This window comes from Ostrea edulis, chromosome 9 (genome assembly GCF_947568905.1).
Source record: "Ostrea edulis chromosome 9, xbOstEdul1.1, whole genome shotgun sequence".
Lineage (NCBI taxonomy): Eukaryota > Metazoa > Mollusca > Bivalvia > Ostreida > Ostreidae > Ostrea > Ostrea edulis.
In genome coordinates, this window is record NC_079172.1 from 68795158 (window position 1) to 68901726 (window position 106569).

Below are 106569 nucleotides of genomic sequence, written 5' to 3' on the forward strand. Positions count from 1 at the left end.
TCTCTCTCCCCCCCCCCCTTCGCTGTTTACATTCTTGGGTTGTTGTGACGTCATAAAGTGCAGATTATAAGTTCGATAAGCTAGACGGATTTTTCAAAAATGGACCTCTTTCGGCGTTAGTTAATTTCTCTAGGCATTTATATAATTTTGTTTTACAGATATCCTACTAAATCTTTCATAGACATACTGATAATATATATTTAGGTTTTCTATGTTGAAACACCTGTAACATAAGGTTATTTGTCATTGACCTGTTGCGGTTTAAAAATTGATCAAACGCAGAATATGCTTTTGTTCGTATATCGAATCAGTTAGGAGATATAAACAACATATACAAGCGATGATGGTATATTGCTACATAAATATGGAAAATCATACTGTTTGTCAAAATATTTAACTGAGGCGGTGGTCTAGAGGTTAGAGCGTTCGTCCCGCATTCGGAAGGCCGGGGTTAAAACAGGTAGTGACAGTTAATTCCATCGCCAAACGCTCGGCATTAGATGTGAATGTCACCTGCTTATGGTGTTTATATCTCTCAACTGTTTCAATACGCAAGAGCTTGTTCTGCGTATAGTCAGTTTTTAAATCGAGGTAAGCTACTGTCAAACAAGTTGATGGTACAGGGGTTTCAACAGTCTCGATTGAAGTCAGCATTTCGCAAATTCTATGGTCGTTATAACGATCTAGTTCGTCAATACAACATATCATTGGGTCAAATGCTGTCTTACGTGTTTCATACCGATTGTTAAGCCGTTCTTGGCACACTGATTTTGACTGCGGATAACTCCGTTTACCTGATCAGGATATAGGGCTCACGGCGGGTTTGACCGGTCGACAGGGATGCTTACTCCTCCTAGGCACCTGATCTCACCTCTGGTGTGTCCAGGGGTCCGTGTTTGCCCAACTATCTATTTTGTATTGCTTGTAGGAGTTATGAGATTGATCACTGTTCGTTATCTTCACCTTTCATATGAATGTCATGGGCCCTCACTGCTCATTAACCTAAGTGCCGAGTAGAGGTCTTTTGAAGCCCTTTACCGGTCTTGGTGACGTCTCCATATGAGTGAAAAATTCTCGAGAGAGACGTTAAACAAGATACAATCAATCAAAATATTTAAGTTGTTAGTTTGCGGTTAATGTCTTTATGTTCAGTAAACATTCAAATGTGAAACAGCTAAGGAAGGTCTGTACGTGCTCTTATTTTTTTAGGTCACCAGAATACATTTCTATTGAATGGAAAAATGAATAGGAATAAATATTACTAATAGATAAAACGTCGTGGATGTATCGAAATGTCGGATTGAAAAACACAGCAATATTTATTAGTAACCGTTTTTTAAAGATAAATTTTGCCTCATTTGAATACAAAAAGGAGCTCAATTCGTGCCCATGGGAAGTCCAACAGACTGTTGGAAGATCTGATCTCCAAAGACCACACAGATATTTTCGATGAGGAACTCCATCATCTTCTCGCTATCAATTTCTAAGTACCTGCTCGTAAATGTAGAATCAGAATGTTGCTTAGGTGGCAGGGGACAGTTTCTTTGGTTCTGAAACATGTGGATAGGGGGTATACATCAAAGTCAGATTATGACAGACTAATGAAAAATCATATTTCCCTTTTATGTCAATACTTGTACTTCATATTGGTGTAGTTGATAAATTATGACCCTAAATTACATGTAATCTGTACATAATGGTACTGGTGCAGAAAACATGCTCTGAGAAGGTGCCCCTTTTTTTGCTTTGAATTTCTCTCATTTGGGCTAATCCGCACCACCCCTACACCATCACAGTACCAAACATGGGGATTTAGACACTGTGCACAATCAAGAACCCTCTATGCCCTTCTCAAAAATCTACCTTTCATATGGGGCCATCCACCTTCCCTCTCAGCTACAGACCTTTTGCTGGACCATACATGTTTTCACCGGAATTTCTTCAGCAACTGACCGCGTGTCTTAGTTTGGTATTTGCACCCGCCTATATGCACGGAATCATGGTGACACCTACATGTTGTATATCAACATTTTTATTACGCACTCAGCTACATTTGACATGCATCCTAAAATTATTGTATACATTTTTACACATGTAATATCACTTCAAATAAGGGGTATTTCCATTTAAAAAAAAAAAGTTGACCAGGCCTATAGTGCAAAAGTGTCCCCTGCTACCTTAACAAAGTAATTTTGTGCACGACTATTCGCAAAATATGAATATTCCATATCTATTCATATCAAATGATTAACCAAGTGTCAGTTACATTCTGACATCTATTCATATCAAATGATTAACCAAGTGTCAGTTACATTCTGACATCTATTGATTTACTTTGTGTTAGTTACACTTTGATATCTATTGTTTTACTCTGTGTTAGTTACATTCTGAACATCTGATGATTTACTCTGAGTTAGTTACACTCTGACATCTATTGATTTACTCTGTGTTAGTTACACTCTGACATCTATTGATTTACTCTGTGTTAGTTACACTCTGACATCTATTGATTTACTCTGTGTTAGTTACACTCTGACATCTATTGATTTACTCTGTGTTAGTTACATTCTGACATCTATTGATTTACTCTGTGTTAGTTACACTCTGACATCTAATGATTTACTCTGTGTTAATTACACTCTGACATCTATTGATTTACTCTGTGTTAGCTACACTCTGACATATATTGATTTACTCTGTGTTAGTGACATTCTGACATCTATTGATTTACTCTGTGTTAGTTACACTCTGACATCTATTGATTTACTCTGTGTTAGTTACATTTTGACATCTATTGATTTACTCTGTGTTATATACACTCTGACATCTATTGATTTACTCTGTGTTAGTTACATTCTGACATATATTGATTTACTCTGTGTTAGTTACACTCTGAACATCTAATGATTTACTTTGTGTTAGTTACATTCTGACATCTAATGATTTACTCTGTGTTAGTTATACTCTGACATCTATTGATTTACTTTGTGTTAGTTATACTCTGACATCTATTGATTTACTTTGTGTTAGTTACATTCTGATATCTGTTGATTTATTCTGTGTTAGTTACACTCTGAACATCTATTGATTTACTCTGTGTTAGTTACACTCTGAACATCTGATGATTTACTCTGTGTTAGTTACACTCTGACATCTATTGATTTACTCTGTGTTAGCTACACTCTGACATCTATTGATTTACTCTGTGTTAGTTACACTCTGACATCTATTGATTTACTCTGTGTTAGTTACACTCTGACATCTATTGATTTACTCTGTGTTAGTTACATTCTGAACATCTGATGATTTACTCTGTGTTAGTTACACTCTGACATCTATTGATTTACTCTGTGTTAGCTACACTCTGACATCTATTGATTTACTCTGTGTTAGTTACACTCTGACATCTATTGATTTACTCTGTGTTAGTTACACTCTGACATCTATTGATTTACTCTGTGTTAGCTACACTCTGACATCTGTTGATTTACTCTGTGTCAGTTACATTCTGACATCTAATGATTTACTCTGTGTTAGTTACACTCTGACATCTATTGATTTACTCTGTGTTAATTACACTCTGACATCTATTGATTTACTCTGTGTTAGTTACACTCTGACATCTATTGATTTACTCTGTGTTAGTTACACTCTTACATCTATTGATTTACTCTGTGTTAGTTACATTCTGACATCTATTGATTTACTCTGTGTTAGTTACATTCTGACATCTATTGATTTACTCTGTGTTAGTTACACTCTGACATCTATTGATTTACTCTGTGTTAGTTACACTCTGACATCTGTTGATTTACTCTGTGTTAGTTACATTCTGACATCTATTGATTTACTCTGTGTTAGTTACACTCTGACATATATTGATTTACTCTGTGTTAGTTACACTCTGACATCTATTGATTTACTCTGTGTTAGTTACATTCTGACATCTATTGATTTACTCTGTGTTAGTTACATTCTGACATCTATTGATTTACTCTGTGTTAGTTACATTCTGACATCTATTGATTTACTCTGTGTTAGTTACATTCTGACATCTATTGATTTACTCTGTCTTAGTTACATTCTGAACATCTAATGATTTACTCTGTGTTAGTTACACTCTGACATCTATTGATTTACTCTGTGTTAGTTACATTCTGACATCTATTGATTTACTCTGTGTTAGTTACACTCTGACATCTATTGATTTACTCTGTGTAAGTTACATTCTGACATCTATTGATTTACTCTGTGTTAGTTACATTCTGACATCTATTGATTTACTCTGTGTTAGTTACATTCTGACATATATTGATTTACTCTGTGTTAGTTACATTCTGACATCTATTGATTTACTCTGTGTTAGCTACACTCTGACATCTATTGATTTATTCTGTGTTAGTTACATTCTGACATCTAATGATTTACTCTGTGTTAGTTACATTCTGACATCTATTGATTTACTCTGTGTTAGTTACACTCTGACATCTATTGATTTACTCTGTGTTAGTTACACTCTGAACATCTATTGATTTACTCTGTGTTAGTTACACTCTGACATCTATTGATTTACTCTGTGTTAGTTACACTCTGACATCTATTGATTTACTCTGTGTTAGTTACACTCTGAACATCTATTGATTTACTCTGTGTTAGTTACACTCTGACATCTATTGATTTACTCTGTGTTAGTTACACTCTGACATCTATTGATTTACTCTGTGTTAGTTACACTCTGACATCTATTGATTTACTCTGTGTTAGTTACATTCTGAACATCTAATGATTTACTCTGTGTTAATTACACTCTGACATCTATTGATTTACTCTGTGTTAGTTACATTCTGAACATCTAATGATTTACTCTGTGTTAATTACACTCTGACATCTATTGATTTACTCTGTGTTAGTTACATTCTGACATCTATTGATTTACGCTGTGTTAGTTACACTCTGACATCTGTTGTTTTACTTTGTGTTGTTTTAAACACTGATATCGTTGTAATTGTTGATTGTTCTGTGCAATTGACAAATTATGCATGGATGGAATATTTTCAGATGAATTTCATTTTAAACACCCTACATTGTTTGTTCATGTAACTCTTCTGAAAAGACTAAACAGTCACATGTATGATGTTTTTATTGCAAACTTGGAAAATCATTACAAGCTTTTCGCATGCGCTGATGTCACAATAGCAATCTCATTGTCGGCCATTATGAATTCACAAAAAACCCCACTTAATTCACTTCAAACTCTCTGAACGTATGGTTTTCACCTTTCAGTACAATTCGAATTAAATTTCCTAAATAATATCGATAATTATTTATTTTTCTAGTGGTATTTTCTTTCGTTTTTGTATATTATTACTAAGCTTATGTAGTAGCATAAATAAAACAAACCCCTTTCCACGTCAATGACTCAGTAGCATTCGGCTAACCTCGGCTGATTCCGGAACCTACATCAAAGGTACGAATATTCCGAGGTTGGCCGAGTGACTCTGTAGTAGGGCATTCTCTTCGCGTTCTGGAGGTCATGGATTCGAGCCCCTCTCGTGTTATGACCACGTCAAACACGAGACATAGAAATAGGTATTGACTGTTTCTTTGCTAAAACTGGGTTTTAAAAGTGAGTCGCGGGTCTTTCAGATGAGACCTTAAAATCAGAGGTCCTGTGGTACTGCAGGCATTGACACTGTAACTGGAAGAAAATGCAACAGACCAGACCGGGATTAGAACCCGGGCTCCCCGAATCTCCAGTCAGCTGCTAAATCAATTGAGCTATCTGGCCACCGGCGATCAAACTTGGCATTGTCAACTGGGTTTTTTTCGGACTGGGCTAGGTGACGGGTGTCCCTCAAGGATTCTACCACTTGACCAGACTCAGCCATGGTCCTTTCGACGCCCCGGAAAGCAGCACTATCATCGAGAAACTCCCGGCAGATTTCCTCTGTCGCCTTGTCCTCCTTCCCTGTGGGATTCTGTAGTCGTAGGTTGGCTGTACATTTTCCAGGGTGTTCCGGGCATGGAGTTTCTTGTAATCTTCTCTTACAGAGCTTGTTTCCGGTGATACAGCCAATAATTGTTTTTGTTCTGTTACATTTTCAGATATGGTGTATGCTGCCTGGGTTGCTGGCTGAAATGAAGTTCTGTCTTGAGACTAGTACAGAGGATTATTGTACCCCCCATCACCTTCTACAGGTCTCCCGTGGGAACCCATAGTTCTCAGTGAGGTCTTTTAGGTTAATCCTTTCTTTTCGTAAGTCCTCCTGAACCATTTCCACAATAATGGGCCCAACCTTGTTTCCATTCTGTTGTAAGCAGTTGGTCGAGGGTGCTGGGCGGTTGAAGGCATGGACAATTTCCTGCAGTCATGTTCCTATGATTGTATTGTCCAATAGGGCTACCCACACAGATAGGTTTGGCTTGACTGACTTGGGTCCACGTTTTACGGTATCGACTTCCTCGTAGAGTTTGGTACTCTGGCTGTGGTAAGTACAGTACCTGCACTTAAGACTCTCTATCAAGCAGACTCCCTTTTGTTGTTCACCCTGGTAGTCAAATTGAAGATTGGTTGGGCAGTTTGGGCTCTCTAGGTTATTCTGGTGGTAAGCTAGGTTAAACATTTCACACAGTTTTCCCATGTGAAATAGTCTATATGTGTTCTCATTGGCGGGGATGCAGGTATCTTCAATCTGGTTACAGGTGCCCCTCAGCCACAGTTGCGTACTGCCTGCATGGTCTTGTAATATGCATGCTCCTGTTTTACTGACTTTCTCCAGAGTTTCCTAATGTACTTGATCTCTTTCACCCTTCTCTCCCATCCTCCATGGACTGACCCTCTGCAGCGGCCATCTTTTACTAAAAAATATTCACTTTTTGCCCCACGTTTCCCTTCATTTTAACTTTATGACTGTAATGCTGGTTTTGTCTTTCTCTTTCTGTTATCTGAAGTCTGATGATTGAGTTTGATGTTTGGATGCTTAACATCTTCCTAAGTGACAATGTGTATTATCTTGTTTCTACAGGACCCCCCCCCCCCCCCGACAGCTCAATTTGATTATGTCCAGGGAAATCAGAATGCCTTGCTGAGTGCAGTGAGCAATGTTTTCCATCTTCCCATTACAATTAAAGATAAGATAGTATTCCACATAATACCAACTATATTTCAAAGGAATTCAACAACACATTAATTAAATTTGATAAGTTTAATCAAGAACATCATCACATTTCAATTGCAATTTTACACATCAAACCTCAGTAGAATATATGTATACCACATAAAATCACCAACATTTTTTTTTACATATAAGGTAAGGCCTTCCACAACAATATAAAAAAAATCATTGTCATCAATTACAAACAAATAGGTGAAAAATCCAAAATTCAGACATATACACTTATTATCAGAATTGCACAAAATGGACTCAATTTCATCCAAACACACCTCATTTACCCAAAGTCTGTTTCACTTCATAATGATCAGAAAAAAAAATGAATGTACAGTCACACACACATATCATTCAATTTCTTTTTTCTGAAGTTTATTACAATTTAAAGAAATCATACTTTTATTGCAGGTTGCATCACTCTATTTATATGGAGGTTCACGTCGAATCATGGCCGAAAGAAAATAATTCCTGGAACTTTGCTTGTTTTATGGGACTTTCCTCAAGAGGTAGCCTCTCCAATTTATTGTGAGGTGTAAATTCAAGTATTGTGTTAAATATTGTGAATAAGAAAGATAAAAGAAGGATTTTGATAATTCTTTTTGAATTTTTGTTGTAGATGTGGTTGATTTAGCTTTTGACCAGCTGATTTTGCACGTACAGTACAAAATCAGCTGGTCAAATGTAAAATAATTCTCACGCCTTGCTAGATGGGTATGTTTTTTCCTATGAAAATGCTCATTAAGAACAGTACTACATGATGTGAAAGTAAACCTTTTGAGAAGTTTACTTTAATGAAGCAGGGTCAGATCAAAAGTGAGTAATTTTGGTAAGAACATTAGGCAACATTAATAGAGTGGTGCAGCCTATAGCTGGCAGTGCGTCAGTATGAATGTGAAACTCTTTAAGGGGCGTAATAGAAAGTCTCATCTTTACTTCCGGATTTTGGATTGATATGGGTTTATAAAGTAAGCATAAGTCTCAAACTAAACTGAACTCCTATAGTGCAAAGCTATTATACATATAGCTATGGATGGTTCTTTAAACATTAACTGCAGATAATTCACATAAATTCCAGTTGGAAGCGTCTGCACGATCTGCCATGAACAAAATAACTTCGCTACATTCCACCTGATTTTTGCACTGACAATTATACACACATTTACTAATATTTCTGTCCATGCCACCATTATACGTTACATCACAAAACTTCAGATCTCCATGGAATCCATTCTTTGAGCTTGATGTAGGTATGGATACCTGTAATTGTATATAAACATTTACAAATGTGAAACTATTGTCAGCTCTATGTCATCATTTCTACATTAATATTATGTTTTGAAAAATCATAAATTCAACATTGCACATTTATAAGGTCTTCTATTAAGACCTTATTTGATCAGATTGGATTATCTGAGAAACTATTTTTTTTTTGTAATAATAAAATTATCTGAGAAATCTTATGACCATTCGTTTGTTATAATCAAAATTACCTGAGTAATATTTCAGCCATTCCTTTCTTATAATTATTTACTTATCTACTAGTTTTGACATAGAAAATATTGAAATTGAACAGAAAATGAATAATATCTATAACTTTACACAAAATTTGAATTCTATTATGTCGCCTTTTTTAAAGACTGGGACAAGTCGTAGATATACATGTATGTCACATGACCATTATTCTGTCAGATATAACAGTGTTAATGATTAACAATGGTTTGATGATAAAACAAACACTTTATATAAGGATTGTATCAAAGCATTAGAAAATTTTAACAAAGAAAAATCAATTAAAAATCATTTAGTCCTTAAGACCAAGAAAAGCATTTATAAAATGACTGAAGCAAAATGTAACGGGTGTATTTACAATCAGAGGGATATATAATAGCAAAACTAAAAAGAAACAACCCTAGATGATTATTTCCGTAAGTTTGCAAAAAGAAGGAATCATCTGTAAATGTGTCACTTAATGTTTTTTTTATAAATATTTCAAATCTTTGTCATCTTTACCTAGCGCAAGCACAGCTTATGATATGCATGAGAACATGGATTGTAAAACTGAGGATGTGATTTTTAGATTAGTTTGATGCACATACTACTTTTAATGAAGTTTCAATCGCACTTAAAACATTGAAAAGGTCTAAACACATGGTTGTGATGGTATATTAAATGAATACTTAATTGAATGTGAACAATTTCTTTTACCAGTATTTGTAAATATGTTCAATAAAATTTTAGAAACTGTTTTTATTCCTACCCAGTTTGTCAAAGGCAATTAACATTCCTGGTTTTAAAAAGGGTAATGATACTGACCCCAACAATTACAGGGGAATTAGTATACTGAGTTTAGACAAACTTTTCACTTCGGTCATTAACCAAAGACTTTCAACTTGGGCAAATTGTAATGATGTGATCTCTGATGCCCAGTTTGGATTTAAAACAGGATTCGGGACTACTGATGCCATTTTTGCTTTCCATAGTATAATTTCCAACACCTTTTTATGGCAGATGTGACCGGTCGACAGGGGATGCTTACTCTTCCTAAGCACCTGATCCCACCTCTGGTGTGTCCAGGGGTCCGTGTTTGCCTAACTATCTATTTTGTATTGCTTGTAGGAGTTATGAGATTGATCACTGTCGTTATCTTCACCTTTCATCATAACAAAAATTGTATTGTGCTTTCATTGATTTCAAAAAGGCATTTGACGCAGTAAATAGGATAAACTATGGTGTAAATTATCAAAGTTAGGTATTTGTAGACATTTTTTAAAACTGATAAAGTCTATGTCCTTTAATGTCAAATCCTTTGTTACTGTGAACGGTTTCCAATCTGATAATTTCACAAATAAAGTCGGTTTGATGCAAGGGCAAATTTTATCCCTGATTTTATTCAACATGAATGTAAATTACTTTGAAATGCACTTTTTTGAATACTGGATGTGTACGAAATGATTGTAAAGAATTAAACTTATTTTTACTATTCTATAATGATGATATTGCACTTTTTTCTGAAACTAAAGAGGATCTTCAGTCACTTTTGAATTCCCTATCCGAATATTTTAAGAAAAGGAGCTTGAGTGTTAATACAGCAAGGACGAACATATTGGTGTTTCGCAAGGATGGCAAAATTAATTCTACAGGTATTTGGCATATAGATGGCCAAAACATAGAAATTGTAGACACTTTTTCATATCTTGGTTTTTGTTCAATTTCAATAATAATTTTAGAAAGGCTGAGAAGTATCTTTCAGATCAGACAAGGAAGGCTTATTTTGAATAGAAAGGTGAAGATAACGAACAGTGATCAATCTCATAACTCCTATAGGCAATACAAAATAGATAGTTGGGCAAACACGGACCCCTGGACACACCAGAGGTGGGATCAGGTTCCTAGGAGGAGTAAGCATCCCCTGTAGAAATGTAAAAAAAATGTACTTAAATCCCGAAACAATGTTATCGCTTTTTGACTGATATATTGGAAGTATCTGTAATAATCCTTCTGAACTATGGACATACATAAAGGTGAAATGTTGAAAAGCTGCATTTTGAATTTTGTCAAAAGGGTCTTGGTGTAAAAAAAACCCAACCTACATGTATTTGCAGTGTTGCTGTTTATGTTGAATTGGATCGCCTTCTATTGAACTATGAAGGAATGTATTATGTTGTTAAATATTGGTACAAGCTTTTAAATACTGAAATTTGTATCATGTAAGACAACTGCTTATAAAACTTCTTTTTCATGATGTATGGATAAAACAAAGTTTAAATAAAAATGAATTCTAAACAATCAAACAATTAATAATTGACCAAGGTCAGCAATATGTTATGGAACACATTTCATTATTTTCAAAACGTGTTTATGTAAGCACTTGCTAATTTTAGTCTGCAATATTATCTAAGAAAACCTATTTCTTGTATTTACCAAAAATGTATAGCAGGATTGCAACTTTCATCTCATTGTTTAGCTACAGAAGCTGGGCGATTCAGTAATGTTCATAAATCTGATAGATAATGTTTACTTTGTAAGAAGTTAATAGAAGATAAATGTCATTTCATTTTACAATGTCCTTTGTATTCAAGTTTAGTGAAAATATTTTATCAAGCCACACCATTGGAAAAAAACTTTCTCTGTGTAAATTAGTTCAATTATTTACTGTCAATAACTTGAAACTCATGTGTAATTTTGGAAAATATATACACCTAGCATTCAAAGTCCGAAAACAAAATCTGCAATTGTATTCTTCGTCATATGTATGTACTTTATTTTCTGTTATCATTACCTGCGAAATCTTGTAACCATTTCGTTGGCAAGATATATCTTTCCCAATCAACGTTATTTCGAACGTTGATGCATTGATTCTAAACCATGCGGTATGAACCCTTGTCCAAAATAATGGAGGGAAATTTCCCATAACAGGTAAATCAACACAGGTGCTGTTATCGCCGTCCAGTAACTTATGAAACTGTCCTAACAATGTGTTGTTTCTGTCTTTCAAAATCTCGGGTAGCTTCATGTTAATCGTATATTTTGACGTCACAGTTCCAAGGGCAACAAACACGACATACATGTCTGCAAAATTCATCTTTTCCTGCACAACATTGACTTCAAAAGTCAGATTTATGAAACTAGTAATACTGTCTGTAGCAGAATTTACATACTTCAAATGAATTAAGGCGGAGTTCTGAACCGATGAGTTTTCTGTTTTGTGATAAAGTGCATTCAGGTCATAACACGTAATGTTTTCGTCAGCACGGTGAAAAGACACATTCTTAATTATTGCTGCTGGTTCCCCTGTCTCCAAGAGATTTCCTGTCCATAACCTGATATTTAAAATCTCTGCCGTGTTCGCTGGTGTTTCGATGACTAACATTAGTGGTATATTGCTGGAGGATACGATAGGTCCATTCACGAGGTCATCAACTATCGACATCTTGACCAGTGAATCCGCCTGTAATTAGAATAGAAATATGGAGTTGAGTAGAAAATACACAGTTGACATAATTATCTAATAAAATTATGTGCTAAAACTAGAAAATGTTTCATAAATTTAATCATATATACATTATTTTATCATTCATATGTCGATTCGACATATTCCTGTGAACTCGAGACGCAACATTTGCTTCTTACTTTGTTAGCTGACCCGTTTATATATTCATATGAAGCAGAATTTATTAAAAAACTTGTGAAGAAAAAATCTCTTGCTGAGGCCTTCAATTCGACATTTAGATATATCGACGACGTTTTGTCTATTAACAATAATAACTTTCATTCATATGTCGATTCTATATATTCCCGTGAGCTGACGAAATAAAAGACATCACAGAGTCGTCCACTTCTGCTTCATACTTAGATATTTTATTGAAAGTAGACATTAACGGCAAACTGACAACTCAACTGTGTGACAAACGGGATGATTTCAGCTTCTCTATCGTCAACTTCCCCTATTTATGTAGACGAAGATAACGAACAGCGATCAATCTCATAACTCCCACAAGCAATACAAAAAAGAGAGTTGGGCAAACACCGATCCCTGGATATACATGTACCAGAGGTGGGATCAGGTTCCTAGGAGGAGTAATCATCCCCTGTCGACCGGTCACACCCACCGTGAGCCCTATATCTTGATCAGGTAAAAGAAGTTATCAGTAGTCAAACTCAGTGTGCCAAGAACGGCCTAACAATCGGTATGAAACACGTCAGACAGTATTTGACTCAATGATAGGTTGTATTGGCGAACTAGATCGTTATAACGACCATCAAATTTGCGAAATGCTGCTTTAAAACGAGATTTTTGGAACCCCTGCACCATCAACTTGTCTTTCAGCAGCCTGCCTCGATTTAAAAACTGACCATACGCAGAACAAGCTCTTGCGCATCGAATCAGTTGAGAGATGTAAACACCATATGCAGGTGATAAAGGAATATTGTTACATAAATAATGGAAGTTGTATGTAGCAATATCCCATTTCCCATCAGTGCTGGTGGGACTAGTCATTTGTATTGAATGCTCTATCGTCACGACTACAGTCGAACTCCGATATGTCTGACGTATGATAACTAAAACATCAGGTATTTCTTATTTCAAATCACTAATTTTAAAATGTCCTAAATACAGAAAGCCTCAGTCTTTCCATTGGCGACAGAATTTCATCTCTATTATTATGAATTTTGTCGAATATTACGCCAAACGATGGGCTAAAAATGAAAAAGAACTTGATACATCGTCAGAATGGGGTAAAAGTATCAGAGGAATATTGAAATCCCATATTAGACACATCAAAACAAAACGACCATCGAATTTGCGAAATGCTGCTTTTAAAACAAAACAAAACAAAATAACTGACAATCAACTGTATGACAAACGGCATGATTTCAGCTATCCTTCTGTGTCTAGTAAACCGGAAGTGATAAAAGAACTAGATAGGTTACACGTGGAATATGTTTTGGTTCCAACTGACAAAGCTTGTAACAATATTGTTTTTGTTTGTAAGGTTCATTATTACAACGGTATTTTAAACGAACGTGGTATTAATTTCACTTTTGGTAATCGTACTTATACTCCCTTTGCTCTTTCAAAAGATAAAATTTTTCAAAATCATGCTTCAGTTTTAGACACATTTAATATCCCAGTCAATGGATCAGATGCATATGAGTTACCGTACCTATACTGGAATCCTAAACTTCATAAAAATCCTTACAAAGATCAGCTGCTGGATCCATTAAAATAGCTCTTAGGGCTACAAGTTTACTGTAATTTCGGATTTGAAACATTTCGGTTCAGCATCACTGAAGAGACATTATTTGTCGAAATGCGCATCTGGTGCATCAAAATTGGTACCGTATAAGTTTTACATTGATCACTGTTATTTTCACCTCTCATTTAGTGCAGTGAGTAGTTACGTCTTTTTATCACGTTATATTGATAAATTACATATTGTAACTGCTTAAGGTAGTGATTACAAGGTATCAAGTGGTTTATACATGTAGTATCTAAAAAGAGACTATTTTCGTTTTCGATTCCGGAATACGTCAAGCGCTTAAGCATCAGTAATAACAGACGGTGGAAATAAAGACTTGTCAGATATTAGCAGACGCAGGGTAAAGTGAAAATATGTTTAGAAATACACAAGCAAAATAAAATATAAATGAAAAATCCCTTATGTTTTAATTATCTTTTAAATAATAGTCATAGTTTAAACCCTAAGTCTCCATGAGACATATACTCCCCCCGCTCCCCTTTTAATTTTCAGTCTTACAAAACGTAAATCTAATTCACAAACAACTAGGCCTATTAAAATCATAATATATAATGCTGTAAACATGTATATGGTGTTAGTGCTCATAAATCTAAAATGCTGGATATGTAACATCCAAGGGAAACCGTTAGGCCGAGGAAACACAGGATATGTAAACACGTCATTTTGAGCAAAAAATAATTATAATTTTAAACATATCTTTCCTAAGTATACTATACATACACTTTATTTTGCTACAAAAACACTTTATTTTGCTACAAATATTCCCATCGTCCACTTTGAGATTGTCAGCTAAGACTGAGGAAATCGATGGACTCTACTAGGTAAAGTGAATGTTAAGAGAAATTAAAAAAGTGTGCATTTTGAAAAGCAGCATTTGCTGTCAATATCTTTTTCTCAATTAGTTCAGTTACATGTATTTCTTATAATATAAAAAATAAGAAAGTTTTGTTGTTGTTTGATAATCGCTTGGTTTGAAAGGAGAATAATAATAATAAAAAAAATGTTGCAGGTATTGACGTCACAATGCACAGTTTACATGGGATGGGTTATATTTCCCGCGTTTTTAATATACACTTCCAGACCATGAATATACAAGTAATTTCAAACAGAAAGCAATAAAAACAAATCGAAAGCAAAAGTACTATCATTCTATGTGGAATAAATTCAATAATAAACATCAAAACATTTTAATAGTTTTAATATAAGTTAAAATAAATACATGCAAGATGCATATTTATTGTAATCATTACCTGCAGCATTTATATAAGGAAGGGGAGTGGGTAACTACATGTATAGTGCTCATAGCGCCATGGTAAACATGAAGACCAATATTGATACTTTCAGGAAAAATTCCTACCAACATATGTTAAAACGTATTTAAAAATAAAAACAATTATTGGTCATTTATTTCTCAGGGGGTGAAAATATGTCTGCTTTGGTGAATAAATTGCCTTCTAAAAATTGCGAAATTGCTCATAAGCAGCCCTGCTTCTACTTCATATGAAAATAAATGGACATATTAATACAAATTATATATTAATCAAGGCTTTAACTTCAATTTGATATAAAATTTGTATCACTTACTCTTTTTGTATCATTTTTAAACACCATCTGAAACACCTGTACCATTTATTACAGAAAGTCGAAAAGAGGGGTTACTATGACAACCATAACGTCACAATTCCCGTGAAAACCATATATGATACTTTCATAATGAGTTACAGATACTGTCAACTACAAGATATGTAAAAAAAAAATCAAAAAAAAAAAAAAAAAAAATAAAAAATAAATAAAAAAAAAAAAATCATTGATTCATTAATTTTCAATCACCCATGCAATCACTACCTTAATAACATCAGGTTATGTGGTATGTAAATAACACATTGTAATTGTTTTATAACATTAGGTAATGTCATATTTAAATTTATTTACCTATCGTAACTGTTTAATAACATCGGGTTATGTGATAATAAACATTGATAAATGACGTAATAAAGAACTGTTGTATTCCAATCATTGAACAGAAATGAGTAATATAACATTCCCTTGTGATAAAACAGTAATACTTTTTTCTCCTTTAGAAATTGACAGTTAATTCAGAATGTAGACAGAGAAGCATAATGCATTCTATTTAAAACTCTCAAGAAGATCATTGAAACCTATCGATCATATAAAATAATTCATACATTTACTGTAGAGTTGACTTTGAGCGAAACTGTCGAGATCCACACTTCAACATCGTCCAATAGGATGCTTATGCGGACAGTTTGTTCTGAATCCAAATCAGCTGACTTTGTCATCATAATACCGGCCTCGAATTCTATCATGTCATAGGCCGTTGTTTTTGAATATTTGTAGTAACCTAAAACAGGTCAAATCGTTAGGTTATGCAGTCAAGAAATCATATATGTAAACTGATGTGCATCACTGAAAAATATAGAAAATAACTTATCCTGTGCGATTGCTGGACCGTATGTCTTATTTTACATGTAGCAAAACATAATTAAATATAGACATTTTCAATTATTGAATTCATGTTTGAGAAGAAGGTGATGCATTTCACTCAAATCACTAATAGTGGTATAAAAAGTACAATATAATTTTACAAAGATACATTCTAATATATGCCAGAGGCGCTTGTCATTCAGCACTATATATATATATATATATATATATATATATATAATTCATAAAATTATATATTGTGAAGTCAAAATTCACGTTTACATTTCAGATCGTGAATATTCTTAACATTTAACTTTCTAACTTAAAAAAAAAATGCTGAAGCTAATCTTTGGTAAAATATTTTTCAGCTTGTAAAGTGTGAAGTAAATAAGACAAAAATGAAGAAATTATATATTTTTTTCAAATATGCATGAACCAGTCGTGAAAATTTAATGTGACTGTAATATCATGATCCATAGCTGTATGTTGTGCGAGTGGATATGTTAATATTGTTAGATATCCTATATCTTACCTCTGTTCACCCAGTGTGAGGGGAATTCTATCAACAACGAGGTATTAGCACCACAACTTGAAACTTTAAGCAATCGGATATCTGCGAAGTTCTAAAATTAGTCAAGTTTGAAGCACAATATACATGTAAATAAAACTAATCATATTTCATGATTTAAACCATTGAAAGAGATAATACGCACAGTAATATAAATTCTGTATTGTTTGTAAGGTAAAAGCAGCTGTACTGTTAGTGTTGAGTGTATTGACATACAATTTTTGTCCTGTCTTTTGACCCCGGATCCCGAGACTGAAGCGTTTTCCGGTGACATCTATGTTTTATTCTATACTTGACCATTTTTATAGCATTTCAAAACAATGACTGTTGGTACTTAAAATCTAGAACAATTCAATGGCTCTTGTTGTATATCTGGCCTTGACTTACGTGATGCGGACACTTTCAAAAGAAAAGATGAAGATATCTTCACCTTTCATGCTATATTACAAAAAAGACATGTACATCGCAGTGGTTTGTACAAAAAACGTTTTGTGAAAAACTTTCCTCGTCCATCTCATGCTTAAATACTGAATCAAACTTTCAAAGTATGTGTATTTTATATTTGAAATTTCCGAATCCCTAATCTTAGCCAAACTGTGGCCTCTACATGTAATTCTGAAAAAGAATCTGTTCGTCAAAGTATTTTAATCCAAGGAATCCGAATCTATGTCTGTATACATATATATGTAAAAAATGGTGACTGGAGGTTGCAGATGAAAAGCAATAGTAGCCACGAAACCTATAGACAAGCTAGGCCTATGTTTGCTCAGCTACAAGCATTCTCCTGATAATATTGATACCAGTACTTCTCTTTCCGATGACTATTGGTTATACACCGTTAAATGTTAACAGAGTGAGATAACAGAGGATGTATAGTATGCCTTGGAATCAACGTTACCACATTGCCTGCATTGAACTCAAATAAATCATGGTGATGTAGTAATTACCTATTAGATAAAGGCTAATCTTTAGTTTATACTTACTGTCCTATATGAAAATCCAACGCTGGGTACTCGCAAGTATGCAATCCAAAGAGAGTCGGTGTGTCTTTGCAGAAGAACTTTAATCGAAGGATTATAATCTGGGACCCACGCCCTAAACGTAATTTTATTAAGTAGGTTGATTCCAGAAGGGAGTTCAGATGTCTTTGGTGCCACCATGGCAAAGGAAGCCGTCTTATTCATTTTCTGGAAAAAAAACCCACCCATATATTTTGACAATTCCAAGCACAAACGTTTCATCGTTAATGACGATAAGATACCCACAAGAGATTACAAATACATATGAAGGAGAAAGTATGCATCATAAATACATTTATTTCTATGCAAGACAAGTAACAATTGAGTGTACATAAATTTCCGTGCACCTTGGTGAAGCGGAGTAAATAACGTGACATCACTACCAATTGTTAATTGATAAAATGCACATTAAGAAAATAGTAAGTTGATAATCACAATTGAAAACTTCTCAGTATTATTATCATCATATTTTTTTTAAAATTTAAAAAAATAAACTAATTTCATTTAATTGAAATACAGATAAATCATTTTTTCTCTCGACTATTCAAGGCAACAAAGCGGGACAATTCTTACAAACATCGTTTATTTGGCTACTCAGGAAATTGATACGTCATCCAGGCCCAATCAAGGTGTACTACCCGAGATGTATTTTATGTACCGTTTCAGCCCCAGGGTGTATGGAAGTAAACCCACTAACATCCTTGGTTGAACCTGGATAACTAGTATTCTTAGGGGATTCAGATTTTGGCCCGATGTGATTATGTCCTGCCATGAATACCAATCCCGATGTGATTACAAATACCAAATCCGACTACTTACCAAAAGCAGTGTTTTTGTGGTAAAATTGAACGGATGGACTGGACATTCAATCAGATTTATTCCATTCCATTGGTAAGAAACTTTTGCATCTATGCTTATGTTTTGTCCATCTTGTAAACCTTTTGCGTTATGCAGATACACATAAAATTCAGAAAGTAGCCGATTTTCAGTACTGTTGGAATATGACGTGGTAATGTTATAAAAGTAGAAACGGGTTTTGTAAAACCTTTGGAAACTTGTCTAAAAGGAAGAAGAAATACAAAAATCATCATATATATACGACTACCTTGTCGAAGATGCAAAATATACCATATAACAGGTTGTTTTGGTGGGTATATATTTTTGGTTTACTTCGGTGATTTCAAAAGATTTATCAAAATTGAAAGCGTAAATACATCATATCAGTACACATATACACTTTACGAATAAGTTAAAACGAGTTCACCAAATTATTATCGACCAAAATTAATGCTACACCTTGTAGACCCAAATCCACCAAATTTGTGTCCCGCAATATATATATATATATAATATATAATATATATTTAATTAATTACACTTAGCACTTTCGCCGTGTAATTGTAAAATTGGGAAGCAATGTTTCACAGAAGAGTATATATTTATATTACGGGGATTGCAAGTTACGACAAGGGGAATTTTTTTGTATTTCATCCTGGGTTCCTGATCTTCTAGAATTCCGGAGTTCTGCGATAGGTACAGATATATTTTATGATAAAAGAATATCCGAAAGTTATAACAGACTTGCACTACAAAAAAGCGGATTCCTACCAGTACCTTCTATTCAATTCTTGCCATCCCTCACATGTAAAACGCAATATACCTTTTAACATGGTGAGACGTGTCTGTACAATCGTCATTGATGAAACCAGAAGGAATAATCGTCTACAGGAATGAAAAACATTTTTATGAAGACAGAAATATTCGATAAATTTAATAGATGCCGCTGTTGAAAAGGCCAAATCCATACCTATCGAATCCGAAAATCTATAGGACCTCTTTGAACTAAATAACATTGTTTACAGTCGATGTCAACCTCCAAACCTAAACAAAATTACTAACGAAAGCCAAATTTTCATCTGATAAAGAAAAACCTACAGTTTCCAAATATATTGATCCCCGTTGTGGCACCTTTCCATATTTAAGAACAGGAGATTCATTTACTTTTACATGTGGCAAAACGTTTACTATACATACTAAAACGTCGTGGAAATCCAGAAATTTAATATATTGCATGATTTGTACTTCCTGCGGAGAAAACTATATAGGACAGACCCGAAACAAACTAGCCGACAGTGTGATAGTCCACAAACAACAAATACGGGACCCGTCCATCAGGAATGCACCAACCAGTGAACATTTCGATTTATGTGCCAATAAAAACTTTTTGATATTTCCGTTTTATAAAGATTTAGAAAATAATGAACACTTACGGAAAGCAAACGATGACCATTTTGTAAAGTTATTTAAACCTAAATTGAATGTAAATTAATTATTATAACTTGGATGTTACATTTCAAGTCATTGCTTTATTTTTGGCGCCTTATTGACTTTAAATTGCGCCAATTTAGTATGCTGCCTTTGTGACGTCACAATTACGACGTCTTAACTACAATGTCATAACAAGTACATTGTACTCTTTTTGTAAAAATTTTTACACTCCAATATCCGAACTACACACGAAAGCGCTAAGTGAAATATACGAAGTAATCAATGAAAGGTGAAGATAACGAACAGTGACCAATCTCATAACTCCTATAAGCAATACAAAATAGATAGTAGAGCAAATACGGATGCCTGGACACACCAGAGGTGGGATCAGGTGCCTAGGAGGAGTAAGCATCCCCTGTCGACCGGTCACAGCCGCCGTGAGCCCTATATCCTGATCAGGTAAACGGAGTTATCCGTAGTCAAAATCAGTGTGCCTAGAACGGCCTAACAAATCGGTATGAAACACGTCAGACAGCATTTAACCCAATGTAAAGTTGTATTGACGAACTAGATCGTTATAACGACCATCGAATTTGCGAAATGCTGACTTCAATCGAGACTGTTGAAACCCCTGTATCATCTACTTGTTTGTCAGTAGCTTACCTCGATTTAAAAACTGACCATACGCAGAACAAGCTCTTGCGTATCGAATCAGTTGAGATATATAAACACCATATGCAGGTGGTAATGGAATTTTGCTACATAAATAGGTCACCTAACAAAGGAGCACAATTTGTGCCGATGGGAATTCCAACAGATTGATTGAAGACCTGATCACCAAATACCACGAAGATATTGTCAATGAAGAACTCTAGCATATTTTTTATTTAAACTTCAGAGTACTTGTGCGTGGAATCAGAGTGGTGTTTAATAAAGTAATATTTTGGATGACTGATCACTAGATATGAATATTTCCGTAAAAACATCACTCGCGATAAATATTTCTCGCTTTTATTTTTATATTGCTAAAATACGTGCAAAAAGACTTTATTAAAAGAGTACTCCGCGAATTTATTTTTTCACGATTTGATAATAAAAATAAGGAATCTACAGTATGAAAGGTGAAGACAACGAACAGTGATCAATCTCATAACTCCTATAAGTAATACAAAATAGAGAGTTGGGCTAACATGAACCCCTGGACACACCAAAGGCGAGATCAGGTGTATACTTATAACATTACTCCTACTGATAATTAATGTAAACGATAGTAAGATGAAACAGGAATTCCTTTTACATTCAAAATAACTTATTAACAAATCCCAAAGAAAACATTTTCATCCCGCAGATACACAGTTTAAATCTTTAGATGTACAATGTATACTTTAAAATGGTCACGTAATAAGCACGTGAATTTCCCCCACGCGTATAGTTATAAATATTTGCTATATATATCATATCAATTTACCGCGTATTTTTTTCCCACGCGTAATATTAGACGCGTAAATAAGTGCTTTTAAAGTTTCAAATAACGGCCCGCCTCTTGGCGGCCCTTAATAAAGACCATGTGACCAAAGTGTGACGCCATGTTACGTGACAGTGCCATGATATATGACTGGTGTTAAGAAATGCATTTCATTTTTGAAAATACATACAGGTATGAACTACCACGCTCCACGCTGGCATACTTCATGAAGCCCGACCTTCACGTACTTTCAAAATCTTATATCTACATTGTACTTTTAATTCTGTGGGAATTCCTAGTCATTGAAATAGACGTACTATATTTATCATAGACATATAGGATATGAATGACCGGTCTATAATAATTGTTTATCATAAACATATAGGATATGAATGACCGGTCTATAATAATTGTTTATCATAGACATATAGGATATGAATGACCGGTCTATAATAATTGTTTTGAGCAAAAGAAAATTACGGACAAACGAGGATTAGTGTATATTACATTTCAATCACCTAACTGTTATGAAAAGATAGATGTTGAAATCCTTCGAATCTGATGATGAAAGGTGAAGATAACGAACAGTGATCAATCTCATAACTCCTTTAAGCAATGTTAACCAGAGAGTGGGCAAACACGGACCCCTGGATATACCAGAGGTGGTATCAGGTGCCCAGGATGAGCAAACATCTCCTGTCGACCGTTCATATCCGCTATGAGCCTTATATCTTGATTTAATACTCACATTGTAATATCTTTTCCATACGGATGCGGAATTGGTGAAATCCATGTTGCCTGTATGATATGCCTTTATAGTATCGAAGTCAACATTCTCCCCATCGTGGATGAGGGTTATTCTCAGCTCTTCAATAAATCCCACGGGAATGACAACATATACCCTGACTGTGGCAGTGGAACCGATGTAGAGATAGGTCTCATCTAGTGGGGTCACGTGTTGAACGTTGACAGCTATACTTGTACAATTCACTGAAAGACGTGTACATTCAAAATATGTAAACAACCGGAATAGTGCATGGTTTGTTGTTTTAATTTGAAATATGGAATTCTTATTAGTTTATCTGAATGATATATACACTATACAATCATTATTATCATCATTATACTGTAGAATCATTTAAATTGGGGGGGGGGGGGGGAGGAGGAGGGAGGGCAATTTTCGTGGATTGCTGAATTTTTACGGGTTCGTGGGGACGTAATTTCGTGGATTTATATATTTGTAAGAAAGATAACTATGGAATGTAATTATGGTTCTTTATTCGTTGAGGATGTAAATTCGTGGGTGAGGGGTACCCACGAATTCCACGATAATTGATCCACCACGAATTCTAATGATTTCACAGTATTCCCAAACAAAAATAATCATTTAGTTTTCTTTGCCATTTTTGTAGTGTGTGAATGTCACATATACTTGTGTACTAATTTTTTTATGCATAGTTATCCTTTCCAGGGCCTCTTCTATCAGTTGATATCTTAAGCCCGTATGGTACCCCGTTTACCTGTGTCTGATATAACTGAGTTCTGGGTTTAGCCATTCTTTTCTACACTCATGCTGCACGGAATTCGTGTTTGATTGGTGGCCGGAGATTTTGAGTTATAAATTTTTGTAAAACTTCTTTAATTATACAGACACTTGGCTTTCTGAGGTGAGAAACTTTTCTATAAATATTAATGTAATGTTTTGCTTTCTATTTTTTACGTTTTGTTAATTTTATGGTCCTGGAATAACTTTGCTCAAATTTGTGTTTTCTATTGTCTTCAAATTCTAAAGTTTATATATTACTTTATGTTTTACTTTGTGTATTTATTTCATCCATGTGTGTTTTCGTAATGTGTAACCATGTGTCCGTATTCACTTTTGTATATATCATATGTTCAGTATTTGTAAAGTATTAAGTAATGTAATATCAAGTGTATTTCATTTAACTAAATAACATTAGGTTCAAGTGTAAACGTAGCGCTACAAGTGGAAATATGTGATTAATGGCTTGTTAACTTAATGTGTGTACTTTTTGGTTTCCGTGTAGGTCCCAAAACTTCCTTTTAAACTATGTGTCCAGGAACTTTGTACCTATATCAAGACCAGGCATCAGGCATCAATACTGTATAACTTTAATGTAACGAATACAAAAGGGAATCATAAAACCAATTTTGTCTTTTGTTTTGTCTGTGGCCTCGGATCGTCCTGTTACAGTGAATAAAACGAAATACTAGTAGATGGTGAATGGTGGCTTTTACAATGGTCTTTTGTTTAATTGTTATCTATTTATTGTTATTTTGGTTTCTTAAAATGTGCAATTTCATTAATATTTTCTGAAACACAAGTCCCGTGGGGATCTGGGTAGGAATACGTTCTCAGCACCCTTTGCTTGTCGTAAGAGGCTAGTAAAAGAGGCGGTCCTGCTGATGAAACTGCAAAAAACTGATGCCCCGTGTCATAGCAAGTGTGGCACCATAAAGATCCCTCGCTGCTCAAAGGCCATAAGCGCCGAGCGTAAGCCTAAATTTTACAGTCCTTCACCGGCAATAGTGACGTCTCCATATGAATGAAAAATTCTCGAGAGGGACGTTAAACCATATACAATCAATCAATCTGAAACACATTATAAATCGAACACTCATTCGTAATAAGCTGGTTCATTTTGTGAAATAGATATTAGCAATGCAGTTTTTCAAATGCTCTTTAAACACGTGAAGTCTTGTGGCAACTTCAAAATGAAATATGAAGATACCAGGCAGTGATTAATCTCATAACGCATATAAGGAATACAAAATAGAGAGTGGGACAAACACGGAACCAAGTATAAATGATGTCATGTTTGATTCACTTTTACCTTACGTCAACAAATAACTAGGTCCACATCATATTCGTACAAAACTTTACTCTGTTCCATTGGGATTTTTACATAGTTATTTCAAGAAGCCACAGTTAGTCTATACCTGGCCTTTTCAACACCTGGATATAGACTGAACTCTATGATTATGAATGTTGCAAATCACAGGGTCTTTAAACCAGCACGGGTCATGGATGATATTCCTTCCAAATCATGCAGCCAGTTCCTTAAGCTCACATTTACAAACAAAGGAATAGATTCCGTCAACATAAGCAATATTCTTCGTCATAAAAGGCTTCAGTCGTATATTCCAACTTATTTCAAGTTCAAGTCTAGACCCTGTATTTTCTACAAATATACTTCTACTATTACATCCAAACTTTTTAATTACAAACAAATTTTGCAGAGCCTAGATATACACCATCTTAAACGTAATCCACCTACGTGTTCTTGTTCTTCATCTTCTTTCAACTATAGTCCGGCTGGACATGTCATTACTGGTGATGTTGATATAGTTAAAAATGAGAACCTCCAATGAATTATTCTAAAAGGTCCTAAATACAGAGAACCTCGGTCTTTCAATTTGCGACAGAACTTTATCTCTATTATGAATTCTGTCCACGATTATGCCATACGCAGGGCTAAATATGAAAAAGAACTTGATGAAAGGTGACGATAACGAACAGTGAACAATCTCGTAACTCTTATAAGTAATACAAAATAGATAGTTGGGCAAACACGGACCCCTGGACACACCAGAGGTGGGACAGGTGCCTAGGAGGAGTAAACATCCCCTGTCGACCCCTCACACTCACTGTGAGCCCTATATCCTGATCAGGTAAACGGAGTTATCCGTATTCAAAATCAGTGTTCCAAGAACGACTTAACAATCGGTATAAAATACGTCAGACAGCATTTGACCCAATGGTAAGTTGTATTGACGAACTAGATCGTTACAACGACCATAGAATTTGCGAAATGCTGACTTCAATCGAGACTGTTGAAACCCCTGTATCATCAACTTGTTTGTCAGTAGCTTGCCTCGATTTAAAAGCTGACCATACGCAGAACAAACTCTTGCGTATCAAATATGTTGAGAGATATAAACACCATATACAGGTGATGATGGAATATTGTTACATAAATATGGGAAGTTGACGACGAAGAAGTGAAATAATCCCATTTGTCATACAGTTGAGTTGTCAGTTTGCTGTTAATGTCTATTTTCAATAAGATATCTAGGTATGAAGCAGAAGTGGACGACTCTGTGGTGTTTTTATTTCGAGTTCACTGGGTTAAATCGAATCAACGTGTTAATGAAATTTATTGTTAAGAGACAAAACGTCGTCGTTATATCTAAATGTCGAAGTGAAGGCTACAGCAAAGGATTTTTTTCTTCTCACGTAGAAATGGATGATACCTGTGCATTTTGTGTTACTTGGGAGGAATGATACCTGTAAAGTTTGTGTTACCTGTGAGGGTTGATTTCTGTGAATTTTATGTTATCTCTGTCGGGGATGATACCTGTGAATGTTGTGTTACCTGTGGGAGGGGCCGCTGTGGTCACGTCTGTGTAGGCTGTAGAGGTATCCTCACTGGAATTCACTCCTATTAGTAAATAATGATGACAGGAATGTAAGAGAACATTATCTATACAAGATTCAACAATTATTTTAGCACATTGCATATATTTTGTATTGCTTATAGGAGTTATGAGATTGATCAATATTCGTTATCTTCACCTTTCATCTTGTTAATGTAAATGAGATTGATCAATATTCGTTATCTTCACCTTTCATCTTGTTAATGTAAAACTTATACGGTACCAATTTTGATGCACCAGATACGCATTTCGACAAATAATGTCTCTTCAGGGATGCTCAACCGAAATGTTTGAAATCCGAAATAACAAAAACACTTCCTAGAGCTATTGTAGGGAAAAACAGAGTGCCAAAAAAGTGGAGTCAAATTCGTCTAAGGATAAGAGCTATGCATGAGGAAGATAATCCTTAATTTTGAAATGAATTTCTAAATTTTATCACAGCAATTAAACATACTTCCGTATTTTCAAGCTAGTAACGAAGTACTTAGCTACTGGGATGTAGAAACCATCGGGGACTAACAGTCCAACAGCAGAGGCCTCAACCCAGGGATCATAATGTAAAACTCCTACGGTACCAATTCTGATGCACCTGATGAGCATTTCGACAAATAATGTCTCTTCAGTGATGCTCAACCGAAATGTTTGAAATCCGAAATAACAATAAACTTGCTAGAGCTATTATAGTGAAAAACAGAGTGCCAAAAAAGTGGAGTGAAATTCGTCTAAGGATAAGAGCTGTGCACGATATATAAATAAATTTCATTTTTGTTGATACATGAAGGTATAAACTGCCACGCTTCACGTCTTCTAAATGTCAATATTTTGATTTGTTACCAATTGAGCAAAAATGGAAAGACTTCAAAAATAAATTATGTAAGAAAAAAAAAGTCTACTTGGCATCATGAAAAATCTGTATCCATCTTTATTTTTTTAAGTTTGAAAACGCTTTCAACAGATTAAAGGTGGCATCAAGCTTTTAAAACTTGTATCAAATCTGAATTAGGCAATGAAATGTGTTCAAATCAAACTGTTCACATATCAAATGTATCAAATCTGAATTAGGCAATGAAATGTGTTCAAATCAAACTGTTCACATATCAAATCTGAATTAGGCAATGAAATATGTTCAAATCAAACTGTTCACATATCAAATCTGAATTAGGCAATGAAATATGTTCAAATCAAACTGTTCACATATCAAATGTATCAAATCTGAAGTAGGCAATGAAATATGTCAAACGCTCGACCTGTCAAACTGTTGACATGTCAAAGTTGTTAATTCCAAATGATTTCTCGGTATGTACGCATATCAATCATATGAGCTATACTATCTCTGATGGATGTATATTCAATCAATTTTAAACTGTCATTTATCCCGCAATATCTGCAGAACTGTAGCTCTCTGAGAAAATATTGGGACAGATGAGAGAGCTAGAGATCCACAATATTGGGACATATTAGAGAGATACAGATCCACAATATTGGGACAGATCCGAGAACTAGAGATCCACAATATTGGGACAGATCAGAGAGCTACAAATTCACAATATTGGGACTGATCAGAGAGATACAGATCCACAATATTGGGACAGTTCAGACCGCTACAAATCCACAACATTGGGACAGATCAGAGAGCTAGAGATCCACAATATTGGGACAGATCAGAGAGATACATATCCACAATATTGGGACAGATCAGAGAACTACAGATCACAATATTGGGACAGATCAGAGAGCTACAGATCCACAATATTGGGACAGATCAGAGAACTAGAGATCCACAATATTGGGACAGATCAGACCGCTACAGATCCACAATATTGGGGCAGATCAGAGAGATACATATCCACAATATTGGGGCAGATCAGAGAACTAGAGATCCACAATATTGGGACAGATCAGAGAGCTAGAGATCCACAATATTGGGACAGATTAGAGAGCTAAAGATCCACAATATTGGGACAAATCAGAGAGCTAGAGATCCACAATATTGGGACAAATCAGAAAGATACAGATCCACAATATTGGGACAGACCAGAGAGATACAGATCCACAATATTGGGGCAGATCAGACCGCTACAGATACACAATATTGGGACAGATCAGAGAGATACAGATCCACAATATTGGGACATATCAGAGAGATACAGATCCACAATATTGGGACAGATCAGAGAACTAGAGATCCACAATATTGGGACAGATCAGAGAGATACAGATCCACAATATTGGGACAGATCAGAGAACTAGAGATCCACAATATTGGGACAGATCAGAGAGATACAGATCCACAATATTGGGACAGATCAGAGAGCTAGAGATCCACAATATTGGGACAGATTAGAGAGCGAAAGATCCACAATATTGGGACAAATCAGAGAGCTAGAGATCCACAATATTGGGACAAATCAGAAAGATACAGATCCACAATATTGGGACAGACCAGAAAGATACAGATCCACAATATTGAGGCAGATCAGACCGCTACAGATACACAATATTGCGACAGATCAGAGAGATACAGATCCACAATATTGGGACTGATCAGAGAGATACAGATCCACAATATTGGGACAGATCAGAGAACTAGAGATCCACAATATTGGGACAGATCAGACCGCTACAGATCCACAATGTTGGGACAGATCAGACTGCTACAGATCCAGAATATTGAGACAGATCAGAGAGCTAGAGATCCACAATACTGGGACAGATCAGAGAGATACAGATCCACATCTTCTAAAAACCATTGATTTACGGGACAGAAAATTTGGGTACGGTTGAGGTATTACTTTGCTGAATTCTTGCGTCGCCGTCTCATAAATTTGATATTTAAAAAAATTCTTAAGTCTTTTCTCACTAGTCTATTCTTGTGTTCAGACTTACCTTCAATTACCATTAAGTCCCATATGACTCGAAAACTCACAGCTTCAAATGAATTCGTTTGTTGACGTAGCCATGTTAGATAGCCAGTCAATTGAAACCCCGTTGCTTTCATGTCCCCTCCAAATAATATCAAAATGAAAATCAAGGGGCAAGACTCCTTAAAGGGAGGTCAAAATGGATCAAAAGTGCAACATGGGCTAGAGAGAATAACAAGGAAACTACACAGCAAGTTTCAGCTTGATTTGTTGCAGAGAAATGAAAATAGAAAAAGAAAACCCTCAACAGACGGACAGACGTACTTAAATTCCTATACCATAATATGCCCCTTCTAAAGACTATACATATCTCATATTGCATTATTACCCGTGGTAGGATATGTTGTCAGATGTAAAAGTTATACGGTACCAATTTTGATGCACCAGATGCGCATTTCGACAAATAATGTCTCTTCAGTGATGCTCAAGCCGAAATTTTGGAAATTCGAAATGACAAAAAACTTGAAAGAGCTAAAAGGGAAACTAGAGTGCCAAAAAAAAAAACAAACTGGAGCCAAATTCGTCCTAGGATCAGAGCTATGCATGAGGGAGATATCATCCTTAATTTTGAAATGAATTTCTAAATTTTAACACTGCAATTAAATATACATCCGTATTTTCAACGAAGTACTTAGCTACTGGGCTGTACGTCGTTAATGCTATAAGTGACGTCTTCTGTGGAATTTGTCGAGTTTAGTTCCGCTGTTGAATAATGACTTCAAAGTTTTAACAGAAAAATTCAGACGAAATTATTAGACTGGGTGATATTGATATTTCTAAAATCTAATTCAACATTTCTATGAGCAAATTTCTATAGATAGTTGAATTTTCCTGATGAAAAGTGAAGATAAGGAACAGGGATCAATCACATAACTCCTTTAAGGAACATAAAATGGAAAGCTGGGTAAACACGGACCCCCGGACACATCAGATGAGATATTAGGCGTCCAGGAGGAGCAAGCATTCCCTGCTGACAGGTCACACCCACCGTAAGCCTAAAATCTTGATTAGGCAAACGGAGCAACCCGTAGTCAAAATCTGTGCGTCAAGAACGGCCAAACAACCGGCAAGAAACACACCAGACAGCATCCGACCCAAATACAAGCTGCATTACCACACTAGATCATCACACCACCACAGAACCTGCAAGACGATGACCTCAAACGAGACTGCTGAAACCCCCGAAACATCTACCCACCCGCTAGTAGCCAGCCTCGATAAAAAAAAACACCCTACCACACGCAGAATAAACCCCGCGCATCGAACCAGCAGAGAGACACAAACACCACATGCGGGTGATAATGGAATATTGCTACATATATATACATGTAGGAAGTTCATCAACGGATATATAGAAAATAAATCTTGTAAGTCAGAGAATACATGCTTATTTTCCCAATTCAGGAAATTTTAGAAACATGAAACGTTTGATTATTTCAAGACGCCGTCAACAGATTGGTGGTGATATATAATCTAACAAAGATAATATCTTCCGTATTTCAATGATAAAATACAGGTATTTTTAAATCTAAATATTAAAAAGCAACAACCAAATACCTTACTATACGTTACATTACTACAAGTTACATGTACGTTTATTTTGATGTGACATGCACGATTGACACGTAATTTAATCGATTTAGAACCAACACTTTAACTTTTAAACCTACTCTCACAATAGTGGACTATTGACCCGTCAATAATTTACGAACTAATGACCGTGCATTAATCTACACTATTTCTACTGGCTATGCAAGTCACGTGGTTCTCGGTCTGCTGCTTTGTTTATGTAATAGCGAGTTTCACTGATTTAATTGATATTGATGTATAGACATTATTAAATGTAACGCGGAGCAGAAACACGGATAATTTAATTGTTAATGAGGATATTGGGTTTGTTGCTTTTTGAACTAATGTAAACTAGTGGATACTCAATCCCTTCCTCCTGTTAAAAGCTCAAAGTCAACAAACCATGTACAACTAATGACATCACATAAAATGAAGATGTTGAAGGTGTAGAACACAACACGTACTGTCTGTGTCCTCGTACAACTGTTTTGTTTGACTCTCGGACGGATCTGTTCTTGTCCTCGAACCCAATTAATGACTGCATTATTCATGAAGCCACACCAATATAGTGTCGGTTTACTAAACTGTCGACGTGATAACCAGTTTCCCCGTCATAAATTCTCTCAGTATATACGCATTTTAATTAAATGATCATCACTATCTCCCATTGATGTCTATATTCAATTTGGTTTAAAGTCTTTTTTATCAATTGTGCAAGAATTAGCTAATCCTTTCAATAAGCATAAGGCATTATCTATTCTAGCGGAAAAAAGTTATCCAAATAGTTTTCTAGAGCAACGTTGATCAGAAAACGTAGGATAGTCTTTGACTTATCTGAGATAAAAGCTGCTGTGATAAAGTACTTTTACTTTAATAGCAGATATTTTATATCCGATAGTCCTGATGCAGACACAGATAGACAGTGGACCTTCATATCTTACTTTTATTTGAAACCACACGTAATAAAATGTGAAACTTTCTGTATCATAGGTGTAGCATAATAGTAACGGTAATAACTTACAGGTGAAGATTGGATCAATGTAATACTTTCATAATTCAACTAGTATGGTTAATGTAAATAATGTTCAATTGAATTAAACACTTTTAGATAAGAGTAATCAATATTTTATGAGTAGATAATGATACGTGCGCTGAAATTTAATCTGTTTTCAATCTTATACAATACATTTAAGCTACAGTTATTTCAATATTCATACATCAATTTATGACTTAGTTTTCAATGTATCGAATATAATATAATATATTTGACAATTCAAAAGTCAATCGATTGTTCGTTTGTTCATCTGACCGAAATTGCACTTTAAGGAAATAAGAAAATTTGAAAAAAGATTAGTTGCCTGTTTTAAAGAATATGTTTCATGTTTAGAAGCACGATTAAAAAGTTCTTTTGTTCAAATTCACCACCTTACACTATCAGTCGTATGTCTGCTGTTAGTCCTCATAATTTTGAATTCCTATTCTACTTTACTTCAAAGCGGTCTGTGATACCACTCTGACCGATGTCATGGTTTGACTAACTGGGGTTTTTCACATTGAAGCTACTATGCAAATTCAGGCTTTCCTTTGAATTTATTCTTAGGAATAATAATTTTAATTTCCTTCTTGCTTACGGAATTCCCCAGTTGTCTCCCCTTGGAACCAAATATGATTCTCAATTTGAAAAAACCCCTTTAACTGATGTTAGTTTGGAGCTTTGTTGCAAAGAATTTTGTAGTTGAGGAGAAGTTGAAAATGTGAAAATTATACAGTTTACAGACACAAGACAGACGAATTTGCATAAGATAAACTCACTTGAACTTACAGCTAAGATAAACTAGAAACGTAAAAGCATAAATATCTTAGATTGCATCATTACCTGTGGAAAAATCTGCCGTGGTCGGATCCACGTCGCTAGTGGTAGAAGGAGCGTCTTCTGTGGAATAGTCTGCTGTTAAATAATGACTTCAAAGTTGTAACAAAGAAATTTGGATGAACATATAGTGATATTGATATACATCTGATTCAACATTTCTATAAGCACATTTAACTTACTAATTTATACAGATAGTCGATTGTTTTGCAAATGTTACAGAAATATGGAACAAAATAGAAAACAAATCATATAAGCCAGATAATACGGGTGGTTTTTCAAATAATACGAAATTTTTGATTATTTGAAGCCATCATTAACAAATTGTCGGGGGTGGTGGTGGTGGTGGTATATAAACGATTAGAGATTATATTTTGTCGTATTTCAAGAACAAAATACCTCCATTTTCTAGGCAAGTTATTCTCAGAAATCACTTTATCTTACGTAACATTTCTACAATTTACAGAAACTATTTTTTAAATTCAAAATGGAAAACGATGTATATCTGACTACCGGAGGATCTAATTTTGCGATTTAGTGTCGTTTGTGGATCACACTTAGACTACAACATGCATCTTTGATATGAGATTTAGATCATCACAAAACATTTCATATAAGCAATACAAAACAGAGAGATGGGGATTTCAACAAATAGTCAACTTGTTTTCCATTACAAAGAAGATGAAGAAATATTCCATTTTTTCCTTAAAATAATTCGTGTTCAGCTAGATTAGTTTTGGTCTACTTAACTACTTCATGAAGCCACGCCATATTTATGTAGCAATATTCCATTATTACCTGCATATGGTGTTTAAATATATCTCAACTGATTCGATATGCAAGAGCTTGTTCTGCGTATGGTCAGTTTGTAAATCGAGACAAGCTACTGACAAACAAGTTAATGGTACAGGATACAGGGGTTTGAACAGTCTCATTTCACGTCAGCATTTTGCGAATTGTATGGTCGTTATAACGATCTAGTCTGCCAATACAGCGTATCATTGGGTTAAATGCTGTCTAACGTGTTTCATACCGATTGTTAGACCGTTCTTGGCACACTGATTTTGACTACGGATAACTCTGTTTACCTGATCATGATATAGGGCTCACGGCGGATGTGACCGGACGACAAGGGATGCCTACTCCACCTTGGCACCTGATCCCACCTTTGGTATGTCCAGAGATCCGTGTTTGCCCAACTATTACACCCGTACATATTCTTCACCGTATGCTATAATAAGCCGTTACTCATTATAATTGTGTAAACTCCTAGTTTAATTTACTTCAAAAGAGGTATGTGGTTCCACTCGTTGACATGGTGTAACTAATTTGGCTTTTAAGAAACGAAATGCACGTTGAAGCTACTATACAAGTTTGGTTTTATTCTTATTTGATTATTCAGAATATTATTGAAAATCTCCTTCCTGTTTACATACTTCCACCTTTGTAATGGATATGACACCGAATTTGAAAAAGAAACTTTAACCGATATTACTTTGGAACGATTTTGTCGGAAATAGATTTTTAGTTGAGGAGAAGTTGAACATGTGAAAAGAACACGAAGAGATGCGACAGCCCGGTAAGAGAAACTTACTCAGATGATCTAAGCTAGAAATGAAAAAAACCCAAACCAAACCATAAACGTCTTAAATTGCATCATTACCTGTGGTCAGATCTGTCGTGGTCAGATCTTTTGTAGTCAGATCCATGCCTTTAGTGGTGGAAGGAACGGTTTCCATGGAATTCGTCGAGTTCATATCTGCCGTTAAATAATAACTTCCAAGTTCTATGAAAGAAATTTGGACGAAAATATCAGTGATATCGATATTTTAAACATCTTATTCAACATTTGTTTGCGGAAATTTAACTTAATAATTTCTACAGACAATCGATATATTTTTTACCTAATGTGAATGAGATAAGAAAAAAAGAAAAGAAATCATTCAATTCAGAGAATGCATGTTAATTGTGTCAATTTCTTGAAGTTATAGAGATACTAAACGTTTGATTATTTCAAGACCCCATCAACAGATTGTTGGTGGTATATAAACGAATGAATATAATAACTTTTCCAATACGTATTGTATCAATAATAGAATACAGGTCTTTTAAAAGTCCCATGGGGATCCGGGTCAGAATAGGTCCCCAGTACCCCTTGCTTGTCGTAAGAGGCGATTAAATGGGGCGGTCCTTCGGATAAGACCGCAAAAACCGAGGCCTTGTGTCACAGCAGGTGTGGCACAATACAGATTCCCCCTGCTCAATGGCCATAAGCGCCGAGCATAGGCCTAGATTTTGCAGCCCTTTACCGGCAATGGTGATGTCTCCATATGAGTGAAATATTTTCGAGAGGGACATTAAACAATATTCAATCAATCAATCAAAGGCAAATGATCATAAAAACAAATACTTTGGGCGGTGGGAAGGGCAAAAATATCATGTAAGAGAAACTAAACTCTAACTAAACACATACAAATTTGATAAATGACATTGAATGCTTAATCAATGGGCTTTTTTTCAAAACGAATATTCATAAAAGCAATCTTAACAATCTGATTCATAACGGACAGACCAAATTGCAAAACTGATGACCATCTTTGTAAAACGAATAATACATAAAACAAGATAAATCACTTAATACACATCATTTGATCTTACGCACAACAAACAGTGCTATTTTGCGAATAAATGACAATAAAATCTTTGATTGATTGATTGTATCTTGTTTAACGTCCCTCTCGAGAATTTTTCACTCATATGGAGACGTCACCAAGCCCGGTGAAGGGCTTCAATTTAAGTCTATGGTCGGCGCTTACAGCTATTGAGTAGTGAGGGTTCTTTAGCGTGCCACACCACCTGTGACACGGGACATCCGTTTTTAAACTCATCTCCGAGGACCCGTGATATTCACACTTGATGTCGAGTGTTTGCCTATGGAACTGTCATCACCTGTTTTAAAGCTGTATGGTCCGAATTACAACATTTTTTTCCATCTCGCAAAAAGGCTATTAAATCATCGTATGTATGTAGTTATGAGGCTGTATGACATACCATACATTATGATTTTCAATCGATGTTTACAAATAACATTTCAAGTGACAGTCACGTGACCAGTTAAAACTTTGAGATCATCGGTGGTCTTATCTGTGTAAAGCTGTGTATTTTGTTACAACAGTACTGTACCATAAGTTTAATAGAAATAAAAATGTATCATATACCTCTTAGTAATTCGTTGTTTAACGCTCTATTAGCCTTAAAACTAAACAGTTACATATAAATTAATACATCATGTTGGGATTCCCTTGACGCGCGTGGATCTATTTATTGACGTCTAACACTGTATAATTTATGCGTTATCTGGAACACCTCGGACCTTTCACCGAAAACACCGTGCTTTGGGTGAAAGGCCCGAGGTTTTCCGGATGATTTATATATGTACCACACTATATTTACTTTCTAAATAATATTCTCACTGGTTTTTTTAACATGCAGGTTTTTTCAAGCATGTAATTAAGGGAACGTCATTAACTTTATAAAGTAATTAATCTGCTCTAAAGTAATTATGTACAAAAATGATACATGAACATTGGGTCATACATCTTTAACGACTTAGGTCTGTCGCGGCCGGGATTCGAAACCTGACCTTCCGCATTCTGAGCGAACGCTATACCTCTAGAAAATCAAGATAAACAGCTTATCATCATATATACATATCCAGAATTCGACTGTTTGTCCGCCTGTCTGCTGGTATCCTTCATGTTGTTAATTATTATCTTAATAAAAAAATTGACAACAAATAATTTTTTCCAATGCCATGTATATCCCATCCCGGAGAGAGAGAGAGAGAGAGAGAGAGAGAGAGAGAGAGAGAGATAGAGAGAGAGAGAGAGAGAGAGATACAGATGGACAAATATACAGGAAAAGAGAGAGAAGCCTGACAAGGTATCTATAGATTTAAGGTCAATATACTGTATATATATGAAAATAAACATAAAACAGACTCGACAACTGTTACCTTGATATCGTTATACAATGATATTGATCGCTGTTCTCATTACCTTCACCCTTTTAATGAAGAAATCTTGCATCGTAATGTTATACGAGGCTTAATCATCCACAGTCATGGATGATTATTTTAAAGAAACGATATAAGATTGATTTTTTCCCAACAGAAATTGAAGGTCCACTCCATAACAAAATGTGTATTAACAGTATTGAAATATCTAAAGTTTGAATTTTCTATTGAATGAATTACTTCTCTAATATGAAAAAGAAATAGTGGTATTCACCAATATTTTTGCAACAATGAACTAATGTACAGTACACGACACGAGTTTTATACACCCCACCGTGGAAAGACCACAGTGGAAAATCCACGGAGATACACCGTGTTCTCCGTGTTCCACGGTGTGTGTTATTTGCGAATACACACAGCTGCTAAGAGCTTTGTTCTGGCCACGGGCGCCTTGCGGGAGATGTGAAAATGTGCCGCAGGCCAAATAATCAAGATAAGGGTGGAATTTTAAGAAAAGAAAAAATGTCAATATTTCCCCCCCTGATACTTATATTGTTTTTCAGCATATTGAGTCGATTCCAACGATACCAAACACTATATATTGTTTTTAAGAAAACCTGGTTTTGACTTTTTTTCTTTTATTCTTCTTTCTTCATTAAAATATTCTTAAATTCTATGTTTAAATAATGCGTACTTGCAGATAATTCCTGTTTTGAATGCGAATAAGTATATTCAGTAAATGAAAAACATACATGTACAACATGTGATAGGGATATTTAATAATTACCGATGTGCTCTCTCTCTCTCTCTCTCTCTCTCTCTCTCTCTCTCTCTCTCTCTCTCTCTCTGTGACAAATGCGCTGTTTAACATAATTACCTCCATCATATTGTGTTGATATGCATCTTGACAAATATAACTTGATCCAATATAGAAATTAGAGCATTGTCGATGATTAACAAATTGGAATTAATTTATTACGTAATTAATAGAAGCAAAAATACAAACCATCGAATGATTTATTTTTAAAATCCCGAGTTAATTACATTTGACCGAGACTTATGTTCGATGTACTTTGATAGAGGTTTTCATGTAAAAAAAATGTTCATCGGGAGTTTCTGGATAATGCAATGATTTTTGTATAATAAGTATATACCATGCAAATTCCTAGGGTCTTTCTCACAGTATAACTAAATTACGGTTAGCTAGTTTGGGTTTTGACTTCTCATGAAAAGTGTGAAATATATTGGATCGGCGAGATTAAGATCACGGGTATCTTACGCCGACCCAATATATTTCACACTTTCCGCAAGAAGCTAAGCACTTCTGTTGATTTCAAATACACGGATTAGCTGACCTCTATTGTTCTACTGAGGCGAAAACCCCTTCGAATTTGCATGGAATGTACAAGTTATACACAGGTCATTGTTATAGTCATACATCATAGTACCGCTAATCCGACAAACATTTTTTTGGGAGTTGAACTATGTTCAAACTCCCTTGGTCATCACGCACTTTTCTGCGCAGTAATTTGTATTGATTTGTATAGTGGTCGTCAGCGGGGGTTCTGTGTCAGCTGATTTACTCCTAGGTAAATCAACATAAACTTTTATAAACATCCGCCATTAAATAATCCATGTAACTTTTCTGAATTAATGTAATTTTGATAATTGACATGTAAGTAAATGCAATGATATTGTATTCAACTCAATTTGAATACAAGATTTCGATCAAATTGATACTGATATACATGGAAAAATAAAAGATAAGGTTGAAAATTGTCGTTTGTAGCGCAGCGTCACCTATAAACATTGGTAGGGAAACGAACGACAACTGCATACAAGACCTATTGACACCGTGGCGCGAAATATCGAATATGGTGCGAAACCTCAGAAAATTTACAAGAAATAACTCTACAACATTGTGTATGTGTATATATTTGTTTTTTTTTAATGTGATATAAAAAATGCTTGATGTTACATGTATATTGAATTAAAACACGTCATTCCCAGTCAACAACTTTCGATCGGGATCGGAATACGAAATAAGATTTCTTATATCCGGTTGCAAAGTGAAACTGCTTCATGCTTCAAGTTATTGAATTACGTAGTAATTGCACGTTACACATTAGAGAACTGTTCCTTTTAATAAAGAAAGTCACAAAATAGATACAAAATGAATGTACCTTATTCATTACTGTTACCGAGCTTTCGTCGGCGAAAATCTCGAAATGGCGTGTTTCGCAGCGTTAGATGACGGTAAGGTCCACATTTTCTACGTGAGTATTTTGATATTTGTTTATGAATTTTTTGCGCATACATGGTATGTCTCGGCTAGGAATAATGGAAACTTTCTCACCTATGTATGTAAAGACATATTAATCTCTATTTTTAAAAATGTAGAACACTTTTATCAAATGACAATGTTTGAAAACGCTTAGAGCCCCGATGTCAGAATTTCCTTTTCCAAGACATCAATATGTCAAATTCATTATCCTTTTCGAATAGTATGTACCATATTTTGTACCAGTTATCCATTTTGAATCCCCTATTACAATGGGATTTTGCTGCACTCTGTAATGTTTGAGTGGATGTCATGAGTGTGTGTCAAACAGAAATTTTAAGAGCATGGGATAAGGTGCTGCCATGTATTACTTCACTATCAAAGTTTAACCCAGTTGCCACAATGTTGAATTTATGCTGCAAAAAGGATTGGAAATTGCTCTGGTCAAAACACATTGTTTATTTGTCTACAGTTTATTTGTCTACAGATGAAAGAGAGATGAGGATTCTCCCTCACAAACTGACAACAACAAAAAATAGTTATGGATCTTGTACATGTATAGTTTATTAATCACTATAGATTTCCAGCATCACAAGTCTGATTCCACTATATGCTTCCCATACTGTCAGGTTCATTCACCCCCAGTTTGAGCCACAGTATAATATCCCAAATACCTTGGCAATAAATAACATTATTTGACTAGTGTTTCATTTTTAGCGGAGTTGCGATGAAGTCGAACTCGGCTTATGATCTGATGAAGTGCCTTTGGGCAGGCACGCATCAACATTTCATTTCCGCACCATAGCTCTTGAGCAAATTATAGGATCTAATTCAAACTTAGACGGCTTGTCACCCTCAATCAGATGAGGAAGCCTATCGATTCTGGGGTCACTAGGTCAAAGGTCAAGGTCACAGTGGCTATAAATAGACTGAAATTTGGAGAAAATTTGTTTTCCGCACCATAGCTCTTGAACGAATCGTACGATCTCAATCAAACTTAGATGGATTGTCACCCTCAGTAAGACCAGGAAGTCTATCGATTCTGGGGTCACTAGGTCAAAGGTCAAGGTCACTGGCTATAAATAGACTGAAATTTGGAGAAAATTTTGTTTTCCACACCATAGCTCTTGAACGAATTATAGGATCTCAATTAAACTTAGATCGATTGTCACCCTCAGTAAGACAAGAAGCCTATCGATTCCGGGGTCACAAGGTCAAAGTCACAGTGGCTATAAATAGACTGAAATTTGGAGAAAATTTTGTTTTCTGCACTATAATTTTTTAACAAATTATAGGATCTCAATTAAACTTAGATGGATTATCGCCCTTGATGAGACAAAGAAGCCTATTGATTTTGGTCAAGGGTTAAAGGTCAAGGTCACAAAGGATTTAAGTCGGCTGAAATTTATGTACGCAAAATTTGGCTCCCTGTTTGATAATTCTTGCAAACTTTTCTGCCGGTTCCCTCTATGCCCATTCCTTGCGCAACTCGGCTTGTGCATCTCCGATGCCGGACGAGACTGCTGAAACCCCCGAAACATCTACCCACCCGCCAGTAGCCAGCCTCGATAAAAAAACACCCTACCACACGCAGAATAAACCCCGCGCATCGAACCAGCAGAGAGACACAAACACCACATGCGGGTGATAATGGAATATTGCTACATATATATACATGTAGGAAGTTCATCAACGGATATATAGAAAATAAATCTTATAAGTCAGAGAATACATGCTTATTTTCCCAATTCAGGAAATTTTAGAAACATGAAACGTTTGATTATTTCAAGACGCCATCAACAGATTGGTGGTGATATATAATCTAACAAAGATAATATCTTCCGTATTTCAATGATAAAATACAGGTATTTTTAAATCTAAATATTAAAAAGCAACAACCAAATACCTTACTATACGTTACATTACTACAAGTTACATGTACGTTTATTTTGATGTGACATGCACGATTGACACGTAATTTAATCGATTTAGAACCAACACTTTAACTTTTAAACCTACTCTCACAATAGTGGACTATTGACCCGTCAATAATTTACGAACTAATGACCGTGCATTAATCTACACTATTTCTACTGGCTATGCAAGTCACGTGGTTCTCGGTCTGCTGCTTTGTTTATGTAATAGCGAGTTTCACTGATTTAATTGATATTGATGTATAGACATTATTAAATGTAACGCGGAGCAGAAACACGGATAATTTAATTGTTAATGAGGATATTGGGTTTGTTGCTTTTTGAACTAATGTAAACTAGTGGATACTCAATCCCTTCCTCTTGTTAAAAGCTCAAAGTCAACAAACCATGTACAACTAATGACATCACATAAAATGAAGATGTTGAAGGTGTAGAACACAACACGTACTGTCTGTGTCCTCGTACAACTGTTTTGTTTGACTCTCGGACGGATCTGTTCTTGTCCTCGAACCCAATTAATGACTGCATTATTCATGAAGCCACACCAATATAGTGTCGGTTTACTAAACTGTCGACGTGATAACCAGTTTCCCCGTCATAAATTCTCTCAGTATATACGCATTTTAATTAAATGATCATCACTATCTCCCATTGATGTCTATATTCAATTTGGTTTAAAGTCTTTTTTATCAATTGTGCAAGAATTAGCTAATCCTTTCAATAAGCATAAGGCATTATCTATTCTAGCGGAAAAAAGTTATCCAAATAGTTTTCTAGAGCAACGTTGATCAGAAAACGTAGGATAGTCTTTGACTTATCTGAGATAAAAGCTGCTGTGATAAAGTACTTTTACTTTAATAGCAGATATTTTATATCCGATAGTCCTGATGCAGACACAGATAGACAGTGGACCTTCATATCTTACTTTTATTTGAAACCACACGTAATAAAATGTGAAACTTTCTGTATCATAGGTGTAGCATAATAGTAACGGTAATAACTTTCAGGTGAAGATTGGATCAATGTAATACTTTCATAATTCAACTAGTATGGTTAATGTAAATAATGTTCAATTGAATTAAACACTTTTAGATAAGAGTAATCAATATTTTATGAGTAGATAATGATACGTGCGCTGAAATTTAATCTGTTTTCAATCTTATACAATACATTTAAGCTACAGTTATTTCAATATTCATACATCAATGTATGACTTAGTTTTCAATGTATCGAATATAATATAATATATTTGACAATTCAAAAGTCAATCGATTGTTCGTTTGTTCATCTGACCGAAATTGCACTTTAAGGAAATAAGAAAATTTGAAAAAAGATTAGTTGCCTGTTTTAAAGAATATGTTTCATGTTTAGAAGCACGATTAAAAAGTTCTTTTGTTCAAATTCACCACCTTACACTATCAGTCGTATGTCTGCTGTTAGTCCTCATAATTTTGAATTCCTATTCTACTTTACTTCAAAGCGGTCTGTGATACCACTCTGACCGATGTCATGGTTTGACTAACTGGGGTTTTTCACATTGAAGCTACTATGCAAATTCAGGCTTTCCTTTGAATTTATTCTTAGGAATAATAATTTTATTTTCCTTCTTGCTTACGGAATTCCCCAGTTGTCTCCCCTTGGAACCAAATATGATTCTCAATTTGAAAAAACCCCTCTAACTGATGTTAGTTTGGAGCTTTGTTGCAAAGAATTTTGTAGTTGAGGAGAAGTTGAAAATGTGAAAATTATACAGTTTACAGACACAAGACAGACGAATTTGCATAAGATAAACTCACTTGAACTTACAGCTAAGATAAACTAGAAACGTAAAAGCATAAATATCTTAGATTGCATCATTACCTGTGGAAAAATCTGCCGTGGTCGGATCCACGTCGCTTGTGGTAGAAGGAGCGTCTTCTGTGGAATAGTCTGCTGTTAAATAATGACTTCAAAGTTGTAACAAAGAAATTTGGATGAACATATAGTGATATTGATATACATCTGATTCAACATTTCTATAAGCACATTTAACTTACTAATTTCTACAGATAGTCGATTGTTTTGCAAATGTTACAGAAATATGGAACAAAATAGAAAACAAATTATATAAGCCAGATAATACGGGTGGTTTTTCAAATAATACGAAATTTTTGATTATTTGTAGCCATTATTAACAAATTGTCGGGGGTGGTGGTGGTGGTGGTATATAAACGATTAGAGATTATATTTTGTCGTATTTCAAGAACAAAATACCTCCATTTTCTAGGCAAGTTATTCTCAGAAATCACTTTATCTTACGTAACATTTCTACAATTTACAGAAACTATTTTTTAAATTCAAAATGGAAAACGATGTATATCTGACTACCGGAGGATCTAATTTTGCGATTTAGTGTCGTTTGTGGATCACACTTAGACTACAACATGCATCTTTGATATGAGATTTAGATCATCACAAAACATTTCATATAAGCAATACAAAACAGAGAGATGGGGATTTCAACAAATAGTCAACTTGTTTTCCATTACAAAGAAGATGAAGAAATATTCCAATTTTTCCTTAAAATAATTCGTGTTCAGCTAGATTAGTTTTGGTCTACTTAACTACTTCATGAAGCCACGCCATATTTATGTAGCAATATTCCATTATTACCTGCATATGGTGTTTAAATATATCTCAACTGATTCGATATGCAAGAGCTTGTTCTGCGTATGGTCAGTTTGTAAATCGAGACAAGCTACTGACAAACAAGTTAATGGTACAGGATACAGGGGTTTGAACAGTCTCATTTCACGTCAGCATTTTGCGAATTGTATGGTCGTTATAACGATCTAGTCTGCCAATACAGCGTATCATTGGGTTAAATGCTGTCTAACGTGTTTCATACCGATTGTTAGACCGTTCTTGGCACACTGATTTTGACTACGGATAACTCTGTTTACCTGATCATGATATAGAGCTCACGGCGGATGTGACCGGACGACAAGGGATGCCTATTCCACCTTGGCACCTGATCCCACCTTTGGTGTGTCCAGAGATCCGTGTTTGCCCAACTATTACACCCGTACATATTCTTCACCGTATGCTATAATAAGCCGTTACTCATTATAATTGTGTAAACTCCTAGTTTAATTTACTTCAAAAGAGGTATGTGGTTCCACTCGTTGACATGGTGTAACTAATTTGGCTTTTAAGAAACGAAATGCACGTTGAAGCTACTATACAAGTTTGGTTTTATTCTTATTTGATTATTCAGAATATTATTGAAAATCTCCTTCCTGTTTACATACTTCCACCTTTGTAATGGATATGACACCGAATTTGAAAAAGAAACTTTAACCGATATTACTTTGGAACGATTTTGTCGGAAATAGATTTTTAGTTGAGGAGAAGTTGAACATGTGAAAAGAACACGAAGAGATGCGACAGCCCGGTAAGAGAAACTTACTCAGATGATCTAAGCTAGAAATGAAAAAAACCCAAACCAAACCATAAACGTCTTAAATTGCATCATTACCTGTGGTCAGATCTGTCGTGGTCAGATCTTTTGTAGTCAGATCCATGCCTTTAGTGGTGGAAGGAACGGTTTCCATGGAATTCGTCGAGTTCATATCTGCCGTTAAATAATAACTTCCAAGTTCTATGAAAGAAATTTGGACGAAAATATCAGTGATATCGATATTTTAAACATCTTATTCAACATTTGTTTGCGGAAATTTAACTTAATAATTTCTACAGACAATCGATATATTTTTTACCTAATGTGAATGAGATAAGAAAAAAGAAAAGAAATCATTCAATTCAGAGAATGCATGTTAATTGTGTCAATTTCTTGAAGTTATAGAGATACTAAACGTTTGATTATTTCAAGACCCCATCAACAGATTGTTGGTGGTATATAAACGAATGAATATAATAACTTTTCCAATACGTATTGTATCAATAATAGAATACAGGTCTTTTAAAAGTCCCATGGGGATCCGGGTCAGAATAGGTCCCCAGTACCCCTTGCTTGTCGTAAGAGGCGATTAAATGGGGCGGTCCTTCGGATAAGACCGCAAAAACCGAGGCCTTGTGTCACAGCAGGTGTGGCACAATACAGATTCCCCCTGCTCAATGGCCATAAGCGCCGAGCATAGGCCTAGATTTTGCAGCCCTTTACCGGCAATGGTGATGTCTCCATATGAGTGAAATATTTTCGAGAGGGACATTAAACAATATTCAATCAATCAATCAAAGGCAAATGATCATAAAAACAAATACTTTGGGCGGTGGGAAGGGCAAAAATATCATGTAAGAGAAACTAAACTCTAACTAAACACATACAAATTTGATAAATGACATTGAATGCTTAATCAATGGGCTTTTTTTTCAAAACGAATATTCATAAAAGCAATCTTAACAATCTGATTCATAACGGACAGACCAAATTGCAAAACTGATGACCATCTTTGTAAAACGAATAATACATAAAACAAGATAAATCACTTAATACACATCATTTGATCTTACGCACAACAAACAGTGCTATTTTGCGAATAAATGACAATACAATCTTTGATTGATTGATTGTATCTTGTTTAACGTCCCTCTCGAGAATTTTTCACTCATATGGAGACGTCACCAAGCCCGGTGAAGGGCTTTAATTTAAGTCTATGGTCGGCTCTTACAGCTATTGAGTAGTGAGGGTTCTTTAGCGTGCCACACCACCTGTGACACGGGACATCCGTTTTTAAGCTCATCTCCGAGGACCCGTTATATTCACACTTGATGTCGAGTGTTTGCCTATGGAACTGTCATCACCTGTTTTAAAGCTGTATGGTCCGAATTACCACATTTTTTTTCCATCTCGCAAAAAGGCTATTAAATCATCGTATGTATGTAGTTATGAGGCTGTATGACATTATGATTTTCAATCGATGTTTACAAATAACATTTTAAGTGACAGTCACGTGACCAGTTAAAACTTTGAGATCATCGGTGGTCTTATCTGTGTAAAGCTGTGTATTTTGTTACAACAGTACTGTACCATAAGTTTAATAGAAATAAAAATGTATCATATACCTCTTAGTAATTCGTTGTTTAAAGCTCTATTAGCCTTAAAACTAAACAGTTACATATAAATTAATACATCATGTTGGGATTCCCTTGACGCGCGTGGATCTATTTATTGACGTCTAACACTGTATAATTTATGCGTTATCTGGAACACCTCGGACCTTTCACCGAAAACACCGTGCTTTGGGTGAAAGGCCCGAGGTTTTCCGGATGATTTATATATGTACCACACTATATTTACTTTCTAAATAATATTCTCACTGGTTTTTTTAACATGCAGGTTTTTTCAAGCATGTAATTAAGGGAACGTCATTAACTTTATAAAGTAATTAATCTGCTCTAAAGTAATTATGTACAAAAATGATACATGGACATTGGGTCATACATCTTTAACGACTTAGGTCTGTCGCGGCCGGGATTCGAAACCTGACCTTCCGCATTCTGAGCGAACGCTATACCTCTAGAAAATCAAGATAAACAGCTTATCATCATATATACATATCCAGAATTCGACTGTTTGTCCGCCTGTCTGCTGGTATCCTTCATGTTGTTAATTATTATCTTAATAAAAAAATGACAACAAATAATTTTTTCCAATGCCATGTATATCCCATCCCGGAGAGAGAGAGAGAGAGAGAGAGAGAGAGAGAGAGAGAGAGAGAGAGAGAGATGGACAAATATACAGGAAAAGAGAGAGAAGCCTGACAAGGTATCTATAGATTTAAGGTCAATATACTGTATATATATGAAAATAAACATAAAACAGACTCGACAACTGTTACCTTGATATCGTTATACAATGATATTGATCGCTGTTCTCATTACCTTCACCCTTTTAATGAAGAAATCTTGCATCGTAATGTTATACGAGGCTTAATCATCCACAGTCATGGATGATTATTTTAAAGAAACGATATAAGATTGATTTTTTCCCAACAGAAATTGAAGGTCCACTCCATAACAAAATGTGTATTAACAGTATTGAAATATCTAAAGTTTGAATTTTCTATTGAATGAATTACTTCTCTAATATGAAAAAGAAATAATGGTATTCACCAATATTTTTGCAACAATGAACTAATGTAGTAAATTATATTGCCGAGAAATAAAACTTTGTTCAGTATAGAGTTATGAAAATTATTTGGTGGCTTATCTCCACACGTTAATTTTATCATTGCATCTAACCATACTACAGATTAATTAACTTATAGGTTCCGGCAACTTGATTTCAATTAGCAAGTCATCCGACACACTGATCTCTGATGAAACAAAATGAGTTGTATCAATTTGTAATCTATAGATTAGTATGTTCTTGGCACACTAATTTTGACTACGGATAACTCCGTTTACCTGATCAATATAAAGGGTTCACGAAGAGTGTGACCGGTCGACAGGTGATGCTTACTCCTCCAAGACACCTGATCCCACCTCTAGTATATCCAGGGGTGCATGTTTGTCTAACTTTCTATTTTGTATTGCTTATAGGAGTTATGAGATTGAACACTGTTGGTTATCTTCACCTTTCATGTTGTAGTTTTATGAATTTCTGTTATGTGTAAACAATTTGAGTTTTTGATTGTGCTTCTTATTAGAGGCATGCTATAAAGAATTGTCATTATTACACAATTTGGCAAAATCGAAGGAGTATCTGGGAGGTGGGGGTATATTGCTTAAGATGTTTTGTTTGTGTTGAACTGTGTGCATGCTTTTCAGAATTACACCTACCTGTCCTCATCCTGTTCACATATACAGAGAGATTCAAAATGTTAATATGTTTAAGGACATGCGGGACGATGTGGCCAAAAATAACTCGTCAATGAATATTTTTTCTTTTTTTCATGAAGCACCATCAGGATATCCTGTACAAATTGTATAAATTTCATGGCCACTTTCTAGGTATACAAATGCAAGGGAGATAATAAGCGTTGAATTAACCCCCTTTTCGAAAATTGTGAATTTTACAAGATTATTCCGATTTTCAATTCAAAAAAATAATTTGATGGAATTTTTATCTATATCTTTTAAAATAATTTTTCGAATATATGTAAAATATAAAATATATAATAATAAAATGCTTAAACATAACCATATAATAAGAAATTGGGAAAATTTAAGGATTTGGGGTGGAAATTGGTACTCAAAAACAGGGTAGTCCAGATACTAAATGAAGCACTGCTCAAAAACTTGTCAATGAATTTTTTTTGCAAACACTGCAATTAAAAGCTATTCATATACCCAACTTCCTGTAGAAATATGAAGGGGTGAAGCTAATCTTGATTTTGAGGTAGGCGTCCTTGAAGTTATACATTGATATGTTCACTTGGGGTTAGGCTTGGCGAAATATTTGTTATTAATAACTTTCAAGCTTATATTCTTTTCATGTACAACTACTGCTAAAAGTAATGGGGGATGGGACAGTCTCAATTTATTTGCACTACAAAATAAAAAAAAAAGCTCATTGTCAAAGACAAGGGGGGGGGGGTGTAAGGGGGGGGGGGGGGGGCTAATTCTTCGTGCCTGTTTTGGAATACATTGTTAGAAACTATATTTGTTTTGAACCTATTGAAATATTTAGAATTTTCATAATTATGGAACAAAAATTGAGTTAATGGAAACAAATTATTTTTTTTTTATAGATATACATGTATATATTAAACATGGCTTCAAACAAAACGTCTAGTCTAGCTCTAAACAATACATCTTCTTTCAAACCACGGGTAAGGTCTAGTTAACGTCAATATGAGCTACTACTTCCTTTACTAGATCAACAGCATTTCCGCGGCCATGGTAGCTAGTGTCGCTTGACTCGATCGTCTCCATGCTATTTTTCAAGGTATTTATCTATCGCACATGTTGTGACTTTGCACTTTTTTCTTTTTCACATGTCTGCTTCTCGCATAAATTCCGACGTGTGTCATATTTTTTAAATTAGTTACCATTTCTGCAGCAGTGTTTCGTAAAGTTAGTAAAAATATTTTGGAATATGAAATAGTTTCAGAGATAAAGCGTACTTATATTTACATGAAAATGCTTGCAAAAATTAAATATTCCTAGTATGGACGTTAATATTTGACCAAAAGTAACGATTGTCGTCATAAAGGGGGGGGGGTATTTTTTGCAAACAAGGATCGATTATAAAAGCACCTGAATAGTTGGTACGTTTTCCAAGCAAGATTCGGATAAATGTGTGTCCAGTTCTAGTTTCACACTACTATAGTAAATATCAACAAACGATCATCATCTTACGCTGGCACTGAGTCATTGTTTACAGACGGTTGACTTTCTTTTTGTAAATGCCTAGAGATGCAAATTGCATGTGCATGTAGGAGCGATTTCGGTGACTTGTAGGCTATACTATCAAAATGATTGTGGCGCATACTATACATATATATAATATATGGAATGTATATATATGAAAAAGAGACTTGTAATCACTATGAAATAAAATGAAAATTATCATTTGACAAGAATTCAATCAACAGATTTACACAAAACACTTGACAGCGGTAGCAAATTACAACAAAATATGATGACATTTTCCCCGCGATACAACGTCGTGATGTACTTTTTTTTTATTATGACGTCGTATAGTGTGTCTGTACAGTATTGTGATTTTTCTCGGGAAGCTTAACTACGCTGTTTCCGGTTCTAAATTTATAATAAATTTGCAACCATCACGTGATCATCGTCCCGCATATCCTTAATGCAAGGTGAAGATAACGAGCAGTGCTCAATCTCATAATTCCTATAAAGGTGAAGATAACGAACAGTGATCAATCTCATAACTCCTATAAAGGTGAAGATAACGAACAGCAATCAATCTCATAACTCCTATAAGCAATACAAAATAGATAGCTGGGCAAACACGGACCCCTCGGCACACCAGAGGAGGGATCAGGTGCCTAAGAGGAGTAAGCATCCCCTGTTGACCGGTTAAACCCACATCCTTCAGCATGTCTCGCTGCACACAGATGTAATTTGTTTCTCTGATTACGATTATCTACGACTTTTTATGTGGTAAAATCTTTGAATTGTAAGTAACCTTTTATCTACTAAGCGGATATCAAGTGATATGAATGTAGTTTTAAAATAAGTGATGCCCATTTCCAATTTTTTTTTAGCGCAGCTGAATTTTTCTATCTGAATTTATCTTAAACATATTAAAATATGTTTAAAGAGCAAAACATATACTTCATCTAGTGGATGCAGTGTTTGACACATGTCTTCATTTTCTCATTAAACCGAATCTAGATATGTTGCTACTTGAAACTCGACAAGACACCATTTTGAAAGGATATATTTTGCAGCTGTTATGTAAATGTTTCAAATAATCTCGTTAAATTATTCATCCTCCCTATCGTTTGCCATGTTTATGCGTGCAAAAATCATTATGCAGGTTCATCTTTCTTTTTACCTTTGTTTTCCAGGAAACAACATTTAAAAATGCAACACCCCTGATAAATGATTTACACTATCAACACTACAAAACATATACTTGCATGTATGACTACAATGTGATCGCGAATACTTAAAGGTACTGGTATGTCTTTAATAATCATTAATAATCAAGGATTTAAATGCTTCTATAAAAAATACTGGAAGAAAGTATAGTCTTTTTCAATTGCTTAAACATATATCCTACTATTTGATTCTTCGACTGGTGGTCACGATCGGTTTTAAATTTTATATTTTGAATGAAGATTTAGAAATCAAGGTTATGAATCGTTTTTGAATTTTGGTGTTTTATATCGTGAATTCGATCGATTGGTTATCGATGTTGTAATGAATGTTCAAATAAAACACGATATTGAAAATTTGTATTTGTTATTGTGATTTGATAATCTAACTTAAACATTTAAAATGATTATTATACTATTAATTTTTGTTTAAAAATTTATTGAACATATTACCCTGGTTTTGTACATTCCGTGCATAGATGTTCTATTACAATTTAAAAAAACTTTTAGGTTTCTAGATATCAAAATATCAAACTGCTAAATGTTCATCTTTGTAGGCTTAATATTAGATATCCAAAATGTGGAACTTGTAAATCTAAACATTTTTAGGCTTCATGAATACATACATACACACACACACACACACAGACAGATATATATATATATATATATATATATATATATATATATATATATATATATTAACTTTAAATATTCACATTGTATTATATATTTTTTTCTGTTTACTTTTCTGTTCATTGTAGCCATAGAATATTATTTTACATTTAAGGATGGGTTAATGAGCATCGAACAATCATTTCTTTACAAAAATATCAATTATAAAGTTGATTTAAATAGAATTGGATTGTAATTTGTCCACATAAATCAAGATGCATTTGATCATCAACCCATCTTAATTACGTTTTGCCATTTTAGGGCATTAGTGTTACTTGTTTCATGTTTGTTACAGGAGCATGCTGTTGGATTTCAAGAACATTGTAAAGGAAATACTTTCATGTTTCTTTTACTACTATGTTCAACTTGATATTAAATCCAGTTTCCCAAGAAAGGTATGTTCTACAAATTCATAAAATAAGGTATGCAAAATTCTTTGCTTCAAACATGATAAAACTATTAATTCAAATTTTACCCATTTGATCAAGAAACATGATATGGACCATTGAATATCATATCATAGTTCATTAGAGGGCCACATGTTTGTCCCAAGCTGTATATTTATCATGTGTAATTTTAATTATGTAAAGAAGTCAACATTTGCAGTTTGAACAATGGACTAGATTTCTGATAAGTGTCACATGTTTGACCCTAACTACTGGAATATGAGCAAGTGTCAATTGACAGATAAACCCTTTTTATGTAGAAAGTCAATTGACAGATAAACCCTTTTTATGTAGAAAGTATCTCTATACAGCTTAAATATTGCTGAATTTGATGTTAAACAACAATTAGCTAAAGCAAATGGAAACCAATTATCAATTATTTCTATCTCCATCAGTCAAGGAAAAAATATCTCAGATACTAAATATGAAGAGGAAGTTAAATGATTGAATTTAATAGTTAAATGTTTATGTTCTGTACCTTAGATTGCTGTGACAGTACAATATCCTAGTGGGACAGTCAGACGCATTGTAAAAGAAGAGAAGTATTTGAAAATTTGCAAGGCCATTTCCAGAGGACAAAACGTGGAGGAACAGATCATTCATACCCTGTCAAAATCAAATCCTGAAGAAGTGATTAAGGGAGCCTCACGTATAGTAGGTGCTGAAGCCAGAACCATATGTAAAAGAAATTCTGGATCCCAACTGCAACAAAAAGATTACACAGATTTCATGTCGTTTTCCTGGGACAAACTCAACCAAGAGCTTCAAGTCAGAGCACCACATTCACTTCAGATCATATCAGCAATCGTTAGTGACACTCCAAGCCAATTGAACTATGTCCATACATTGTGTACAGTTGCTTCTGCACTCCATTCTCGAAGTCTTCAGATGTCATTTTTGCATTATGCAGTGGGCTTCATTCTGACTCATGGTGGATGTACAAATCGAGTAAGAGTAACCTTAAATTATCATAATTTACATCCAGATATTTCTTCACAATATCCAATGTATACCATACTTATAAAAATACATGTTAATTCAAAGCACTGTCCTTTTGGCAAGGTTATCTTTCCATTGTACCTGTTTCACCTTATGACCTTTGACATTTGCTAATGAAAAAATGATCTTTTGGAAAAGTTAGGGAAAACAATTTCGTAGCTTTCTTTGCCTCTTTGCATAGATACAAACAGTAATTTTCACATGTCATTATTGTCAAGACTTGTCATAATCATAAGTTTGTTACTTTTTGTAACTCATAATTTGTATCATAGATACAAGATTTGTTTTGTTGACATAGCTTAATCCTAAGTTGTTGTCGAAATATTTTTAAGACTTTGATAATTTATGCTGACATTCCTAAGGAAGAACTAAATACAAGCAATGAAAAAAATGGAAATGTTTCTTCAGTACATGAATTATATGAAATATCTATTTATTTTCATTTTCCAAGGATGTTGAAAGACTGTGTCGTTTAGGATTGAGTGTGTCACCATCATCAATCCAGAGAAAACTTACCTCATGGCATGAGTATGTTGATAAAGAACTGATAGAGGTGAAAAATGAATGGATGTCAGGAGACCATTATAAGCGATATCAACTGGTTGGTGATAATTGGGATAAAGATATAGTTCCCTCTTACAGGTAAATCTACATATTAATAATAGTCATTTTTTAGCTCACCTGAGCTGTAAGCTCAAGTGAGCTTTTCTGATCGCCTGTCGTCTGTCTGTCTCCAAACTTTTTACATTTTTGACTTCTTCTCCAGAACCACTGAACTACAATTATAACCAAACTTGGCCAAAAGCATCCTTGGGCGAAGGGCTTTGCAGTTTGTTACATGAAGAGCCATGTCCCCTTTCAAAGGGGAGATAATCACAAAAATGCAAAAATAGGGTGGGGTCATTTTTTTTAAATGTACTGAAATAATGTATTGGAAGTAAAAAGAAACATAATAAGTTCATGGATTATACATTAATTTTCAGGACAACAGAGAGAGGCACATTATCATTACATCTGTTCAATGTCATAGCTGTGGTTGATAGAGTACCAGTTCAAAGGGGTCAGAGTGTGGATGATCTGAGGAACAATCCTGAGCCAGTCTTGTATTTGCCAACTATACCGGAGCAGAGAGTCCTGGAAGATGAGCTGGTATTCTTATTTGCAACATCGATCATACACAATATACCAGTGATGGAACAGTTGGAGGCCATTTATCCTTCTTACATTGAGCATCCTTACAGTGCTTATGCAGGAATAAAAACCAAACAGGTAAATCTTGTTATGATTAGTAAAGAGAAACATGAATTATGATTAGTAAAGAGAAACATGAATTATTTCAATTTGTATTCATGTGCCTGTCTCTTAGTTTTACTGCAATGTAATGAGATGCCAATGTAACCAAAGGGGAGACATGTATATGTTCTCTGACCAATGAACTCATAACATGTTTATTCATGGGATGTATTCCAAGATAATTGACACCTAAAACCTAAAGCCAAAGTCATATTTTATTCTGTATATTTTTTCACTATTTCATAGACCTATTTAATACTGTTTTCAGTATTCCCTGGGCTTGTATGACTGTGATGAGAAGAAAACCACAGATATGATCCAACTATTGCAGTCATTACAAAACAAGTATGCTTTGTCACATGGTGATGGATCATTCAAGGAACCTGTATTTTTTGGAGGTATATTTAAAAAGTCAACAATTAAGAAAAGTCTATCTTATCTTGACATTGTGATAGAATTAGTTATAATGATTGCTTATGAATATAATGTTTACCTTTATACCTTTATGAAACTAACGATCAAGGTTATATTTCATGTTTTTCCTGTTTGTCTGTATTTTCAGGAGACCGTCTAACTGATGAACGAGTCCAGTGTGCTCAAGCTGCAATGAGGAATGGGCAAACTCCCTCTGATAGACTTGAAGGGTTCATTTCTAAGATTGAGGATTTTCATCGGCTCATGAACTTCCTTGAGGTGCTCATTTACATACTTTCCCTCAAAACTGTTGAAATATATTAACTGTTTTGTCCCCTTTGTTGAGAGGCCATTACTTGTACCTTAAAAGTTTATTGATGTGTGTAATAATCAATGTATGTGTATGGTTTCAACAATGTACATTTGTAGATATATTGGTTTTGTACTTTCTGTCCGTCCGTCTGTCACAAAATCTTCTGAACACTTCTCCTCCTATATGGCTTATCGGATAGATTTGAAACTTTGTACAATGCTTCATTGTTATTTGTAGATGTTCATATTGTTAGGATAGGAGGATCCAATTATTTTCTTAAAAGTTATAGTGGATCTAAGAGGGGTGGCAGATGTAAAGTAGCTTGTGAACACTTCTCCAATATGGCTTATCTGATAGATTTGGAACTTTGTACAATGCTTAATTGCCATTTGTAGATGTGCATGTTGGTTGGATGGGAGCATCCAATTATTTCCCTATAAGTTATAGTGGATCTAAGAGGGGTGGAGGATGTAAAGTAGTTTTTGAACACTTCTCCTATGTGGCTTATCAGGTTTCATAATGGCTATGTTTCTGCTCATGCTTTCTCCACCATATCATGCAGTATGTTAAGAGGATGGGGTTTCATTTGGAGCACTTTCAATTTGGGGAGCTGGGGAGACATTTTTTTTCATGAAACAATTTTGATGGTTTGGTAATAGTTGATATTTCTTCACTAGGCAATCCACAAACAGACTTACTCCACCGATTCTGCATCAGATAGGGGAACTCTTCACTACTACAGAAACCTTACCAATGCAAGAGGAGCAAAGGGGAAAGTAAAGAATGCGTACAGGGATTATAAAATGCTGTACAACGCCGTCCTGGATGCAATTTGTAGCTTGATATTTTTGAAAGAATCTGGAATGAATGATTTGGAGGGAGACTTTCTTTTCCCAGATGATTTCCCTAATTTTTCATCTAGAGACAAAATCATGTGGTTTAATGATCTGATAAGGCCAATGATTCAGAAATACTTTTTTGATTCCAAAACAGACATTTTTGATAACATGAGGGAAATTGTAAGTGACCAAACACATCCAGAAAATTACTGGATTTCTAATCTTCAGGACGGCCGTTTCAAGTGTCATCATTGTGACAAAACATATGCTCAAGCTGGCAGTTTACAGGTTCATGAGAAGAAAATCCATCAAGTAGATATTCCCAAACCAAGGAAGAAGAAATATGTACCAGAGGATGAGTTATATGACTACATTTTAAGTGTATTCAAACTTGTGATTTTACACAAAAATTTAGACACAGCAGTAGATATGGCCGATGGACCAAGAAGTGTGAGATCAGCATCATATGAACTACCATTATACAATAAAACTAACAAAACCAAGTATTTAATTGGATCGATACATTTGGCTGCTCTTACAAAAGAAGGAACTCTTCCCTGTGAACTGCGCGAGACTCTTATTGCTAACCGATTCGTTAATCTTCAGGGTGGACGAAGTAACAACTTAGCTTTAGATGAATATGTAGAACTTCTAAATAGAGACAGCAAAATAGTTTGCAATGGATACCAAACGAAAGAGAGTATCATGAGACACTCCAAGGAATTCCCATTACTGGTGAACTTCGTCAAGCATTTAGAAGCTGTGTCAGACATTCGGGGTCGAAAAGGATTTCACACCATTCCCTCCTACAAAGGAGACGTTCAAAGAATTTTGAAAGACCTCCAAGAAATAGAGGCACTGAGTGTACTTCCTGGCAGGAAATTACAATGCAGGAAATTGACATGTGACAAAGACATTTACAGATATTGTGAGCAAGGTCTGTCAAACCTCATATATAGACATCAGCCTGTGTCTCCCTATTGTCGTCTACGAAATCCTACATTTTGAAATGTGTGATTGTGCTGTAAAATAGTATTGTTATAGCAGTAAAATGTACAATACTGCTGTTTTATATTCTTGCATATAGGATTGTGTTTGTCCATTTTATTATAAAGAATTATTTTGACTAATGCTTGTATGCAATCCTGATAACTTTGATTGTAATTCATTGTATGGGAATAGGACACTTGGATATTATGTACTGTACTTTTCTTTATTTTAAGTTTTGTATTTAGAGTAGTTCGAAAATGCTCTAGAGAGGACAATTATTCATTTTGCTTTGTTAAACTTTGATCTGTTGAGATCCCCATCCTACCCCGGGGGCCATGATTTTAACAAACTTTAATCTGCACTATGTGAGGAAGCTTGCATATAAATTTCAGCTCTTTTGGCTCAATGGTTCTTTTTAAATGACATCACCCTATTTTTGCATATTTGTTAATATGAAAAGTTTACAGAAAACAGGCAATCAGAAAACCTCACTTGAACTTTCAGCTCAGGTGAGCTAAAAAGCTTATGTACAATTCATTTGAATAATGATTTTAAAGTGCTCCACCACAATTTAAATCCAACTCTTGTTGATATAATTTGGAGTTAGGGAGGGGCTGGGAGAGGAGGCATTTTTGATAAAGAAAATTATTTTTGCATAGAGAAATAGATTTTTTCATATGAAATTAGAACTACCTATAGGCCTAACCAAAGTAAATGTGATATTGTGATTGATAATAGCCATTCCTCAATTTGCATATTATTCCCCAGATGAGTAATAAACTTGTATTAACATGTGCGAGTTCCACTTTAATTAAGATTAACTGCATGTGAGCTAAAAACTGTAATGTCCTGTATGATTGTAAGCATGTTAAATCTTGTGTTGTGCCAGGCTATATCATGTACATAATTGCAATTAAATGTTTACAGTGACCCAAGTATTTTGGCATCTATTATTTCTATGTGGAATCGCATTGTATTATCTTTTGGGAATGTCAAAAGTATTATCAGATGCTATAGAATATGAGCTCTTTTTATCACTTGTATCAAACTACTGGTACATGTATATTGACAAATTGGATTGAAATAAGGCTTGTTTTAGATCAAACAGATAATTATCAAATCATGATAATGAACTTTTCTTTGTATAATTTAATTGATACAATCAACAAACGATGCTCATTTTCTCTTACTGATATGTGCTTAAAGTTTGCTGGAATTTATCTTTTCCATATGTTGAAAGCAACTTGAATTGATAATTAAGTAACTTCTTAGTGTAATAACTCAAATCAGGACTATTTAAAAAGCACAAAGTCACAATTTCTCATTTGTTTCGGTTTTGAATAAACATGCACCCATGGTGTTTCATGACTCCACACTATGAAAGCAAATGCGACCTTGCAATGGCTTGCATGACTGCTCTATAGTAATGGATGTATTGCTCAATGGCATGATCTCTACCACTTTTAAGTGATAGTGAAATTCTATATGTGTAAAAGTTGCTTAACAATGAAGTGACCACTGATATATCACATTCATATAAAAAATTTTTTTTTTTTTTTTTTTTTTTTTTTTTTTTTTACATTTTATACCAAAGAAATATACAAGCACTGTCACTAATAACATAGAATGCTGTTAAGCAACGTAAAGGCATACAAACACGCATATTTCTTTTTTACAATAAATGTACAAAACTCATTGTGGAAGTATCATTTTTTCATATTGCTAGTTTTACAATGATGATATGTTATCTGTCTTAAAGTTTACATTCTGCGGACAAAAAGTATAGGAACTTCATGGGCAAAGCTTCTTGAGTTGACCATATTGAGCATTCAAAAACAAATTCACCTTTAAAATATTGGTGTTCATTGTCAAAGTTCAGTCAGCATCAGATTCTGAATGAGTGTCACTTTCACTTTGAGTTTGCCTTTCATGTGAATTTGAATAACCGAATGCACGCTCTAAGTCAGTGTATGTACATTTTTCACATTTGCACAATGCATGGCAAATGGCACAGCATGTATGTCTTCCAACTTCTTCTAGTTCAAGCTTTTTAAGGTCTTCGTCATTCAAGAAATTGCCCATTAATGTTAACCTGTGGCATTTTTGCTCCTTAAGAAATCCTTTGACATCCTCACTTGCTTTACTGAGATGATAGCCATGGTATAAGAACAAGGCTACTGATGGATGGCCATCTCTGCCAACTCTTCCAATCTCTTGCACCATATCAAGCACACTTTTTGCAGCACCATATATAATGACTCCATGACACTTCCGTATGTCACTTCCCATCCCAAGGGCATTTGTAGCAATAATGAGCTTTAACTGAGAGTTTTCCTGTTGAAGTGCCTCAATAATTGTTTGTTTCTTGTCATCAGGTGTTTCTGAATGGTACATCTCAATGTACTTCATGAATCCTAATGCTTGCAGTTCTGAAGTAAGATAGGAATATATCTTTGAACAGTCGTTTATTGAGGTGCAGTACAGTAACGTCCTTTGTAGTGACCCATCCAATATGGAATCGACAATCCATGAGAATGCTTTGTCTGTTTCATGTGGCACTTTTTCAACACATAGTTTTATGTTTGGTTTATTTGGCGAAATCTGAATTGTCAACAATCCTGCTTTCAAAGACAGGACTTTCAGCACTCTTTTCTTTATTTTGTTGGTACATGTTGCACTAAGGGCAAGCACAGAAGCCTCTGGAAGCAATGACCTGAGTTCTCCAACACATCCAAACCATTTTCTGAATGCTTCCTTATCCTCTTTTTCTTTTTCACCCCTGAAAATAGAAATAAAATAAACCACTAAAAAAAAAAATTGTGAAAATCTCTATTCATCCATTATCAAACAAGGAACAGGCACTAATTCGAATATTGCACCAAATAGGCATTTCTTGCACTTAATAACATTGTGTTTGTGGAACAACAATGCCCCATTAATAGGTAACAAAGTACATGTAGTCAAACATCACATTATTCTACATTTTGACCCCTCGTGACAATGATTGATAATTGTAAAGCTAGTTATGTAAAATGTACTGGAAACCTGACAAACTTCTATGATCTAAGACTATATACATATACTTTAAACTGTAATTATCATAATGATATATATATATTGTGTACATTACATATGCAAGGTTGAAGTCCACAAACCTGACAAATACATGAAAATTAAAATACAACAATAACTATTGACAATATACCATGTAGCAATGGTGTGGAATTCATCGATGACTATGGTCTGAATGTTGAATCCATGTATGTATGATCTCCATTCACTGCTTCCTACTAATAGCTCTGGGGAACCAAACAGGTAGTCAAACTGCCCTTTCTTCACCTCATCATCACAGTCACTACTCTTGCCTAGAAAGACGAGAAATTCTTTTACTTTATTTTTTTTTTTAAATTTGGTGTATGTACATTTATGGCATTAACATGTTAATTTTTTTAAATGTTTTAGGTCTTTTTGATACTGTGAGTGCATTTGCCCAATTACTACATTCTTAAACAATTGAATGATGCATCAACGAGTAAAATATTTACAAGTTGATGAATCTGTGCACATGCAGTTATGCACACATCTGTATTATATTCAACAATTCAATTCAGAGGACAGGCATCAGCAGGGGGTTAACAAAACATTTTTTAAATTTATGAATTATGATCAGAAGATAAAAAGTGTAAACAACATGTATACATGAATTCTATTTTGAATTATAAATGCACTGACTTGTCTTGCATACATAATAATTAAATTACATTTAAGCTGTTGAGTATTAAATCTATATAACTGTAACCGTCACAGTGAAGTAGCAATTCATTGGTATCTATTAAAAAGACAGTTGGGGGTTCGAGTACCGGCTTAATACGTATTAAATCGAAAGTTAAGTGGGGTCTCTCCTTTAAACATTATCAAATAAATGTATACCATTTTGGCATTTACCTGCTATAAAGGCCCTTACTCCTTTGATACGCTTTAATCGTTCAACTTGATCTTCCATCAGTGCGATTAGAGGTGCACAGACGAGCACTTTCGGTGTGTCGGCATCTGGACTTATGCATCTTCTCAAAGGAACGAGGAGTTGGTACGGCAGTGATTTTCCGAATCCCGTCGGTAAAATTGCCAAGCAGTCTCTCTTTTCCAACAATGCATCTAAAATCTTCCTTTGTTCCTCTTTTAACGCAGGTATTTGAAATTCGTTTAAACACAATTTTATTTTCTCCTCCATCGCCATTTTTTTTTAAAGTCCGAAGACGCTATCGTAAAACGATTTCTGATTGGTCCTTGGGTGTTTTGTCCAGCTATTGTGATTGGTCAAATGTTTGATGAATTATTCATGAGACTAGGGTCAATAACATGACCTTAAACGCAATGCTGTCAGATCCTTCTCCAGTGTAACGGTTAGAGAAGGTCTGATTTTAATTAGATTGACTCTCTCACATACATACATGTACCCCCCCCCTCTCTCTCTCTCTCTCTCTCTCTCTCTCTCTCTCTCTCTCTCTCTCTCTCTCTCTCTCTCCTACACCATTGTGACCCCAACATTGTCCAAACTCTGTGTGACGTCCTGGATGTCCGATACGTCTTCCTTTGATGTCGTTGATTCCGAACCTCTTCTCAAGAATCCCTGTTTCGTCCGAAAAAAGATACCATACAGCACTGATGACAACAATTCCGATACCAGCTTTGCATTTACAGTTACAATGATTGACACACCCTCATAGTAAATGACACAATATCGTTACTGACGGATATTACGCTTTGGATGTTTTGCTCATACCAACCCAGGAATGCCATCACTTATCAGGAGTTTGAATCCGTCGAAGTAAATGTGTGCGTGAGTGTACGACGGAGGCATAGGAAACTGTTAGACTGCAACAGCTAGTTGACACAATTCAGTGTCATTGTTGTTCGGGAATTCTGGAACCCTCTAGTGTTAAGCCCCTCATTTTTATTACGCTGCTGTAAAATATGCTATAAGTCGACAATTTGTATACGAAATAAAACCAAGACTTATTGATTAAAAACATCCGTATATATCGTTGTTGATGAGGCTTAAACAGTTCTCCAATGGTATGTGAAAGTTAATTATTTTAATGATAGTTTGGAATGGGTTGCTAGAATAACAAATGTTTACCTGATCAGGATATAGGGTTCACAGCGGGTGTGACCGGTCGACAGGGGATGCTTACTCCTCCTAGGCACCTGATCCCACCTCTGGTGTGTCCATGGGTCTGTGTTTGCCCAACTATCTATTTTGTATTGCTTGTAGGAGTTATGGGATTGATCACTGTTTGCTATCTTCACCTTTTACAGACCAAACATTAGAATTTCAGCTCTTCTGTTGAAGATACGGAAAAGGGCATGTGGATAATCATCGAGTCTATTTCAACTGTGATAGAACTTTATTGTGTATTTAGATGAATTATAAGAGTGTTAATTTATACAAAGTCAGCAGGAATTGGTGTAATTTTTTAAAGCTTCATAATAGTGTATAGTATAGGTTACCATGTGAAATGGGCTATTTGTAAAATGGACACTCTTGTACAACAAATGGGGAGAGCTGGTAGAAATGAGGAATTTTCTCATGAACTTGTTCTCTATAAATGCAGTAAATGTAATTTGAAATTGGTGGATGATGGTTAAAGACTGAGCTGTCGAAGAAGCATTCTATAAACATCGCGTCTGGAAAATGAAAGTTGCTATACAGAAGCATACTTCTTGCAGCGAAAAAAATAGCAAACTTGGAGACGAAGATTAGCCTGCATCTTATCCAGTATTTCAAAAAATGCACACGAATTTGATAGTGAGGAGGAAGTTCTGAAACGGTCACACACACCAGATGACAGGGCTCCAGTTAAATGCGATGAAATTTCAACTATTGTCACTTTTGAATTGACTCGTGGATTTAACACTGGCATACTAAATAGACTATGTTATGAAATATGTTACTATTTGGTCATACGATCTTGCATCACAAATTTGTTTTTTAATAAATGATGTGTTAAGTGAAACTTACATGTATAGCATTATTGATAAAATCAATGAGAGTGATACAGACATTGATTGATTGACATCGAAATTAAACGGCTTAAGTAATATGCTTTTGATTTTATTCAAACTGTTTAAATTTTAATTGAAATGCTATTAAATGTAATAGAATTGCAGAGTTGCAATATGAGTAAATCACAAATATGAAGTAGAAATTTAAGAATATTCCAAAATAGTTCTGTCAATGAAGATATGATGATACATGAGAAGTTTATTGACATATCCTTCTTAAATTATCATCAAACCATGTACAAATCATTGTGGGTTGATGTTTTACATTGATTTGATAAATAATGTATGTAACAAATTAATTGTTGTTGTTTTGAGCAGTCAGGGGCATGATAAAAAAAAGTAATTTTCAACAACAAAAAAAGCCCAATTTGTTTCAGTTATCAAATATTATTGGTTCGGTATTTGTCCTTTAATCTAATTTTATTCAGTAACTGATTCAAATTTAATATTTCTACCTTACTACGCATTGTCTAAAGGTGGCGTACTACACTCATTATCTTTAAAATACAATCCTACTGGTATTTGAACAACCTCTTTATCCTTTGAAGCCAGAATCATAGACAAAACATTAATGAGACCGAAAAAACAGAAGTGGAATGAGGTAAATAAAGAATCTTTCAATTAAGTGCGTAAAGGTATTGATGAACTTTGGCATTACATGCTACGATACCATCGTATTTTCATTGAAACTGTAAAGTTTGAATGAAGATTGTCATTTTTCGTTCAACGGCATTATACACAAGAATCACCAGAACTCTAGATTTATCTTCAGGTAATGTTTTTCATAGGCTCGGTATCTACGGGTCCCAAATAGATGGTCATATATTGATTTGAAACTGAATATAGTTTGTAAAAAATTCCAAAGAACGTTTAGCAAAGGACTAGATAGAACAAGCTAAACAAACTATTTTTCCATTTTTATACACCCGTCATAAGTATTATGTTATGGTGTTGTCCGTGCTCCTGTCCGTCTGGCTGGCTGGCTGACTGGTCGTCCGTCCGTCCGTCCCGGGTAATATTTTCCGGACTTTTTTCCGTAACGGATGCATGCAAAACTTTAAAACTTGGTCACAATATCTCCCTTAAAAACTGTAAGAGTGAGTTTGCATTTCAGCTGAATTTGTCCATCCTTGACCTACTTTAGGGCTATAAGTAGGTCAAACAGTTTTCCGAACTTTTTTTCGTTACAGATACAGATATTGCCCTGAAATTTACACATAAGCTTCCTTTCAGAGGAATACGAGTTCAGTTTGCATTTCAGCTGGATTGGTCCGTCCGTGACCTACATTAGGGCTAAAAGTAGGTCAAATAGTTTTCCGGGCTGTTTTTTTTTTATTATAGATACAAATATTGCCCTGGTATTTAGTCATAGGCTTCCTCTCGGAGGAATACAAGTTCAGTTTGCATTTCAGCTGGATTGGTCAATCCAGCTGAAATAGGTCAAACGGTTTTCCAGGCTTTTTTTGATTACGGATACAGATATTGCTCTGATATTTAGCCATAGGCTTCCTCTCTGAAATTTAGTCACAAACTCCCTTTCAGAGAATTACATAATCAGTTCACATTTCAAACATTTCAACTTAATTGGTGCACCATGACCTACTTTAGGGTTAAAAGTAGATCAAATGGTTTCCTGGACTTTTTATCATCATTTGTCACAACCTCACTCTCAGTGAAAATTTAATACATAATCAGTTCACATGTCAGATGGATTGATGCACCATGTCCCACTTTAAGGCTTTTCTATTAAGAATGTGTGTTGTATCAACTGAGAGTGTACAATATGCTTCCAGGTTGAATTTCACTGTCCGACGGGCGTGTATTGTATCGTTTGCGGTACTCTTGTTCTTGAAAACTATCCATGTGTAAAGTTACAATTAATGGATTAAATCTTTAATTTTGTTACCCTAGCTTACTATAACCGGAAATGTGTTTTGTCCAAGCTGTTCGCTTCAACAAGATATTAGGCTCTAATGTTAGCATAATTTGTAATGTATTGGGATATTCTTTTTCTTATTTTCAAGTTTTTATATTGAACATTTTACTTTGAGCAAGAACGTGAACCACAACGATCTTTAGACAATGAAATGTCTGATTACAACATATTTTTCAGCACTCAACTTTTTGTGGTTCGTAATCATGCTCAAATTGAAAATTAGTAAAACAGTTGTTGTTTATATAACTAATTTATAAAATCAAAAGCTGTAGACGGAGGAGATTCAGCGGCACGAATTTTTCCAAACAACACGCGAGAGACGTGTTTTCTTCCAGAAATCCAGATTCAATTACAGTTTGTTTCCTAAAAACATTATTCAACAAATTGATTTTATATTTATAAACACATGATTCGATCACCTTTCGGGATCACCTATATTTCATTATTTTTCGCTCTAGGTCTACGTGGTCGATCTACATTGATTTTAGTTGAGAACTAGGCAATAACGTGTTATAACTTGAGGAAGAGCTTATTTGTAGGGTTAATCAATGATAACTAGCTCCCGTTGTGACCCGGAATTAGTAAACAAATCCACAGAAAAGCTTGAAATGAAATTCTAAAACCTCCAATTCATCACCCGCTTTAAAAATATCAGATCCGCCAGTTGTGATAAGGTCGTTGATGCACGTTAGCAAACGGTTGGAACTGCGTCAACTTGTGCCATAGGTTAGTTTTATGATGTTCGGATTACATTTTGATGTCTTCTGTAAAGTACAATATTCTAGTTTTCCGATCTTATTTAACCAACCAACCATCTTTAAGCCCCCCTCCCCCAACAACATTCATAGCGAGTTCGTTTACAACTATTACACCTCAACAGTGCAGGTAAAATATATATGGAGTTAATGTTGTTACCTTGGAGAGTCAAAGCACTTGTTTATACAAATGTAATATATCGTGTATGATATAATAAACCCATTATCAATTAGATGATAGTCACTAGTTGAAACGTTTCTATATATATATATATATATATATATATATATATATATATATATATATATATTTATGCTTCATTCTATGGCGGTGACACATTGGGTAGATTATTACTTTTGCAAGCAGAGGGTTGTTGGTTCAAGGCCAGGTAAAGAAGTTTTATGCACCGGCCACAAAGTGGTCGGGGATATAGCTTTACCTTTGTCCATCCTCTCGTCCTTCCGCAATACCCAGATTTCCGGACCTTTTTTCCTAAACGCCTTGATCTGAGATATTGAATTGATTTTATTTTATGTCTATATTGATGAGTTGCATATCGAATTCGAGTTTTGTTCGGGTTCGTTTATTTGCAATGGAGTTGTGTCCCGATAGCGTAGAAATAGTATTGTTACGACCAGTTTTTCGGACCTTTTCTCTCTAAACGACTTGAGAAATTGAATTGATTTTTTGTATGCAGATGTATATTGATGAGTTACAGATCGAGTTTGAGTTCTGTTCCGGCTCCTTGATTTTTGATGGTGTTGTGCTTCTTTAATATGGAAAAATTGCTATTGCGACCAGTTTTTCGTACTTTTTTTTAAAGCCTTAAGATATTGAATTGATTTCTTGTATGCGGGTGTGTATTGATAACTTAGAGAAACAGTTTGAGCTTTGTTCTAGTTCTAGTTGATTGATTTTTGATGGAGTTGTGCCCATTAAACTTAGAAAAATTACTGTTACGACCAGTTTTCCAGACTTTTTTTTTCTAAACACCTGGATATATTGAAATTATATTTTGTATGCAGGTGTTTATTGATGATTTACAGATCGAGTTTGAGTTTTGTTCTGGTTCGCTGAGTTTTTGATGGAGTTGTGTCCCTTTAACGTAGAAAAAAATAATGTATATGTATCTATTTTATGATTGTAAAACATATCAAGAATTGCTGTTGAGTTCTTCATTGTACTAAATACCACATTCACTATGGATAACTCCGTTTTTCTGATCAAGATATATGAAGCTCACGGCGGGAGTGACCGGTCGACAGGGGATGCTTACTCCTCCTAGGCACCTGATCCCACCTCTGGTGTTCCCAGGGCTCCGTGTTTGCCCAACTCTCTATTTTGTATTGCTTATGGGAGTTATGCGATTGATCACTGTTCGTTGTGTTCACCTTTCATTCAATGCTATACTTTGATGGATTTCCTACATTTGACTTTACTACAGGCGGGGGTATTCGTGTCGTACCGAAACAAATAGTTTCCTCAAAAATGAAATGTGGCGTTTTTTAATTATACATAACACCTCAGTGTAACTAGACACGTATGGTTTTCTCCACATGAATTGAACTTAAGTGATAGGTGATAATTTTAGGAACTGGTTTGAAAAATGACTATTGAAATATTATTCATTATCAAAACCTGATGAAAATATATCAATCACAGTTTGTATGATCTACACATACAGCCTTGTTAATGTTTAAACTTCTGAATAAGCGAATAAGAATAAGAATTATATTTTATTTACAACAACAACAGCGGCAAAAACCTCAACAAACAAAAAGTGACCCCAATACACGACCAGCTATTGTAGATGTACAGTGTAAAGGCAGTTTAAAGGCTGCACACATGATATGTGAAACTTTACCATACACATAGAGAATATTACATGCTAAATTCCATATCATATCATATCAGCACGAGTGGCCCCATATCAGCCCGAGGGTTGATATGGGGCCCCAAGGGCTGATATGATATATCATACGGGTTTTGGCGTATAATTTTTTTTATATCATATACTGCACATTTTATACTTATCAATAAATCTTGCATACATATATACATTATAGTGTTTTTGAGGGTTGGGGTGTGGGTAATCTGGTGTGGGGTTGGAGGGCTGATTTTGCATCAAGGTATTCTTTTCATAACATGCGGGTTTATTTAGAGCATTTTAAAGATAGATCAAGGAAGATTTGATACATTACCTAACTATGTTTAAAAAAATCTTGATACATTGATTTACTATGATAAAAACTTTGATAATTGAATTACCTTGATTAACTTAGCCTAATTTGATGCATTGATTAACTAGGGTTAAATCTTTGATACATTGTTTTACTACAGTAAAACCCTTGACACATTAATTTACCATGATAAAAACTTTGATGCACTGATTATTACTAGCGAATACTTAATTTCTGATTGATATGCATTTTTGCACTCCGGTCTGATATGTGATAAGGGTTTTCGGACCGATCGATGATATCGGCTATTGTGACGTCACCTGTATCGTGCAGTGGAGAATCTGCATAATCATTACCAAGTATATGATAAATGTACATAGCACTCTACTGACAACAGCATGGTTCCAGCTTTGATTTTTATAAATCTTTACCATATGCTGGTGATATTCCAGACAGTGATTCTGACTATATTTTTGTAAAACAAAATTTCAAATTATAACACTTTCCTATATCTTGATAACAAAAGCCAAACAGTCAGTTAATTGTTCAAGTAAAACCGACATTTGGTTGCTTAGCAACGAAATATAAATATAGATATATTCTTGGTTTCTTATTTGTAAATATGAAAGGTGAAGATAACGAACAGTGATCAACTCCTACAAGAAATACAAAATAGATAGTTGGACAAACAATCACCCCTGGATATACCAGCGGTGGGATCAGGTGCCTAAGAGGAGTAAGTATCCCCTTGCGACCGGTCATACCCGCCGTGAGCCCTATATCTTGATCAGATATATTGAATTATCCGTAGTCAAAATCAGTGTGCCAAGAACAGCCTAACAATCGGAATGAAACATGAACCATTTTAGATTGATTTTGAATTTATTTCATGGCATGTATTACATGTATATATTCACAATATTGGTTGTTGCTAAGGAGTATTTGTGTAGTAACGATGAAAACATGAGGATTAAACACTTTAAAAGATGTATACATCTAAAATTCTGATCAAATACATGGTGATACAATTTGAAGTTGTTAAAATGTTATAATTCTAGTATCAAATTTTGAACTTTCAGTTTATTTATGAAAATGAGCAAAATGATTGTTGATATATTTAATGCGATGCAAGGCAAGAGATATTGATAAATATCAAAGTAAATCATATTTATTTTAATTCATACAAATGTGCACTACTACTGGAATAGAAATTAGTAAATTTGAAGAGGGGGCCATAAATGCCCTTTTTTCTATCTAGTCCTTTGGAATCACAAAAGTTTCCAAAATCAACAGCATCAAAGCTACGAATTCTCAACACATTACACTACCATTCCTCAAATCAAAGACTAGACTCTTTGACATCATTAAAATGGAATTCGGAAATACTTCCATCTTATGATTGGTCATCCAAGAAAGTACCTTGTTAAACACTGCCGGAATTTCACATCGACAATATCTATGCAGTAATTCTAAAGTATATATGCAGAGATCAGATCCTCTGATGACATTCATATGGACACACACTATGCTCCTTTATTTGGTTTTTGTATTCTTATGAGCTAGAATTTACCAAAACTTTCCACATAGTAAAAAACTCTTGTTGTGGTCTTTAACCCGACACTAAGATACATTGACGATGTTTAATATAAACGTTAACAAAATATAATCTCAACAAAATGTAGAACATAATCGTCTCCATCTTCAACAGCCCATATTTTTGTAGCAATATTCCATTATCACCTACATATGGTGTTTTGTTTCACATCTTATTGGATACCCGAGAGTATGTTCTGCGTATGATCACTTTTTAGCGTGTGACAAATACATTTACGTCAATGGGGTTCACCAGTCTCGTTTAAAGTTAGCATTTTTCAAATTATATGGATGTTATTTGTAACTTCGGTCGAATATCGGTCGACGTGATTTATACCAAATGTTTGGCCGTTCTTTATAAACTCATTTTAACTTCGGATTGCTTCGTGTACCTGATCAAGATAGAGGGTTCAAAGGGGATTTTACCTTTCAACGGGGGATGCTTATTTCTCATTGACACTTGATCCACCTCTGGTGTTGCCAAGGGTTCGTGTATGCCCTGCATTCAATTTTGTGTTTTTGCAGGATCTCTGAGAATGATGAAAGGTGAAGATAATGAAGAGCGATCAATCTCATAACTCCTATAAGCAATACAAAATAGATAGTTGGGCAAACACGGACCCCTGGACACTCCAGAGGTGGGATCAGGTGCCCAGGAGGAGTAAGCATCCCCTGTAAACAGGGACTTTCAAGTTTGTTGTTCAATAAAATTTCGTTAATGCTGTATTACGTAACATTGATTAGCTGGATGAATACAAAAGTAGCAAATCCAACACACATAACATGAGTACTATGTGAATATTGTATTTTATATTGTATTGCTTATAGGAGTTATAAGATTGATCACTGTTCGTTATCTTCACCTTTCATTGTCTGACAGTAGGGAACAAAGTAAGAGGAAATCTAGAAACTAAAGGCAGCACAAGTGGCTGATATGTGAATCGTTGTATCCCCTGTTACAAAATTAATATCTTTGACACCTTTAACGTAAAGGCCGATGACACCCCATCTTTGACATCTATAGCTTTAGTGTTATAATGTAACCAGTTTATATCGCAAAGTACGTCCGTAGTTAGACGGAATAAGAATTGATATGAAAAACTTTAGACGGCATTTTACCCAATAATATTAATATTCTTGAGACTTCATGAAATGTCTCTTACCATCATCCTTCACAAAGGTGACCGCCCAGTATTTCAACGGTCCGGTCCGACGGGTCGGTATTCCGACTGCCCGATAGTCCGACCGGCCGGTATGTCAACAAGTAAGATGGAATGGATATTTTAATGAATTCTATAATTTAATCATTAAATCATATAATAAAATAAATGTTGCTGGGGTTTTTTTCTCAGTCAATACGATGATTTAGTCATCTTCGAAGTACAGCATTCACCTCGTCCTTTCGGCTCGGTGAATATTGTACTTCTCAGGCGGCTTAATTACTGTATTGACCTCAAAACAGCAATATTTGTATAATGTTACATTTTTGATCAATTTGTTAGTCACTGGTATATGTTAATCATATTGCAAAAAATTACATAATAAGGGAAAATTTGGTTGTAATTCTCATTTTCACTAAGAAATCAGAGAAATGGAAAGTTGTTTTAAGGATGGAGACTTGTCAGCGTTTTTTAACGTAAGTGGGTCTCCATAGTTTGAGTGACGTAAAATTTCTGTTGTTAGTTTTTGGAGAATAAACAATTAATAAATGATTTTATTGAAATAGAAATAGCAATTTTGTATTATTTCCTAGCAGAATTCATTGAATTTTCAATGCTTCGATAAACGCACGAAAAAACTTACGACAACCATCTTAGCTCTTGCGAACGTAAACAACATGGAAAAATCAAGGTGGCAAGGGCAGTTCGTGAAGTCTGTTACCGCAAATAGATAGAACATTTGTCGCCAAAGTCCAGTGAAAAGGATGGGAGAAAAGCATTGTTCTTTTACAGCATGATTATGCAATTTCCTGAGTTTTCCTCCGATTAAGACAACAACAGCATCGTTCTACACCTGGCACTGACAGACGACGCGACATGTCAAATGACAATAATACTGTCGCACACGAAGAAAATGTAAGTGAAATGTACACCATCTGTTCTTTTGGGAATAGTAAATCTTTAATTATTATCTTCCGTAAGGCCAATACAACTCCTGTATATACTCTATAAAATCGTAGGTCTGCAAAATATTTGTGTACACATGTATAACCTACATGTACGTAGCTTATACGTCAGGACTCTTTCCTAGTCAGTGCAGTGTAAACACACACACATTCACATGAATTTTTAATACTCAGGTACACTGACGTAATTATGTACCAACCAAATTAAACATCGTCAATGAAACAATGATAATTATGTGCATTAAAGATGCACATTTTCTCAAAACCCCATTCCAGTGCTCATGTGCTTGTAATTAAAGAGAAAAAGTATGGTGTCCCAATCTGGTCTAAAATTAGTAAATCATCTGATGTGGATTTTTTAAGAATTGGCTCTTATTAAAAGTAATAGGGTTGATCATTATCAACAAAAGCACTATATTAAATGTGTTTATAATTAAAGAGAAAAAGTATGGTGTCCCAGTCAGGTCTAAAATTAGTAAATTATAATGTATGATGTGGATTTCAAAAAAATTAAATCTTAATTGCTCTTATTGAATGGAATGGGTTTGATCATGAACAAATTACAGAAGTCTTTTTTATTTTTATTTTTTTAAGTAAGTGATTGTTTTGAGAATCAATTATTTTTAACTATTATAAATATTTTTGAGATGTGAAAATGCATTCATCAAATGAAGGGATAGAATGCTTTTCATTTGATGTTGAAATAACAATTCTTTCTATGGTGAACTGATCAGATGTGTCCAATATCACTTAGATGCCCACTGTTTTGGATGGGCTAAATTGCTGTAGAAAGGACGATAGGAATTTAGATGTTCATAAGTATTCAATGTTTTATTAAATTGAAATTGCAAAAAAAAAAAAAAAAAATGAAAACATTCTATGCATGTTTAAATTATTGAACGAATTTTTCACAAGGTATATGGAAACCCTAGGGTAAATTCACAGTGGAGAACTGGCAGAAGATTTAATTTCCAAATTAAAAAAAAATTGATACATTTCTTTTATTAAAAATGTAGACTTCTCATCACAACATTTCATTAAATCTAGATAATGACGACTATCAAAATTTAGGAAGCAATCAACAGTACTGATGGAGATGAAAGAAGGATAAAATTTCAAGTCTGAGATTGCATTTGATGAGATTGATATGATAATGGTACATGCATCAGAGCAAACTGTCAAACAACACTCCAGCCAACAACATTTCCCTCTTGTATTCTTTGACTTGGAATCAAAAGGACTAGGTTTGTTACTTTTTACTACCTGCCCAATATTCAAATTGATTGTTCAGTTGAGAAAAGAAGTTCTTAAATGAATACATGTATTATATTTTGGTGTTAATTCATTTTCCAGCTAGAGATTCTCATATTACACAGCTGCCATGTGTGGTGAAGAAAAGTTTCCCACCTATACCTTTCTAAAAATACCTATAACAGCAAAAGACTCAGAAATAACAGAAATCGAAAATGTTAATGGAAATGTGTTTAGCAAAAATTAAAAATGTAGAAGTCAATCCTTGGAAAATGGATGCTCCTCTTGATTTTGTTTAAAAATTTCAAACTAGAGTAATTCTGCATTTACAATAGCAATGTATGAATGTTAACAAATATGAATGTTTATTGTATACTATACTCAATTTAACATGTTCTGTTTATGAGAGAGAGAGAGAGAGAGAGAGAGAGAGAGAGAGAGAGAGAGAGAGAGAGATTATTGCAAGAATTGGAAAGTAACTGCAAAAATTATGTGCAAACTGCACCAGTAATGATGTACACGGTGGTGATATTGTTCTCTGAATTTTGATATAAATTAATGTACATGTACCAAATGAAATTATCCTATTAAATTTCCATTTTCATTTCAAATGAAAATGAGTCAATTTCAACACAATGTGTTTTTATTCATTAAAATGCATCAAACTAAGTTATAATTAAAAATAGATTTAAAAAGAACTGTATTTTAGTTTTAAGAACTAATGATGGAGAAAATTCGGATTAAACTGCTTGAAAATTCTAGTCCACGAAAGCAGCTAGCTTGTGATTGTTGCTTAGAAAAAAAAAATCATATTTTTCAAAGCATCATAGCAAATTATGACTGATAATTTGCTTGCAACACTAATAAATTTTGATATTGTAAATGTAGTCGCTTTAAATGAATTTAAAATTTGAATTTGAAATAAATCTCATTATTTTAATTAAAATTACTTTCTTAAATGGGTGATGACCTGCAATTTTTTTCTTGAGGAATAAACTATAAGGAATTGCCTATCTTTAGGTAAAATTATAGGAATTTGTAAATATATGGTCATTGTATAGTTTTCATAAGAACTTTTATTGTTTTGGCTCAAAAAAGTAAAATTTTAAAATTAGACAGAGGAAATTCGAATTAGAATAGGAACAAGTTTTGGGTATATATTAATAAAAAAATTCCCTAAAACATACAATTGTTATATCATACTGTATATTCTTACTAAAATATTTGAAAATCAACATCAAGAATTTTTTCTATAAACACTTGTGTAAGGTATGATTCAATTTTGCAATTTTAACCGGAAAAAGTGCTATTTTTAGAAAGTGAACTTCCGCTCACTTTGACGCAAAATTAAGGCTGATGACCCCATGTTTTCTTCATCTTTTTGAATTAAGTGTATCTTAATGCACATTCTGTGAAAAAATGAAAACTTTTTAATTACAATGAAGTTGACAAGACTCCATCCTTAAAACAGCATTCCTCCCATGTTTCAAACATCAGCTTATACCACAGGCATGTGTTTCAGTAACAGGCATTCTGAAAAGTTGGGTCTGGTAATAGTGGGGAGAATGATGTCCAACAGCGTTCAACCGAAACAAGAGGCCCATGGGCCACATCGCTCACCTGAGCCACCTTGGCCCATATCTGAAGACTTTCCATATATATTTGCATGTAAAACCTTAGTCCCTATTATGGCCCAAACTACCCTTTGCAAACTTGAATCTACACTATATCAGAAAGCTTTCATGTAAATGTCAACTTCTTTGGCCCAATGGTTCTTGAGAAGAATATTTTTAAAGCTTTTTCCTATATTTGTATGTAAAACTTTGACCCCCCCCCCCCACTTGTGGCCCCATCCTACCCCCTGGGCGCCATGATTTGAACAAACTTGAATCTGCACTATGTCAGAAGGTTTTCTTGTAAATATCAGCTTTTCTGACTCAGTGGTTATTGAGAAAAAGATTTTAACTATATATTTGTATATAAAACTTTGATCCCCCCTTGTGGCCCCATCCTACCCCCGGGGGCCATGATTTCAAAAAACTTGAATCTGCACTATGTCAGGAAGCTTTCATGTAAAAATCAGCTTTTCTGGCTCAGTGGTTCTTGAGAAGAAGATTTTTAAAGATTTTTCCTATATATTTGTATGTAAAACTTTGATCCCCTATTGTGGCCCCATCCAACCCCCGGGGTCCATGATTTGAACAAACTTGAATTTGCATTATGTCAGGAAGCTTTCATGTAAATATCAACTTTTCTGGCTTAGTGGTTCTTGAGAAGAAGATTTTTTAAATTTTTTCCCTATATATTTGTGTGCAAAACTTTGATCCCCTTTGGGGCCCCATCCTATCCCCGGGGGCCATGATTTGAACAAACTTGAATCTACACTATGTCAGAAAGTTTTCATGTAAAAATCAGCTTTTCTGGCTCAGTGATTCTTGAGAAGAAGATTTTAAAAGATTTTTCCTATATATTTGTATGTAAAACTTTGATCCCCTATTGTGGCCCCATCCAACCCCCGGGGCCCATGATTTGAACAAACTTGAATCTGCATTATGTCAGGAAGCTTTCATGTAAATCTCAGCTTTTCTGGCATAGTGGTTCTTGAGAAGAAGATTTTTAAAGAATTTGCCTATATATTTCAATATAAAACTTTGACCCCCTATTGTGGCCCCACCCTTACCACAGGGGTCATGATCTGAACAATTTAGAATTTACACTTCCTTAAGAAGCTTCCACATAAATTTCAGCTCTTCTGCCCGGTGGTTCTTGAGAAGAAGACTTTTTAGTGACCCCACCCTAATTTTGATTTTTCTTGATTATCTCCCCTTGGACGGGGGCCTGACCTTTCATTTGAACAATTGAGAATCCCCTTTACCCAAGGGTGCTTTGTGCCAAGTTTGGTTGAAATTGGCGTGGTGGTTGTTGAGAAGAAGTTGAAAATGTGAAAAGTTTACAGACGGACAGACAGACGGACGGACGCCGGAATACGGGTGATCAGAAAAGCTCACTTGAGCTTTCAGCTCAGGTGAGCTAAAACGGGGGTCAGTAAAAGTCTTACAAACATACACATATTTACAGTATTAGCTGACATTAATAGTTATGCTATAAACATTATGAATTTACTAGGAATGGAATAACATGTTGTTTCTCGGCTGCATTTCCTAAAAATAACTTTGATATAATTTTCTTCGTTACGGACGCCATTAAATGGAATGGCACTGTAATTTACAATCTCAATCGGTTACTTAGTGATATTTTGAGTTTTATTCCAAAAGTTTTTAGAGGGGATATTTACCAGCATAATATACTTCATTTGTATTTTTTTTTAATTGGGGCATATTTCACGCTTTATCGTGAGAACTTCTACAATTAAGTCACTACATATAAGGTCTTGACTCACCAGGATAACGACTAAGGGGCTCTGTTTTTCCTTTGTTTGATCTATTTGCTTTTTAGGCTTTTTTCTTTTCTTTTCTTTCCTTTTTGCCAACAAACATGGTTATTGCAAGTATCATGAATGTATGAATGAATGTTATTTTTGTCAAATCATACCATTAATGTGAACAAGTTTTTTAAAAATTTATTTTACTTTCTGTACGCGGCAGCTCATTGTGAAATTCATTTTCTTTTGATTGATTATACAGATTAAAACTTACAACACGTGTAGCAGTCTTTTATCATCAACCAAAATATCATTTGCCTCATTATCTTGATAATAATTTCACAGACTACTAAATTCATATTCATACACAAAGACCTAGTCAGTTAGATCTCAAAATGATGTAAGAATTTTATCATGTCAGGAAGTGAGACACGGAGAGACTTGAACATAACACTCAAAGGCAATAATTATTTTTTTTTAAAAGTTATGTGTTTTGGCCAGATTTCAAAGCAACCCGGTTTAAAGCTTGATGATGTTTGTCCGTCCGTGTAAAAAAAACTGCTTGAATTTCTCTTCAATGGTAAGGGTCATTTACTACATATTTTGCCTGTACTTCATCATTTAGCAGTTTTAATTTCCATATATACCGAGCTTATCTGATTTACTTCACACTTGAATGATTTTGGTCAGAAATTGATTGTCTGATTTATGATCAGGCCGTGCCGATTTTGGTGGTTTCTGGTAATTTCCATAAAATAATGCCTGGCATGAATAAATTTTAACTCTATTAATCAAACTTTTTGGTGATTGTCAACATGTCGGACTATCGGACCGTCGGATTATCAGACCGTCGGAATGCTTGGCTTGAACCCTTGACAAGAGGGTGTAACCAAAACACTCCTATCGAAAAATGTTAAGTAAATCTTGAACACGAAGTTCAAAAATAAAAACAAAAGTAAAATGAAGTAAATCTTGAACATGAAGTTCAGAAATAAAAGAGTAAAATGAAGTAAATCTTGAACATGAAGTTCAGAAATAAAAGAGTAAAATGAAGTAAATCTTGAACATGAAGTTCAGAAATAAAAGAGTAAAATGAATTGTTCAGGATTCAGTGTTAGAGTACTCAGCACTGGTATATCCACATCTATATTCTATGTCAGGTCTTATTAGATACATCGTTTGTATTTGACCTAACATGGTTTATATGTGGTCAGTAGATTCCATATGGGGCGAGAGCGAAATGATTACTCAAAATAGGCTGCTTACTCCCCCTACGCATCTGATCCAAACTATCATGCATACTCTACTCTTAACTTTGAATTCTTTATGGGGTTTATGCGGTTGCCCACTATTCGATATCTTCACCTTTTAAGGATATCTATATCGTATTTTTACACGATGTCAATTTTCTGAGGTATCCATGGTCTCATTCATCCCTTTACAGTTTTTAACTGACCACTTGCATTTTTCATTACCGCTTGCATTTCCAGTTAGCTCTATGCAAGTTGTATTTGCTGTGACAATAATGGCTTAATCATTACAGGAAATATATGGGATTACAGCTTGAATTAACAAATGATATGTGGATGTCCGATAATTCACTACTGATGCAATTCTTTGGATTATATTAGATATGAAATCTTTTTTGTTTTCATGATTAACATTTTCTTTTATCTCGATTGATAAGTTGTGCCGATGTGTAATATATCGGTATGCTGATTTTCCCTTAATAGGTTATGAACTCGTATTTTTCGTCATTTGCTTTATCTAATAAATAACATTTCCATTCTCATTCAGATTGTCTTGATATAAATCTTGAAAACCAAAAACAAGCTTCGGTGAGCTTTTACAGTTAAGAAAAAAACAAAATAAGACATAAATAAGATTGAACAAAAACAGCTCACCATTAAGTAGCAATAAACCCCAGCACAGAAGATGTGTCCCAGACATGTCGATTTGTTCTGTTCCACTGTCCTCCTCGGCTTTCATTCAGTTCTGCCGCTGTTGTAAAGGCACATCATTTTCTAAATCAGCATATCAATCAATATGACATTTCGTCCCAACCATTTAATTTTGGATTTAAAAATAAGAAAATATAGAAAGACTGATAATGACTTATGTTTAGTATAGTATCTAATGTCAACTGGAACGGGTTTTTATTTATTTTATTTTATTTATTTATTTTTTTTTTGTTGGCTTTCACATTATGCTAAAAAGGCATTAAGTATCGTATTTTTATCAAAGACTTTGAATGCGCGGCAACATAGCCCTTTAATTGCAACCCAGTAGGCAGAAGTGATAAATTGTAGAAATCGTGCATCTTTTAATTGAAAACAATTCCATTGACACAACATTTCAAATCCAATTTTGGCAACGACTCATACATTAGCAGACTACATAATAATTCAATGAACTTCTGCTTTTATCAAAGTAGGTCTTGAAGACTACATCAGAAATACCGAAATCGTGCACAAAACCTCCTGGAACCCATCAGCATAATTTAAAGATAAGGAACTCAAGACTGTCATATTAGGAACAAATAACAATCTAAATTGTATATAATTTTGGAAGAACCCAGATGCTTCCTCGACCTTTGCACTTATTTACTTGACTTACAAATCAAACCTTTGATACTCCTGTACACTAACTACAGATTATATTTCATCCACAATTGCCATTTTATGAAAAAAAACAGATGTCATCATTTGTTTTAATTATTTTCGAGATTTCTATGGTCGTTATAATGATTTGATTTACAATATTCATTTAAGAGTTCATTGCTACATGTATGTCAGTGCGTTTTATATATAATACATAACACGCGTTCCACCTGAGATTAATTAAGTCTATTTTTATCACTTCGTACATTTTGGATCAGCTCTTTGGACGAATAAGACATGTTCTAATTTTCTCCACTTTTAACATTGATTGGCAAGCCTAAAGACCAAAAAACATGTAGTCTGCGTTGTAAATACTTTTGTAGATTAGTGTAATTGTAGTGCTAGATGTATCTATATGAAGGTTTTGTTATTATTCTCTGTTGATATTGGCCACATTATGTAATTCTTTTCGTTTGTCCTGAAGAAGGGACAGGTCGTCCCGAAAATTGACAATCTGGTTGTTCGTTGTCGTTGGTCATTTAGTGCTTTGTATAATTTTTGTATTTGACCTTGTATCCATGTTGTGGATCCGACACTTTTAGGTATCGGGTGTTGTTGGAACTTGATGCTTATATACATGTATATATAGTTTTTATATTTGCTTAGAAGGACATATCTGAAGAAAGAATAAGGCATAATACTCCTTACATGTCCTTGAGAATCTCTTGGTTGTCACACATTTTGTCGAGTTACTGACTAAATTCTATGCTGATGTAGAATAACGTTTATATTTGTATAATCTTTTAAATTCAAAGCTTATGTAGAATAATTTTTCTATTTTTGTAGAATGATATTTATATTTACTAATTGAACTTATAAATTGGTATTTGTGTAGAATGCTATATCTATTGACCTATTGATAGTGAAATTATTGATGATTGTTATAATATAAACAGTGCAAACTGGAAACGACAATGGACACTATGAAACGGAAATTGCAAAATGAAAAGGGTGTGATATTTATATTATTGATGAGTGTTATAATATAAACATTCCGATATGGATACTACAATGGACATGACAAAACGAAATGAAAAGGACGATAGAATCATTATAGGCTTATAAGATATAAATATTTGCAGAATGACTACTGAGGTTATCTTGACCGGAGTATGGATCAACGAGATTCTGACCAGTTGTTCATAGGAACGGACAGTATCCATGGGCCGGGTTTGTATTCTGCAAGAGCCCCGGTGGCAGAGTGGTTAGAGCATCGCGCTCAAAATCACAAGGCCTCTCACCTCTGTCGGCGCGGGTTCGAATCCCGCTCGCGCCGGTAAGTGAGAAAGTTTCCCAGTTTACTTGCGGAAGGTCGGGGCTCTCTTGCCAGGTTCTCTCTCTAGGTTCTCTCTTCCACCAATAAAAACTGGGCGTCACCAGTTAACTGAAACATTCTTGAGTGTGGCGGACACCTCAGTCAATCGTAATCTGCGACTTTTGAACATTTGACAGATTGAACTACATGTATATACGATGAAAGGTGAAGATCAATCTCATAACTCCTATAAAGGTGAAGATAACGAACAGTGATCAATCTCAACTCCTAGACGCATCCCCTGTAACAGTCCTTTATGACTTATGCTAAGATTGAACTCTTTGTGGTTTTGTGACTTTATGTTTATACTGTATAGATATCAACTACAAGAAAGATTTTACATTATGTAATACGAGGCCCTGGCACAAGCGGGGCTAGAATTCACGACCTCCCAGTTACGAAGCGAGCGTTCTATAGCTGAACTACCGGCGACTTGACATTAATCCGTGCACCTACGGATGGATATAAGATAGATATAGTAACTTTGGAAGTAAAACTCAAACACTGGAGTTATGAAGTCTTAATTAGGTAAAGTAGAAAGTACATGTATTATTACCAATTACATGTAAATGTTGATTTTCTTGCGACAGATGCATGCATTAATGTTAATAGAAATAATATTATAATATGGATAAGCCATGTTATTTCATGCATATATAGTCTTAGTTATTAGGAAAAGAACGACAACTCTTAAAAGTAATTATACATGTACATTCCCTTTCTATTATTATTGGTAATCCCATCCCTTCTTTTTACTTCGGAGCATACACATTATATGCACCCGTTCCTTCTCAGCCTCCAACTTTGGTACAGACAAAAAAATATCCCCTATCCCAAGTCCTCAGTTAGGCGTCTGGTTACTTGTAGATTGTTTTGTTTCGGCTAGTGGTTTTTCTTTTACAGCGTTATGGCCAAGGACATCCCATACAATTCAAGTCTTATCTGCTCATGTCTCGTACAAGGGAACTTCCTTGTTTGGACCGGTGAATTTCGTGACAGTGGTTAGTGTGTACGGACTGGATTTTGTGACGTATGATTTTAAGTATGGTTCCATGTAAAAATCAGGCAGAGGGTGATAAGTCGACCGTCAGGGATTGAGCCGATACTTATATATATGGTTTATAAGAAATCATTCGGTGATAATATTTTTTTCATATGACGCACTTTCACAGAGCTGTGTTACTAAAAATAGAATACCCATGTTTTGACCAAAATTGACTCATAAAAATGCTATATATTCTTAAAGGTTTTGTTAAATGAAAAGATCATACATTTTTAAATAGCTTATATGAAATGAAGAAGAAGGCTACTGTTTACGAATTTCTGTTGTCACAGTGAGTATTTGTTATGTGTTACCACGGTAACCGTTGCTGTAGTTAACGAAAGGATTTTCTAACGGAAAAACATTCCAACTTTAAGACCATTTTTCTCGAAACAGCAAACACTTTCAAAAAGGTTTCATAATTAGACGGATAAAGTACATGCTATTGAATAATTTTTAATCAATATTTTTTTTGAAAGTTTTTACTGTACTCGGAAAAATATATATGAAGATTGTGAAAAATGGCGGGAAAATAATATATTTTCATGATTTTAAGTTTTCTTCTACTTACAAACTATTCAACAAGTACACTTTTCTGTCATGTTCTAGTAATTATCATATTTATTAATATCTAAAATGATCTTCTTTATGTGTTTACATACCATAATGATGTCTATAGATGTAAATGCGAGAAACGATGCTTAGCATTTTGGGTCGGGATCGAAAGTCCGTTTATTATTAACCCATTTCTTTCAGATTTCCTCAGGTTATTGTAAACAACTTATTAGACCGGCCTTTATAGGATATTTTGCACTGAATGGCGAGTTTAACTTGCAAGTATTTTTGGCTGGATAGTTTGGAGTGGGTGGGTAATTAACAGATTAAAGAAAAAATGCTTGGTTGGCAATTGTTTTTCATTTTGAAATTCACCTATCAACAACTCTTGTGAGGCTGGTCAACGACGTACGTTGTAGGTTGCTCGAATGACAAGAGATTGGCATTATAGTCCCGAGTATAAAGAGAATGAATGCCCTTGCTCTTTTAAAACGTATATCTTCAGAAAAACAAAACTGAAAATACATTCAACGTGTTTAAGGGAATCCTTTATGTTAAAATAAAGATATAATTTATCAACTTTTGTGTTTTACCCTAAATAATTCATTGAAAATATCTTTTATTTGAAAAATCATTTTGAATTCATTTTTGCTCTATGTAATATGAAATTTAAAACATTTATTACAAAGCATCTGGACATTTAAAACTTTGGCTAACAATTCTAGAAACATGATATGGCTCAAATTTTAAAATAAACTTTTTAGCACTTGATTTCCTTATGAATCCTTTGTAAGAGTGGAACAAAAACTTTTAGTGAAATGTACGTTTTTACAGTCATATAATATATATGGTTGTTCATGAAAAATAAAAATGAGAACAGAAACTGTTGACATTTGAGTCATTAATATTGTAAAATTTGGACAGTTTATATAATTGTATGAAAATACATGTAATGTAGAAATGGGATTGTTTTAAAATTGAATTATGTAGTTTAAAAAATGTAAGTTGACTCATTTATCATGTTTATGGCACTATATTTTACCAAGTTTGATTACAGGTTGCTTTCAGATGACAAAACAACTGTGTTTTGCATAATCCATGTAGATATTAGTGTCTGTAAAGTGAATTGAAAATGAATTCTTAATTATTTCATCAATACATTCCATTATCTATAAGATTTTTTAACAGTTGCAACTTGTAAGTTTAGATCCTTTATAAACTATATACTGATAAATGTACACGGAAGAGTTCTTTGAAGCTTAAAATTTTTATTTCAAAATCATACTTTTTTAAAAGTGTAACCCCAAACAAGGCATAAACATGATAAAGGAAGAAATGAGCACAGAAATATATTTGTTACGAACATATCTACAAAGCAGAGGCAGATCCAGAAAAAAAATATAAGGGTGGGAATGGAAGGGTTGTGACTCATGTTTGTACCTTCTCCATCCAGAAAGGGGTGGGCGAAGAGCCCAAAAATTGCATAAAATAGACCATTTGAGCTATTCTATGATGCATCACATTATACATGTATTTTTGCATGTCAACACAACTTCATTACACAGTTCAACCCATTGGTGTTTAATTTTTTCATAAGTTGTTTCCCTTTCGAATTTAGGTACATTAGGAATTTCAGTTGAAATAATTTGAATAAACACCATATAAGATTGCTTTCATGTTTATTTGACAATTTGTCGTTTATTTCTTCATAAAGTTTTGATATTTTGTTTGGATTCAATTTTTTAGACTGTCTTGATGTTCAACATTGACTTTATGGACTCCTTTGCTTTCCTTTTGTAATATTGTCTTGTACTTTCACTTGGTTTGATTGATTTTCCTCCTGTCACCACTTTAAGTATGTCCTTGGGTTTTGCAGAGACCTATAATACAATAAGATAGACACTGATTTTCAGGACACAAGAAATTACTTATTTTTCTCTCCTCAATATGTAATATATATTTCTTTAGTTTTTGAGAATGTTTGAACAATTTCATCATAAAACTTTCAATTAAAGTACACACCTCAGAGCCTAGTAATCATAGTACACATTGATATTTAAATTATACATGTAGTTAGAAAGAATAAAAATACTAAAACAGCATATAAAACTTTTGAAAACAAGAAATGTTTAAAGAAACTTGTATATGGCTTTGAGAAGGTGTTCCAAATATTCTAAATCAGTGACAAGTAAGTTCAGATACTAGTCAGGGCAACAGCTGTATCAGGTTTTGAGTCTGGTTTCTGAGTGACCAATATTTTCCTATAAAGGGTGGGGTGGGGGGTGGGGGGGGGGTGACTCTGACCTCATTATAAGAAGGGGTCATATAGTGCTTGTATATCAGGATTATTTATATAATACTGCTCTACCAAGTTTGAGGTTTATAAAACATTTACACTGTAGATTCATTGGTACATATGTGCTACATGTATTTACAGTTATGTATTTACCACAGAGGTAATGCATGTAATGATGGTAATGACACTCCATGATGCTGGTATGAAAACTTTAAAGAAATATACATTAGCTAAATGACTTGATCTTTGTTATATTTATATATTATTATTAGAAATATACATTCAAGAACCCATGCATTGACCAGTCCCCATGACCATATCAAATTGAGGCAGACTTTAAATAGTAATATAATAGATATCTAATAAAAATGTCAAGAAGACTCAACTTAGTCTTATTGATTGATATGAAGATTTATAATTAACATTATGAATTGTTTGACAATAAAATGGAATTCTTTAAAAACTACAGACCCTAAATATTTTCTTTGATATGTCTAATAGTATGCATATATTTTTAGGTCACCTGAATTCATTCAGGTGACCTATTGCTATCTGTTTTTGTCCGTCGTCGTTCGTCGTGCGTTAACATTTGAACATTTTCAGCTTCTTCTCTGAAACCCCTGGACCAATTTCAACCAATTTTGGCATATAGCATCTGTGGGTGGAGGGAAACAAAAATTGTGAAATTCGTGGTCCCTGCCCCCCTGGGGCCTGAGGGGTTGGACAAAAACCATCAAAATGAATATAATTTTAAAAAATCTTCTTCTTTACTCCTGGACATCAAGAAGCCAAACTGTGGGCATAATTATAATGAGCATTGAGCCCTCTACCGAAATTGTTAAATTCATGGCCCCTGGGGCAGGGGTTCTTGTGTTAGGGTGGGGCTCTATTGGTCATATAGTGAAAATGTAGAAATTCTTTGAAAATCTTCTCTGTGTCTGGGTATTAAGTAGACAAACTAATAGCATGGTAAGGATGAGCAAGGATGCCTCTTTATACCCCCCGCAACAAGTTGTGGGGGGTATACTGGAATCGGGTTGTCCGTCTGTCCGTCCGTCCATCTGTAGACGCAATGGTTTCCGGGCTCTAAAGCATTATCCTTTCCACCTACCGTCACCATATCATATATATATGGACTACCCATGGGATGAAGATGTTCCCTATCGATTTTGGGGTCAAAAGGTCAAAGGTCAAGCACACTGGACATCGAAGTAGCAATATGGTTTCCGGGCTCTAAAGTGTTATCCTTTCCACCTACATTCCCCATATCATACATATGGACTACCCATGGGATGAAGATGTTCCCTATCGATTTTGGGGTCAAAAGGTCAAAGGTCAAGCGCACTGGACATTGAAGTAGCAATATGGTTTCCGGGCTCTAAAGCATTATTCTTTCCACCTACAGTCACCATATCATATATATAGACTACCCATGGGATGAAGATGATCCCTATCGATTTTGGGGTCAAAACGTTAAAGGTCACGCGCACTGGACATTGAAGTAGCAATATGGTTTCCGGGCTCTGAAGCGTTATCCTTTCCACCTACAGTAACCATATCATACATATGGACTACCCATGGGATGAAGATGTTCCCTATCGATTTTGGGGTCAAAAGGTCAAAGGTCATGCGCACTGGACATCGAAGTAGCAACACTCAGAAAAGAGGTAGTTTATACCTATTACCAACACCCTTTGGGAGATTGGGGTAAGCGGGGGATATTCTTAGTGAGCATTGCTCACAGTACCTCCTGTTAAAAATTGTGAAATTCATGGCCCCTGGATCAGGGGTTCTGGTGCTAGGGTGGGACTCTATAAGTCATATAGTGAAAATGCATTATTTCTTTGAAAATATTCTTCTCTGTCCTTGGGTATTAAGTAGACAAACCAATAGCATGGTTATGATGAGCAAGGATGCCTCTTTCAAAATTGTGAAATTCATGGCCCCTGGGTTAGGGGTTCTGGTATTAGGGTGGGGCCCTATTGATCATATAATGAAAATGCATTTTATTTCTTTGAAAATCTTCTCCTCTGCTGCTGGGTATTAAGTAGACAAACTAATAGTATGATAATGATGATCAAGAATGCTTCTTTCAAAACTGAAATTTATTGCCCCTGGGTCAGGGGTTCTGGTGCAAAGGCGGGGCTGACCACATAGCTATTCAATGTTTCTTCCATCCAAAAGTAAAATTCTTATATTTAAACACAAACCTAATTCAAACATTGGAAGGTTGTTACATGATACTCAGGTGACCTATAAGGCCCCTGGGCCTCTTGTTAGAATATGAATTCTGATTTGTCAAGAGCTGGATGGTGACCACTAAAACAAATGATTTTGTGCATATGAAATAATATTTAAAAAATTGTGTGTGTTTATATAGAATACCTTGAAGGAAAAAAATGATGTGTATATAAAATAGAAGAAAAAAATCCCGTCAAATCTGAGATTTGAACCAGGTACCTCCAGCATGCTAATCCAGTTACCTAACCACTACACTATCTGTGAATTCAATAAGTGAGGTTTATATTAGATACTAAACATTGCATCTCACAAAGTCGTATTATGTCTTGCATTTTTATATGCAAATTCGACTGAAATCTACATGTACATAAAACCACACTCTTTATAGAGATGATACCTACTCCTACTGATCCTCAGTTAGGCATAATCTACATTTCTATCTGAGACAGGAAGCGTTTGCGTGGAGGATACGTAGATGTCTGCTATCATGCAGACCATTACAAATGAAACATGCCGTCGATTAGGCCTAAAACATATCATAGTGTAACTGTTGAAAGTATGAGACTTTTTGAAACAAGGGAGTGGGTGTCATCTGTACACAGTCGTCTCATACAATGCTACATTGTATAATACAACATTCGTTATGATTTTTATGCTAGTAATAATAAATATTGCGAATTTTGACTTATTAAATATGTAAATCACACCATTTGAAATTACCAGAATGCGCCGACTTGGTGACATGTCATATAAGATATGTTGCTCGGTCTTCGTTGTCGGCTGCTCCACACACGGTCTATCTTCAGTGACGCCATATGCATCAATGTATTTCTGACACTCTCCGAAGGTAAATATATTCGTTTCCTTTACATAAGGCTTGAGGGTAGATCACACTCTGTCGGAACATTGTCCTACACGGCATTCAGTTTTGGATCCGCCATATTCCGCGCACTTAGCGTGTTGACAACGCAGCGCCCCTAGCGATCATCGAGGTTAAATTCAAGAACGATAACCGAAATTGCATTAAAATCGAAACATTCAGAGAGGTTTTAAAATGTTATATTGAAACTTTCAAAAAAAAAATTATTTCAGAGCATGCCTTTTTTATTTGTTTAATGTTCTATAATGATATTTTTCATACCCGCTTTGCTGTTTTTAGATTTCAAAGGGATTACAAGTAGTGTTTTGTATAGATTTGCACTAAGCATGAATTCTCCATGTTCATAATTATATGTCCATAATTTTGAAACAAGGCGAAATAAATCAAAACTACTTGGTATATTTGCTAAACATATTACGGTGAGTTAGTATGCTAAGTTTGGGTTCATTTCGTGAACATGGACTTATCACGAAAATGCGATTTTGCCCGATTTTTACGTGGAACCATACTTAATGATTATGTTGTTTTAGGTGCGTAGTGTCCAGGCTCATCGGATAAAGTTAATATTTTATATCATAACTGTGTCTTTTACATCTGATAAATGCTGTCATATTGTATGTTCGGCGCATTATACGTATCCATATACATATACATGTATGTTTCCCCCTCTTCCAGGTGAAGGCATATTGTTTTTATACTTTCTGTCCGTCTGTTTTTGAACCATATTGAAACCTCACCAGTTGTGGGTGACGCACACAGGCACTTGTTTCATACATGGGTTTCCCTCCTTAATAATTAAGAAGGGGGGGGGGGCATGTATGAAACAAGTGCCTGTGGTGACGCACTCAGTAGTCTTAGCGCTTACGGTTGTAGCAGTGAGGGTTATTTAACGCGCCAACGCCTGCCGCGACACGGGATCTCCGCTGTTAAGGCCATATCCCAAAGACCGTCACATCGAAATGCCGAGCGTTTGGCGAAGGAACAATCACTACCTATGTTTATGTTTTGGATTTGTGGCGGCCATGGCTCGAACTCACGACCTCCCGGTTACGAAGCGAACGTTACCGCAACCGGTATTTGTATTTAAAAAAATGTCAAGAATTTACATATCGATACATTGATAAGAAAGAGTGTCTCATTTACGTGTATAAGTTACATATCGATACATTTATAAGAAAGAGTGTCTCATTTACGTGTATAAGTTACATATCGATACATTGATAAAAAAGAGTGTCTCATTTACGTGTATAAGTTACATATCGATACATTCATAAGAAAGAGTGTCTCATTAACATGTATAAGTTACATATCGATACACTTATAAGAAAGAGTGTCTCATTTACATGTATAAGTTACATATCGATACATTTATAAGAAAGAGTGTCTCATTTACATGTATAAGTTACATATCGATACATTTATAAGAAAGAGTGTCTCATTAACATGTATAAGTTACACCCCTTTACGTTTATCGAGCTGATTCCATGAATACACCCGTGAGATCGTCCTACTTCCACATTTCTTCCACGACCTCTTGATCTTTAAGATTCCATGGTACACGGATTTGCTACAATTCTGTATAGTAAAGCCTCCGGTGGTTTTTTTCTGTTTGGAAAACATTTGATAATATATATGATAATAATTCTGTTTGATTATATCTTTTTTCTGTTATATGTATGTAAAGACGATCGGTGAATCTGTTAAAAGCTCCAATGGACTTTCAACGAATGTGTGTCATTCACAATAACAGCATTACGTCATAATTCACGGTTCTTGGATAGATCATAATTATTTTTTCATAATCAATGGATTCTTTCGAATGAGACATAAAAATGGAGATCCCGTGTCACGATAAATCTAACCCTCAACAATACGACCCAGGGTATTTACGCCCTATTTGATAATTGTTCACTCATGCAGATACGTCGCCAGATTTATTTGAAGTGCCACAAAGTTTCACCTTCGCATGACGCTCAGGGCCGTGGCATTCAGTAGGGTTTTCCATCATGCTAACACCTGCAGTGTCACAGGAACTGGTTTAATTGTATTATCTGTCTCACCGGACAATGGCGTCTTCTGTGAGCGAAATACTAATGCCTGCAGAAAGTAGAAAACTGACGAATCAGAAAGGGCCCCTTAATGATTGATTGATTGATTGATGGATTATTGTTTAACGTCCCTCTCGAGAATATTTCACTCATATGGAAACGTCACCACTGCCGTTGAAGGACTGCAAAATTTTGTCCTATGCTCGGCGCTTATGGCCATTGAGCAGGGAGGGATCTTTATCGTGACACACCTGCTGTGACACGGGACTTCGGTTTTGGTGGTCTCATCCGAAGGACCGCCCCATTTAGTCGCCTTTTACGACAAGCAAGGGGCTACTGTGGACCTATTCTAACCCGGATCCCCACGGGACGCCCCACAATGAATATTTTAGAGGCGGGCATGGTATAAAATGTGTATTATGTAAGTGAATTCGAAGTCCTATAAATTTGTATTACGACAAAGCTTAAAAGTCGAAAGATATCTTAATCTGCCTAATCAAATTTATGAAAAACCTTTCCAAGGAAACTTAGATTATCGTGTGTCATAGAGAGTGTTAACCGACAGACAGACGGACGGACAGAAAATTTGAAGGGCTATTCTGACTAATCGGACGTCTAAATTTTCCGAAGTTATTATCATGTAATCTCCACTTATCATGTGCCAAAGACAGTTCTGCCATCTTATCAAAGTAGAAAATTTCAAATCAATGTAGAAACTTTCAACTCCCAATGATTCTGAATTTTCCTCGCCAAATCCAAGTACATATATTCTGTGTTGAATTTATGAAAATCTTCCCAAGGAAACTGCAGTTACCGCGTATCATAGAATGTGCAGACGGATGGACAAAGTGACTACTACATGTATTGGGCCCTAAACAGAGTAGAATCTAATTTCTCGTAACAAAGCAGCGAAGGGAGGGGGAGGGGGTATTCCCAAGCAAAGTGATGCACATACAAAGAACACCATTCCGGATAGTGATGACGGGTAGGGTGTGTTATGTCCCTCACTCCTAGCATTCATTCACTCAGGGTGAAGTATCTGACAGGAAGTACCGATAACGAGCTGACTTTTTCCGATGTTGAGCCGTTATACCGGAAGACATGTTACCGATTCCCCGGGTGACACTGCTGACTCTTTGTAAATCGGTAAAAGTTTAAATCAATGATTAACCGGCTTTTGACCGTTTTCCAGCTCTGTACTGTTTAATTAAGATATAAAGCGGGATAGAAATGCAATTTGTTAGTCTACTGATGAACTAGATCGACTTAAAAAGTTAACGACTGTTACACAAATTATTAGAATTTATTCACATGAGGTAGATTAGAATAAAAAATAAAGCATTGAATTCAGTTAGCGACAGTTACACAAATCATCAGAATTTATTCACATGAGGTAGAAGACAATAATAAATAAATCATTGGATTCATGCTGAAATAATCTATCTGTAGCATATAACTGTCCTCATCTATTCAGCCTCTTCTGAAAATCCCCCTTATCGACTGACAAAAGGCTACCACTTTGTGTCGGATATCCTGATAGGATGATACCACGACACTAGTAAGGTAGCCTACATCTACACGCCTCGGGGGAACATGTTCACTCTCAGGAGATTGTTCTTCATCATCCTGATCACCATCATCCATCCATTTCCATTCATCAACTGAAATAGAGGTGTTCAATACTTAAGGAAAGCCAAAACTAATTACAAAATGAATATAAAGCTATCAGTGGTGAATCTAGAAAATGTTCAAAAGGAGGGGGGTGCTAACCAGATTCGTATCTTTTCCGCTCCCAAAACTGGGGGATGAAGACCCCAAATTGGCAAAATAAATTGATGAAAAACAGGATTGAAACCACCGAGACTCTCTAAATCCGCCACTGTTTGCACATAATGTTATGATAGTCTGTGCATGTGTATACACAAACGTTGGGGTGATCCAGATTAGTGTCAAGTCCGAGCTCCAGGCAGGACATGGAACCAAAATTATTACGGGGGGCCATATAGTGAAAGAAGTGCTAGTTGCCGTAGGGGAAGGTGTTCTCTTGCCAAACCAGATTATACAAAATAAATTGCATATTCTAGTTTTATCTGATCAGTCACAAAATAGAATACAATAAGAATTAGACTATACATGTAAAAATATATTATTACTACAGTAACTTGATCCAAACAGTCGGGTCCCGTCGAGTTGACAGGCGCGGATCATCAGATCACACGAGACGCGAAGCGTCAACTTTGATCTGATGATCCGCACCTGTCTACGAGACGTAATCCAACACTTCGGATCAAGTTACTGTACATGTAGTAATGTTAAATTCATAATATACCCTCTTATGCATTTTAAACCCACATTTATAAGATACTAAATGTAATCCAAATTGTCAAAAATACAGATATATGTACAGTGAAATTATATTTTGTTTACGCAGTTTTGTTTGACGCGGTCAATATTTTCCACAAAAAACGTTGCGTTGATGCATTGTGACGTTATCAGTTTGAGAGAATACTGCATCCTCACAATTCAAGGGTTACTGATTCGTTACCTCGCACTAACAGGGGTTACCCCGCACTAACAGTGGTTACCTCGCACTAAGAGTGGTTACCTCACACTAACAGTGGTTACCTCGCACTAACAGTGGTTACCTCACACTAAGAATGGTTACCTCACACTAACAGTGGTTACCTCGCAGTAACAGTGATTACCTCACACTAACAGTGATTACCTCGCACTTACAGTGGTTACCTCGCTCTAGCAGTGGTTACCTCGCACTAACAGTGGTTACCTCGCACTAACAGTGGTTACTTCGCACTAACAGTGGTTACCTCGCACTAAGTGGTTACCTCACACTAACAGTGGTTACCTCGCTCTAACAGTGGTTACCCCACACTAACAGTGGTTACCTCGCTCTAACAGTGGTTACCTCGCACTAAAAAAGGTTACTTCGCACTAACAGTGGTTCCCTCGCACTAACAGTGGTTACCCCGCACTAAGAGTGGTTACCTCGCGCTAACAGTGGTTACCTCGCACTAACAGTGGTTACCTCGCACTAACAGTGGTTACCTCGCACTAACAGTGGTTACCTCACACTAACAGTGGTTACCTCGCACTAACAGTAGTTACCTTGCACTAACAGTGGTTCCCTCGCACTAACAGTGGTTACCTCACACTAACAGTGGTTACCTCGCACTAACAGTGGTTACTTCGCACAAACAGTGGTTACCTCACACTAACAGTGGTTACCTTGCACTAACCGTGGTTACCTCGCACTAACAGTGGTTCCCTCGCACTAACAGTGGTTACCCCGAAGTAACAGTGGTTACCTCGCACTAACAGTGGTTACTTCGCACTAACAGTGGTTACCTCGCACTAACAGTGGTTCCCTAGCACTAACAGTGGTTACCTCGCACTAACAGTGGTTCCCTCGCACTAACAGTGGTTACCCCGAAGTAACAGTGGTTACCTCGCACTAAGTGATTACCTCACACTAACAGTGGTTACCTCGCTCTAACAGTGGTTTTCTCGCACTAACAGTGGTTACCTCGCACTAACCGTGGTTACCTCACACTAACAGTGGTTACCCCGCACTAACAGTGGTTACCTCGCACTAACAATGGTTACCTCACACTAACAGTGGTTACCTCACAATAACAGTGGTTACCCCGCACTAACAGTGGTTACCTCGTACTAACAGTGGTTACCCCGCACTAACAGTAGTTACCTCGCACTAACAGTGGTTACCTCACACTAAGTGGTTACCTCACACTAACAGTGGTTACCTCGCTCTAACAGTGGTTACCTCACACTAACAGTGGTTACCTCACACTAGCACTAACAGTGGTTACTTCGCACTAACAGTGGTTACCTCACACTAACAGTGGTTACCTCACACTAACAGTGGTTACCCTGCACTAACAGTGGTTACCTCGCACTAACAGTGGTTACCTCACACTAACAGTGATTACCTCACACTAACAGTGGTTACCTCACACTAACAGTGGTTACCTCACACTAACACTGGTTACCTCACACTAACAGTGGTTACCTCACACTAACAGTGGTTATTTCACACTAACAGTGGTTACCTCGCACTAACAGTGGTTACCTCGAACTAACAGTGGTTACCTCACACTAACAGTGGTTACCTCGCTCTAACAGTGGTTACCTCGTACTAACAGTGGTTACCTCGCACTAACAGTGGTTACCTCACACTAATAGTGGTTACCTCGCACTAACAGTGGTTACCTCACACTAACAGTGGTTACCTCACACTAACAGTGGTTACCTCGCTCTAATAACGAATCAATAACCCTTACCTTGTGAAGATGAGAACACTGATACGGAATCAGAAAACCACAGTCTGGTGATCGGAAAACCGGATCACACTCTGTGAAATTCACAGTATCAAAAAAACGATACATTGATGGGTATATATCAAAACAGTATATACTTCTACTTCAAACTTATATACCTGGAAATTTGGGGATGATTTCATACGCCGCGTCGTCATTCCACGCGGCGTAACATCGTTGACCCTGTCCCTGCAGCTCAGTGCTTCTATTATCTCGCTCTTCCCACCGGAATGCGGTCATCGTAGCATTTTCCTGGGAAAGTACCACCCACTTCCAGTCAAACGTGACATTTGCTGTAAGTTCGATTAAAACAACCCATTCTCCTGAACTTTTGGGAATTTCATCTGTAAATTTCAAAAATATTTAGAAATGAACTAGACGTGTTATTATCTGGAATTTGAAATATCTTAGTATAAATTAGGATAAATATTTGCCTTTGTTTCACTAGAATCAACACAATTTTCCACTTCATCATACTATGCTTCATCAATCTTAACTATGTTAAAAAAAGTTAGACAGTATATCTGGTAAATTTGATTTCACAATCAGTAATGCATGAATATGATTAAGAGTTTTAACTTAATTGTTTACTATGAAGAATTCAAATTTATTAAAGAAAGACATTCTGTCTTCATAAATTGATTGAATGCTACAAATCATTTATGATATCAGTGATTAGCTGTGTGTTACAAATCGTTAATGGGATCAGTGATTAGCTGTGTGTTACAAATCGTTAATGAGATCAGTGATTAGCTGTGTGTTACAAATCGTTAATGAGATCAGTGATTAGCGGTCTGTTATAAATCCTAAATGATATCAGTGATTATCTGTGTGTTACAAATCATTAATGAGATCAGTGATTAGCTGTGTGTTACAAATTGTTAGTAATTGTAATTAAAAAAGATTTATATAGCTCCGTATCAACATTACTTCTCTAAAGCGCTTCACAAATGTGAGAGAAAAGATTATATAAAATCGATGTGCACATACATTAATGATATCAGTGATTAGCTGTGTGTTACAAATTATTAATGATATCAGTGATTAGCCGTGTGTTACAAATCGTTAATGATATCAGTGATTAGCTGTGTGTTATAAATCGTTAATGATATCAGTGATTAGCGGTATGTTACAAATCATTAATGATATCAGTGAACTTGTTCCAAATAAATTTATCTAATAGATTCAAAAGTTCTGAAAATAGCAAATAAAAAGGCTTTAGATTAAAAAATGAAACACACCTCAGATTGTCATCGGGGAAGAAAATAAAAAAATAATCCTTATAAGTTGCCTTACTGGTAATTTTGATCAATATGGTAATTTACCTGCAACTACAGCTCGTGTCACATTCCACTGCCCTAACTCTGGGAGGGAACCAGTGATACCCAAAACAAGATCTTCGCTGTTGGTAACATAGTGGGTCCGAAATTGGACCCACACAGTCTTCTCTTTAATTTCCATGGTAATTCAGAATTTAAGTTACAGAAACAGCGAACACTGTCTTGAATTCACGCTTCCACTGTCGTCAGGGGAGGTGCGGTTATCATCTCCGCACAGCCAATCAGAATCGCGGAAGAATTGTCCGCCATTACCTCCGTCAAAACTTATGATGACGGAGGTTTTGAGGTACAGATGTTTTAGCCTGATTACTTCGAGTTCTCATAAAATTGGTGGAATTGTGTGCATCGGGGAAATGCAACAGTGATTCACGTTACCCAGAAAGGATACTAGAAGTAATGTTTATCCCATTTCCAAACCCCAAATCACATAAAGATTAATGTTTACGTTGGATAAAGGCGTGCGGTAGGCCCCACAGTAAGAGCAGAATGGACCGGTGTAGCCGAATAACCTGCACGACTTGATTTAAATTATTTCTTGTTGAAAATCCTACTAATGCATGTCAACAATGTCATGCATACCCCAAAATAGCTCTTTTTAAGAATTTCCCCCATTGAATATAACAATTCGTGTAGCTTGGTTATTCAAGGGAGGGGGGGGGGGTGTCATGAACCCAAGCACTTCTGCTAAGAGCTACACAACACTATTTTTTTAAACTATACTATTATCTATTTAAAAACAGAATCCCATATCTAAACTATTTCCATATCTAGGGTCAATTCATTTAATGTTTACACCAATATATATGCAGTTTCTGGTCTGGTGTCTTAAATTTTCCCTGCTCAGCCATACATATCATAACATGACTGTAAGAGCGCCATATTCAAGGTTTTCGTTCGATGATTCCTACAATAGATCATACCAGGGGATAAAGTTCTAAAGTTTCAGTAATCAGACTAATTCCGTGGTCAAAGTTTTTAAATATCAATAGAATTTATGTCCCCATATATATTTTGTAATACTAGTAAATGGTTTTAAATTCGAATTTAGATTTCATAATAATTCGAGCAAACTGAAATTTTATAAGTAGCTAATAAATTGTTGGGTGTAATGTATACATAGGATCTTTCATGTAATAGGTCAGGTCACCTTTTAAAATTTCATGGCCCCTCTCAGCATCTATGTTTTACTTCCAAATGCGAAAAAAAATTGTTGTTGTTTCTTTATAGATTCATTGGATATACTTGTAACAGCAGCACAAGTTAGAGAATTTACAAGACCAGTTAACAAAAGCAGAAAATGCCTTTCATCAACAGAGCATACTTAATCATCATCTGTAACTCCAGTTATCAATGGAAGCCCAAGATTAACCCCACCAACAGGCCACTCCTTTTGACATTAACAGTACTCTACAGCAAGAGAAAAAAAACCCAGGGTTGTTTTTATATTATATCAATTTGAGACATGCCACATTTTGTACTTTGCTAGAGTTTTTTTATACATCTGAGCAAATTCCCCGGTGTGTAAAAAAAGGAGGGACATAACAAATATGACAAAACAATCGCAGTTGTTATTAACACTGATGAGGCTGGGACATAATTTTGAAATCAAGGACTTGGCATCAAGATTTTGTATTTCAACACAGTGTATCAGTGATATATTCTGTGCCTGAATTGACCTTATGTTGTGTTAGGTTGTGTTTCAATATAGTCCTATAGGAATGATATTAACAACATGCCAACTGAATAAAAGCTCAATTCCCAACAACCATCGCTATCATTGATTGTGCAGAAAGGAAATCACAGAAACAATCTTTTTTAAAACTACAGTTACAAATTATACATTCTGACTACAAATCAGCTACAACCTAAAGGGGACTTGTGGATTGTGCTCCTTTAGGGGACACAATGGAAACTAGCTGTATGCTAATTTGTGTTATCTTGGATAAATAAAGGCTATTATTATTATCATATTTGTTAGTGAATTATTTACTGGATCTATGTCAGATTTTGCTGTTACAGAGAATAGTGGATTTTACAAACTCCTTTGTTAACTGATGGTGGGTTGAATTATTCTGGAAGGGGAATTCATTATGGCAGACAAAGGTTTCACGATATCCAAAGAACCAGGGGGAAATATGTCTCTCTGTCAGTGTATTCCCACCAGTTAGTATATGTATATATATGGAGACATCAATAAAGTTGGATAGTTTGCACCCTACTAACTCTTGGGCAAAACCCAGGGTTGAAGAGCAAATTGTAGAGCATGTGAATTCATTGTGTACTACTTGTATATAATGTGAGGAATTTATTTAAAATGATAAACATTTTATAAGAGAGTAAATTTATGTATAACTTTGGGAAAACTTACATTATGATGAATATAAACTAGTGGATTACTTAGATTTTCCTTCGAAATGTGTGAATGCTCACAACTAAGAAAATGTAAGAATTTGTGCTGATTTATTGACAATTAAAATAGACAGATATTGTAAACCATTTATTCTTAAAGAACAATGATTATTCCATAGTTTTGAATTATTTGTTGAAAATAAAAAAAACCCATGTGGTACTTAATTTATTGTCCTATTTATGATAAACTACTCCTTTAACTAAGTATTATATTGTGTTGCTGATCCTATGTAATTACAATATGTACTATAGTACAAGAGGTTGGGTAACTAATTAAAACAGATGTTTTACGAACAGGAAATTGTTTTTTGGTCCTAGTCTTTATAATATTCTTGTTTATAATCCAAGTTTTCCATTGTGTGTCATTTAACATATTCTTGACTGTACTGTCAAAATGGTGATGTCTATCAAACATTGTACACATTCTTTCTGTTGATTTGCAAGTTGTTGTTTTTTTAATAGAAATAGATATTTGGGTGCACGTGGAATAAAAACTTGGAATGATCTAATTAACCCATAACCATTAAAAAAAATTATGCATGAAATATCTCAATGTAGATATCTAGATCTACAATATCCATTCAAGTATAACTGAAGTTGAACATTTAATGGAGATCACAGATGGTATTTGAGCTGCAATGTAGATTATTGATAATATTTAACTGTTTTTCATAAGTAAATCATAAATAATAGTAAAATAAAAGATGCAAAAGCAAGCAAGCAGATGAAACATTTTATTGAACCGGTCAACGCAGCATATATGATATAGTTATTCAGTTTCAACCGAACAACAAATATCGTCAATTCCGTAACAAAACAATTATTCAAATCTCGGAAAACGTTTCGTAATATTAACCCAGTTGTGCATGAACAGTAAGCATCGATGACAGCCGAATCCTGTAAATCGATGGTTAGACGATGTAGTGTTTCTTTACTTCAAATGCAGCGAAAGCATCTAGCGCTAACAAATAAGTTATAATTACTGTTTCTTCCGCGTTTTTACCCACTGAAATTATGTGAACATAACCTTCTCTGAAGTATGTCAAACCCTTTGACGGACTGTTCTGTGAAAATTCACGAGTAAACGAGGCGATTGAAAAGGTATCCTGTATAAGATCGAAATCGCCCGCCATGTTGTTTACATAAGTTGACGGAGTCTGAAAACATGTGACGTTCGTTATCAACGGTGGGCGGGGCGTGGAAGAGTGAATAATGACTGATGCCTTTGTAGCAACTCGTCAGGATGCACCTTCGTATTATGACGTCACGCTATTGTTTTTCATGATTTTGCGTGCGCAATTGCATGACGTCACAATAGAAATCTTGGTAAATTATGATTTTTAGCACATAAAGGTGAATATATGCACCGCGGTGGTTTCAAATGAAACGGTATAAAATCTCTCCCTTTCCAACTCAATATTTGGATTAAAATACTTACCTGTGGAAAGACTTACATGTACTTAGAACATGTAAAACTAATAACAGATTTTGGGTAGATGTTATTTTAAAAGCCTGGATTAAGTTTAAAAGATAAAATCAATGAAAATATATATCAGGTAGTCTATACATGTATATACCATTCTTTCTTGATCCCAATTTTCTCATTAGGTGGTAAAAGCCATCTTCTAGATATGCACTTGTATGACTATAATGTACATTTTGTTAATGATCTTGTCAATGAAGAAGGTAAATTATATTCCTATGAGGAATCTGTCAGCCTCTATCCCACCATTATTAAAACATTTTATTTTTAGATTACACAGGTATAATACAAGCCGTGAAAACCTGTCTCAGAAAGGTAAACTTTATTGTTCCCCTTACTAAAACTCCCCTCCCCTTAATACAGTTAAGTATAAATTCTATTAAAATGCAAAAGATGAAAACCATTTTACGAAATTCTAAATCAAAACCACAGGTACTTGGGTTCAGAACCACCCCCCCCCTCTAGCAGTTCTGTTATAAAATACAAAAAATAATATAAGATAATAATTTTTTTTTACCCTCACTGGTTAGCAGTTCTGTTATAATAACCAGTGAGGGTATTTTTTTAAAAGGGCTTATTTTGAATTATTTTGGACTTTAGGGGTATGCAAGACGTTGTTGACATATATTAGAAATATTTTCAACAAAAAAATATTTAAATCAACTCATGTAGCTTATTCGGGGGGGGGGGGGTCCTGAACTCAAGCACTAGTGATCAAAACAACACAGGAGCAACATGTAGAGAGAAGTGGAATGAAACTTTCGAATTAATGGAATCTGATAAATTTGTTACCTTTTAAAATCACAAATTACAGTGGTTCCAATTCAGGATTATAAATAGAATGTTAGCAACAAACTCGTTTTTATTTGAAATTAAAAAAACACACCAGAATTATTTCGTAATACAGAAGACGAGACAATAATACACATTTTAAGGGAGTGTGACTGTGTGCAGGAATTTTTATCAGAATCTTAGCATTACATTAAGAATATAACAAATTTTCATATACCTATAACAAAAAAGTAATTTTATTTTTGGATTGTTTGGCAAAAATAAATCAATTCAAAATATAATTTTTCTCTGGATTAATCATTATATTCATACAATGAGATGTACTAAACATTAATTGAGCCATTCCAAGCCCCCCCCCCCAAAAAAAAAAACCCCAAAAAAACCCTTATGTGAATTTTTTTCGAAAATTATTTTTTGATGTTAAATGAATGTATACACCATGAGCATCATTCCCTAAAAATATTAAAGATATATTCAGTGTCGTTAATATTTTACAGGTAATCAAAGACAATACTATATATGAGCAATGACATTGTTTTATTGCTTTGACGTTAAGTCATTTTTGAGAAGCAGGGTGGGCGTCATCGTCGCAAACCACGGTTTTGAGTCCACTCACGCTCCCTCATATCCGTGGTTGTCTGATGCTATTTTTGCTCGTTTCTCATTAATTATGCATGACGGGAGTAACCAATCAAATCACGTCCGAGTAAACTTTACTCGGAGAGCCCGATCAATCACGTAACACCTTTCAAAATGATATTCGGAAAACAATCAAGTATGGAAAACGCCATTATTGACGAAAGTCGGAAAAGTTTTTGAAGTGGAAAAGCTAAGTGTTCAATAGGAAAAGGCAATCAGTAGCCATTTAGATAACCGGGATGAGTTCCTCTCCCTGAGAACTGGTGGTGGAAAATCACTCTGTTACATGGCATTCCCTTTGTTTTACGAACGTATGTACCAACCACAACTGGCACACGTACTTATTGTTAGTCCCCTCCTTGCTATTATGAAGGAACAGACTGATTTTTTTTAAATCAAAAGGATTTACAGCAACCTATATTGGTGATGATGGAGAGAATCGAATAGAAGCACCCGTGGGTAACCGACGATGGGTGGGCGTTGTCCACGGCGTTTGTCTTTACAGATGTCTAACAAAATATAGTTCTACCTTCAGACTCACCTGATGACTAGGGCAATTTTTTGTTTATTGTTTGTTTGTTTGGTTATGGATATACGCCGAGAACAATGCCCACCCTGCTTCTCAAAGCAATAAAATGACGTCATTGCTCATATATAGTTATTGTCTTTGATTACAGTCCCTGAAACGTTCTTCTTTCCCACTTGAACGGTGAGCGAACGGTGAACGCACGGTGAGCGAACGATGAACGAACGCAGAGCGAACGGTGAACGAACGCATAGCGAACGGTGAACGCAATTTGGTGAACGGTGAGCGAACGCAGAGCGCAAAGTGAACGGTGAACGAACGCTGAGCGCACGCTGAACGCAAAATGATCTATTTACTCGGAATGTTTCGGATTTTTCCCTGGGATTCCACTTATTTCATAATCAAGTATTAAAATACATGTACATGTATATTTCATCAATTAATAAAAAATTTAAAAAACCGGAATCGTGATACAGCATATTTTACAGTTCTGGATATATTCAATGTAATATATTTTTGTACAAGTACCGAGTATACATGTATATATTTCATGAAATTATCGCAAATTGTACATTAATACACGCAACAGTCATGCACAAACAAAAGCAAATTTCGTATGTACATTGTGTATACCATTACATGTACAGATACATTTAATGCATGGGTATAATATATACTACTCAAAATTTGATAAGGATCATATATATTTTTTCTGTTTAAAAAATTAATAACTGCATAACTGGCAATATTGTGTCCAAGTGAAATCAAAAACGTCTTCAACAAACTTGCACGTGCATTTCATGCCATGGGAAATGCGTTTCTCATCACAGTTTATGCTTTTGCTACCATTGCACGATTTTCACTCAGGCATCGGTGTCTGATTCTTTCTAAAATTTCAAACTCACTTGAGTGTTTACACTACGTTTATCAACACAATACCCCCTCAACGTGTAAGGCGTCGCCTGACGACAGAACAACTGGGCAGATGTATTGGAATGCTTGACGCTGGCTATTCACAACGTGACGTTGCAAATGCACTAAACGTCAGCCAGAGCATTGTAAACAGGGCCTGGAACCGACAGCAAACTTTTGGTACAGCAGCACACCGACATGGGGGTGATCGTCAGAGGTCGCCAACCCAACGCCAAGACCATTTTGTGGCTCTTCAGGCACGACGCCATCCCTTCTGGACAGCAACCAGCCTACGTAGCGATCTCCTGAACGCCTCGGGGGTGAATGTGTCCACTCAGACGATACGGAATCGGCTTCACAATGCAGGTCTCAACTCGAGAATGAACCTTCCCATTGGAAACATCCGGGTGTTTATTGACAGCATGGCTCGACGTTGTCAAGCCGTCATTGATGCAAGGGGAGGCCATACCCGGTATTGACACTTCATCGACTAAGTGTAATGATGGACTATCCCCAAAAACTGTGTAATTCTTTCTCTGGTTTGCTGTTAACTTTTTGTAATGAAATACCTTTTGGTGTTGTTATCAGATTTCAAGCATTCCGTATTGATAAAAGTTCATGCCGTTCATAAATTTTCATTCATAACCTGAGTAAACACGTTTCTGAGTCAAATTTATGTCTTTTGTTATGTTAGTGGTAAATTACACACATATAACCTAGTGATCCTTATCAAAGTTTGAGTATAATATATAAACAATGCATGTGAAAAGGAAAACACCATAGTCTACATGTGTAGTGACATCCAGAATTAACAGGTGTTCATGTATGGCTTCAAACTTTAGGAGCTCGATCGTTTGGTATACCTGTAATTAACAAACAGCCCCGAAAGGAGTCAAGATAGATGCAGTAAACAAACAATACGGACGGTATACCCCGTGTCAACACCTCAACACTCCTAACAGTATTAAGTATTCCTATATTATGTACTAGTACATAGAACAGGATTGTGCAGAGAAGGGAATTAATCTAAATTAATGCTACACAAACACTTATGGGCCAGATGGCAAAGGCTCCATATTAAAATGTAAAAGTTTGCACACATGGACAGCAGACAACTCTAATACACTCCCAAATATAAAAAATCCAATCAACTGCGCCTGAAATTAAATATATAAATATGTAATTACATGAGTGTATATGTGTGACGTCCGACATGTCACCCTCTATCATACCAGTTTGTTTGAGTGTTTTAATTTTTGATTTAAAAAAAATTAATAAAGCAGAATGAGAGAGAAAAATAAATCAGTCAATTTGAAGCCAGTTCAGCAATGTTGAAAACAATTTTGTATCTATTTTTTTTAACAAGTCAATGCAGATAGAGATTTAGAGAATACACACGACAAACGTTCTTGAACCATATCTTCTTTCAAATGTTCTAAAGTAGTAGAATAGGATGCTTCCGACAATCAGGTCCTTGACATCCAGGAAAGCAATTCTAGCTGTGACAAGGCGCCAAAGCTGCAATTTCTGTACAATGAGGGAATGGTGATACACACACAGGTGGCGGTATTGACTCAGTGGAAAGTTGATGACAACCGATGACAAAAAACTCGCTCCCAGTATGCATTTGCACACCGGTGCCTTATCTGAAAATAAACAAATATCAGGTACATGTATTTATTGGCATGGCTTTTATTTGCAAGAGAACCCAGGCAAGCTGGATGCAGGCAAACTGGATGCTGCTCTAAGCCATTCCGAGTCGGAAAACAACACTAATTTCATTATTGAGATGCATCCGTCATTTTGAATCACTTAATGATGATACAGGTAAAGAAATAAAGTGAACAAATTAAATGCTCCACATAACCTATGTCAGATTTCGTTACGAAGGCATGGAAGTGCGTTACTTCTTTGAAGCACGTAACATATACGTGTTAATTCAATTCTTACAAAATCCTGAAGCGCTGTTTAGCTGCCACATGATTTATTCCATGGGAATTTAAGCTGGCAATTGCCAAAAAGCCAGCATCACACACATACAAAAGGTAACTGACTGTCAACTGTGTAAATTAATAAAATTAAAACCGACAAATTGACAATGCAAACCGGAAACTGCGATATGAAACAAATATGCAAACCAAATTCGATTCCTGGATCCGAAACCTTTTAAAAGAGGTTCTAGTACATGTACAATGTACATTTTTTGGGAGGTGTGGGCCTATTCTTGAGTATTTTGATTGATAAACATAATACAACACTAACTTTTATGCCATATTTTTTCTTAATATATCTAACTTGACTTTAAATTATTTCATTTTTTTACCGCAACAATGTGGAAGCACATGCTTCCGTGCTTCATAGGAAACTACGCCACTTGCGATGTCCGATATTGATATTCGCTGATTTATCGTTATACGTTAGATTTTCTTCAAATATATTTAAATTACAGTCTTAAATTTAAAGGACTGCATGTTCACGTTTTTTAAAATTATCATTATTTCAAAAAATAATTTTTGATGTTAAAAATATAACTCATTTAATGTTGACAACAAAATTTTGGACCTTCTGAATGCAAGAATTAAAGCAAAAGTTTAGCCATAACTTTGCGTTATGTAAACAAAGACTCTTGTCATGTTTACAAACAAACCAGTGTAATTTTGTTTGCACACCACAAATTTAACTTTAGAAATATATATAATAAACTTGGATCGATATCCATTTATTTTGAAAACTTTGTAAACAATAACATTCCCCAATCTTTGTTTTCAAAACAAATAATAAACTCTCTGTCATGAGCTTCTGTCATGATATATAACCTTCATTTTTGTGTGAATCCTTTTAAACGGATTAAACAGTAGATTTTGATCAATCATTTAATTAAAATGAAAAAAAGAACAACCCAAAAATATGAAGGTGGGGTTTGGGAATCGTGAATCAGTCCCTAATATAAGACATAAAAACACGCCCTGGGGTATGGATCTTGATAAGTATAGCACGCCTATTTGAACAGCTAGGAATATTCCGACACAAGTGAAATTAAAATGCAAATATAAAAAAATAAATTTCATTTTTGAAAATACAGGAGATTCCGAACAGCAACGCTTCACGCCAGCATGCATTTCATAACGCTTTAACGCTCTTCATGAAGCATCAAACTTATATGAGAGAGGTTTAAGTTTCAGACAGACATGACAAAATAATACCACCACCCCCCTCCTCCGCCTTTAGTCATGGGGGCATAAGAAATGGAATCAACACTTTTAGGATTTAGGAACATTTGCAATTTGATATGAGTCAGTGTGGTCCTGCTAATCTTGAAAAGGCCTGTATATTCCCATATCAAACTTCTTCATGGGACACCTGAATTGAACAAACTTAAATATATATTACTTGAAGATGTTTGCGTATCATTGACCGATGCTCTTGAAAAGAGTTTTTAAAGAAGTGTCCCTATATATTCTCGTATCAAACTTTGATCCCCTATTGCACGGTCCTATCCTACCCCCCGGGAGGGGGTGGGTGGGTCATGATTTGAACAAACTTCAATCCACATTACCTGCGAATCCTTGCATGACTAATCATAGCGCTGCAGTTATTGAGGTGAGGATTTCCCCTATGTATTTTAATGTAAAGCTTTGATTAACTATTGTGACCTCACCCTACCCCCAGGGACCACATTTTGAACAAATTTGAATCTGCACTACCCGTGGATGTTTGCTTATTTTAAAATATGAGTCACCAGGGCCCTGTTGTTCTTGAGAAGATTTTTAAAGATTGATCCTACATATCCCAATGTAAAACATTGATCCTCTATTTTGGTTCCATCCGACCCCTGGAAGTTATGATTTAAGCAAACTTCAATCTGCACTACCTGGGGATGTCTGTATATCAATATGAATATTCATGGCCATGCCAGGCTAGCGCTGTAGTATCTTTATAGGTTTTCCTATACATTATATTTAGGATTAAACATTTGTTTTGAAGAATGTATCGATGTGTAAACTCTAGACATTTTACTCACAAATTGAAAAAAAGTGCGAAGCACTTTTATGTTAAGTTTGTGAGTAAAATGTCCGTAATTAACGCATCGATACATTCTTCAAAAAGAATGTTTGATTCTTGTAATTCCAATTCGTTCACTCTAGTATCAATTTCAAAAATTTGAATGGTTTCCCAGCCATATAATATATGTTCTTATGTGCGTATGAATATATCGCGTTTTTGGATTTTTTGATGTGTAAATTTTCGTTTAGCTTTATTTTTGTCCATTCAAAACAAATGTAATAAATAACATTGGAATTATTTACGTGTAAAACTTTGATTCCCTGCTGTCGCCCCACTATACCCCTAGGGAATACACTTTGAACAAACTTGAATTTGCACTACCAGAGAATGCTTGCATATTAATATTAGTAATCATTGCTCTGTTGTTCTTGAGAAGATTTTTCAAGTTTTATCCTATATATCCCCCTGTACAACTTTGACTCTCTATTGAACATCCACTCTACCCCGGGGACCGTACAACTTTGACTCTCTATTGAAAATCCACTCTACCCCGGGGACCGTACAACTTTGACTCTCTATTGAGAATCCACTCTACCCTGAGGACTATTGTGAATACAAAATAGTAATCAACACACAATTCGAGCTATGCTCCATTTATTAAAACTACTTCCCCATACAATCTAAAACCGGAATACACATGATAGGAATAATTATTTCCGGATAATACATCTCTCCCATTTTTAGTTAATTGTCACTAGAGTTCTAATCGATGGAGATAATCCTGGCAAAGAAGACAACATATTGCACTGAATACAACATTGCATTTAAAAAAAACCCAATTACAATGAATAATGCAAAATTAAATCATAATAAGAACTTCCTAGTCCTATGTCTTTGCAGGGGATTATTATGCCCCTATTCATTGCAAAAACATACTTAAACAATCAAGACAAGGTAGATTATTCACTTTCCGTACAATACATAGTCCTTCAACTTCTTGGGCATCTCTCGGTTCCTCTGACTGCGTCGTGGCGGTGTCGTGGGCAACGTACTTTGCTTAGAGTGTTCGGACGCGGTTTGACTAGCTTTGGGTAGCACCGGTAAGTCAATCTCTATTTCACTATTGTCTCTTTTCCTAGCCTTCTCCAACAACTCCACTCTGACTTCTGGACCAACTTTCTTGAATTGTGAAACGTTGCGCGTTGCCTGTCCATCGACGGTGATCATTGGTTCTTTCTTGTTCGTCACAATTCTTGGTTCCATCTTGTAACTTGTCTTCATGGTTTTCTCTCTTCATTACGACGGTATCACCTACACAAATGTCTCTTGATTTTGCAGTTTCTTCTATCTGCGTAGGATTTCATCTGATACTTTCTCTGACTGTCTCTCTCTCTCTCTCTCTCTCTGACTTGAAGGTTTGTAGAAGTCCCCTCTCTGTTGATTACTGCTGGTAATCTAGTCTTTGGACTTCTACTGAAGATTAATTCAAATGCTGTTTTACCGGTTGATACATGTGGTGTGCATCTGTACTGTCTCAAGAACTTGTAGAGTTCTTGGC

General features: G+C 35.2%; 3 protein-coding genes and 2 long non-coding RNA genes across 6 annotated transcripts; 1 reads left to right on the forward strand and 4 right to left on the reverse strand.

Moving 5' to 3' along the window:
• Positions 1 to 7190: 7190 nt before the first annotated feature.
• LOC125659286 (uncharacterized) lies at positions 7191 to 77587 on the reverse strand. Of its 2 annotated transcripts, XM_056150449.1 has the most exons (13): positions 77421 to 77587; positions 44261 to 44383; positions 42604 to 42675; positions 34177 to 34299; positions 32520 to 32591; positions 26093 to 26158; positions 22444 to 22685; positions 18782 to 19021; positions 17927 to 18130; positions 16908 to 16998; positions 16117 to 16292; positions 11449 to 12117; positions 7191 to 8426 (listed from the first exon to the last, which is right to left on the reverse strand). In XM_056150449.1, the coding sequence occupies exons 1-13, from the start codon at positions 77503 to 77505 to the stop codon at positions 8208 to 8210; spliced, it is 2382 nt and encodes a 793-aa protein (XP_056006424.1). In that variant the 5' UTR covers positions 77506 to 77587; the 3' UTR covers positions 7191 to 8207. The 2 variants fall into 2 exon arrangements, with proteins under 2 accessions (XP_056006424.1, XP_056006425.1); XM_056150450.1 differs by lacking the exon at positions 18782 to 19021.
• LOC125663013 (ATP-dependent DNA helicase RecQ-like) lies at positions 56950 to 60524 on the reverse strand. The gene is made up of 3 exons (XM_056150454.1): positions 60173 to 60524; positions 59433 to 59592; positions 56950 to 59006 (listed from the first exon to the last, which is right to left on the reverse strand). The coding sequence occupies exons 1-3, from the start codon at positions 60462 to 60464 to the stop codon at positions 58103 to 58105; spliced, it is 1356 nt and encodes a 451-aa protein (XP_056006429.1). The 5' UTR covers positions 60465 to 60524; the 3' UTR covers positions 56950 to 58102.
• On the forward strand, positions 70560 to 72765 carry LOC125653184 (uncharacterized). Its single transcript, XR_007361830.2, has 3 exons — positions 70560 to 70833; positions 71931 to 72127; positions 72237 to 72765. It is a non-coding gene; the product is annotated as an uncharacterized LOC125653184 (long non-coding RNA).
• A 5303-nt stretch (positions 77588 to 82890) lies between the features above and the next one.
• On the reverse strand, positions 82891 to 86718 carry LOC130050402 (uncharacterized). Its single transcript, XR_008798839.1, has 2 exons — positions 86346 to 86718; positions 82891 to 82968 (listed from the first exon to the last, which is right to left on the reverse strand). It is a non-coding gene; the product is annotated as an uncharacterized LOC130050402 (long non-coding RNA).
• A 3305-nt stretch (positions 86719 to 90023) lies between these two features.
• On the reverse strand, positions 90024 to 94366 carry LOC130050599 (starch-binding domain-containing protein 1-like). The gene is made up of 3 exons (XM_056150839.1): positions 94231 to 94366; positions 93025 to 93249; positions 90024 to 90214 (listed from the first exon to the last, which is right to left on the reverse strand). Exons 1-3 carry the CDS (start codon positions 94364 to 94366, stop codon positions 90024 to 90026), a joined length of 552 nt encoding a protein of 183 aa, XP_056006814.1.
• Between the last annotated feature and the right edge of the window lie 12203 nt (positions 94367 to 106569).

What these genes read in the sequence shown, in the direction of transcription:
- LOC125659286 (XM_056150449.1), bottom strand. Translation starts at nt 77,505, where the DNA reads ATGAAAGCCGAGGAGGACAGTGGAACAGAACAAATCGACATGTCTGGG. An exon ending in TATGGAAAAGATATTACAAT is followed by an intron (nt 19,022 to 22,443) that starts GTGAGTATTAAA and finishes TCTTCCTTTTAG; the next exon opens with ACAAGTTTCCAAAGGTTTTA. An exon ending in ATGGTTACAAGATTTCGCAG is followed by an intron (nt 8,427 to 11,448) that starts GTAATGATAACA and finishes ATACAATTACAG; the next exon opens with GTATCCATACCTACATCAAG.
- LOC125663013 (XM_056150454.1), bottom strand. Translation starts at nt 60,464, where the DNA reads ATGGCGATGGAGGAGAAAATAAAATTGTGTTTAAACGAATTTCAAATA. An exon ending in AGTAAGGGCCTTTATAGCAG is followed by an intron (nt 59,593 to 60,172) that starts GTAAATGCCAAA and finishes TCGTCTTTCTAG; the next exon opens with GCAAGAGTAGTGACTGTGAT. An exon ending in TTCCACACCATTGCTACATG is followed by an intron (nt 59,007 to 59,432) that starts GTATATTGTCAA and finishes TTCTATTTTCAG; the next exon opens with GGGTGAAAAAGAAAAAGAGG.
- LOC130050599 (XM_056150839.1), bottom strand. Translation starts at nt 94,366, where the DNA reads ATGGAAATTAAAGAGAAGACTGTGTGGGTCCAATTTCGGACCCACTAT. An exon ending in GACACGAGCTGTAGTTGCAG is followed by an intron (nt 93,250 to 94,230) that starts GTAAATTACCAT and finishes TGAAATTTACAG; the next exon opens with ATGAAATTCCCAAAAGTTCA. An exon ending in AATCATCCCCAAATTTCCAG is followed by an intron (nt 90,215 to 93,024) that starts GTATATAAGTTT and finishes CCTCTATTTCAG; the next exon opens with TTGATGAATGGAAATGGATG.